Genomic DNA, 144,179 nt, shown 5'->3' on the forward strand with positions numbered 1-144,179 from the left:
AACGGTGCGACAGCGTGTATCATACATGTGGTTTCTGTATGCTACATTATTGTTCAATTTATTTCATTCTCTCCTCTCTCCCAAAACAAACACAGACTCTCTTTCATTTTCCCATTCCACACATTCGCTCTTTATTTTACCTCTTTACCTCTACTCACACATACACTTTTCAATACTCACATTTCACACTGCCGAAAACCCGTTGCGGGACACACACGTACCCGTCTTGCCTGCCTTCTCTCCTCGTTCTTCCTTTCATCCAGCGTTGGCTTCGTCGAATGGTGTGCACGCGTTAAAAATTCTTCCTGCTTGCCTCCCCCTCGCTGTTCCCAGATGCTGCGCTAGCGTGCTGGATAATCGTCCCTACCTTCCTGCCGCCTCTCCTCTACCAGCCGCTAGCACGTTGAAGGATCGTTCCTGCCTTCCTGCCGCTTCTCCTTCGTCCGGCGCTAACGCGTTGAATGGTCGTTCCTACCTCTCCTGTCCTTTTGTTTTTGGCACTGCTGGTGAAAGAGGGAAATATTATCTATTTTGAAAACCGCTGTTCCATTTAACGCGAAGCATAATACTTACCAACCAATTGATTATTTCTATCGTGGTCCGTGCTCACTTCCGTTTGTGCGTGTGTTACGATTTGCTATAGAAAACGAAATTGATTTGATATCACCAATTATTAATACCATTCAATTTGATACAGATTGATATAATCCTTTATTAAATGCTGTACTTACCAAATAGTTTTTTTCCGTACTGGTTTCACGAGAGAAAAAACGAGCACGCATCGACGCGTCCTTCTTCTTACAAACTTGATTTTACACTACCACTTTTTCATATGAACGCGAAGCAGCGCCTTCCTCTGGTGGCTATACAGGTATTCCCCGATATACGCCATACACGATATACGCGATTTCGCTATAAGCTTTTTTTCTAAATTTTAAAGTTTTTTGAGCAAATTGTACTAATTTGACACATCGAATATCAAATTCAAAATAAATTCCCTTTTGGTCGAATATTAAAAACCATTTCAAAATGTGTACAATTGTAATATTCAGTTGAAATCATATCAAATAACTAATTTAGCGGCTAAAACCTACCTTTTCATGCAAAATTATATGAAAATTAGCTATAATTTGACTGAAAACTCGACATTTGCTAATATTCGAGATACGCTAATGCCTCCGGTCCGCATTAATAGCGTATATCGGGGAGTACCTGTACAATGATACAAAGAGCGGACGAGAGAAGATCGCTTGCGTGAACGCTTGGTGTAGCAAGCGAAATTGGACAAGTCCCAGAAAAGCGAGACACAAGAGTTTCTCTCGAACGATGGAAAGAGAAGAGCCATATGAAACATGAGGTTGGTTGATGTGACACAGCCAAGTTGCGAGCAAAAAATGACCAACACCCAGAAGAGCAAGACAGAATGAAAATTTTTCTGAATGTTAGAAAGAGAAAAATGATAGATACACATAAAAATCGCGCGATAATGCCGGTTGGGATTAGCGCGAAGAAAACGCAACACTACGGATAGTATGGAAAATGTTGCGCGTTCAATCCGATTGCCATGCGATTGTCCTGGGTGGGGCCCTTTTGACAGAAATCGCGCGACATGTAGGCTTAAACTCGTAGCTTAAACAAAGCTTATTGGCATTCAAAAGTTTAAGCCACGCTGAGTGCCCGCTCACGAGAGGCTTGATCGTTTAAGCTACCGCTATCCATTTAAGCTACGCACTCACAGTCGGTGAGTGCGTTCGCTCACTATGCTCCCCTCTCACCCTTTCTTTCCTCCTTTCTGCTCCGCAATTGCCCGTTGCTTCGAGCCGTTACGAACATCAACAATTCCTGGAAGTGTGGGAAGTATTGATGCTTTGTATTGAATTTTTATTCGGTGTGTGGCAACTACACGAAGCGTCAGTAAAACTTTCTGCTCGAGCTATTGCGTTATTGTGGAAATAAATAATAAAACCTGGGAAAAAATAAAAGGTAATACAGTTTAATAATATTGCTTAGCTCTTTTACAAAATGTGTTTCTGTTTCAGTCATGGAAAATAACGCATGTTCATGTCTTGCTTCATTGGAAGAAAAAATTGATAGAATTTCGTCCTTCCAAACGACTATGATGGCGCGGCTTGATGAAAATAGTTTAGAGCTATTCAAACTCAAGAAGCTAACAAGTTCATTGAAAGCCCAGGTAGAAATCTTGACTGACAATCTGTTGGCCCCACCGTCTGCCACTCCTCAAGCTTCTGGTTCAGTTTGTTTGGATGAAAACCAAAATGAAGAACCCCCAATAGAGAACAAGTCGATAACCCAAATAGACACACAAGAAAAGCTGGTGGAATTTAATGAAATGCTGTCTTCGGCTGATTATTTTCAAGATGTTGTAAAGCGATTGAATCGTGGTATGAAGGCCACACACTACAAGCAGCGCATGCACGATACGCTGTACACTATTTTTTGCCCTATTTTACTTACTAAGTGCAGCTGGAGCGGAGAAGGTAGGCCTGGACCAAAAATACCGTGGCATGATAAGATTAATATGCTACGCCTATTTAAATGCATGGCAAGCAATGGCTTAAATGAAGTATCGGAAAAAACGGTAAATGATTTTATTAGGATGAAATTAAAAAATGCTGTAAGCCATGCTAAGGAAAAACGAAAATCCCAGACTGTAGTGCATAAAAGCTTTTCTAAAATGAAAAAGAATCTTGAAGACCAATCAACCAATGTAAATATTGTAGATAGTTATATAACCTTTCAGTAGATAGTTTATTTTTGAAGTAATACTTGTGATTGCAATGCTGTGAAATGTCCCATGAAGTTCCTTTATATTAGTCATTAAAGGCATGAATTGATTATGAGAATTGGTAAATAAAAATATGATTGAACTAAAAATATTCGTTTGAAAACATGTTTTTAAATATATGTAAACAATAATAGAGATAATTCCTAAAATATTAAAGGTAATATGATATTAGGGAGGGGACCAGTGTAACGTTACTGTTAACAACATGTAAAATAAACCAAATGACGAAAATGTTCCACAATTTTCAGTTGCATGGATTTGAGTAGTATACGAATTACATAAAGTTATCGTTATGAGCCAGTGATTAAAAACATTTTAGACGACCGTAATACTACTAATATGAGTTTAAATGCTTCCTTAAACATTATGATTTTGTGATTATCAAAAAATAATATATTACATCCAAAAAAAGGAATGCATTCATCTGAAAAAAAAAAAATATTAATTAATATAGTAATGCTTTTTTATTCAACTTTATCTATCCATCGATTTATAACGATAAGATATATACAAAGGTATTTCCATGATCAGGTATTTTTATGTACTAAGCTCAGGGATCTCAGGGAACGTATGGAGGAGAGGAAAAAAAAACAAGTGTATCCGAAAGAATCGGGGATCCTGCGTGGTGCCTGGCAAGAGATTTGGAAGGTAGATTCACGGCTACTAATTTACATTTTATGCTATGGTGTGAAAGCTGAACCTTACTGCGAGGAGTGTTTTTTTTTAATTTTGTATATGAAAATATCGCTAGACGATAACTGTATTGGGAAATTATCAACCGTTTTACGCAGATTGAACAACTCCTCGTTTGATTCGAACTGTGATCCTTCTATCGTGAAATAAGAATTAGAAACTTCTTTAGCTGATAAAAATTCTACAACATGGTTATCTGTAGTGAGAAACCATGCGTTTCTGAATCCCATCATCAGATAAAAATCGCATCTCAATCGTAAACCAGACCCAGTTCCTATAAGCGTAGGAAATTTTGGTGGAACAATATTTGTTGCTTTCTTTAAAGTTTCGATTTCTCTTGATCTTGTAATTACCTGTTCGGTACATCTATTACCCGAACGCATTAAACGCTTCAGTAATTGTAAATGATTTTCAAAATCATACGTTGAAATCTCCTCCATGGAGCCAAACCTATCACAATCGTCATAAATATGAATGAGATTATGAACGTTGCTTGTTATGTGTTCACGACCGTAAATATTTGCGAAACCTTTGAGGAATTCTTTAAACACCATTTTAGCTTGAGGCCAAAAGTGTTTATGAGTTTTCGTGGCAAAAATTGTATGTGCACAAAAATATAGCAAATAATGCTGAAACGCTTCTTCCCACATAAAATCCTTGTATATAATAACACTAGCGTAAAACAAAAATGATCTATATTCAGTTCCTTTCCAAAAGCCACTGAATTTTGTATGTCTGAAACGTCTTTGAATTTCCCCTGGAAGCTGGATTTTCATTAAAAATGAAGAAACAGTTTCCTTTTGCGTATCCGTCCATTTACCGAATCGAGCAAAAGTATGATTAAAAATCCCTGTAGCAATTTTCTTTGACACTCCTAAATCTCTCACATGTAAACCATCGGCAATGATTATATCCTTTATCATATCAAGCTCATCTATATCCTCTAGAGGCGATTTCCAAGCTTTATGATGTTTCTGGTCCTCTCTTCCACGAAAACCTAAATCAGTACGCAACTGAGCATCTGCATCTTCAAAAACAATCTTTCTTCCTACTTGTGTCCCTTCACAAGTACATTTCAAGCAGCTGTTTCTGCCAACGTAACTTATCGTAGCTAAAATGAAAAATGAATGTACACATTAAAAACAATCATTAACCTAATACTTCACGAAATTGAAATTCATACCTTTGGCAAAACAACGAGCAGGGGAATCGGCAACAAACATGTGTAATTTAAATCGCACATTCTTTTCACCGAACTGCAATCCTCTTTTTTGTAGGTTGTTAGCTTCTGTTACCAGGGGCCGCAAAAAACCTTCCACATTATCCGGCTTTGTGTGACCGCAAAATACACCTAGTAACATAACCGGTGCTTCCGGTAATTCCACCACCTTCATTAGGATTGGCCAAAGCTGCCTAGCTGAACTATTAAATAATGGGAGCCCATCAATAAATATCTGCGCTCTAAACCGGTCGACGCGTGGAGTAGTATTACTGTAAGGATAAAGAGTATTAATTTAATAGGAAGACTTAGTTGAAAAAAGAAAAAAATAACAAATTTTACTTACTTAAAATGTGTCATCAGCACATATTCTATTCCCTGGTACCAGAAATGCCCGCCCAAGATAGGTTGAATTTCTAAGCCTACTTGGGTTGGCGTTTTCAATAAAGTCCGCGCATCTGCTGGAAGTCTAAGCTTAAGCTTCCTGCGAAGCAGTGCCAACAGCATGTTTATCGTGGACCGAGGTAGATTTTTCGTTATAGCAATATAACGCAGACCTTCCTTGAGGGTGATATTGTCGAAAAAACTGTATGTGCTGTCTCTCTCTACATACACATCTTCCACGTCGTCATCCGCGATTTCGACGTTATCATCCAGCAAACAATTCTCAGCATTTGCATCAAATACTGCATCACTATGGCCAACATCTTCACCAGCACGGAATGCATCTTGAGATTGATGATCTTTTTCGGCAAAGCTGTTAGAATCTATTTGAGCTGGGCTGTTGCTTGATGGTTCGTCTGTGAAATATTATGAATTTCATAATATGTTTGCAAAACAGTATAATATTATTGACGGGTAGATTCAATAACAACCGCATGGGTTATTAGGAGCCGTCGTAGTTGTTCAGAACCGGCCGCAACAGCCGACAAACGGCTCCGAACGGTTCCAAATGGCTCCAAACGGCTTCAGACAGCTCCCACGGTTCCGACGGCGACAACTACAGTCTACCGGCATAGCTGCCCACTAGCGGCTTCAGCCGGCTCAGACCGGAACTGTCAGTTTGATACAGCGGGAATCAGGGCCGGAATGGAAACGTTCGGAAGCGCTTCGCAGTCCTCGGTACGATTTGGGGAACTATTCACTAATTTATGTATAAATAAGTAACTTTCCTTCAACGTTTACATTCAGCATAGCAGATATTCCACTTGGACCAGCAATTTGAGCTTGCCGCCACTCCTCTTCAGATTCGCGGTCCAATTCTTCCATAATTTTCCTGCTTCTTTTCGAGAGAGTGCCATCTCGACGCATTTTTTTTGAGGCCATATCTGGCTCCTATAACAATATACGGTTTATAAACTGAAAAAGAAAAAAACACCAGCAATCATCACACTTTACACAACTTACCTGCTAGTTTAAACCAATTTAACGTCTACGCTTGCGCACACACTGACACTATAAGTCTTAACAAGACCTATTAAGGTTAACTGCACTTATATACGCGGTAAGCACAAGCCAATTAAACTGTTGGTTTTGTACAACTTTATTCACGCACACCGTACAATACCGCACCGTACAATTGCATTCTCCCGCACTCGCACCGTACAATTCGAAGGATAATTCAGAAGAGAGCGATCGTCCGATCGAACACCTACTTTTATGCGCACCTGCTTTGCTCTCACGCACCTTGCTTTTCTCGGCCCTACGCTTCGTGTACTACGCTTCGTGTACTACGCTTCGTGTGCCATACTTCGTGTGCTACGCTTCGTGCCCTTATCTGTTCTAACGGTTTGTAACGCTTCCGTTATCCTATCGCTACCTTTCTTGCTGACTAACCTTTGAGGTCGGAGTCACGACAGCGATAGATGTGCTGCTGGGGACACGGACTTCCAAGCATATTTATGCCATATTGCCACCAGCGATTACACCACAGAACCCCCCACCAGTGACGGAGTCGCGATCAACAATACTAATTGTGTGTCGCTGGTTGTAATTCGGTTGTAGTTTTAATTGTCCACCAAGAACCGAACACCCTTTTTTTTGTATTTTCCTTTTTGGGAGAGACCTTCCATTTCAAACGCAGGTTTTAGACGGTCTATCGAAACGGATTCATTTTTACCTTTGATTTTCACCGTGAAAAATTTTCTGCATCTCCGAACCACCTCATATGGTCCTTCATACGGTGCCTGTAGGCTCTTCTTTACTTTATCTACCCGCACAAAAACATGCTTACATGTATCCAAACCTTTTGGTATATATGTGGTTGTGCTATCATTTAGTTGGGTAGGATTTGGATCAATTCGTCTAAATGCTTCTTTTAAGTTTTGGATAAAATCCGGCAGGTCTTCTATTGTTTTTGGATCAGAAGGTATGAATGCTTCGGATGGCAGCCGCAGGCTTTCTCCGTATACCATTTCTGCTGGTGATCCATTCAAAGCGTCTTTGTATGCTACGCGAATGCCCAGTAGAATCAAGGGCAGACGCGAGATCCAATGAGTAGTGTCTTCACACGCTTTTAATGCAGATTTTAAATGGCGGTGAAATCGCTCAACCATTCCGTTGGCTTGAGGGTGGTATGCGGTCGTTTTGATGTGGTTTGTTCCCAGTAATTTTGTCAGTTCTTCAAATAACTTTGATTGAAACTGTCTACCTCTATCGGTAGTAATTGTTAATGGGCACCCAAACCGTGGAATATAATTCCTAACGAACGTTTTTGCCACCGTTAATGCTGATATATCAGCCATAGGGTAACACTCCGGCCAACGAGTGAACCGATCCACGATGGTTAACAAATAGGTCATTTCTTCTGAAGGTGGTAATGGCCCTACTATGTCCATGTGCACATGCTCAAACCTTCCTTTTGGAATGGTTATTGCTTCTAACGGGGAACGAGTGTGTCGACCAACTTTTGCCTTTTGACATCCTTGACATGCCCGAGTCCAGTTGCCCACGTCCGTGTTCATTGAAGGCCAGAAAAACCTTTCTGATAAGAGTTTCCGTGAGGCACGAATGCCTGGATGAGACAAATTGTGCAAGCTGTAAAATGTTGATTTCCTTAGAGAAAGAGGGACATATAACCTATTACGCCCTGTGGATGACTCAAACATTAGGTTGTTCTTATCGAGAATCAGCCCATTCAATTTATATTTGGAGTCTTCCCTTTTATCTTTTAACATTTTTTGTAGCTGATCATCTATTTGTTGATATTTGGCAAAATTTTCATAAGAAATTTCTGTGATCGATTCGGATTCTCCGATTCGGGATAGGGCATCAGCAACGACATTACTCTCGCCAGTAATATATCTAATGTCCGTTGTGAATTGCGAAATAAAATCTAGTTGCCTACTTTGTCTCGGCGATTTCTCTGCTTTGGACATGAGGGCATGGACTAGTGGTTTATGGTCAGTATAGACCGTAAATATTCTGCCTTCTAGGAAATGTCGAAAGTGCTTAATTCCTAGAGTTATTGCAAGCAATTCTCTGTCGAATGTGGAGTACCTCTGTTCCGTGGGCGTCATCATTTTGGAGAAAAACGCAAGAGGTTCCGGTATTCCCTGGTTGACTTGCTGCAAAACTGCCCCAACGGCAAAATTGGATGCATCAGTCGTCAGTGTGTAAATGGCGTCACACTTAGGATGCACAAGCATGGTGGCGTTCGATAGCTCACTTTTGATGTGTTTTAGGGCCTCCTCGCATTCGTCTGACCATACGAATTCTTTTTTGCTTTTTTTGCTGTGTTCCTTCACCAGTTTGTGTAGCGTTCTTAACTTGTGTGAAACATTGGGAATAAATCGATGGTAATAGTTTACCATTCCCAAGATTCTTTGAAGTTGTTTTACAGTAGTTGGCGCGGGAAAGTTGCAAATTATTTCAATTTTATCCGAGGTTGGACTTATTCCCTTTTCACAAATGGTGTGACTTAGGAAATCGATTTTATTAACACCAAACACACATTTTGATGGCTTGAGTTTTATGTCGTGGTCCGTTAAACGTTTTAGAACCATATGTACGTGCTCTAAATGGGACTCACGCGACGGGCTGGCGATCAAAATGTCGTCAATGTAGACGAATACAAAATCTAGGTCGTGGAAAATGTTGTTCATTAGCCGTTGGAAGCTTTGACTCGCATTTCTGAGACCAAAGGGCATCCTCAAGAATTCGAACAACCCAAACGGTGTAGTTATCGCCGTTTTGTGAACATCTTCCTCGGCTGCCGGTATGATGTGATATGCCCGCACGATATCTAACTTTGTAAAAAAATTACAACCATCTAGATTCATTGTAAAATCTTGTATGTGCGGGATCGGATATCGATCTGGAATTGTGATAGCGTTCAACCGTCGATAGTCGCCGCATGGTCGCCAATCTGCATCGGATTTGGGTACCATATGTAATGGCGAAGAAGCTGACGAAGATGATACTCTACAGATTCCCAAGTCCAACATGTGTTGGAATTCCGCTTGAGCAATCTTCAACTTCTTTGGATCGAGACGGCGGGGTTTGGCAAACGGCAGTGAACCTTTTGTTTCTATATGGTGGACTACCGAATGTTTGACTGGTTTCTTATAATCCGGCGGATCCATCAGTGATGGATACTCTTTTAAAAGATTCTCAAAACCATTTGTGTCGATTATAAAATTTTTTGGAGTTGGCGTGTCCACAAAAGCAATGGTTGCGATCGTTTCTTGTCCCGTAAGATGATCAATCAACCTTTTCCTTCTGAGGTCGACCCATAAGTCGTTTTTCGCCAAAAAATCAGCTCCTATTATCGGTCGATTTACTTCGGCTAGTATGAAACAATGAGAAAATACTCTCCTCAGGCCAAGGCTTAGTTGCAACAACTTTGTTCCATAGGTAGCAATAGGGCTTCCATTAGCTGCTACAAGTGAGTGTTCTGCCTGTCTGATTACTTTCCCTAGCAAATTGTAAGGAATGACGGACACATCGGCTCCTGTATCCACTAGGAAAGTGAATTTTGTCATTTCATCATCTATAAAAAGGCGATAGGAGTCGAATATTGCTCTTGGGTTGTCCGCCACTACCGTTGAGCATATTAGTTTTTTTGTTGAGAAAAATTACAAGGTTTTTGGCATCTTCGTGCTTGATCACCAAATCTAAAGTGAAAATAGCACATTGGATGTTTTCGAACCTGTGACGGCGTTCTTGAGCGACTGCCACTCGATGATCGATTTCGTTGGCGTCCTCTATTGTTACGATCTGGTTGTACTGAGATCGTTTTTAGCATGTCTCTCAATTCGGCAATTTCCTGCCGCAGGGTATTCATTTCGTTAGCGGGATTCCCACCCGATGTTTCTTTGAAGGAAGGCCCTGCGATTGACGAAATCGCACCGGCTTGGGTTGCTTCCCACAGCCTGTCTGCCACCTTTAAAAGTTCACCGATGTCCCGGCTGCCTATTGCAATTAGCGAGATTTCGATTGTTTTGGGCAGCCTTGATAGCCAAAGCTTACGGATAAGCTCCGTGGTGAGGTTTGTTGAGTCACCGGCTAGTTGGACCATATGTCTTACCAAATAGTTTTTTTTCCGTACTGGTTTCACGAGAGAAAAAACGAGCACGCATCGACGCGTCCTTCTTCTTACAAACTTGATTTTACACTACCACTTTTTCATATGAACGCGAAGCAGCGCCTTCCTCTGGTGGCTATACAGGTATTCCCCGATATACGCCATACACGATATACGCGATTTCGCTATAAGCTTTTTTTCTAAATTTTAAAGTTTTTTGAGCAAATTGTACTAATTTGACACATCGAATATCAAATTCAAAATAAATTCCCTTTTGGTCGAATATTAAAAACCATTTCAAAATGTGTACAATTGTAATATTCAGTTGAAATCATATCAAATAACTAATTTAGCGGCTAAAACCTACCTTTTCATGCAAAATTATATGAAAATTAGCTATAATTTGACTGAAAACTCGACATTTGCTAATATTCGAGATACGCGAATGCCTCCGGTCCGCATTAATAGCGTATATCGGGGAGTACCTGTACAATGATACAAAGAGCGGACGAGAGAAGATCGCTTGCGTGAACGCTTGGTGTAGCAAGCGAAATTGGACAAGTCCCAGAAAAGCGAGACACAAGAGTTTCTCTCGAACGATGGAAAGAGAAGAGCCATATGAAACATGAGGTTGGTTGATGTGACACAGCCAAGTTGCGAGCAAAAAATGACCAACACCCAGAAGAGCAAGACAGAATGAAAATTTTTCTGAATGTTAGAAAGAGAAAAATGATAGATACACATAAAAATCGCGCGATAATGCCGGTTGGGATTAGCGCGAAGAAAACGCAACACTACGGATAGTATGGAAAATGTTGCGCGTTCAATCCGATTGCCATGCGATTGTCCTGGGTGGGGCCCTTTTGACAGAAATCGCGCGACATGTAGGCTTAAACTCGTAGCTTAAACAAAGCTTATTGGCATTCAAAAGTTTAAGCCACGCTGAGTGCCCGCTCACGAGAGGCTTGATCGTTTAAGCTACCGCTATCCATTTAAGCTACGCACTCACAGCCGGTGAGTGCGTTCGCTCACTATGCTCCCCTCTCACCCTTTCTTTCCTCCTTTCTGCTCCGCAATTGCCCGTTGCTTCGAGCCGTTACGAACATCAACAATTCCTGGAAGTGTGGGAAGTATTGATGCTTTGTATTGAATTTTTATTCGGTGTGTGGCAACTACACGAAGCGTCAGTAAAACTTTCTGCTCGAGCTATTGCGTTATTGTGGAAATAAATAATAAAACCTGGGAAAAAATAAAAGGTAATACAGTTTAATAATATTGCTTAGCTCTTTTACAAAATGTGTTTCTGTTTCAGTCATGGAAAATAACGCATGTTCATGTCTTGCTTCATTGGAAGAAAAAATTGATAGAATTTCGTCCTTCCAAACGACTATGATGGCGCGGCTTGATGAAAATAGTTTAGAGCTATTCAAACTCAAGAAGCTAACAAGTTCATTGAAAGCCCAGGTAGAAATCTTGACTGACAATCTGTTGGCCCCACCGTCTGCCACTCCTCAAGCTTCTGGTTCAGTTTGTTTGGATGAAAACCAAAATGAAGAACCCCCAATAGAGAACAAGTCGATAACCCAAATAGACACACAAGAAAAGCTGGTGGAATTTAATGAAATGCTGTCTTCGGCTGATTATTTTCAAGATGTTGTAAAGCGATTGAATCGTGGTATGAAGGCCACACACTACAAGCAGCGCATGCACGATACGCTGTACACTATTTTTTGCCCTATTTTACTTACTAAGTGCAGCTGGAGCGGAGAAGGTAGGCCTGGACCAAAAATACCGTGGCATGATAAGATTAATATGCTACGCCTATTTAAATGCATGGCAAGCAATGGCTTAAATGAAGTATCGGAAAAAACGGTAAATGATTTTATTAGGATGAAATTAAAAAATGCTGTAAGCCATGCTAAGGAAAAACGAAAATCCCAGACTGTAGTGCATAAAAGCTTTTCTAAAATGAAAAAGAATCTTGAAGACCAATCAACCAATGTAAATATTGTAGATAGTTATATAACCTTTCAGTAGATAGTTTATTTTTGAAGTAATACTTGTGATTGCAATGCTGTGAAATGTCCCATGAAGTTCCTTTATATTAGTCATTAAAGGCATGAATTGATTATGAGAATTGGTAAATAAAAATATGATTGAACTAAAAATATTCGTTTGAAAACATGTTTTTAAATATATGTAAACAATAATAGAGATAATTCCTAAAATATTAAAGGTAATATGATATTAGGGAGGGGACCAGTGTAACGTTACTGTTAACAACATGTAAAATAAACCAAATGACGAAAATGTTCCACAATTTTCAGTTGCATGGATTTGAGTAGTATACGAATTACATAAAGTTATCGTTATGAGCCAGTGATTAAAAACATTTTAGACGACCGTAATACTACTAATATGAGTTTAAATGCTTCCTTAAACATTATGATTTTGTGATTATCAAAAAATAATATATTACATCCAAAAAAAGGAATGCATTCATCTGAAAAAAAAAAAATATTAATTAATATAGTAATGCTTTTTTATTCAACTTTATCTATCCATCGATTTATAACGATAAGATATATACAAAGGTATTTCCATGATCAGGTATTTTTATGTACTAAGCTCAGGGATCTCAGGGAACGTATGGAGGAGAGGAAAAAAAAACAAGTGTATCCGAAAGAATCGGGGATCCTGCGTGGTGCCTGGCAAGAGATTTGGAAGGTAGATTCACGGCTACTAATTTACATTTTATGCTATGGTGTGAAAGCTGAACCTTACTGCGAGGAGTGTTTTTTTTTAATTTTGTATATGAAAATATCGCTAGACGATAACTGTATTGGGAAATTATCAACCGTTTTACGCAGATTGAACAACTCCTCGTTTGATTCGAACTGTGATCCTTCTATCGTGAAATAAGAATTAGAAACTTCTTTAGCTGATAAAAATTCTACAACATGGTTATCTGTAGTGAGAAACCATGCGTTTCTGAATCCCATCATCAGATAAAAATCGCATCTCAATCGTAAACCAGACCCAGTTCCTATAAGCGTAGGAAATTTTGGTGGAACAATATTTGTTGCTTTCTTTAAAGTTTCGATTTCTCTTGATCTTGTAATTACCTGTTCGGTACATCTATTACCCGAACGCATTAAACGCTTCAGTAATTGTAAATGATTTTCAAAATCATACGTTGAAATCTCCTCCATGGAGCCAAACCTATCACAATCGTCATAAATATGAATGAGATTATGAACGTTGCTTGTTATGTGTTCACGACCGTAAATATTTGCGAAACCTTTGAGGAATTCTTTAAACACCATTTTAGCTTGAGGCCAAAAGTGTTTATGAGTTTTCGTGGCAAAAATTGTATGTGCACAAAAATATAGCAAATAATGCTGAAACGCTTCTTCCCACATAAAATCCTTGTATATAATAACACTAGCGTAAAACAAAAATGATCTATATTCAGTTCCTTTCCAAAAGCCACTGAATTTTGTATGTCTGAAACGTCTTTGAATTTCCCCTGGAAGCTGGATTTTCATTAAAAATGAAGAAACAGTTTCCTTTTGCGTATCCGTCCATTTACCGAATCGAGCAAAAGTATGATTAAAAATCCCTGTAGCAATTTTCTTTGACACTCCTAAATCTCTCACATGTAAACCATCGGCAATGATTATATCCTTTATCATATCAAGCTCATCTATATCCTCTAGAGGCGATTTCCAAGCTTTATGATGTTTCTGGTCCTCTCTTCCACGAAAACCTAAATCAGTACGCAACTGAGCATCTGCATCTTCAAAAACAATCTTTCTTCCTACTTGTGTCCCTTCACAAGTACATTTCAAGCAGCTGTTTCTGCCAACGTAACTTATCGTAGCTAAAATGAAAAATGAATGTACACATTAAAAACAATCATTAACCTAATACTTCACGAAATTGAAATTCATACCTTTGGCAAAACAACGAGCAGGGGAATCGGCAACAAACATGTGTAATTTAAATCGCACATTCTTTTCACCGAACTGCAATCCTCTTTTTTGTAGGTTGTTAGCTTCTGTTACCAGGGGCCGCAAAAAACCTTCCACATTATCCGGCTTTGTGTGACCGCAAAATACACCTAGTAACATAACCGGTGCTTCCGGTAATTCCACCACCTTCATTAGGATTGGCCAAAGCTGCCTAGCTGAACTATTAAATAATGGGAGCCCATCAATAAATATCTGCGCTCTAAACCGGTCGACGCGTGGAGTAGTATTACTGTAAGGATAAAGAGTATTAATTTAATAGGAAGACTTAGTTGAAAAAAGAAAAAAATAACAAATTTTACTTACTTAAAATGTGTCATCAGCACATATTCTATTCCCTGGTACCAGAAATGCCCGCCCAAGATAGGTTGAATTTCTAAGCCTACTTGGGTTGGCGTTTTCAATAAAGTCCGCGCATCTGCTGGAAGTCTAAGCTTAAGCTTCCTGCGAAGCAGTGCCAACAGCATGTTTATCGTGGACCGAGGTAGATTTTTCGTTATAGCAATATAACGCAGACCTTCCTTGAGGGTGATATTGTCGAAAAAACTGTATGTGCTGTCTCTCTCTACATACACATCTTCCACGTCGTCATCCGCGATTTCGACGTTATCATCCAGCAAACAATTCTCAGCATTTGCATCAAATACTGCATCACTATGGCCAACATCTTCACCAGCACGGAATGCATCTTGAGATTGATGATCTTTTTCGGCAAAGCTGTTAGAATCTATTTGAGCTGGGCTGTTGCTTGATGGTTCGTCTGTGAAATATTATGAATTTCATAATATGTTTGCAAAACAGTATAATATTATTGACGGGTAGATTCAATAACAACCGCATGGGTTATTAGGAGCCGTCGTAGTTGTTCAGAACCGGCCGCAACAGCCGACAAACGGCTCCGAACGGTTCCAAATGGCTCCAAACGGCTTCAGACAGCTCCCACGGTTCCGACGGCGACAACTACAGTCTACCGGCATAGCTGCCCACTAGCGGCTTCAGCCGGCTCAGACCGGAACTGTCAGTTTGATACAGCGGGAATCAGGGCCGGAATGGAAACGTTCGGAAGCGCTTCGCAGTCCTCGGTACGATTTGGGGAACTATTCACTAATTTATGTATAAATAAGTAACTTTCCTTCAACGTTTACATTCAGCATAGCAGATATTCCACTTGGACCAGCAATTTGAGCTTGCCGCCACTCCTCTTCAGATTCGCGGTCCAATTCTTCCATAATTTTCCTGCTTCTTTTCGAGAGAGTGCCATCTCGACGCATTTTTTTTGAGGCCATATCTGGCTCCTATAACAATATACGGTTTATAAACTGAAAAAGAAAAAAACACCAGCAATCATCACACTTTACACAACTTACCTGCTAGTTTAAACCAATTTAACGTCTACGCTTGCGCACACACTGACACTATAAGTCTTAACAAGACCTATTAAGGTTAACTGCACTTATATACGCGGTAAGCACAAGCCAATTAAACTGTTGGTTTTGTACAACTTTATTCACGCACACCGTACAATACCGCACCGTACAATTGCATTCTCCCGCACTCGCACCGTACAATTCGAAGGATAATTCAGAAGAGAGCGATCGTCCGATCGAACACCTACTTTTATGCGCACCTGCTTTGCTCTCACGCACCTTGCTTTTCTCGGCCCTACGCTTCGTGTACTACGTTTCGTGTGCCATACTTCGTGTGCTACGCTTCGTGTGCTAGGCTTCGTGCCCTTATCTGTTCTAACTCTGTTCTAGATGTTCTAACTCTAACATCTGTGCTAACGGTTTGTAACGCTTCCGTTATCCTATCGCTACCTTTCTTGCTGACTAACCTTTGAGGTCGGAGTCACGACAGCGATAGATGTGCTGCTGGGGACACGGACTTCCAAGCATATTTATGCCATATTGCCACCAGCGATTACACCACAGAACCCCCCACCAGTGACGGCGTCGCGATCAACAATACTAATTGAGTGTCGCTGGTTGTAATTCGGTTGTAGTTTTAATTGCCCACCAAGAACCGAACACCCTTTTTTGTATTTTCCTTTTTGGGAGAGACCATCCATTTCAAACGCAGGTTTTAGACGATCTATCGAAACGGATTCATTTTTACCTTTGATTTTCTCCTTGGAAATTTTTCTACATCTCCGAACCACCTCATATGGTCCTTCATACGGTGCCTGTAGGCTCTTCTTTACTTTATCTACCCGTACAAAAACATTCTTACATGTATTCAAACCTTTCGGTATATATGTGGTCGTGCTATCATTTAGTTGGGTAGGATTTGGATCAATTCGTCTAAATGCTTCTTTTAATTTTTGGATAAAATCCGGCAAGTAAATTGTTTTTGGAGCAGAAGGTATGAATGCTTCGGATGGCAGCCGCAGGCTTTCTCCGTATACCATTTCTGCTGGTGATCATATTCAAATCGTCTTTGTATGCTACGCGAATGCCCAGTAGAATCAAGGGCAGACGCGAGATCCAATGAGTAGTGTCTTCACACGCTTTTAATGCAGATTTTAAATGGCGATGAAATCGCTCAACCATTCCGTTGGCTTGAGGGTGGTATGCGGTCGTTTTGATGTGGTTTGTTCCCAGTAATTTTTTCAGTTCTTCAAATAACTTTGATTGAAACTGTCTACCTCTATCGGTAGTAATTGTTAATGGGCACCCAAACCGTGGAATATAATCCCTAACGAACGTTTTTGCCACCGTTAATGCTGAGATATCAGCCATAGGGTAACACTCCGGCCAACGAGTGAACCGATCCACGATGGTTAACAAATAGGTCATTTCTTCTGAAGGTGGTAATGGCCCTACTATGTCCATGTGCACATGCTCAAACCTTCCTTTTGGAATGGTTATTGCTTCTAACGGGGAACGAGTGTGTCGACAAACTTTTGCCTTTTGACATCCTTGACATGCCCGAGTCCAGTTGCCCACATCCGTGTTCATTGAGGGCGTAAATAACCTTACTAATAAGAGTTTCCGTGAGGCACGAATCCCTGGATGAGACAAATTGTGCAAGCTGTAAAATGTTGATTTCCTTAGAGAAAGAGGGACATATAACCTAATACGCCCTGTGGATGACTCAAACATTAGGCTGTTCTTATCGAGAATCAGCCAATTCAATTTATATTTGGAGTCTTCCCTTTTACCTTTTAACATTTTTTGTAGTTGATCATCTATTTGTTGATATTTGGCTAAATTTTCGTAAGAAATTTCTGTGATCGATTCGGATTCTCCGATTCGGGATAGGGCATCAGCAACGACATTACTCTCGCCAGTAATATATCTAATGTCCGTTGTGAATTGCGAAATAAAATCTAGTTGCCTACTTTGTCTCGGCGATTTCTCTGCTTTGGACATGAGGGCATGGACTAGTGGTTTATGGTCAGTATAGACCGTAAATATTCTGCCTTCTAGGAAATGTCGAAAGTGCTTAATTCCTAGAGTTATTGCAAGCAATTCTCTGTAGAATGTGGAGTACCTCTGTTCCGTGGTCGTCATCATTTTGGAGAAAAACGCAAGAGGTTCCGGTATTCCCTGGTTGACTTGCTGCAAAACTGCTCCAACGGCAAAATTTGATGCATCAGTCGTCAGTGTGTAAATGGCGTCACACTTAGGATGCACAAGCATGGTGGCTTTCGATAGCTTCCTTTTGATGTGTTTTAGGGCCTCCTCGCATTCGTCTGACCATACAAATCCTTTTTTACTCTTTTTGCTGTGTTCCTTCACCAGTTGGTGTAGCATTCATAACTTGTGTGAAACATTGGGAATAAAGCGATGGTAATAGTTTACCATTCCCAAGATTCTTTGAAGTTGTTTTACAGTAGTTGGTGAGGGAAAATTGCGAATTATTTCAATTTTATCCGAGGTTGGACTTATTCCCTTTTCACAAATGGTGTGACTTAGGAAATCGATTTTTTTAACACCAAACACTCACTTTGATGGCTTGAGTTTTATGTCGTGGTCCGTTAAACGTTTTATAACCATATGTACGTGTTCTAAATGGGACTCATGCGACGGGCTGGCGATCAAAATGTCGTCAATGTAGACGAATACAAAATCTAGGTCGTGGAAAATGTTGTTCATTAGCCGTTGGAAGCTTTGACTCGCATTTCTGAGACCAAAGGGCATCCTCAAGAATTCGAACAACCCAAACGGTGTAGTTATCGCCGTTTTGTGAACGTCTTCCTCGGCTACCGGTATGATGTGATATGCCGGTACGATATCTAACTTTGTAAAAAAATTACAACCATCTAGATTCATTGTAAAATCTTGTATGTGCGGGATCGGATATCGATCTGGAATTGTGATAGCGTTCAACCGTCGATAGTCGCCACATGGTCGCCAATCTGCATCGGATTTGGGTACCATATGTAATAGCAAAGAAGCTAACGAAGATGATACTCTACAGATTCCCAAGTCCAACATGTGTTGGAATTCCGCTTGAGCAATCTTCAACTTCTTTGGATCGAGACGGCGGGGTTTGGCAAACGGCAATGAACCTTTTGTTTCTATATGGTGGACTACCGAATGTTTGACTGGTTTTTTATAATCCGGCGGATCCATCAGTGATGGATACTCTTTTAAAAGATTCTCAAAACCATTAGTGTCGATTATAAAACTTTTTGGAGTTGGCGTGTCCACAAAAGCAATAGTTGCGATCGTTTCTTGTCCCGTAAGATGATCGATCAACCGTTCTCTTCTGAGGTCGACCCATAAGTCGTTTTTCGCCAAAAAATCAGCTCCTATTATCGGTCGATTTACTTCGGCTAGTATAAAACAATGAGAAAATACTCTCCTCAGGCCAAGGCTTAGTTGCAACAACTTTGTTCCATAGGTAGCAATAGGGCTTCCATTAGCTGCTACAAGTGAGTGTTCTGCCTGTCTGATTACTTTCCCTAGTAAATTGTAAGGAATGACGGACACATCGGCTCCTGTATCCACTATGAAAGTGAATTTTGTCATTTCATCATCTATAAAAAAGGCGATAGGAGTCGAATATTGCTCTTGGGTTGTCCGCCACTACCGTTGAGCATATTAGCTTTTTTGTTGAGAAAAATTACAAGGTTTTTGGCATCTTCGTGCTTGATCATCAAATCTAAAGTGAAAATAGCACATTGGATGTTATCGAACCTGTGACGGCGTTCTTGAGTGACTGCCACTCGATGATCGATTTCGTTGGCGTCCTCTATTGTTACGATCTGGTTGTACTGAGATCGTTTTTAGCATGTCTTTCAATTCGGCAATTTCCTGCCGCAGGGTATTCATTTCGTTAGAGGGATTCCCACCCGATGTTTCTTCGAAGGAAGGCCCTGCGATTGACGAAATCGCACCGGCTTGGGTTGCTTCCCACAGCCTGTCTGCCACCTTTAAAAGTTCACCGATGTCCCGGCTGCCTATTGCAATTAGCGAGATTTCGATTGTTTTGGGTAGCCTTGATAGCCAAAGCTTACGGATAAGCTCCGTGGTGAGGTTTGTTGAGTCACCGGCTAGTTGGACCATATGTCGATAAAAATCCGACGGACTTCGGTCACCCATTTGTACATGATACAAGAGTTGGGTAATACGGTGCTCCTCACTCACATTGAGCCTATCTAATAACTGGCTTTTGAGGTGTGTGTAAGGGTTGCTAGGTAATGGAGCCGAAACAATATCCATTATCTTTGCCAAAATGTTTTTTGGAAGCACACTCAGTACATAAGAGTACCTTGTACGTTCCCTAGTCACATTCGAAACTTCGAATTCCGCTTCTGCTGCCACAAACCATGCGGACGGAGCGTCTTCCCAAAAATTAGGTAGTCTGGTCGAAATCCTTTCGATTTCTAAAGGTGTTATCCTTGGTTGGTTGGTCTCCGTCACTGGAGGTCGACCCGGTGCCATAACTGGGGATTGCTGTGGAATTTCCCTGTGCCCAGCACTGTCCCCATCGCTATCGTTCGTCTTCATCTTTGGCCTTACAATGTTTTTACTCCCTGTCTAAACTCGTAAGTAAACTATATATGTATGCTCACTTGACACGAATGATACAAAATTATTGATATATAAATGTGATAATCGCGAAAGAATATATGTAAGAAATTATATTAAAAAAAATTAAAATATTTTTAAAATTTGATTAAAAAAAAATGTGCGAGTGTCATAGATGAATTGAACAACGCAGGTAAATAATATGTATGGTGTTATATAGAAAAAAAAAAGTTCACTATATGAATTTTACAATTCGCCTAACTGTACGCAATTGCGGAAGTATGTCGCGTGAAAAAAAAAAAAAATAAAATAGTAACAAAGCAAAAAAAAAAAAAAGGAACGAGCTCACCGATCTTTCCCATGTATGGTGTAGCGCACGGTTGGCACCAGCAATCGAACGTCTCCCTAGATGGTCGCTGAGGCCGGTCGCTGGTCCGCTTCACGTTCACCCGGTTGATAAAGGGATGTCTTCTGCGATGTTAGAACCGGACAGGTTATCCGCGATGATCACACCGCGCTTACGATGATTTCTTATGATGTCGCCGGTTTCGCCACGATGTCCGTGATGACGGTGGTCACACCGCGATATCGATGGTCACACCGTGATGTCAATGGTTGCACCGTGCCAAGAACGATGGTAGCTGGCCGTCGCCCGGTCCAGGCGTAAATATGATCCTTGAAGTCTCTGCGGAACGGCTGCTCTTTGTACTCCGAACAGGATCGCCGCTCCTTATGGTCCGAGCGTGATAAATGCGATGGCCGCGCCTCGTGGTCCGAGCGCGGTAAATGCGATGGCCGCGCCTCGTGGTCCGAGTGCGGTAAATGCGATGGCCGCGCCTCGTGGTCCGAGCGCGGTAAATGCGATGGCCGCGCCTCGTGGTCCGAGCGCGGTAAATGCGATGGCCGCGCCTCGTGGTCCGAGCGCGGTAGGAGTGGATTTTCTGCCCGCCCGGTAAAGTTACGTGTATTCGGAGGATCTTCGTCTCATCTGCGGGTGTCCTCTGCACTGATAACCACGGTTCTGGATGCGCGGCTTTACTCGGTACGTTCTGTTACCTTTACTGTACGGGTGTACGGGGATGCTTTGGGTACAGTTGTGCGTGGTCAGCTGCGCAAATGATCCGGGGGGATGGACACTTAGCACGTGCCTCCGGTGTCGGTTTTTGTCGGTGGTCCTCAGAGCGGTCAGCACCACAAGGCGGAGCGGTCGGAACAGAACGTTTATAGCGGTTGGGTAACCGGCAAAACGGTTGGGGTGCGGCGGTACGCTAATCGTTGCCGATAGATTTTTCGTAGCCACACCAGCGCGGTGAAGCACAATCTTAGCACCCTTTTTGCACCACTTCCTGGGAACCTTTTCACACCACTTTTTATCACCACTCGCGACACGTTATCGGATCACCTGATCACGTCGGGGTCACCACTTGTTGGTTTTGTACAACTTTATTCACGCACACCGTACAATACCGCACCGTACAATTGCATTCTCCCGCACTCGCACCGTACAATTCGAAGGATAATTCAGAAGAGAGCGATCGTCCGATCGAACACCTACTTTTATGCGCACCTGCTTTGCTCTCACGCACCTTGCTTTTCTCGGCCCTACGCTTCGTGTACTACGCTTCGTGTACTACGCTTCGTGTGCCATACTTCGTGTGCTACGCTTCGTGCCCTTATCTGTTCTAACGGTTTGTAACGCTTCCGTTATCCTATCGCTACCTTTCTTGCTGACTAACCTTTGAGGTCGGAGTCACGACAGCGATAGATGTGCTGCTGGGGACACGGACTTCCAAGCATATTTATGCCATATTGCCACCAGCGATTACACCACAAAACTATACTTTATAGAAATAATATAAGTTTAACAGGATAAATCACTTCAGCATTTCACCAAACCAAACCAAGCCAATTTTTGTCAACACTGATAATTGTCAAACGAGGGAGGCGAACCGCAGATGAAGAAAACAACTTTTATCACTATGGGACAGCTTCAATACTTGTCCAAATTTTTAGAATAGTTTTGTGTACAACTTTAAATTGCCAGGAAAAGAAAAGATTTAAAACACAACACACATTTATTGAATCATTATCACTCTTAAATTAATTGTGAATTATTGTGTGTTGTATTGAATATCATTAAATTATGCTTATCTGTTTTATTTCTGTTTTGCCAAATAGAACTATGATTCGCCCATAGTTTCTTTCGCTCTCTCATCAGATTGAAAATTTTACCAACACCGCAAATGTGGAAGCATTGCGGCATGAAGTAGGTTGGTAAGGCATGGCGGAGTGAGAGCGAGGATCTCACACACAGATGTAACAATAACCCATCATCGCAATGACGGGAGCAATCGGTCATGGGGGGTTGGTGGAGTGCGAGTGTGTCTCTCAAGCTCAGAGCGGATTTTTGCTTAACACCTCAACGATGGGAGCGTTCAGGGGTGGAGACGTATGGAAGTGTGCGAGTGTGTCGCATGAATGCTCGCAAGTGTAGAGCGGGGGTAGCGAGAGGCAGAGTGTACAGGCGATTTCTGCCAAGAGGGGGGGTCTGTGTCTATTTGAACGGTAACTTACGACGACATATGAAGAGAAAGCATCATTCTACTTCTATAAATAGAGCCGAACCAAATTCAAATAACGAGCAAAAAGGTGATTCGGCTTGATTTCTGCAAAAATCGTCTCGCACCCGCCTCGTATTCTGCAAATTCATCACGCTCAATAGACAATTATTTTGTTTCTAAGACCATTCTGTCATCAAACGCAGTTAAAAGTTTAGGTAAACTGCTCATAATAATAATATGTAAAGAATATTATCCATTTTCTATCATTGATAATCACTATTTTAGAGCATTCATAAAATAATTGAATCCAAATTTTGATCTACCAACCAGCAAAACATTAGCTAATTCCGCGTGACCAAAAATTTATAACGAAACATTGGAATATGTGAACGCCAATTGAGTATCAGATAGTTATATTGCTCTAACTGCATGGTCTAGTCTAAATGGATCCAGCTTCCTTGCCATAACAGTTCATTTTATAAATGATAACTTCGAATTATCTACATTCTTAATAGATTGCTTGGAATTCTTAAAAGAACACATCGGGAGCAAAATAGCAAAATGTATTGAAAATGTTACCAAAAAAATTGAAATTCATGGACGAATAGAAACTATAGTGTGATAAATATCACTTAAAAGCTGGCTGTGATATACGGATTGCCGAAAACCGAAGAGAATGGATAAAACCGCTGTGTGCTTTGCGCCAATCAATTTGCTACTGTTTATTCACTTGTCATTTCATTACATAGTTCATTTGCTAGTTCATTTCATCCTAATCCTAAGAGTTCATTCTCCAATTCCAATCCGTAACTGATCTAGTTCAATTGAAATATTTCACCATTTGAAACAATTCACGAACACATGAAACACGAAATTTCAATTAATCATATTTTCTAAACTAACTACAATGCGATTCAATTCAATTTCCAACATATAGTAACAGACAATACATCTTGTTTAGGAATGTGTGTTACGGTTACCCATAGTCCGTGTAATTGAAATAATTCAACTGCGTTTTTACGTAATTGCGTTTTTATCGGACTGTGCGTATATTTGACAGTTTCTGTTTGTATGTATTGGTGCGATTAGGATAGCGGGAAAAGATCGATTGAATACAAGAACCGACACACCAAGAGCAACGGCTTTGCGTAAGCACACAACTTTCGCGTTATAATTCAATAAAGCAGTTTTAAGTAAAACATATAGAAATTAACACAACGTAGGGGAATGCGCGATCAATCTACTATGATAGCATCGGCAAGAGCACTTGGCATTGAACACCTTCCATGCGGTGCACATACCATATATTTAGCAGTTCAAAAATCTATTAGCAATACTATAGAAAAAACGATAGAAATAGTTAAATGCATTTTCGTAGAAGCAACAAAGCAATGCAAAAACTTCCAGAAGTGCAGCAATTATTTGCATTCAAAAGCGCAGCTAATTATAAACTACCGCAACAAAAACTAAAACAGGATTGCCCCACACGATGGAACTCTACGTATGAAATGCTAGATCGCTTCTATAAAAATAAAATCATATATAAAATCTAAAATCACTGGGAAATCAAAAAAATATAACATATAAAAAAATATAAAATCACTGGGAAATCATAAAAGAAACTGCTAAAGTGCTTCGATATTTGGATTCAACCACTAAAGAAATAATGGCGGAAAAACAGTTGCATTATCAAAATTGGGTGTGCTGATAAAATCTTTGATTATACCATTAAAAGCGCTATCATGTCATTTACATACAAACGCCAAATAGCTTGCAACAGAAATTATGTCAGAAATTGAAGATAGGTTCAACACTTATAACTATAAGGACGTTTCATCATTAGCAATACTATTTGATCCTAGGTTTAAAAAAGAAGGGTTCTTAGGAAATTCCACAGAATACGAGGAGGCGTATGCTTGTTCACATGAAAAATTGATTCCATTTAAACTCAATGCGCAAATGACACACCTACTGTAGAAGAATGTACAGAAATTATTAAGGACGAAGATCTTCTTCTTTTTCTTTTGCTCAACAACCGATGTCGGTCAAGGCCTGCCTGTACCCACTTGTGGGCTTTGGCTTTCAGTGACTAGTTGATTCCCCTTCATAGCAGGAAAGTCAGTCCTACGTATGGCGGCGCGGTCTATTTGGGTTTGAACCCATGACGGGCATGTTGTTAAGTCGTACGAGTTGACGACTGTACTACGAGACCGGCTCGACGATGATACATGGGGCGTATTTCAACAGCAAGTTCAACCACTATCCAGCGGTGTTTCCTATAATCATATTGTAACAGCTACTGTTGCCACTGGTGTAGCTTTCTGTTTATTTCAGTTGCTGCTACAGATTTTTTGTAACTGTCGCTCGCGTATGTAGGGTTTCGCCGATCAGCTGAAAAATTGGTCTGTCTTTTCTCGTATCTAATTTGCAACTAAGCGCCGTCTTCAATGGCGCTATGTTTCTGACCAGCTGATCTACTTGACCCCATTTGACCGCGGCTTCCAGCAACTTTTGTTCGCTGCGAAAGAGATTTTTCGAAAACAGGACTGATGTTGAGTCAAAAAAGAAGTCAACTTGGAAGCAGGAAAGTAAAGGAAATAAAGGAAAGTAAAGGAGAAATAGGCTTAAATGTGATTTAACTTGTAATAAAACCAAACGACGAATTAAAAAGAAATAATGTATTAAATTATAATTCAACTTGACTTTTTGAACTCTGTAATGGGTTAGGCGATAGCTACGGTCGCCATATGATGAGCGTACAGCTGTACCTCAAGTATCGTCGCGGTAGGTCAGTTTTTACTGACATGAGCCGAGGTGGAATAACACTTTTGTTCAAAGCGGACTTTTCAACACTTGATCGTCCAGGCGATCATAGAAACTTTTAGGAGGTTTCCCTTACTGGAAACGTTGGAGTTTAGAAGCCTTACCTTGGGTAGGGGACATAACTAAACTCTTGAAATAAGTTGGAAGGCAAAGTATTAGGAAGCGAACGTCCTTCTTGGCAGTCCGAACGAATCTGGCTTGCCACGGTCGGAATTGGTTTTATTTATACTCAGTGGGTTTCGTACATTTGGTTTTGGAATGTGTTTTAGTCCTAATTAAAGGTTATTGATATGAAGTACAATTCATACATTGTATTGGAGTGAGGTGTCTGTCAATTTGTACCTATGCTGCGCTTTTAGTGTTTTTACAAAGGTTCTGGAAAGTTTCAACTGTTCTAGCCAAAGAACGAGTGCGTTCGTCGATCTTTGCCTACACTGCGCTTTTAGCAATAAGTTGCTATGCGTCTCTGTTTGTCCACTTTGCCGCAGTAACGCTTGAATTGCTCATAAGCGCATTTCGGTTGTTTTCGATAAATGTGTCTCAATTGTTTTTTCTATGAACGGTATGGTCTGGGTGTGTTGCTATGGTGTGGATTGATTTGCTGATGTGTTATAATGAATGTGTTGCAATGGTGTGATTTGGCTTTCCGAAGTGTGTTACAATGTGTCTATAGCTGATAGTGTGTATTATAATAAGTTCTGTATAGCAGATATGCTACAACTCCAATTGTTTGTATTGAAATTCTAGAAATGTAAACCAACAATAAACAATCAAAATTGAAATAACCTTACTTCTTTTGACTTAATACGATGGGAATCATACGGGAAGTAGAAGGAAAAGAGATTTTCAATGAGACGGTAAATATTTAAAAGGTAAATATTATTGCAAGAAAGAAATATTTAAAACAGAAAGAATGTTTTATACTGAATCGTAAATTCTCGATGCATTATTTGAACACAACACAACACAACGGAACACATTCATCAAGAATTGTCTTAACGATAGTGACTAGTCATGTTGGGCATTAGTAATTGCATCGCCAACTTAAACTACTCGCTCGGTCTTGACCATATTAACCCCAACCTTCTGGACTAATCCAGACTCATACGGACTAATCCGGACTAATTCGGACTGATCCGGAGTGATCCGGAGTGATCCGGAGTGATCCAGATTCATCCGGAGTGATTCGGAGTGATCCGGACTGATCCGGACTGATCCGAACTGATCCGGATTGATCCGGAGTGATCCGGAGTGATCTGTAAAGATCCGGACTGATCCGGACTCGTAGTCGATGAGTCCGGAGTTTTTCTCGTCAGATGTCGTATGTTGACACCAAAATCGATTGAAAGGAGACGTGGTCGCGCTTATGCTATTTTTGTCGCAGGACTCCTTCTCTTCTCGGTGACATTGATGTGCCTTCCCTCTTATCCCGCATTCCCTTGTGTGTGTCCCCTTCCCGTTCCTTCCATTCCCGCCCATTCCTAGCTGGTCTTCAACCTTCTATTCCCTGTCCTTACATTTTATTCAATCTTCTTTCTTTCTAGTACAGGCACTGTGTTAAGTTTTGTTGCGTCAGGCTAGGGTTAGCGGACAATAATAAAAAAGAATCAAACAAAATAACAAACAAACAAATAAACAAATTCTACTTTTTTTTCCTTTTTGGGCGCATCAAATTTTGTTATCTTACCAGAATGTCGAGACAAATCATTCTTTCAAGACAAATTCAATCATGGCAAGCGTAGATTTAAAAATTATAGAAATATTCAAACTTCTTTGCCTCACGTTCGAGGAGAAAAAAATCACTCAAAGTAATGATAAATAAGTAAAATGTGCGGGACATAAATAAATAGAAGTGATGCGCGTTGCGTTCCGGCCAGGTGCGATCCGTTCCAGCATGCAAGCATCTGGACCGCGATCCTTGTTTTTAACCCAAGCAGATTCAAACTGAACCTGTTGCTCCCACCGTTCTTTGCGATCCGACCCGAACCGGCTGTTGAGTCGTTGGAGTTGACGACTGTACCACGGAACCGCTCCAACTTCCAGCATAAATTGGCATCGTATAATAATTCACATCTACCAACAATACACACCTCAGTTTAATAGTTTTAATTTGCGTTGAGTAACATGTTCTTCAGTCAAAGCACAAAAAGGAAAAATAACATAACAACAGATGCAGACGGAGAACATGTGTGGCATTCGTATAACAGTGGAAAGCTCCCAAAAGAAATTGCCGAAATTTGAAACATTGAACGAACTACAGTTCTTTTTATCGTGAAAAAAATATCGTGAAAAAGGAAATGTCGACAAAGAGAAAAAGGGTAATCTATCCGTGTCTAAAGTGAGTGAAGAGGCTCAGGAATATAAAGGAAATTGTTATATGAAGATTGCTGCTTATCCGTAAGGGTCATCAAAATAAAGCTTCAAAATGAATGCAATCTTTTATCGCATCTCCACAATACAGCGATCCATAAAAGGTTTTAATTTAAAGGTTTTAAAGGTTTTAACGCACCTCAAGAATACCTGAAAGACGAAACTGTAGTTCTACGATTAGCATAAGGAAGACGTATACTATGGAGTTTAGCGATAGCGTTCCGATGCGATCTGGTATTTGCGATCAAGGAATATTTTAATTTGTTATGCCATCAACAAGCATGATATTGTGTTACCTACTCAGCCCAACCATTCCTATTTAATATCAATTCATTTGTAAGGCCGCAAACACGACGCGCATTTTCCACGCCCGCGTTCAAACGCGTATAACTCAGTTGTCAATTATGTCAACCTATATATGTGTCAATAAAATGTCAATCCATGTCAATGTGTTTATTTACACTAAGTTAATTGTGAAAAATTACAGCGAATCATGAATCGTGAACAAAAAATGGCCAGCTTGCGACTTACGTGGCCCACTTTCATTAGGTTGCATATGGTATCTCTTCGACAACCTCCAAAAATTAGATAATGAGCGCGCTCCATGCTTCTGGAAAGAAACAATCAGGCTAGTCGGTTGGTTAACACCATGTAGGGAACTGCTCGATAGCAGGAAACAGAAAGTTAGGAAACTGCTCGATAGTAGCACGAACAGCCCAACTCGTGGGCATAAACAGAGCGCATAAGGAACCGTCCTCATGTAGCTTGTTAGGACAACCGAAATAAAGATGCTCTCTCTTATAATCTGAACTCCAACCGAACAAGTCGTTTCCATCAATCCGAATTCCACACGTGCTATCAGTGACCCCGACAGTTTAAAGTGATACGCAAAAACCTCGTTTTTAACCTGTCCGCGAACGTTTGTACAATAAAAGTGCTCGCGACCGCTGTACGAGATGAATCCCGAAGGAAGTGCCCCCATCGCGCCGAAGACGACTCCCCACGCGCCACCGGCACACATCAAAGCGGAGCACGAAGAAAGGCATGCGGTTTCAAAAATCAGTTTTCCAGATTTCGATGTGGATGATGTGGACACCTGGTTCCTTTGCCTGGAAGCGGCTTTCAACGTTCAATCGGACAAGCAGAAATTCAATACGGTCATCGTGTCGCTCGGCAACCGAGCCAAATACGTTTACACTGCCATTGCAAAGTGTAACAAAAGTGAGAATAACGATCGTTACATCACGATGGAAAACGCCGTACTGGAGTATTTTCAACCCTCGGAAAACCAGCGGCTAACCAACCTCCTTTCCGGTGTTTCGCTGGGCGACCACAAGCCCAGCATGCTGCTCTCCGAGATGCGAAGACTGGGCAGAGAAGGATGCTCCGACAGCGTCCTTCTTAACATCTGGCTTCGTGCACTACCCAACACAGTGCGGTCCATCGTTTTCGCCTTGCCCACCGCTACACTCGACGAGCAGGCGATCGTGGCTGACAAAATCATGGAGGCGCCACGCACGGAGATTGCACCTGTACGAAGAGAGACCTCCCACACGCATCACACACCGAGAACATCATCGGATATCGCAGCACTCGAAGAACGGATCGAGCAACTCTCCCGGAGACTGGACGAAGTTCTCTCGGTCGATCGACGCGCAGCTCATCACACACCCAGCCAACAAATTCCGAAGGCGCCCCGTGGAAAAAATTTTACTTTAAGCTTTCCTTAAATTTTTACACTAGCAGCAGCTAAAGTAAAAACTTTCAGCACGGCACAAACCGACGCACACATTGGATTGCTGGTGCTGCTCACGTATACATTTGTATTTATCCCTCCTCTGATATTTTCGGATTTGTTGTAGTAGTTCCCGTACCCTTCCTCTCGTTCCTCCTTCTGCCCTTCTCGCTAGGACATCCTCGACTGGTGCTGCGCGTGTTCAGCCGGCGCCTGTCTGGAAATGACGTCACGGACTGGTGCTGCGCATGTTTAGCCGTATCCTAGGCGTCCTTGAAGTGCACTCTTCTACGAAAGAGCTGTGATGAAATCTGTTGATGAAAATTAACCAATAAGTAATCCATGTTTTTTTATAACAAACTAACCAATGTTTTGCACATAGGATTATAGAAACGCTTACCTTGATATTTTAAAACGGGACACCGTTTTCCTTCCGTCGATCGTTTTGCGGGATGTTGGCAACCGTCGATTAACATGCGCGTGCACCTGTAACTTTTTAGACGACATGCGTTAGTTTAATGTACACATTCAAGCACACACAAGAAACTTACCTTAGAAATTGGCAAGCATAAATCATTCCATAATTGAAGAAGAAGGAACACGGCACAAAACGTAAACGAGCAAAGTACGGGGCACAAGAAATCACACATCACTCCAACACATCCTTCCACAGTGAAAGTTCTGGACAGACTGAGGATGCCTAACACCCGGATGAGCGCGATAGCAGAAAAATCAAGGGAGATCGAGAGAGATGTGTAGTCTCGGTTCAGCGGAATACGCATGCAGATGCATGCGTGTGTGTCACTCGAAGGATATCGGTTTCCCCTTCTCCCGTTTTTCGTTCATAGGCCACACGATCGGCGTTGTGCCGTCAAAAATCTAGAGAAAGAAGACATGCTCTCTCGCTTTGGCATACAGGAAAGTTTTCCAATAGCTTCGGTTTTGCTGGTTGGGCATCCCGTTCCCGCTACACATCAAGGTCAAGGGACAGGAGAGGACAACGACCTACGCACTCATCACGTGATCATTGGAAGCCGTCCTCGTCACGCAGATGGATTTGCTGGTATCACTACCGGCTCGGAGCGAAAGCGGAGAAATGCGAGAAGGAGAAGGAAGGCGACAGCACCATCCAGTGCATTTTTTTCGAAGAAGGCATACCGGTTCAAGCCAGGAACAAACCGTAAGTAGTGCCACCCGCAAACGCGTAACATTTTCTTTCGAGACACTATGTAAACCGAAGAAACCGCTCAACACAAATAATTGTAACACATTTATTATTAAGAAGAAAGGTCACACTAACCACTCCCCCGGTAACACTCCAAAGCACACTCACGGTAACCCTTCAAATCATACACTCTCCGAAGCGCCCGTACATATTCAAAGAATTCACTTAGTGGACAATAGTTCGTACAATCGATACTTGATCGATACAGGCGCCAAAATATCGGTTATTCCCCCTACTATGCGTGAACGGTTACACGCAAGCAAACGCACACTATTCGCCGCGAATAACACTACGATAGCAACTTTCGGCACAAAACGTTTAACTGTTGACCTTGGGTTAGCACGAAAGTTCACGTAGGAGTTTGTAATCGCCGATGTGGGCAGCCCAATCATCGGTGCAGATTTTCTCGGGCATTTTGATTTGCTCGTTGACGTGAAAAGAAAGAGATTAGTAGACAATAGAACGAAAAGCGAGATTCTCAACATAAATGCAGCTGATACACCTACCATCAAAGCTTTCTCGACCCAAAATCCATTCGTCCCAATATTGCATGAGTACAGCTATATCACCAAGCTAAACCAGTTGAAAAAACCTTGCCACAAGGTCGAGCATCAGATTTTAACAACGGGCCCACCAGTATTCAGTCGCCCGCGCAGGTTGCCTTTTGACAAATTGAAGGAGGCTAAGGCTGAGTTTCATTTCCTCGTGAAGCAGGGTATCTGTCGACCGTCAAAAAGCAACTGGGCAAGCCCGTTGCACATGGTTAAAAAATCAAATGGCACTTGGAGACCGTGTGGAGACTACCGAAGTCTTAACGCCGTTACAATTCCCGATCAATATCCCGTCCCGAACATACAGGACGTGAGTAACATACTCAGCGGTGCTCACATTTTTACGTGTATCGATCTCCAGAGAGCGTGCCACCAAATACCTGTAGCGAGAGATGACATACCGAAGACGGCCATAACGGCCCCGTTCGGCCTGTATGAGTTTATGTTCATGACCTTTGGTTTAAGGAACGCAGGGCAAACGCTTCGACGCCACCTTCATGCGATTTTTGGAGACTTAGACTTTGTTTTCCCATACATTGACGACATATGTATCGCATCGAAAAATGCCGAAATACACAAAGCTCACCTAAGAACTGTTTTCCAACGCTTACGCGACAATGGCTTGGCGATCAACGCAGAAAATTGCCAAATTGGACAATCTTGTGTGAATTTCCTAGGGCATAACTAGGGTATAACTGCCGAAGGCATAAGTCCAAAAAAAGAAAAAGTTCAAACCATAATCGATTTCCCTAAGCCGACGATAGCTAAACAGCTTAAACGATTTCTCGGCGCAATTAACTTTTATCGCCGATTCATGGCACACGCCGCACACAAACAAAACGTTTTGCAAAAATTGATAAAGGGAAACAAGAAGAACGATACAACAAAGCTAGTCTGGAATGATGAAGCAGACGCAGCATTTACGAAATGCAAAGAAGATCTGGCAAACGCCGCAATCCTTGCGCATCCTTCACCGCATGCTAAGCTCGCTCTAAATGTAGACGCATCGAATCATGCTATCGGCGGCGTACTACAACAGATCGGCAAACAGGGTCCAGAGCCTCTAGCATTTTTCTCCAAATGTCTTTCTCCTTGTCTACAGAAAGCCAGTACGTACGACAGAGAATTGTATGCCATATACGAATCCATACGCTACTTTAAAGATTTGCTAGAGGCACGAGAATTTTGTGTGTACACAGACCACAAACCACTAGAAACCGCGTTTCAACAACGCCCGGAAAGAGTAAATCCTACACAACAGCGCCGACTCTATTTCATCAGCGAGTTTACCACAGACATTCGTCACGTTTCTGGTGAACAGAACAAAATCGCAGACATGCTTAGTCGGGTTGACGCGATTAACACTGATACGATCGATTACGAACACATGGCGAAGCTTCATCGCACTGACACTGAAACGATACAATACATGAAACAAGCACCTGCAAACTCAACATAAGCACTCAAAGAGCTAATAATGCCTGGAACAAAAACAACACTTTTTTGCAACACTTCCACTGCAAACATAAGGCCATTCGTACCCTTGCACTTCAGGAACCAAATTATAGAGAAACTGCATAACACATCACACCCGGGAATACGAGCCACCACTCATTTGGTTTCCGAAAGATTCGTTAGGCCTTCTATTCGGAAAGATTGCAAGCACTTCGTACCACACTGCCTAGCATGCCAAAAAAAACAAAAATAATTCGCCACAATCACACGCCGATAAATCACATAAACGTACCAGACCACCGATTTTATCACGTGCACATCGATTTAATTGGGCCACTTCCACCATCAGAAGGGAATCTTTACTGTCTAACAATGATAGACAAATTCACTCGGTGGTCAGAGGCGATTCCACTAGCGAATATGACCGCAGAAACCGTGGCAAAAGCTTTCGTTACGCACTGGGTAGCGAGATTTGGCGTGCCTTCTAAAGTCACAACCGATCAAGGCAGGCAATTCGATTCGGATTTATTCAAACGAATTTTTGAAACGTTAGGAATAGATTTCCTAATTTCAGTTTCCTAACTTTCTGTTTCCTGCTATCGAGCAGTTCCCTACAACCATTATGGAGGAAGAATTGGATACCACCATTATACATTTTATGAGGTTGTCCAGAAATGATTTCAACTATCTGCTTGAGCAAATTACGCCAAACATTTTAAAAATGGAAACGAATATGCGCCCGAGTTTGTCACCAAGGGACATGCTAATTGTGGCATTGCGATATTTGGCAACGGGAGACCAATATCAGTCGCCTAATACGCTTTTCGGGTAAGAATATTTTTTTTAAGTTTCCAAACGTTTCAAAATAACTCATAAACCTATTTTTGTTCTTAAATTTCTGCCCAAGCGATATCTAAATTCGTACCTCAAGATTGCCTTGTTGAAGTCTTAAGAAATTATGTAAAGGTAAGAAACAAAGGAGCATCATCTTATTTGCTGGATTAGTTGCTCTCCATTGCCAGTTATGATGGTCTAGGACAGGCATGTCAAGCTGGCGGTCCGACTCGATTTTGAATGCGGCCCGCGATAATATTTTGAGAATTGCTAAAGCACTGCAAATAGCAATACCGCCTTTTTGGACCATTACTCCTGAATAAAAACAATAAAGCACTGCAAACCAAAAAATATTTTATTACTTTTTGTCGAAGTTTATTACATTTTCCAGAAAAGAATAATAATTGTGTTGCTATATTTTTCGAAACTAACTTTAATGTACCTCTGAAAATTAGCATAATTTTGTGCAGACTCAATTATAGGGTAAATGTACCTATAGTGGTGGTAGTACTAATAGTGGTGCTATTGCTCTTTAATTTAATAACTTAAATACTTTTAATTTGCCCTATGAACCGCATTTCATAGGGCAAATTAAAAGTATTTAAGTTATTTAACCTTTAACAAAGGGTTTAAAAGTTAAATGGGGCCATTCCGTTACTTAGTGACCGAAAAATCCATTATTTTGTGAAATGTGTCAACATTTTTCCAAAATCCTTAGGATTTCATAACGAAACTCATATTTCTGTTAACGTTCTAAATGATCACATACCCACGCAATTACTAGTTTTTCAACATGACTGTTATGGAATGTTATTGTTTTACTAAAATTATTTGCCTTTTGACCTTATTTATGCATTTTTAAGTGTTTTTTACCATAGTGCCATTATAGGTACACAAAACAGGCATGTTCCTATAGTGGTTATAGTTATAAAATCAATAAATACAGGTCATTTTAGATTTTTTCGAGGAAATTTTTGACATGTCGTACTGTTTTCACTAAAATAAGCAACAGAAATGAGTTTTATTTAGGTAATTTACCAAAAACAGGCCAAAATTTGCTTATCTGGCTGAATGAAAAATTGACTTCAAATCAAGCACAATCTTCCAGGTGTTGGTTGATGACAGGTGTGATGCCCCAATTGACATTTTCGAGCACGAATAATCGGGAATTCGAGCAAATTCCCTTAAACTGGAGCCTTAAACTTACCTTAAACTGAACCAGTTTAAGGGAAATTTTAGTACAATTTCATGAAAACCGACCACTGTGCTTTGCTCTCTCCTGTCATTTCCAATTGTCATCATCGAAACGTCAAATGAAAAAACAAAACAAACCCAAATTGTTCGGTGATGCTTCATAAGCTGAAATCTAAAATTTGTTTTATTATTTCTGTCGGATTTTCTGCAAAACATAAAAAGGTACCTATTAATTAGGATAAATTGAAATCAAATGGATCACTAAATAAACAAAATGTTCATTTAGGATACGTTTAGCGAAATGGCTTCAAACAACGTGTATAAAACGATAACGGCACCGATGGCATCATTTCCAGATCTCAGCGTAAAAGCGCAGGCATCGGTAGTACCAGCGACCCTCGTACCATTAAAGACATCCATATCTACATCACCATTATTCCTTCCTGAAAATGTACAACAAACCAATAACCCGGTGATTATCAAAACCGAACAAATGTGCCGGCCAGTACTTACCGTGAATGCCCCTGTGAAGCTCGTGCAATGGTCAAAAAAATCATCCTGCGTCCTTTCGGCATCTCCATTATCGGCTCCTGGCACTGTGAATCAAAACAACAAGCCAGTGGTTATAAAATCGGGACAAATGGGCCGACCACTCCTCACCGTGAATGCCCCTGTGAACCTGGTTCAATCGTCAGCCATCGCATCCTCGCCCCGCGTCCTTTCGGCATCACCGTCATCAGCTCCTTGCACTGCGAAACAGGCAAAGAGACCAGTGATTATTAAATCTGAACGAATTTGCCGACCAGTCCTTAACGTGAATGCCCCAGCGAAGCTCGTGCTATCATCAGCATCCTCGCCCCGCGTTCTTTCGGCATCACCGTCATCAGCTCCTGTGATTATTAAATCTGAACGAATTTGCCGACCAGTCCTTCACGTGAATGCCCCAGCGAAGCTCGTGCAATCATCAGCATCCTCGCCCCGCGTCCTTTCGGCATCACCGTCATCAGCTCCTGAAAGTGCAAAACAGGCAAAGAGACCAGTGATTATTAAATCTGAACGAATTTGCCGACCAGTCCTCAACGTAAATGCCCCAGCAAAACTGGTACAGTTGTCAACATCAGCATCATCATCTCGCATCCTCTCGGCATCATCATCAATACTTCCTAAAAATATCAAACCAACCAATAAGCCAATGATTATTAAAACCGAACAAATGTGTCGGCCAGTCCTCACCGTGAACACTCCAGTGAAGCTCGTCCGACCACCAACATCCTCATCCAGCATCATTTCGGCATCATCCTTATTGCTTCCTGGAACATCAAAGAAAACCAAATCATCAGGACCGCAAAACTCAACTTCGTCCAGTATCCATGTCGCAAGCCTTGCTGCAGATCCTGAAAATGAAAATGCCAAAAAACAACCAGTGATTATCTCAGCAGTACAACAACACCTGGCCCAGTCTTCAACCGGGAAACCAAGATATACGTATAGCCCTCCAATACCATCTGTTGCTTCTGAAGCTCTGCAACAAACACCATTCGGCGAAATTGAAATTTCGGCACGGCATGGATCTTCAGCAATGGAGATAAGTGATGCAGAGTTTAAGAGAACAACCCTTAAAAAATTGTCCAACATTAACACGTCTATAGCAGGTGTTTGGGCCGAAATGGAGTATCGCACAGACCATCGAAGAAAATTCACCGAAGCAATGGATCAGGAAAATATACCAATTCAAATACCTCGCCTTACAACCGCTGCAGAACTGAAATCTTTTAATGATCAGTTGGCTGAAGACACATATTTTCAAAATATTTGTTACCAGTTAACACAAAGAATTCAAACCAAAACAAATGATGCCAAAGGTCGAATGCACAATAGTTTTATATTATTATTTGCTAAAGAATTAGTTGTGCAGTGCAGCTGGCGTGGCGGGGGCAAAAATGGACCAAAGATTCCAATGAATCAAAATGTTAATGTAATTAAATTATTTAAGAGAATAGGAGAGGACGATATTTTTGCTGTTAATATTGACGACGTAGAACGTTTTCTTAAAAAAAAGTTAGATAACGCTCAAAGCAGCTTGCAAAACTGCAAAGGAAAAATCAAGAGCTCTAGTAAAATTTATCATACACGCAATAATAGAATTAATAAATAAGTTATTATTATTATTTATTTAAATCTAAACCCTTCCTTATCTTTTACACTCACTAGCAATATGTAGACTCTACTTTGACGAAATATTTAAGATAATTTTTTTTAACAAACTGATCAAATCAGATATAACATAATCAAATTTATCTATAAACAAGCTTATGTAATAAATTAAATGTGAAAATTAGGACTATTTTTATTTCTAGTTGGTTTGATTCACTCGAAAATAAAACGTTTTAATCATATCAAGCAACGGAACTACAAAATGGTTTTGAAATCATAAATAAGTCTAAGATAACATTCCACCCAATACAGACGTATAAACTATGTGAAGTTTATTGAAGAGAAAAATCGCAAAAATAAAATTTCAAAACATGAGACATGCAGTAAATTAATTAAATTAATGAAACAAGCATTACCATGTAGTTTTTTTACAAGTAAGAATTTTAATTGCTACAAACAACATCTACCATGCATCAGGAATAATATGATATTAAATAATTACGATGATAAGACCCACCGCTTTCCCATGCAAAAGCGTTTGAAAATAGTTCATGAAGAATTTCCTAGGCAATACTTAAACAGCATTGCACTAAAAATAACACGTTTTATGAACACAAATGGTTTCAAACGCTTTTGCATACACATTCTATTTTTTATCATCATAACTAAAAATACCAACAAAACTACAAACAAACTACAACTACGAGCAAATAAGTGGTTAGCTACAGAATGATTCTTAAAGTATAATGTTAGTGAATACGTGTTAATGAATTTTAATCCAACTGGAGGGTATGCAAAAGAGGGGAAAAAACAACTGTGCCAGGTTTTGATGGAGGATAGACAGCTACAAGTTTACATCTAATATCTAACAGAGAAATGTTTACGTCACACGTCTGAACATTTGCATCAACTTTATGAATAAGAATGTCTAAAGATGAAAATACCGATTCTGGATCATCCGCACGCAAAGCAAATGAAAATAAGCTGGAGCTGCATTCAAATTGTTTTCCAGATACTATAAAACATCCATTACTCTTTTCAACTCCTAAAAATTGAATAATACCATTACCCTTTGTTAGAAGCCATTGGTCTCTTGGCAAAGGGCTTAAAAGAAAGTTTGACTCTAAAAAGATACCTTTACCATTTCTAGTTAAATGGGGAAATTTGCGTTTTTTGCTTGCAGCAGCTACTTCGGTTGCGGAACGTTCTTCATAACGTGCTGCAACTTGGACGCTACATCTAAAGCCTGAACGGGACGAGCGTTTTAAAATTTGCAAATAATTCTCGTAGTCATAAGTAGAATGCTTATGCAACGGTCCGTAATTAAAACAGTCTCGTGCTATATGCTGAATATTATGGACATTGCTTGTCAGCTCGCCACGGCCATAAATCTTTCCGTAATCCTTGACAAAACTGTTAAGGAATTCAGCGGCACGTTCCCAATGACGTCGATGGAATGAGGAGGAAAATATTGTTACTCCGCAGAAATACAGCAGAAAATGGCAATAGGCTTTTTCAGGCAAAACATCTTCCATTAACACGGGACTTACATATAGCAAGTAAGATCTGAATTCCGTACCCTTCCAATATCGAATTACATTCAGCCCTCTGAGTTTGCGATGAATCTCAGAGGGAAGTTGTACGCTGATAAGAAATTCAGATATCGCTTGCTTTTGACCCTTGGACCAGGTAGGAATATTTTCATACTTACCACCTATAAGACCGCACAAGTGTCGGCGAGTCGCACCCTCATCGCATAAGTGCAACCCACAACTAGTCGGTAATTTATCCACCATATCAAAATTATCAAGGTCTTCCAGGGGTGAACGCCATTCCTGGTGATGACCCGGACAATCCCTAGATTTAAATCCATGGTGCGTTCGTAGAGGAGCGCCAACGGAGTCGAAAATAATTTTTTTTCCAGGTTTATAGTATTCCCCAACACAGGTACACCTCATACAACCGTGATATCCATTGAAGTAGGTTGTTGCTGCAAAACACAAACATAATTAGCGTTACACAAGCTCCAGATAATTGTGTACATATAAGCAATAGTTGTATGTTTACCTACCTTTAAGGAAAGCCCGCGCAGGAGAATCTGCAATAATAGCTTGGATCGAGAATTTTATCATTTTATCTCCGATCCGCAATCCCCTTCGATGAATGTCATTTGCCTCCTCTACAAACTGTCTTAAAAATACTTCCAGACTGGTTGGTTTTGCTGGTCCACAAAACACTGCGATCATCATAATTGGGGCTGAGGGCAGTTCTACAATCTTCATAAGGATGGGCCAGAGCTGTGTAGGTCCACCTCTATGAAGAGGGAGTCCGTCGGTGGATACCTGTATCGACAATTCGTCGATTGATGGAACAGTTGACCTAAATGAATGAGAATGAAAAAATCCAAATACAATTAAAATACACACATTTACCAGACACTGTTTAGGCTAAATTATTTTCAAAACTTACTTAAAATAATTGACGAGATTATTTTCTATCCCTTTGTACCAAAATTCGCCGCCCGCTATCGATTGTATCTCTTCCCCGATGGTTTTTGGCGTTTTCAATAGCGTGCGAGAATCCTTCGGAAGAAGTAAATCTGTCCATATTCCCAAAATAGCTAAAATTTCATTTACCGACGAGCGTGGCTGATTACGTACAACTGCCCAAGTTCGCAAACATTCACCAATATCGCTATGGTTGTTGCAGTTGTGAGCAGTTGTGGACCCTTCAGCCACGGCGTCGGTTTCGCTTTCAGAAGAACGATCACTGATGTAATCGGTATCGCTGTTGTGAGACGATGTTCCCATAAGCACTTCTGCATCGTATTCTGGATCATCGTACTGGGATGTTAAACCTGCAAGATAAAATAAAGTATAAATGGCAAATTATTTTCATTGTGTTCATCGTTATTGCTGCTGGTGAAATGTTTCGTTTTTTTTCGAATAGAACAATCCGAATGAGTTCGATTGACCAAATGTTATCATAGTATTTTCATAGTCCTGGACCATACTACAGCAAAGAAAATATAAACACTTTATCGTTGTTATTTAAGAACACATCACACAAATTGATACGATAAAATCCAAGGCATCGTGTCAATCGTGTAATCAACAATCTACGACACTTTTTGTTTACAAAATAATAATGAAATTGTCGCACACACGAATGGTAAATACACATTTATTCTTTAAAATAACACAGATGGAACATTATCTGTAGAATATTTCTGCAACAAAATACATTGGTACATTCGGTACCGGCCGGTACACTTCGGTCGTCATTTTGCTACCATTATAATAACATTAGGAATCGGAAATATTATTTGTCATTTTAGATAACTAGAACAAAGAAGCACTTGGAAATTTCACTCACTCACTCACTCACTGCTCCTAACAAACAACATACCCAAACGAATACGTAATATATTAATAATTAATGTAGATAAACTCAACGATATTACGGTGCACCACTCCGCTTGTTCCCGCATCATCATCACCCAACATATTCTGCCGATCATACTCCGTCGACATAGCTGCAAGCTTTTTGTTCCGTCGAGAAATAACTTTTCTGCTCCTCTTCATTGGTTGTGTAGCCATTTTACTGAAAAAATCCAACAAATTTTCACAAAACAATAGAGCACAAAATTTATTTTGTTCTTTCGTCAAACACCAAAGCCAAATAAATGACAGCTGGAAATGATGCCATCGTCGTTCGCTACAAGAAGATCACACGCACACAATCATACTTGCCACTTCCTACACGCGTGATCACACACACATCCATACTTTTGGACGGTTCGAGCACCAATCGAGCAAATTTAGAACAAAATTTTAGTACCAATGTCAATTGGGGCAGTACTTTAGTGAATAGTTTCATCAATCAAATTTATACATTTTTTTACGATCAAATTACGCAAGAAACTAATATTATGGCTATTCGTTGCTATTCACATGAAAACATCTTCAAAACTAAGTTTCATTGATATTATACACTGTTTCGAGGCATCCTTGTTTACCACCACTATAGGAACACAATACGACGACTATAGGAACCATACCACCATTATAGGTACAACGAAGCAATCACAAAAATATGTATTTTTTCGTAAATTTGATGTGTTTCATGGTAAAAATGGATGCGATTGCGAAGACAAAACATATTCCAACTGCTATGTGTTAAAATATTCAGAAATTGTCCTTCCTGACACTTTAAATCCATTAAAACACATCGGTACCTCTACAAATTGCACCACTATTGGTACATTTACCCTATATTCTATATAAAAAAACAGATTTGCGTCAACTAAAAAAGGAAAAGAAATAGAAATGAAAATAACTAGATACACTTAATTGGAAACTTTGCAACAACTAATGATGGATTGTCGAAATCTCATCCAAGGCTCAAAACCATTTCCGATCTTAGCTACTCCGACTCCGATCCCGGCCGAATCAAAGCAACAGTTCCCCTCGGTGTCTTCCAAAGTCTACAAAGCCGTCTAGTCATTCGGAACCGTTGGAGTCATCGGTTGTCGCACGTAGCGGCTAGTCTGCAGTCAGAAATGGCTCTGATCGGTTCCACCGATTTTCCGGCTGCCGAGAAAAGATTTCAGTCCTGATTGCGTTTTTTTGAATGCCTTTTTTGTGTTTGGTTACAATATGACGGTGAGGGTGTAATTAAATCCAGAAAAAGTATTTCTATTAGCTGTCCCTGGTTTTTTAACCAGATTGTTGCGGAAATTGTGTCAAGCTGTTATTTTCAGCTGGTGCTACTTTTTACACATTTTTAATGATTGACATGGAAGCTTTTCAATCATTCAAAAAGTGTAAAATGTATCTTGATTGATTTCATTGATGGCTGGTCGAATCACAATGCTGGCTTTACCTTTCATACATATGGATGAATCCCGTTGACTGCAGTAGCTCATATCAATATACACCTGTTTCCATCTACGTTCGAATCTCGTGCCGTTTGCATCGAATCGCAAACCGCCTGCTTCGAATCGCATGCCACTACGATCGAATGCGTGCACCCATGGTTGAATCGCGTGCCAGTACGGTTGAATCGCGTTCCACTATGGTCGAATCATATGCCACTACGATCGAATCGTGTGCCGCTACCATTGGATTTTTGAAAGCAAGAGCATAGTAAACTGTTTGTTTACGTTTGAAAGCTGTTTCCTTCTTCGCCGACGGCATTTCATTTGTAAAATACTAATAAAAGGTAATTATTCCCTGAATATAGGTAAACCCGACGAATATTGGTTGAAAACAAGGATTTTACCATCAACAACGAACACCGAATGTTAGTTGAAAACAAGGGTTTTACAATCAAGAAGGGACCACGATATTCGTCGATAACAAGGATTTTACGTGTAATCAGTGAAAAACTGCCTTTTATTTGTACTATTTTACAATCGAAATGCCGTCGGCGAAGAAAGATATAGCTTGCAAACGTAAACAAACAGTAAACTATGCTCTTGCTTTCAGAAATCCAATGGTAGCGGCACACGATTCGATCGTAGTGGCATATGATTCGACCATAGTGGAACGCGATTCGACCGTACTGGCACGCGATTCAACCATGGGTGCACGCATTCGATCGTAGTGGCATGCGATTCGAAGCAGGCGGTTTGCGATTCGATGCAAACGGCACGAGATTCGAACGTAGATGGAAACAGGTGTATCATATCAGTTTTCAGAACTATTCAATCAAGTAACTGATAATGCACCCATTTTTGTATAAGACATGCATAGACTTTCAACATTATTGAGTAAATTAAGAAGAAGATTATCGGTTAGGATGCATAACTAAAGTGTAGTTTAATTTTCGCTGTAATTTTTTATACATGTTTATACTACATGCTTATGCTTTGTGTTAACATGTCGCTATCAGTGTTGTTAGCGGTGACGTTCTTCGACATGAAATTGCCTACTTTGACACGATTTGAAGCTTCGCATTCAGTTTTCACTATTTCATTTCACAGTCATGTCAGAAACTGTCGTTTGATTCGACGATATTTTTTGGCGACATTTCTTTTGACATTTTTGAGTGCACTACATCGCCTTCTCCTTTGATTTTTTTTCTTTTAAATTCATGTACTCCAGCAAAAACACACTGATTTTTGCACTGGAAAAGTGAAAATATTTAATTTTTCAATCACTTACGATCGGTAAAGGCAAGGCTGTTCTGAATTCACAAGATGAATCTCAATTGACATTCACACTACATTTTTTTTACATTCATCGCAAAGACACTGACGGTAACTACAGAAATGAAGGTGGCCCGCACGACAAAATCGAGCAGTTTTGTAGCTCGTTTTTTCGATCGCTTTCCGCCAAAAGCGATCGAAAAAGCGAGCAGAAATGTCAGGAAAAACGCTTGGATTCCGATCGAAGAAATATTTCATTCCAAAATTTTCAGCGCCGAAACTTTCGAAATATTTCACTTATAAATTTTGCAACAGTTTTGAATGCGAAATATTTCATAGGCATGGGCTGTGAAATATTTTAGAAGATTGAGTTTGAGAAGTTTTCGATCGCTTTGCGCAGCGGGAATATTTCATTTATAAATTTGCAGCAATTTTGAATGCGAAATATTTCACAGCCATTGGCAGTGAAATATGTTTGCAGTTTGAGATTGAGAAGTTTTCGATCGCTTTGCGCAGCGGGAGTTCTTCAACAGTCGTGTCATGGCAACAGTGACCCGCACGACAAAATCGAGCAGTTTTGTAGCTCGGATTTTCGATCGCTTTCCGCCAAAAGCGATCGAAAAAGCGAGCAGAAATGTCAGGGAAAACGCTTGGATTCCGATCGAAGAAATATATCAATCCAAAAATTTCAGCGCTGAAAATTTCGCAATATTTCATTTATAAATTTGCAACAATTTTGAATGCGAAATATTTCACAACATGGGCTGTGAAATATGTTTGCAGTTTGAGTTTGAGAAGTTTTCGATCGCTTTGCGCAGCGGGTATTTGTTGGTTTTCGTGTTAGAAATGATAATACCAGCTTACACAATAGATTATGATAGTATATTAAGCGTATTAGTGTAAGCCTAGTTGTTGGGACTGTTTGATGGGAGAGTGCCCAACGACCTGTCATAAACAGGAGGCATCCGAAGATAGCCAGAAAACCCGAACCAATACGAACCAAACTGATCAGGGCAGGGATAAAAAGGAGCGGTAGGGCAACATTCGGGGCTCTTGAACCAATTAGCGGGATAAAACGACTAATTTTTTGGCGCGTTTCACGTAATAAATGCTTGGCAAAGAATTCCTCCCGTTTTTGGTTATTTTCGTTTTCTAACACTAGTCATAAGTAGGGTAAATGTACCAGTATTGGTCAGGTTAGTGCAGCAGTTTCACCAAAACTGCTCGAACACTTCCAATATTTATTATTTTTCTTGAATGTGGCATTATTATCGACGTGTTATTTTTTATTTGCCGTTTCAAATGTATTTTTTAGAGATAGGGAAAAGCGGGGCAAAATCCTCTATTTAAGCATTATTTCGCTACAAAGATACTTTCCAATGCTCAAAATGTATTCATTAGGGTGTTCTATGAACACCATTTAAGTTTCATAACCCTTACATAACAAATAACCAAGAAAAATGCAAAATAAGGTTTAATAGCATATTGATGTAATTTTTGCCACTTCGAAAATAAGCTTAAACCAGTGTCACAGTGATCCATTGGAGTTTTACATGATACGGTTTTAAAGATATGATATTTCTATACAATTGTTCTGAAGAAAGCAAGTCGATTGAACGCGTATTTTTACTAATATAACCAAAAACTACAAAAATGGTTCACGTGGGGCAAAATGGGCAGTTACGTTTGGGGCAAAATGGGCAGATACTTTTGACATACGGCGCTTGGTGAGGCTATGGTGTTGTATTTGTCGCCTCAATAATGAAAACAGGCACAGCTTCAAAACATTCGATTTTGTTGATTTAAACGTGTAAAAACTGTTTTAATTTTGATAACATATTTTTGGAAGAATTTTAAGGACCTTTCTGACCAGCAAAAAAAAAGATAGAACGAAAACACATTTCACGAAACGTGCGCAAAGGCATAGACCATTACCTAAGGCGCAGTTGTAGTTGCCCATATTGCCCCATTGTTTTGACGTTTCACAGTTTGTTTACATATGCCCATTTTGCCCCAGGGCTATGCCCATTTTACTCCGCGTGTCAAAATAGCTTGTCGTAAAACATCAAATTTTATTTTACATTTTTTTCATGTTTTTAAGTTTTTTTTATTCTATGTGGCAATTTGAATCAATAGATAAAGGGTGGAGGCATACAATAATGAAAGAAAAATTGTGTTTTGTCGCATATTCAAAGGAATATTCAGTAAACTGCTTAACATGCCCATTTTGCCCCGCTTTCCCCTATTCGTGAAAAAGCAAACACTGTTTTTGTTCCTATTTTCGGCAGTTTGGTCCAATTTTCGGCAGGCTGTGCTTCTATTTTCGACACCACGAATATGGGTCGGTAAATGTTTTAATAAATGCCAAAAGGTAGACAAAAATGTTTTGTGGTAGACAAAAAAGGTAGACAAAAAGTTTTGAGATCGCTGAGGAACTCAATAAAAAACACTTTGTTGATAGCTGAGTTGCGATGTTGGTAGTGTACGATGCCCTTCCTCGTCATAGCGCATACAATAGAAATATTGCGTGAACGAAGGGCAGGAACAACCTTCATTGCTCGTTCACCAACAGGCGATCGTCCATAAGCAACACGCATGTTCACCTGGAACCCAACTTCATCGATGAAAATTATGGCATCATCGGCGTATTCGTTCGGTAACTGCAGGAACCTCTCGGCATACATCTTTCGATCTTCTTTCAATCCTGGCAGTACCGCTCGCTCAGCGCTCAGGTTCCTTTATGAACTCTTTTGAAAGAGTAGTGGAATCCTTTAATGGCTCGAGCTACAGTCGTAGTAGATACTACGACTTGGTGATGTTCCCTTAACTTTGCCACCAGCTCCTTCAATGATTGTGAGCAATCCTAGTCAATCCATTCTCGGATACTAGCAATCTCACGTTGTGAAAGCTTTTTCGTATTCAGTGTATTGCAGTGTATAGGATTTGATAATTTTCTTTATTTAATGTACTACAAATTGAATTGTGAATGGTGTACCGGTTGGAATATTTTTTTATCAAAATACACACTGTTTGCGATACATTTGATCTTTCGGATCATATGTTCCAGGTAACATCAAGTCCCGTGGTATCTTGACATACGCCTTATCGAATCCCGGGAATGTCGTATTCTACGAACTCTTTCCGCTCTTCAGCATCTTGAACAGTCTGGGCTGTCGGCACACGTACCAGCACCACCTTATCACCGAACGTTCGGCGATTTCCCATTGCGTCCTGCAGGGCGTGATCGAGGGCGCGAGCCTCTAGAGCCAGGGGTCTCCAAACTACGGCCCGCGAGAGCCTATTATTAGTTTGGAGACCCCTGTTCTAGACCATAGCAGCTGCTCATGGATGTCTCGTTCCATAAGATCAGTGATGCCATTTACATCAATTCAGCCTGTGCTGACTATACATGGATGTTATAGGAACTGTTAGCGTCCAGGTATAGCGATAGCTTGAATGAAGAGTGAAGCGTACGTCCCCTGGTCAGTAGCAGAGCAGCAATTCCAGTTGGAGCCACTGCGATTGCAATTTTTGATTGGCATCCCGTGTACGCAATAATAGTTTCGAACAGAAACGGCTTCCCGGTGCTACCAGGTCCATCAAAGAAAAGTTCTGTCCATGTGTCTTCTCTCGGCTGAGATGTTCTGTTAAACCGTAACTACCCACTGCTGCGGTAATTACATCGTAATTTATTATTCGTTGTTCAAACGGTTCACGTATACTAATATGTTGTCCAGCACATCGATAGGATAAGAGTGCTCCGCGTCCACCAGGGAAAATATTTCGGCAACGGATAAGGCGGATTGTAGCAGGTCTGGTCTATTTTACAAATGAAATGCCGTTGGCGAAGAAGGAAACAGCTTTCAAACGTAAACAAACAGTTTACTATGCTCTTGCTTTCAAAAATCTAATGGTAGCGGCACACGATTCGATCGTAGTGGCATACGATTCTACCATAGTGGAACGCGATTCAACCGTACTGGCACGCGATTCAACCATGGGTGCACGCATTCGATCGTAGTGGCATGCGATTCGAAGCAGGCGGTTTGCGATTCGATGCAAACGGCACGAGATTCGAACGTAGATGGAAACAGGTGTATTATTCGTATGTTTGTTTGAGGTAAACATGGTTGTCGTTTTACGTCACACGCCTACATCGATGAATCGCTACGTCGGTGCAAAGTGTGCGAGAAAACCAACACGGTACAAAAATCATCCAAGCTATCCGCACTTAACATCAACTCATTAACCAACATCGTCTCACTATGGAGTGAAAAAGTAACGCTCTATAGTGAGAGATTGAAAATGAGAACCTTTTTGTAAAATTTGTTATAAGATAATACCTTATACAAGAATTGATTAAAAGAAAATACTGTAACTGTTAAGGTTCATAAGTAGGTTTATTATTAATGTATTTTAATACGCTTTTTTGATTGTTTTTCTTTGTCCTTTTCTGCTTTTTTCAGCAACCGAGCTTTTTTCTTCGCCTTTTTCTCCACTTCCCGCAATTCTTTAGCATTCTGACGCTATACAGCTTTTAATTTTCTTTCTTCTAGCTACCTTTTTCTTCTTCTTCCTTAATGTTATACTGTTGTAACCGTTCTCCTGCTGTAAGAACTGGATGGTATCGTAACTTATAATTACCATGTTTTTGGCTACGGCCAGATGCAGAAGGCAAATCAAAATCTTGCGAAAATGGCAAGTTTTCATTATGAGGAATAGAATATTGAAATGGGCTTGGTCCTTCAAACAGTTTTTTCCTCTAGGGCTTCAACTTCGATGTTTTGTTCTGCTCTTGCTGGTTCAACTAGTTCCATAGTAAGTGCTTCTTGCTTAATGCATTGTTCTCTGAGATGATCTACTATGGTGGAATAATTAAAACTATTTTAAATTCGACGTGTTTTACTGGGCGTTGTGTATGTGTTGAGCTGGATGTGGCTGATTATCCGTTGCAGATGATGGTTCCATTTCAATGTTGTAATAGTCTGGGGTTTGTATGTGAAATGCTTCATTGTGTTCAACCGAAGATGTTCAAGTCTTCAGTATCTGGTTCTATTGTTATGTATTAGCGCGTGGCCACGGAGCTGAAAAAATGTTGAAAAATTTTTCAACTTTGTCAAAATTGCTTGTCAACTGCAAAAAAGAGCTTTTCTCGTGGCCGCACCAAAAACTTACACAAGAGCGACAAAAAGCTCCAACATCTGAATATCATCGATATTTTGTTTAAGAAGCACTAAATAGGTACATAAATCAATTAGAATCATGCATTTTAGCATTATTATCATAACAATGGGTCACAACTGCGCCAAATAGCTGTTTGTTTACGCTTTTTCACGATCGCCAGATTTTGTCAACTTTTGTCAACTTTTTTTCCTGGCTGCTCCAGGTTACAAAATTTTGACAAAAGCTCAAAAAAGTGACAAAAGCTCACATTTTGAAAAATTTGTCAGCATTTTGTCACTCCCGTGGCCTTTCGCTTTATGGATTGATGCATTCTATGTAGAAGTATTTAAAACATCTTTCGAGGCTAGATAATTTAGTGATTTCTGTCTCTGTAATCTTTTTAACTATATCTTTGCCTATCATGTCTAATGCATGACATAATTTTGGAAACGGAAACGAATCAAATTTTTCAGAAGTTTTGGAGGGGAGAAGTCTGACGGGAGTGGAATTTTCTGCATGTACTGGAATATTTAGAGTTACTTGTTTAATTATCGGTATAGGTAGATGATGGCGGTATTTTGTTTAAATATTTGGTAAAGTCTACGTGATCAGGATCAAAAGGATACAATTCGCATGCACGGAATCCGTTTTTTATACTGTTTGTTTTGATACCTGTTTCCATTGCTTTCTTTCGCATTTGGCCGAAGTTATTGAAGGTGAAATTTTGCGATAGATTTTGAAAACGCCATTGTTTTAATAAAGACCTCCAAGCATCTTTAAGGGGTTTGAACAGAGCTACATCAGCGGGCTGGGTTATATGAGTCGTGTTTGGATAATAAGCTAATAAAATTATACCAAGCGATTGGCAAACGTCAGTAACTTCATTCGATTTGTGTGAGACATGATCATCAACAAATAAAAGAACTGTAAAATTTACACCTTGTTTCACTAAACATGGATGAAAGACCTTTTCTTTTGTGTTCGGATGACCGATGAAGCGTTGATAATAATGACGCGAACACAAACTACAATTTACAACTTATATTATAAGTAAAATGATAACATCCGTGCCGCGCTGACACACAACCGTTCGCCACCAAAGCCAGATCGGAAGAGAGAGAGCAATTCCTAGATTCTAATTCTCCTACTTATAATTCTCCTGATTTCGCCTTGCCAATCTAGTTTTCGCCTCTCTCGTTGCGTCGGCCGCCTGACTGGTATCGGCGGCTGTCTCCAGCCGCGATCCAGGGGTGAGCAACAATACGATTACAACATCTCCTTCCTTTAAATTCGCTGGTACGATTCAAACCTACGTGGCGGTCTTCTAATACGAGAAGATCGACGAGGAGGTCGTTCCAGCGTGCGACTAATTCGAGGACGTTGACTGGGAAGGATATCTATGTCGGTGTTAGTTAGCGGTAGAGGCAATGCTGCGTGCTCTATCGTATGATGTGTGCCTTTTAAATTCCACTCACTTAGCAAAACGTCTAGCGGCAATCCATCGGGATGGTGCTCATGTTCTGAGTATACATTACGCTTGCGAAGCTGATTGATATGACGCCTATGGATTTTGCTATCTGCTGTTTTAATTTCATACATAACATTCCCTAGCCGTTTTTCAACTTTGCCTGATATCCATTTGTATGCATTGTGCGTGAAATATTTCATAAATACTGGTTCACCAATTTGGAATGTGCGTGATACGGAAGCTAATTGCAATTGAGTAGTTTTTGTAGGTCTAAGCAGATTTAACTCGGTACGTATGGGACGACCAAACATGATTTCAGCAGGTGTTTTATGCCGTTCTAATAATGGGTGCGGTGTAGCCGATAAACTTGCAAAAATGTCTCCAAAGCCTCATCTAATGATAAATCACTGTTTCGAATTTTTCGTAACGCTCACTTCAATGTGTCCACAAATCTTTCGGCTTGCCCGTTAGATTGTGGATGAAATGGGGCTGTAGTCATATGATTTATTCCATGCCGATCACAAAACTCTTTAAACACACTGCTTGTGAATTGTGGTCCATTATCGCTGACCAACGTAACAGGTGATCCAAAACGTGATACCAATCCATGTAGCATTCTCACAGTTGCAGCCGCTGTAGTGCTGTAAGTTTTAATTATTTCTGGCCATTTGGAAAACGAGTCGACTACTACCAAGAAATAAAACCCGTCGACTGGCCCTGCGTAATCTATATGAATTCTCTCCCAGGGTGCTAGTGTTTCTGGCCAAGTTGCTATTTTCTCCTTCGGTGGTGCTTTTGCTGCAGACTGACATGCCTGGCAACTGTTGACCAAATCAACTATATCTACATCCATTGACGGCCAATACACATAGCTACGAGCGATTGCTTTCATCCGGACTATCCCTGGGTGACCTTTATGAAGCTGATCAAGACATCGATTTTGTAATATTGCTGGGATCACTACCCTCTCTCCAAAAATTATGCTTCCTTGTATTATCGTTAGTGCATCTTTCCGACTATAAAAACATGATAGATCTTTTCCATACTGCATGTCGCGAGGCCAACCATGTTTCACAAATCCATATACCTTTATTAAGAGCGTATCATTAAACGTAGCATTGGCAACCTCTTCATGAGTGAGCGGAAATGCTGACAGCGAGTTAATTGCTACATACGCTAAATCTTCTTCTACATCCACGCTGGCTATCATGCATTCAGATTCAGGCTTCTCATGTCTGCTGATCAATCTTGATAAAATATCTGCGTTTCCAAAATCTTCCGTGCGTACATATTGAATCTCAAAATCATAGGCGAGCAGGGTTAATGCAAAACGCTGCAAACGATTGGCTGTATATGTAGGAATGCCTTTCTTTGAGCCGAATATTCTCAATAACGGGCGATGATCGGTTTGGAGGTAAAAATGTCTGCCGTAAATCATTTTATGAAATTTAACAACAGCAAAAATTATTGCTAAACCCTCTCTATCAATCTGACTATATGCCTGCTCTGTTTTGGTTAAAGCTCGCGATGCGTGTTGTACGACTCTTATTGACCCATCTGGGTATTTCTGACAAATAGTAGCTCCGAGCCCGATTGAGGAAACATCTGCTGATACAATTATTTGTTGCCTCGGAGGATAGTGTGTGAGTAAAAGATTTGATGACAATACTTTCTTAAAAGAATCAAATGCTGCCTTACATTATGTAGTCCACTCAAACTTATGGTTATTTTTCAAGAGATTATCAAGCGGATAGCACAAATTTCGCATGTTAGGAACAAACTTGCCATAATAATTTATGGCACCCAGGAAAGATCGTACGCTCGATACATCTGTTGGCTATGGCATTTTCATGATCGCTTCGATTTTGTCCGGGTTAGGGCGTAGACCTCTCTTGTCGATAATATGGCCCAGGTACTTTATCTCTTTGACGTTGAAAGCACATTTATCCGCTCTTATGGTAAAACCAAACTCTTCGATTCGCTTAAGTACATTAACCAATATTTCATCATGCTCCTGCTGAGTTTTACCTCCAATAATTATGTCGTCTAAATAGCCTGAAACACCGTTTAATCCAGTTAACATTGCGTCTATGATTTATTGAAATGCAGCAGGGGCTATCTTAACGCCAGGTGGAAGGCGATTGTAATTGTATAGACCTTTGTGTGTGTTAATTGTAAGCAAATTACGATAGCGCGGATCTATCTCAACTTGTAAGAATGCGTCGGAAAGATCTTTTTTACTAAAGACAATACTGTTTGCAAGACGCGCAAAAATATCCTCCGGGAGAGGTAGCGGGTAGTCATAGGATTGAAGAGCATTATTCAACCCCGTTGAATAATCCCCGCAGATTCGAATTGCACCATTCGATTTCCGAACTACGACTACTGGAGCAGCCCATTCGGAAAAATTCACCGGAGTAATGATTCCAAGTTGCTCTAACCGGTCTAATTCACTTTTTACTGCCTCCTGCATTGCATACGCTACTGGTCTTGGTGGACGAAATACAGGTCGACAATTATCTTTTAATATTAACTGTATATTGGCCTTCGAACAAATTCCTTTTCCGTTAAAAACTGTGTTAAACCGCTGCTGAAGTTGACGCACGTCATCACCTGAGTGCAAAATTGATCCATTGGTGTTGCACCTAGTTTTAAAGCATCCACCAAATCTGCTCCCAGAAGCATTAAATTCACTCCAGTTACTCTTATTAAATTCTGCGATGTTTGTTCTCCTACACACACTTTGGCATAAAATTATCCATCAATGGCAAGCTCTTCTCCTGAGGCATTCTTTGCAATCACTGATGCTGGATCTAACCGAGGTCTCCCTATTCGCTCCCATGTCTGTCTATTCACAATACTGATGTCAGATGCCGTATCCAATTGCAAACGGACAGGCATAGCGTTAAGCGTTATATCAACAAACCGACGATGATTATTAACACTGAACACATTGACTTTCACGACTTTGGTATTAGCTACATTCCGATTTTTAAATCCTGGCTTCCACTTTGGCTTATAACTTTGGCTATGATTTTGGCTTGACTGGCAATAACCTTCCTTATGACCGAAACGGTTGCAATCGTTGCATTTGTTGTTGTAAAACGGGCATTCACTAACCCAGTGTAAATCACCGCACTTAAAGAAATTATACCTTGGATTTCGTAATTGTGTTCGTGGCGAACGTTGGAACCACTGTTCCCGCGACTGTACGGCAAATACATTTTCCTGCGCATTCGACTCTATCATGGCGCTGTCCCGCTTTAAATTAACTATTCTATGGCACTCAGCTGATAATTGTTGTAACGTAACATCAGGCTTATCCTCTATACGCGTGAGCATCCTAGTCCTCATGTCCTTATCTGACTCGTCCTTGAGTCCGCACACGAAAAGTAAACACTTTAACTGCTCTTCTCCCATTTTACTTAGCTCAAAATCAACACACGCTTTGTTGAGCCGGCACGCAAATGTGAGATGATCCTCGCTACTTTTTTTGTGTAATTGAAGACACTTAAAACGTTTACTAAGTAGTGATTCGCGTGTATCAAATAACGTTTCGAGCTGTGCTATCGTTTCATCGAAATGGAAATCACTAGCGCGCACAGGTAGAATTAACGATAAATACCTGTCATGCTCAATGGGGCCGAGCTTGCGTAGCAGTAGACGAACCTTCGCTGCATCGTCGATACGAGCCGCATCCTTTTTGAACAACTCGTCGTAGCGCGAGAACCACGCTCTGAAAGTGATGCCGCTCTCACCATCGAAACGAAATTCACTAATGTTGCGGGAGAGCGCTTCGATCACTTGCTACGGCTGGAAGCTGGGGACGGCAGGATTCAGCGTATACATTCGGTGGCATTTGATTTGATTCAGCAACTGCTGTTGCTGTGCCATCTGTTGTTGGAGTAGCTGCAACGTTTCCGCCATCGTGTTGGCGCCTGTGCTGGAGCCTGAGATCATCGACCCCGTTGGCAATGGTTGCGATGACCCATGTTGAGCAGCAAAGTGCGATGGCGGAGGGACACCCGAATGCGATGGCGCAGGCCGGTCATCACGGCCGAAATTTACAGCTTGCTCAGGATAAGTACCGGCATGGTGCTGCGTAACACCGCCAATAACAGGTCCGCCGGGTTGTTGCACCGGGTCCAATGCACTGGGCCGTCGAAATGACGAACGCCGTTGATCTTCATCGGGATGCACGCCTGCACCGTTTGCCTCAATGGTGCTCATCCTCCGTCGTTTGCGTTGTGGACGCGGAATTTTCGTCGCGTGGGTAAAATAAAACAATAACAACAGAAAAACGTTAGACTCGTCGCCACTTTTGTGTTCGGATGACCGATGAAGCGTTGATAATAATGACGCGAACACAAACTACAATTTACAACTTATATTATAAGTAAAATGATAACATCCGTGCCGCGCTGACACACAACCGTTCGCCACCAAAGCCAGATCGGAAGAGAGAGAGCAATTCCTAGATTCTAATTCTCCTACTTATAATTCTCCTGATTTCGCCTTGCCAATCTAGTTTTCGCCTCTCTCGTTGCGTCGACCGCCTGACTGGTATCGGCGGCTGTCTCCAGCCGCGATCCAGGGGTGAGCAACAATACGATCACAACATTTTCAATGTAGGATCTAAAATTGTGAATATCCTTCCACGCCCGTTCACTTTGTATTATACCCCATGCAGATGGAAACCCTTGCAAAATGTCTTTTCTCAATAGCTATCCCGGAAATATCACATGTGGATGCACAAGTAATTCACCGGCGTTGAACAAACCCATCTCTATGATATTTTGTTTTCCTGGTGCCTTTTCGATTTCGTATACATTCCGGGATCCTTTTTGAGCGAGAACTTCTTTGGATTCCGGATGCATATAAAAAGAGGTTTCGTCTCCATTGAAAATTCTTGAAGGATCTTGCAAAACATCACCCAAATCATTTTCTATCAACCACGTGCTAACTCAATTAAACCAGCCTCTTATATCTTTTTACTGATTTTATTGTTTGCTGACCATACAGATTCAGGTTTACGAAACGTTATTCCAGGTATCCTTTACCGGGCAGTTATCCCAATAATAGGTTTGCAGTGACGGAATCGCAACCCCGTATGCAAGAGGAGTAAGTAAACACTACACTGTTCTTAGGAAGAACGGAATTAACTTTGTTCATTTGCTTCGGCGTAGCCGTTCTACGCCACTATCTTACTTAAACGGTGCCTAATCCTAGTTTCCTTATGCCCTATGTCCTTATGATTGATACCCCACCACCCACCCTTATTTTAATGTGACTTAAATCTATGCCCACGCACTTTACGCACGCATTCTATCTACTAACACTACTTAATCTGCTTATTGCACTAGGTGTCGCCTTAAAGGATTACGCCTTACAAATGCATCAAATTATTTTCGTCCTGTACATTAAAAATGCACACATCGTAAATGAATTTAAAAAAGTATAAAATAAAATAAATATAATGAAAATAAAGTATAAAATACGATTCTATTTTTACAATTAACATGGGATGGACAGGGCTTACACCCCAAACGTACCCGAAAGGTATGCATGCTTCACCCATCAGGATCTAAAGGCAAGGATAAGGCAAAAGAGACACAGAAAAATTTCCTTACGACTACACATGTCCTTTTGATGCGTTGTCTATGCGTCTCGCTCGGTATCACAGCGGCATACGGCAGGTAAGCAGTACAAATACTGCTACCTGTTACGCACACATGTTTATCGAACAACTATTCGGTTCAGCTCGATAAACATCACGAGGACGCCGGAACAAAAAGGCGCAGACTTTTTCATGATTTTGTATGCCTTCGGCTGTTTTGGACCACGCGTGTAGGCGCTGACATTGGTACCGCGGCCTACTAGATTAAAAATTGCATGCTGGCAAAGCCCACAACATTGATCTGTCAAAAATCAACATTTAACTTTTGTACCTTTTTTCGGAAGCATTTAAAGTAAAAAATACTTGTTTATCGTCATTTTAAAATTACTAGCGGGCTATAATAAATTCTGCAATCATAGAATCTTTCATAAAACCACACTTTCATTGTTTTCGAAAAATTGTAAACTCTGTACATTTTGTTTGATATTTTGAAAAATATACATGTAACTGATGTGAAACTTTGTATATGAATAACAAATGAGTAAATCTTTTTTTTAAAAAATATGTGGAGGTTTGCTCTGTAAGGGGATGGGATCCGAAGCCCCAGTGAGGGATAATACAGGCTCTCCCATCCAACTCCTATTCCGACACGTCCTCGTCGTGCAGAGTGTTAACATGTGTCACCACATATCCAAGCTTGGGTACACGGGCTTGACCCAACCCCTTGGGCGGATGGTGGCATATGGCGAACCAGGAGGACCCACCCCCCCAGAATCCCGGGAAACCGGCTGCCTGAACGTCGGGGGGGGGGGGGGGGGGCAACCCGACGCTAAATAAAACTGTCACGTTAGCGTAGGGCCAGTCTCACGGAACAATCGACTACGGAAAGCAACAGGAAGTTACGAAACGGACCTAACGATACCGACCCAACGCAATGCCCCCGGATAACGATCAAAATGGGCTCATGGAACGTACGCACTCTTAGCAAAGCCGGAGCCTTGAAACAACTTGATGATGCCCTAGCCACACAGAGCATGGACCTCGTAGCTCTACAAGAGATTCGGTGGCTAGGGAACGGTATGCACAACAGGCGTGGTAAGCAATGCTACGACATTTACTACAGCTGCCACGACCGCCACCGCGTACTCGGAACGGGTTTCGCCGTAGGTCCCCGGTTGAAACCCGCAATCATGGATTTCAAGGCTATAAACGATAGGCTATGCACCCAGCGCATGCGAGACAAATTCTTTAATATAAGCCTCATAAACGTTCACGCCCCTACCGAAGAGAAAGAGGAAGAGGAGAAGGACCTTTTTTACGGCCACCTCGCTAGAATCGTAGATGCGTGCCCCAGGCATGACCTCATAATCATCCTGGGGGACTTCAACGCAAAAGCCGGTAGGGAGCCAATGTACCGCCAATACACTGGTTGTCACAGTCTGCATGAGCACAGTAACGATAATGGTAGTAGATTGGTCCAGTTCGCCGCAGCGAACAAACTGGTTGTAGGAAGTACCAAATTTGCGCGCAAGAAAATCCACAAGATTACATGGGCACACCCTGGTGGAGAATCCTTCAACCAGATCGACCACGTGTTAATAAGCTGCCGACGACAGTCGAGCCTGTTAAATATCAGAACTTATCGAGGAGCCAATATCGATTCCGATCACTACTTGGTTGGCTTAGTGATACGTTGTAGAATCGCTCGTCCCCGCGCCAATAGGGACGGAGAAAACACCCAGCCTCGGCTCAACACGGGCTCTCTAAGGGACATTACTGTCCAACAGGAATTCAAAGCCGCTTTAGAAGAGTCTCTACTACCAGAAAACAGATATGAAACTACGAGCGAGAGGTGGAACGCTCTAAAAACAAAAATAATAAACTGTGCAAGAAATATACTCCCACCACGTCGTGGCAACACCAAATCTGGCTGGTTCGACGATGAATGCAGACAAGTGACCGAACGTAAGAATACTGCATACCGAGCAATGCAGCAACAGCATAGAACGCGGGCATGTGCAGAGGAATATTCACGGCTCAGACGCGAAGAGAAACGAGTTCACCGCTCCAAGAAGCATGCTTTGGAAGAGCAAAACATGCGGGAACTCGAGCAAACCAGAGAGGCGTACGGACCGACACGAAAGTTTTACCAAGCGATAGCAGGTCACCGAAACAACGTTGTACCTAAGGTAACCTGCTGTCGCAACAAGGATGGAGATCTGGTTAGTAACCAGCCAGAGATCCTCTCGCGGTGGGCTCAGTACTTTGATGCATTACTCAACGACCAGTTAAACGAACAGCTAGAAGCGCCACTAGCAGATAGTGTCATGCTACTGCCACCTAGCATAGAAGAAACACGAAAAGCTATCCGTCGGCTGAAAAATAACAAGGCACCCGGAACCGACGGAATTGCAGCTGAACTGGTCAAGAATGGAGGTGCACGACTAGAAAACCAGATTCATCAAATAGTTACTGAGGTGTGGGATAGCGAATCGCCGCCTTGTGATTGGAATCTCGGCATCATCTACCCCGTATACAAGAAGGGAGACAGGTTGGACTGCAACAACTACAGGGGTATTACGGTGTTGAATACCGCCTATAATATATTTTCCCTGATCCTTCAGGAACGCCTTGTCCCGCACGTCTAAGAGATAGTCGGAAACTATCAAAGAGGATTCCGAAACGGAAAATCAACCACTGATCAGATCTTCACCATGCGGCAGATCTTGGAGAAGATGGCTGAATACAGACACGACACATACCATCTCTTGATAGACTTCAAAGCCGCATATGATAGCATAGCCAGGGTAAAACTGTACGACGCTATGAGCTTTTTTGGAATCCCGGCCAAACTGATAAGGCTAGTTAGAATGACTACGACCAACGTCACATGCCAGGTGAGGGTGGATGGAAAACTCTCAGGACCTTTTGCTACCACCAAGGGTCTGCGCCAGGGGGACGGGCTTGCCTGTCTCCTATTCAACTTGGCGCTAGAGAGGGCCATCCGCGACTCGAGGGTGGAGACAACGGGAACCATCTTCTATAAGTCAACCCAGATCCTGGCATACGCTGATGATATAGACATCATTGGTCTGCGGCTCTCCTATGTAGCAGAAGCCTACCAAGGGATCGAGCAGGCGGCAGAGAGCCTCGGATTGCAGATAAACGAGGCAAAGACCAAACTGATGGTGGTAACATCAGCGGACCTACCAATAAATAATCCGAATCTACGTAGGCGTGATGTACAGATAGGTAAACGCACTTTTGAAGTCGTCCCAGAATTCACCTATCTTGGGTCAAAGGTCAGCAACAACAACAGTATGGAAGTTGAGTTGCGCGCAAGGATGCTGGCTGCCAACCGGTCATTCTACAGCCTGAAAAAGCAGTTCACCTCAAAGAACCTGTCGCGACGGACGAAGCTGGGACTATATAGTACCTATATAGTACCAGTACTCACATACGCCTCTGAGACATGGACACTGTCCAAATCTGACGAAGCCCTCTTAGCCGCGTTCGAGAGGAAGATGCTCAGAACGATACTTGGCCCCGTATGTGTGGAAGGACAATGGAGGAGCCGATATAATGACGAGCTTTACGAGATGTACGGCGACCTCACTGTCGTACAGCGTATTAAGCTCGCCAGGCCCCGGTGGGCTGGACATGTTGTACGCATGGAAACGGACGACCCAGCCCGTAAAGTCTTTTTAGGCCGTCCACAAGGACAGAGGAGGCGTGGTAGGCCCAAATTGAGGTGGCAAGATGGCGTGGAGGCGTCCGCCATTAAGGCCGGGATAATACACTGGCAGACGAAGGCGCGAGACCGTGAGCGGTTTCGGACACTCCTGAGGCAGGCCAAGACCGCAAAGCGGTTGTAGCGCCGGATAAGTAAATATATTTGTATTGATTTATTCTATACCAACTATGTAGTTCGATTGTCGTGGTAATTGTTTATTATTATATTCATCCCTGACAACTCAAAAACCTAGATAATCATATGATATGTGGTTTTTGTTTAACTTGTTTAATATATGTAACTTATAATTAGAGTCATTAGTAATGTTCTTGCGTACAGGAGTTATAAAGTTTATTTTATGTTATTTATTTATTTATTTATTTATTGATGATAATTGCGTGGCGCGCGCAGGGGCCTTTGCAATATTAAAATAAAGTAATACTTAAAATAACCTTACTTGCTATATATTTGAAAACAGACATGAACATTTAAACGTGGCAACTGTAATGTTGAAGTCAAAAAAGCAGTAGAACTTATTGAAAGCTTTACACATTGAAATAATTGGATCATGAGCTCCTCTGGAAGTACGGGCCCGGTCTATTTTGATCAGAAAATTTCGAGGACGTAGCGCGTGGTCAGGGGCGTACAAATTTATTTTAAGAAGAAGCTCGGGAGCATCAATTTCGCCTTTTATTAATTTTGCTACAAAAACTGCTTGTGCTACCTCCCTACGTCTCTCTAAGGACTGCAATCCTAGAAGAAGCCGTCTAGTTTGATAGGTTAGAGGCTGGTCCATGTTCCACCGTAAGGTTCTTATAGCTATTTTTGTGAATTTTTTCTGAATTCGCTCAATTCGTGTGGACCAGTTGTTAGTGTGCGGAGACCATGTTACAACATTAAATTCAAGTACGGACCGGACTAACGCGACAAACAGTTGTTTTAAACAGAAAGGGTCATTAAAATCAGATGTCAGACGATGAATAAAACCAAGCTGCCGATATGCTTTGTCGATGACGTACGAATATTGTTGACGGAAGGAGAGTGCTGAGTCAAGAATAGTGCCGAGGTCCTTAGTTTCTATGTTACGTGGGATTATACACGAGTCAAGATTATAGTCTCGCTTGATAGGGTCTTTTTTACGAGTAAAACTAATCGCGCAACACTTATTGACACACAAGGATAGCGAGTTCGCAGAGCACCAATTGCTAAATACGTCTAGGCTGTGCTGGAGAGTCGAGCTGTCCGAATCATTTCTAATGGTCGCATAAATCTTGATATCGTCCGCATACATAAGCAAACATTGATTTGGGAGCGCAAATACAACATCATTAATAAATAGGATAAACAATACTGGGCCAATGTTACTTCCCTGTGGGACACCGGACGAACTAACGAACACGTTGGACAAGCACTTATTGATTTTAACACAGTATGATCTTTGGTTTAAATATGATTTTAACCATATGACTAGATTATTATGAAAGCCAAGCCGGCTCAGTTTCGCAAGGAGTATGTCATGGTTAATCCGATCAAATGCTGACATGAAATCAGTATAAATTGCATCAATCTGTGACTTGCCGTCCATTGCCGTAAGGCATTCAGACACGAATTGAACGAGATTGGTCGACACCGATCGTTTGGGAACAAATCCGTGCTGGCTTGGACTGATATAATTCAAGCCACCCCTGACTAACGCTTCCTGGACAAGAATTTCGAGTATTTTTGCTGATGCACATAGGGAAGTTACGCCACGATAATTAGATATAACATGTCTCGGACCTTTTTTATGAACGGGTGTCATCCACGAAGACTTCCACATAGTAGGATATGTAGAACTGTGCAGAGAAAGCTTAAACAGATGAACCAGTGGCTCTGAAAGATAAGTTGAGCACTTCTGTAAGACTATTGCTGGGATCCCGTCCGGACCCGGGATAAATGAGGGTTTAATTTGTTTGATTGCATTTTCTACCGATTCATTTGTGATGACAATATCATTTATAGACATATCTAGAACATCCGCGGGTGTGTGCTGCAGGGCAGTTGCAATATTAATTGGTGACGAAGATTGTAGGTCGAAAACTGAACTAAATTTTTTGGCAAAGAGCTGACTGATTTCAAGTTCACTTGTGGCTTTCTCGGTGTCTAGTGACATTACTGACGGGATTTTTGCATTTTTCCTCTTACGGTTAACGAAAGAAAATATTTTAGTCGGATCGTTGGATATACTTCGTTGAAGTTTGTTGATATAGATTCTATACAGATGCCTGTTGAATCTTCTATAGTTGCCACTAACAGTGTTAAACAATAGTCTGTCGGAGTGAAGATTAGACTTTATGAGACAATGTAAAGCTCTATTTTTCGCAGATTTAAGTCTTTTTAACTCTCTATTGCCCCACGGGGGACCGGAAGCTGCACGCTCTTGTAAAGTAGGGCAGCATTTTTGAAGGACTAGACCAACCTTAATTTGAAAGGAGTCGATTGCCGAATCGATTGATAAGGTGGGATTGCTATCATAATTAAGGAATGACCAGTCAGTATTGGCAAAAGCGTCAATCATTTTTGGGAAATCAGCTTTTCTAAAATCGAGATGTCTCAAGCTGTTCGATCCAGTGGCTTCCGTAGCAGTCTGGGTTGTTGATGGAAGTGTAATATTGACCAGCAAGCTCGGATGATATCGGTCTTCCTCAGTTAAACAATCTATGGAACGGAAAATTCTCATACCATTCTCAATTATACGCGGGCTTACGAATATAAGATCAAGTAAAGACCCATGATTGTTTACATTATTATTGACCTGAGATAGTCCCACAAAGCTGAGAGTATCAAGCAGTTGGGAGCAGGCTGGGGATACACGGGATCTCTGAATGTTGACATGTAGAGAACCGTGAGTGTCACATAGCCAAGAAAGGCCTGGTTGATTGAAGTCTCCCAACACGAGGATCGTGTCTTGTGGATATTTCTCAGAAATTTCCATAAGTGATGAACAGTAAGCGGCAACATATTCGGTATTATTACTAAGAATCGGTGGAAAGTAAACGGTACCGATTATTACGAATGAAGTGCCAACACGGATGCGGATCCAGATACTTTCGGTTGATGAGGTCGCAACAGTGATTACTGAGGGACGATGCATGGTTTTAGCCGCAATCAGTACCCCTCCCCCTCGGGTTTTCTGGCTATTTGAGGAGTTACGGTCCATTCGGAAAACATCATATCGGTCATCGAAGAGTGCAGACGAGGCAATGTCATCCTTGAGCCAGGTTTCTGTGATCGCGATGATATCAAAAGAACAGCTTGAAGATGCACTGAAGAAACTCGAGAGTTTTGTCCGTAGACCTCGGGTGTTTTGGTAATACACGGAAAGCTCAGATATGCAAGAATAATTTTGTCGAAAAATAGTGGAGGCAAACCCTGCTGGGTTGACATTAGCGCCACGTATTTGTGTGAGTGTTGGATCGGCATCATTTTGATCGTTCTGCTCATAATTTGTTACGGATTCGTGATCATTTGGGTGAATTTGGGTAAGAACATGAGCGCATTCATTCGTTGATGGAGGAGTAATATTCAGGTGAGAGCAATCACTATTAATGAAAGGTGAGCCGGATTCCGTGTTCTTGTGTTCAAGTGCCGTCCTCGTTTGATAAATATGCGTGTGTGTGTGCGTGACGTTAGAGATTAGTGCAGGATTCGGTGGAGCAGAATGTGCACGCACACAAGCACTACTTAGTTCGTTTGCGGTGTGGGTGAGGCTCGTGGAGTGTGTGCCGACAGGATTGTTCGGTTCGGCGATTGCGGAGATCGCGTATTTTGTGTCGCAGAAAAGGTTGTAGGGGATGAAAGTCCCGTAGGTGGGTGTAGGCGAAAATTTGCAGTTGGTTGTTGCAATCGGTAATCAACAAATTCACGCACCGATAGACCAATTGGCCAGGTGTCCGGGGAGAGTGCACATTCTCTTATAGAAGCAGGCACTAACACTTTGAATGACAGGAATGAGAGTGTTGCTGTGTTTGTGCCCCGGCGTACAAGGCAATATGCTGTGACGTCTTCGATGGATAAAGCTTGCTTGACCATTTGAACAATTTGGTCAGTGGTGGTATCCGGAGAAAGTCTGGAAATGTACAAAGCACATTTCTGCACCGAAGATTGAGCAGGAACTATTTTGATCGCGAATGATGCGGTGTCTTTTTTTGTGCCAGTGATTGTGGGTGGTGGGCGAATCTTACGGTTGGGTTCATTGATAGGCTGTGTAGTTTTGAATTGGCAATTATTGTTTAGGTTGTTGATGGAAGTAGCACGAAATGTAAACATTGAACGGTTGTCGTTGATGACATCAGAAAACAATCGTTTCGATGGATTTGTGCGGCGTATTTTTGCGGGTGGGTGACTACTTCGTGGCGTATTATGATCGAGCTGAGTCATACGTGCGAATCCAGTTCTAATCTCGTTTGTTAATGGTTCGATTACGGATTTAATGCTCTCAGCAACTGTTGTTAAAGCCGTCTGGAAACCAGATTGAATGGCTGCGTTCTTAACAAATTTGGTGCGCGGATTCAACAAAACGTTATTACAGCCACTGCAGCACCAGTGAATTTGTTTGTATTCAGAGATGCGCTGGAGTAAGTCTGCGGGTATAGAAGAGCAGCGCCGATGGAATGGAGAGTTGCATAAGCAACAGCTAATGAATGCTTCCGTGATTTCCGTGGTGCAAGAGTTGCAGATGTTTGCCATTATTAGGGAACGATGTATCTTGGCTATGATGACAGCAATGTTGATTGTAGCGATGGCGGCAGGGATGCGCGAAGGCGCGACCAGGTTGGAAAGCGAAATTAGCACGAGATTATCGAGAGTTGGAACGGTTGAACTTTATTCCAATATCGCGATGATGTTTATGGATGCAATGGTATTCACAAAAACTAAAACTTATATGATGAATAGCGTGAATTTTTGACAAAAACACGGAGCGCTATATGAATGCGACTATTACGTCAAACGTCAAAAAACGGAATCCTAATATAGCCTAAACTAGAGCATGTGCTCTTTCCACCCCCCACTGTATTTAAAACGAATAAATGATAAACTATGAATTAAAATTAGTAAATTATTAGTATATTAGACTTCAGTTAGTTCAGACCTACCTCTATTGGACTCGATTATTAAACATTTATTGATTTATCCATACCAGGATATTCACTTTGCATATAGAAGGCTCTGGCCGTGCGAAACCAGATCCTTTATACGTTCATCCTTTCAATTAAGCGCTCTATCAGCAATTCGGAAAAGCTTTTACTGCTATAATCATTTGCTCAACTGTTTCACATTAGTTTCACTTTAGTTTCACATTCTAAGGTGCTAAATTAATTCTAAGTTTCTTCTTCATCTTCTACTTGGCGTAAACGTCCTACGCGGAAATGCCACGGGATCGCCTCAATATTCTTATAGTTTATAATCTTACAAAAATCTAATTTTAAAGTATTAAAAGCATTTAGATAAAGTTAATATTAAACATTTAACATTAAGCAGTAAACATTAAGACTAAATTAAGCATAAACATACTTAAACCAAACATATATTATACATACGGTATCCTGATGGTTCGCATCCTCCATCGTGTCGTCGACGAACGCCATGGTTTTATAGGCAAACCATCTTGGCACGTACACCTCCGATGCGCCTAAAAGAAAAACAAAATATAAATAATATAAATAATATATCTTTTTATCCTTAAATTAACATCAATTTACCTGCCCCACTATGCTTTAATTTTTTCACTTTACTCCTGTAGGTTATATAGGAGTTGAGGAGGTTTTTCCACACTGCTTTAGTTTCAGCAGTTGGAAGCCCTACCTCACTAGCTATAACCGTCCACCCATCATGTTGCACGTTACGACTTTTATAACTGTCCAACTTTTTATTCCATAAGGATGGACGGTTCCTTAATGCCTCTATCACGGCACGGCATTGCTCGATATCCTTAAAACATATATAAATGTATACATATCACTTATACAAAAATAATAAATGTGTGGGTGTTGGTCCGAATATGTAAATACAGTATAGTAAGATATCTAGCTATTTTTATAAATAAGTACCTGTTTTGTGTTCCGGATTGTTTTTTTTTTTTGTGTTTTCCATTGCTAAAACTATAGTGAAATCATTTAAAAATTTAATTTTCTGATTCTTTTTAACACACACAAAAATTGTATACATACCGCTCGCTTTTTGTTTTTCGTTTGTTTACCGTGTGCTAATTTATCTGTCAAAAGTTTACGCTCAAAGTTTACGCCAAGATTTCACCCTCTCGAACCTTAAATCTTTTTGACATGAAGTTTACGCCTGGCAACCCAGTTTACGCGTAAACTTTTTGAGTTTACGCCTTGTGTGACGTCCGTATAAAGGAGATGACCATCAGGAGGAGGGGCATTACAAACATCATTGATGAACAAAGAAAACAGAAGTGGACTTAGCACACAACCCTGAGAGACACCTGACGTACCATATAACTCTTCAGATAAATACGACCCGGTTTTAACCCTACTCGATTACTTAATTATGAGGACAGCCAGCTAATAATGCCATCACCAAAACCAAGTTTAGACAAATCAGCTAATTATAAATAGTGAGGTAAACTATCAAATGCAGTATGAAAGTCAGTGTTCATTGCATCAAGTTGGGTAAAAAATGTTGGTCTCAAAAGATCTAAAAATATTGGAAACAAAAGACATGATAATTAGTAGCATTAGACCTACCAGGCATAAACCCATGCTGTTTAGGGATAGTAGCGCAACTACAGCTATGAAATATTCTTGGAAAGATACATAGCTCAAAAGTTTTAGCTGTGGCGCAAGTTTGGGTTACCCCACGATAGTTAGAAACAATGCCACGACATCCCTTTCTGTGTACTGGAAAAAGCCAACAGGATTTCCAAAGAGCAGAAAAGACCCAGAGAGAATGTGAAAGGTTGAAAATTTTAGCAAGGTGTGGAGCAAGCACGTCCTTACAGTTTACTAAAACTGAAGCAGGAATACCATCTGGACCAGAAGTAAAATAACGTTTCAACCTAAATAACACCTGTACGACTGTTTTGGAGCTAACCGAAATATCAGAGAGACTAATTTTGTTCTCGCCGGTCTCGTAGTACAGTCGTCATTTCGTACGACGTAACGACATGCCCGTCATGGGTTCAATCTCAAAATAGACGCCATACGTAGGATTGACTATCCTGCTATGGGGGGAAATCAATTAGTCACTGAAAGTCAATCCCACAAGTGGTACAGGCAGGCCTTGACCGAAAAACGGTTGTTGAGCTTAAATAAGAAGAAGAAGAATTATGTTCTCTTGCGTGTTGAGTAGCGCACTTTCGGAAGGTAGGGTGACTAATAGGTGGCTCAAACATTAGGGATATGATTCATGTCGCTACCTGTCCTGGGCTCGTGTACGAGCTTTTCGGAATCTATTCCAACCCATGGTTGCAGCGGGTACGTCAGGTCAGAGTTGAATTCAAATCCGAACCATGGAAGCAGCTAGCCTAACTCGCCATTCGGTGGAGGGACGCACACACGGCTGGGTTAAACCGCTCATTTCACTTCCTTCGCGCCAGGGTCAGATACACGCACACACACACACACAACGCAAACGCACCAACGTGTCACGTCGGGTGGCTGGGAGCGTTACAATGCGTGAGGGGAGGGGGGAATACAGTATCGGACAGAATGATAGCACCCTAGTGTTTTCAACGCAGCATGCACCCGTTGGGACAGGTTTATGTGTGGTTTGTGTGTTTGTGTTTGTATAAGTTTGCATGTGTGTGTCTGTGTATGTATGTTTGAATTTGTATTGGTGTGTGTGTTTGTTTCACAAGTATGTCGTTTCCGATAGATTTGTTAGTAGTTTTTTTGTGTTTTGGGTTGGGTTTTTGATGTAATAAGCAGGACCTCCGCCCTCGCGATCAGTGTGTTTTTGATATATTATTAATTTTACGGTCTTCTTTTGCCGTGGTCTTCTAAGGACGTCCGGTTGACTTGCGCTTTTCGGTTGTCCAAGCGCGTTTCGGTTGTCCGAAGCGCTGCTGTCGATGCAAACTTTAGCTTTTATCCAAGTGCAAACGCACGCTGTTTCACATGATAACACACATTATCAGAATACTTTCAACGCAATATGACATAATGGCAAGCTATGTTTTTCAGACACAAACCCGCGCACTTGCAAATACACATTAAAAAACACACTCGCTTTCTACTACACACACACTCACACACACACACACACACACACACACACACACACACACACACACACACACACACACACACACACACACACACACACACACACACACACACACACACACACACACACACACACACACACGCACACACACACACACGCACACACACACACACACACACACACACACACACACACACACACACACACACACACACACACACACACACACACACACACACACACACACACACACACACACACAAACACGTACACACACACACATACACACACACAAACACAAGTAACGTGGTAAAACAAGTGCACGGTGCGTTAAAAAAACCAGGGTCCTATCTTAATGTCCGATACTGTACCACAACCGCAACGACACCCTCCCACAACCCTCCTCGCAACTCACCCCCTCCACGTATACGACCATACGGGTCTTTAACTTTGCCTGTCCCTGCCCCACACTCTCCCCCCACAACCATAGATTCGCCCACCACAACCTGCCTATTTCTCCGAATTTCCTCGACGGCGTGCTTAACTTACGGCAGGAAGGAATTATTTTGAAAAACTTTGCACACAGCTAGTGATGAGTCAAGTACCACTTTTCACTGTGTGGTGCTGTGGTACCATGCACAGTCTACTGTGCTGTGTGTGCGTGGTACCACACTTAATGTGTGGTCGCACAGTAGCTGTGTTCCCGCACAGATTTTACACAGTTACTGTGTTATCGCACAGTTAGTGTGCTTTGCACACTTTTTGTGCTCCGCACAGCTACCACACAGTTTGCACAGTTTGTGTGCTCCGCACAGTTTGTGTGCTCCGCACAGTTATTGTGCGCGCACAGTTATTGTGCGCGCACAGTTACACCGCGCTCTCGCATCAATCGAAACAGACATCATACGGACGTCACACGAGGCGTAAACTTTGACGTAAACTGGATTTAGCCATACAACTCTATAATCTTTTGACGGGAAGTTTATGCTCTCCCATACAAATCAAGCGTGAACTTTTTGAGTTAACGCTTCGTGTGCCGCTGGTATAACCAGCAAATCAGAGTCGAACAAACGTGAGGATTTCCCGTCAGAAATCTAGAACAAACAAGACAAAAATCCTCTCGAACTGATCAAATTCACAACAAATGTGGTGTCTTCTTCGATTGGTGTTAGAGCGCGGTGTAATTGTGCGCGCACAATAACTGTGCGGAGCTCAGAAACTGTGCGGAGCACACAATAACTGTGCGGAGCACACAATAACTGTGCGGAGCACAAAAACTGTGCGGAGCACAGAAACTGTGCGGAGCACAGAAACTGTGAGGAACACACAATAACTGTGCGGAGGACAGAAACTGTGTGGAGTACAGAAACTGTGTGGAGTACAGAAACTGTGCGGAGCACAGAAACTGTGTGGAGTACAGAAACTGTCCGGAGCACAAAAATCGTGCGGAACACAAAAAATGTGCGAAGTGTGGCACCACAATTTTATAAAATGTGCAATTGTGCTCGCACATTTTAATGTGTTGTGTGTGCGTGGTGGCACAGTGCTACTTGACTCATCACTAATTGTGTGCGTGTGATCTTCTTGTAGCGAATGACGATTGCATCATTTTTAGCTGTTATTTACCCAAGTAGCAGAGCCGAAGTTGTTAAGAGATTTTTCTGTGTGCCAAAGCGAGAGGCCCTGTCTTCTCTCTCTAGATTTTGGACGGCAAACCGCCGCCCGTGTAGAGGTGTGTGCGTGTGACGAAAAATGATGGCGGAAAAAGGGGGGAAGCGGGGTCTGAAGTCTTTCGTTCGTCACACACACACATACATCTACCAGCGGATTGCGCTGGACCGAGTCTACCCATCTCTCTCGATCTACCATCATTTTTCTGCTATCGCACTCGTCTGAGACTTGCAAAATTCTCTCGCTGTACAAATCGATTACGCCAGCGCAGTGCGTTCTCTCAATACATTTTTCTCCTCAAATCTGAGCAAGTGCTGTCAAAATAGTGAAGCCATTTCTAAAGGACAAACACAAGTGAAAAGTAAAAGTGGTTTTATCAAGTGAAGCTAGGTAAATTTGTTTTGTGTCAGCAATGTAACATTACAAATAGACTTACATTCATTTGTTTAATACAGAAAAAAATGAACAACATGGATAACATTGAAAACATGGACTACATGGATGCGTCTCTGGAAGCATCTAAGCAATCCGGGCAATATTATCGCCAGATGCAAGTATAATTTTGTGAAACACTTGTTTGTGGTGATGTGGGGTTGTGAAAGTGATAGTAAATGTGAATATATATAATTAATTTTGTCTTAGCAAGACATGGTCAAGACATGCCCGTCATGGGTTCAATGCTAGAATGGGCAGTCCTACCGTGGCAAAGACAAATAATAAAAATATTTTGTTTTGGCTAAAATGCATTTTGCATAGATAGTGAGATACTGAGATAGTGTTGGCAAAGGGTAAGGATAAAGGGTTCAAGCATCGTATGGACCGTCACCTTTGGCTCAATAGTTGGCTTCATTTCATAGTTCATTTAAAAAGCATGCGTTTGTATGTGTTGGAATTTGAATAATTATTTTCGAACTTTAATTTGAATTGCATGAAACAAAGCGATAGGAAACTAAGATTAGGTTATAAACTACTCGACGTTAGAAACTACTCGATCTGCATGAATTATGAACTGCATGAATTATTATATACAAAAAAGGACAAACGAATATACAGTTGCAAACCGATCAGCGATAAAGGTGTACACTTTCCTATTCAAATTTCCTCCAAATATCACAGCCAGCCCCTTTTCGTGAATATATTTTACAGTATGAAAAACCAGATTTTTGAAAATTTCGCAAAAATCGCATGGCTTGACAATAATCATTTCAGAACATTTTTGTATGGAAAAACGTGCCAACTAAAAAGCAAATATTCAATAGTTGGCGGGGAATCAAAGTTCAACCAGTGAGTGCAAACTGTTGAAGTGGGTACAGGCAGGCCTTGACCGACAGCGGTTGTTGTGCCAAACAAGAAAAAAAAATAAGATAAGGTTGTTTGTAACAATACAAAGATCGCCACGTAGTTTAAGTGAAGAAGCACATTTTTCAAGGAAAAACAATGCTTAACATTTTATCCTCTATTTTTATATTTATGTTTATGTGATTTTAATCTGTGCATTGATGCAAGTGTTTTGTAAAAAAAATTGTGCTTATAAATCTGTAGGTGTGCCGATACCTTTTCGCAGAACTGACCAATCTGTGAATACAAAATAACTCATAGATTTCAAATCTACGAAAAGGTACATCAGGCGTAACCAACGGCTGGAAACGTGATTAGTAAAATAAAAGGTTTATAAACATTTTAACAACTGAACCATAACCGCAAGCAGCTGTGGAGGATCCATTCGAAGTGTCGAACATTTTCGAAGCTGTTGTAGACAGTGGCACAATCGATATTTCTGGTGACGAGGATGATGACGAGGATGGTCACGAGGATGGTGAAGGTGCTAATAAAGCATCTAAAACCCCCGGGTTTGATTTGCTCGCGCATTCACTGGAAGAATGTTTTAGATATTGGGCTTTGAAGACCAATGCGGCTCATTCTTCCGTTAATTTATTGCTTCATATTATGCGTGAGCGAACAAATTTGTTACTCCCTAAGGACGCACGGACGTTGTTGAGAACAAGCACGGCGCCCAAAACAATTAAACAAATTAAACGTCGCGGGGGGACAGTATTGGTATAATGGCCTTGGATCGTGTCTTGAAAAAGCATTCAGGTGAGAATATGTTAAAATAATATAGCTTTTTTATATAGTACATATAAATAGTAGTTTTATAGATTTACTAAGGCTTAAGGAGTCACAGCCGGTTTAGTGGTATATGCTCATCATGAGTTCAAGCCCCCTATGGATTGTGCATAACCCGCCCCCCTCCCCTTCACCCCCATCAATGATACGTGAGCCTGCTTATCCTGCTATGAGTTACAGATACCCAAACCCATTAGTGGCACAGACAGGCGCCTACAGGGCCACTACGCTTTTACCGCCAAAGAAGGCAGGCACAATATTTCACACTTCCTTTTAATTTTTTCAATACGAAGAAAGTTTTAAAGATGCTCCTCTATCTTTAAAGTTCAACTAATATTTGATATGTGTAAATTTTTTTTATTTCAGAAAACAGAGGATAATACCCGGCACAAAACTACCACTGCACAAAAGTAGTCGAACAACATTTTGGCCAATTTTGGCCAAAGTACACAAAATGCCTCATATTAAACCTATGACGGTGGCAATATTTTGTGGGACAAAAAGCCAGATTCACTGGAGGAATACCTTCGTCTGTTGGTAAACGATTTTAATCAAATCATTGACAACAGAAGACTTGCAGGTTCTCCTCTCACTTTGATGAAGATTGAAGTATATGCAATTGTGGCTGATTCCCCGGAACGTGCATTTTTAAAGGTAATTAAAAAATGCAAATTGTGTTAATACTTAGTTCCTAGGTGTGGGGTCGCACGTAGGGCATCACGGCTGCTTGAAATGCACGACAGTTGGATATTATCATCTAACTTGAAGAACAACGTGCTTTCCATCAACCAGAGCTGTTCCGAGGACGGACGTAGAATTCCCTGCGGGTGTTTATAAGGAGCACATAAAAGAAATAAGGTTACAAAAATGCCGTCGGCATTTGAAAGCGAAGGTGTACGGATTGTGGGGGTCAAAAAAGTGGACAACAGAAATTGTTGAACAAATTTCGTTGCATTTGGTCAGTATAGTTTTGCCATCGAAAATCCATCGCAAACAACGTAAGTTTGACGATTTGAAATGATTTTTTTTATGACATCGAAATTCACGGAACTAACGTAACAGTTCTCATGAACAATTAAAGAAAGTATTAAAGAAAGGAAATAGAGATGGTTGGTTTCTTTCCACAGGACAAGAAGTTATCCAATATTGTTCGGCAGCGAAGGTATCTTCTACTATGTGTATTACTGGAAAAAAGCTGATTGGCAGAAAGAAAGAAGCCTTCATCTTCCCGCTTTCTTCAACATACCTGTACACATTTGAATTTTGACATTTGAACATTTGACATTTTTTTAGAAAAGAAAGCGAGAGGTTCGATACCCTTGTCAGTCAACTGATTTAATGCAGCTCCTATAGCATGACTTGAAGCTTCAACATCTAAGGCGAGCTTTGCATTTGGTGAAGGGTGAGATAAGAAAGCTGCGTTTGCCAGATCGTGTTTGCATTGTTCAAATGCTTGCGTGCTGTTTTCATCCCAGGTAAGTATAGTGGAGTCATTTTTTATGTTGCCATTCATCATACCGTGCAAAATTTGTTGGCGCTCTGCTGCATGCGGTATAAAACGCCGGTAAAAATTAATCGTGCCAAGGAAGCGTTTCATTTGTCTGGCTATGGTTGGTTTTGGAAAGTCAAAAACAGCTTGAACCTTGCTGGGTTTTGGTTTAATACCATCTGCGGTTACAAGATGACCGAGAAATTCTACTTTTGTTTGCGCGATTTGACTCTTTGTTGGATTAATTGTTAGTCCGTTCTGCCTCAAACGTTCGAACAATATGCGCAAATGTTGGTGGTGCTGTTCTTCGTTCTGGGAGGCGACGCATAAATCGACCACCTTCGAACAACACCTTACCACCCCCAATCAAACGGCCAGATCGAAAGGATGCATCGACAGCTAAAAACCGCTATCCTTTGCCACAAAAACGCTCGTTGGACGGAAGCACTCCCAATAGTGTTGCTTGGTATGCGCTCCACCATAAAAGAAGACATCGGTGCAACCAGTGCAGAACTCATCTATGGTACAACACTTCGATTACCTGGTGAATTTTTTGACGAACCATCGAATTCACCTAACATCACGCCTGACTACATAGCAAATCTAAAAAATATATTGTCATCGTTGAAGCCGTCCCCCACATCGAACCACAACACGAAAGAAAAAGTATATGTACAAAAACAACTAAATTGCTGTTCCCATGTTTTTGTCCGCATCGACGCCGTGAAACCCGCTTTAACCCCTCCTTATGATGGTCCATTTAAAATAGTAAAACGTAACAAGAAATCTTTCGTTTTAGATATCAGAGGCAGGAAAAGTGAAATTTCCATCGATCGTTTGAAGGCCGCATTCATGATGAATGATGAATCTTCGATTAAAAGTACCACTCCCGTTGTTGAGGAAAATGACCAGCCCGTAAACATGACCGACCCACTTGCGACTCGACCAGCTGTCTATCAGACGAGAAACGGTAGGAATAATGATCTTCCAGATAAATTTTAAATTAAAGGGGAAGTGTTGACCGCGAATTTTGACCGCTAAGCGAACCAGACGTGAGTAGAAATCATTCCGTACATCCGTACATCCGAAGTAGATAGTAGTTGACATGCATAACCCTATACATTGTTTATAAATCGATTGCAGATTCACAACACATTTTGAGGAAACACACTGAAGCTTCGTGTTTAATACAGGCACTAGTGCATATTTATACATCTGTCAACCAAAAGAATGCCTTATTCATGTTTTTCTTTTAACTTGTAGCAATAATGGAAGCACTCGATGCCATCAAAAAACACCATATCCGAACAAAACCATATTGGAAGAAAACAGAAAGCGAGTGATGATGGCCTACGAAAATGGTTTTGCCGGCAAGGCTATTGCTTTAATGCTAAATTTACACCGAGCAACAGTGTATATCATTATAAAGAAGTTACAAAAGACTTGGAACGTGTAAGTTGCGAAACGTGGAGGTCACTTAGCACAGTTACCTCCACGTTTCGCAACTTACACTTTACCAGGAACAGCGTGCTTGTAGGTTCGTCTACTATCGCACGGAAAATTATTAAAAAGATTTTAATTATACCTATGAAATAATACACAATTTGCCAGAACGAAGGAATACTAGCAACACAATTCAAGAAATGAAAACGTATGCGACGATGTTCTATCAATTGTTCGTAGAAAATTCCAACACATGAAGTGTATTCTAGGTGAATTTGTTTTTAACCATAGCATTCGTACATCGCAAGGTCGATTACAAAATGGAACAACTCCAACTCTCATCGTACCACAATTACGATCCCGAAACATTTCTATAATATGCGCTATGGATAAAAACGGTACCGTACATTATCAATCACACAGACACGACCCTTAACCGTGAGTTGTTCAAACAATTCATTCTAGAACTCAAAGAAAAATTGAGGACACGCGGGATTTATCAATCCTATTTGATAATGGATAACGTGGCATTCCACAAATGCATCGAGGTTAAGGAAGCGATCGGTAACGAAGAGGACAAACCCTTATATTCGCCTCCGTACTCGCCTTTCTTTAGCCCGATAGAAAAAATATTCAGTAAGTGGAAGAACTTGGTAAAAAGTGCTAATGCACAGAAACGAAGAAAAGCTCATGGCAGCGATAGCAGATGGTTCAAAGTTTATCACTTTGAAGGATTGTGAAGGATACTCCCGTAACATGACAGCGTATTTGGCTCGATATTTAGATTATAGGATGGTTTAAAATACGCTTCATTTTAAAAAATATTTGAATTCTACGTTCCTTCTTGTTTTGTTTTGAATTTTATAAACTAGGAAAAATGTTAATTAAATAATTTAAGTTTTTCAATAGAATTATTGTAGTATGTGTAAAATCCAATAAATTTAACACACTTGGATTTTTTGCTTCTTTCGAGTTGCTCTTCTTTATTTCGTCTCACCGCGAGGCCACATGAGGTGAAATATACAGCGAAATGAACTATTTGACAGGCGAAATAGCTGACGGATAAAGCATCACAGCAATCAGCTGATGTGCAATGTAAACAAATAACGTGCACAAAATCGTAATTAAATCCATTATATAACTTTAATATCGAGTACTTCGTCAATTTTCAGTCAACAGTTCATAATTTCTTCCAATTAAGGAATGTTCTGATTAAGAAGATATTATTTTGTATAGAATTTCGACGGCGGATGTTGTGTCTCCCCCAACCCTTTAGCTGTACTTGTCAGATATTTCTCCTGTCAAATAGTTCATTTCGCTGTATATTTCACCTCATGTAGCCGCACGGTCATCTGCCGGTGACAGCTGTCATCGACGAGGTCTATATACACGCGACATGAGGTGTGGTTAGGTAGCATTTACACGTATCACGCTCAAGATTTACATTTTCTCATTTGCAAGGTTTACAACTCGGCCTATTCTGACATCTAAAATTGCCCTCAATTTATATTACATTTAAATCAATTTGTGTCGCATCATACGATTCGGGAAAAATGTCAGCATCTCTTGCAATCCAATGCCTAAGTTTATCAGATTGCAAAATACCATCATAAGGAATTTGTGTGTGTTGGAAACCATCGATGTCCTGTATCATTAACGGTCATTCGGAAGTCGTTTGTAAATTGTATCAGGGCCTTTAAACATGGGAATACAGGCGGTCCCCGAGATACACGGTACCTCTTATACGCGGATTCGGAGATACGCGGTTTTCAAAATTTGACAGTTCTTGGAGCAAATTGTACTGATTTGACACATCCATTGTGAAATACCAAATAATTTCCGTGTTGATCGAATGTAAAATGCCATTTAAAAAGGTTTAAAACTGTTCAATTCATTAGAAACATATCAAATAATTAATTTGGTGGCTAAAACCACCCCCTACTTGCAAAATTGCACGAAAATTAGTGATATTTTGGCTGGAAATCACGAGATTCGACTTACGCGGAAATTCGAGATACGCGGTATTTTGCGGCCGTTTTCGGTCCCCAATAACCGTGTATCTCGGGGACCGCCTGTACATTTTTTGTTAGCATTTGGTGTGTTATCCACGTTTCGAATAACAACAAGATCTCCCTCTGAAAATTCTACCGCAGGTTTGTGTCTTTTGCTGAACTGAACCATGTTTGTTTCTTGAGAATCTGCATGATCTAAGGGATCTGTTATTTTACTTAGCATAGGTTTGATTACCCTGTTAACCCTCTCAACCTGGCCATTGGCTTGAGGAGAACAAACTGCGTTTTGAATATGAATTATATTAGTACCCTCTAGAAACGTTTTAAACTCATGAGAAGAAAAACAAGTAGCACGATCACGAACTATCCGTCGGGGACGACTATAATAATTGAAGTATTGCTGTTCAGGCACAGCCCTGTCACTTCTTATCGTGCTTAACGAAACACGAACATTCTTCGTTCAATTTAGAGTGTTCGGCTCGATCGAGTAGTTTATAAATAACCGTGAATGTCGCGAATAAAATCTCTCTTCCATTTTTGCTGCACAACGAATAACTACTGGTAAATATTAAAGGTTTGAAAGTTACACCGAAGCGCGGAAAATAAATTATCCGAAATAGTGAGATTAAACAGTTTGTTTACAATTTGAACTGTTTGTTTACAATCGGTTTGCAATCGATCAGTCGAAAAGCTATCGTTATTTCCAGAGTGTATTTCAACAACCTTTATCGTTTTCAATATATTATAATAAATTATTTATCATGTCTTCAAACTATAAGTGCTCTGTAGCCTCTTGTAAAATAATAGGTACAGTGTGAAGAAGATGGGAGCCAAAACATACTTCCATAAGTTCCCAGAGTGTTTAGCAACGAAGCAAAAATGGATTGCATCTTGGGGAAAGGATAATCCTTGGATGCCTTTTCCAAATAATGTTGTATGCTCGGAACATGTTGTACCATCTGAATATCAATTAAAAAACGTTTAGGACATTAAGCGGGGATCTAATTGGTTAAAACCTCAAGGTAAGATGTTATGCGATTTCAGTCAGTTTTATCGCCTTTAGAAATTGACAGTGATATTGCATTATTGCACTTAGACAACAATACCAATAAAGAAAACACAAACGAAGGGAGAACCGATTGCCTCCTGCCGGAAGGTAAGTTGTTACCAAATTATGTGTTAGTACTACTTACTTTTATTTATACTAATATGCAAATCAATCTGATGTCAGCTGGTCCTTCGTTTAGTGATGAACATAACATTTAACAAAGTGCAGGCAACTTTATTATTGAAATAAATGAAAACGATGTGATCGTGTGTTTCAAGTGTAAAGAATATGATAGGAATGTAGCATATCTGCTAAACAGAACTTATTATAAACCACACTATCAGCTATAGACACATTGTAACACACTCCGGAAAGGCAAATCACACCATTGCAACACATTCATTATAACACATCAGCAAATCAATCCACTCCATAGCAACTATGCCCCCTCACGTCGTCTTCGTGACCGACCCCCGCTTCTTATTCCTTCCCGCCAAACTCGTCATGGCCAGTGTTGCGAAAGTCACTTAAGAAAAGGAAAAAAATGTGGATATTTCTGCTGGGGAAAAATCACAAAATTAGTTTTTATTCCTTCCTTTGACTTTTGTGGTTATAAGAGGCCGAAGGCGCATCCTTCGGCTCTATTTATATTCTCTCTCTCTCCCCACCGCCATCGTAAACCGCGGTTACAAATGGAGGGCAGCTTAGCCCTATGCCCTATCCTGGTAAGCCGTCAGAAAAACCCTACAACAGTCACGAGCCTAAAAGATTTGTGAGGCTTTCTGTTTGTAAACAAACGCTGTTCACAACATTCTCCCCACCAGTGTAACGCTCCCGAGCGTTACACTTCCCTGACGTTGGTTTCCTGTCTTGCCCGTAACGTTTGTCATTGTCAACCCACGCGGTTCTACTTCTTTTGTTTGTGCCCTATACGGTCGTCTTATGCCGCGAAGTTACGTTGCTGCCCAGATTTGCGAATATTATACGGTTCCTCACACATTTCTCTAGTAGGGTTAACGTTCCATGGTAAGTTTTCGCGCAACTTTTCCCTTGTTGTTTGGCTCCCGGTGATACCATGCAACCTTGCGTCTAAGTGTTGAAGATTATCTCTTCCTCTCCATCTCTTCCAGGCCGGGTCCGTATTCACAAATAAATCATCGTACGATGGTCGTATCGACCGTGATGAATTATCATCAGTTGCTGCCTTGTTTAAGTCGGAACTGCGTAGATGCATATGGGAAAATGTATGGTCCTGCAAAACATTCTTAAAAAATCGAGAAAATATTTCGAACAGCGCAACAAGGCTGCGGATTAACAAGGTCACATAAGATACCTTCCTTTTACGGCTGGAAAACAGGTCCACTACCCGCTGCGATCTCTCATCCGTCTTTTCTCCTTGTAGAGGTACTACATCCAGCACGCGATTTGGAGGAAACGGCACCGCATCACATACCTCCAGCTGGCGACGATCCTCCCGCGGTTCAGTGGCACAAATCGCCCAATTTATACGCTCACCCCGTTCAGGAACCGGCTGGTCAGAAGCGTTGATATTGCTGGCGTCAGATGGAGAGTATTCCATTACCTCGATGTTTCGCATCTCATTCTCCTCTTTGTTGTAGGTGCAGAGATGAAAATTGCTGTACACCTCGGGTTTAACGGGCGCGGATGCAGAGCAGGTACCGTACACCGACCATCCGAGCCTTGACTTTACGGCAATTGGTTCGTCGAATTTACCCTCGACGCACCGCGATGGTTTTCCTAAATATATATTGTCCACGCCGATGAGGATACGTGGCACAACATCAGTGTAGGAAGCAATTGGGAGTCCTTGCAGGTACGGAAACTCTCTGGTAAGCTCGTCAAACGATAGCGTCTGTGGTGGCAGCGCAAGCTTTTTTAGGCTGTACGCGGTGGGTAGCTCGTACGTAGTAGCACCTTTGTGTACGCCTGATACACGAAGCGACAACATCAGCGAGTCGCTTTCCTTACGAGTTGTGCCATCAGTCCATTTTAGGCTAAGTGGATGGGCAGTACCTTCCATGCCCAACTCTTCGATCAACTCTCGATCAACAAACGTTGCCGATGAACCCTCATCCAAGAAAGCGAAGGTGTTTACGGTTTTCTCTCGGTTGTGGATTATTACCGGGACATATCGGAAAAGGTGGCGAGTGCTAGTGCTAAAATGAGTGTTAACCGAGTGCTGTGTATGGTGTTTTGAAGTGATGGGCCGCGGTGTTTCCTCTTCAGCGTGCAGTAAACTGTGGTGAATCTCCCGACATCCCTCAGTACCGCAAGGTGTTCGTACGAAGCATGTGCCTCTATGTGCCCCAAGACATGTGCAACACAAACGATGTCTATTTACGTGTGCGCGGCGTTCCTGCACAGTAAGCTCGCGGAAACGGGCGCAGTCGACCAGTGTGCGGCATGAGTCGTGACACAGGTTGCAAGTCCTAGTGCTGTGAACATTCACGTGATGGTTGTTTGCTAGTGTCCTTCGGGCTGGTAGTGATCGCGACAAATCATTGTGGTGCGAGTGTTTTTCGAAGGGATTCACTTCAGTGCTTGCCGCTACCGCGATCTCCGTGAACCATTTACCGAATTCTCCTACAGTTCTCTTCGATAGTTTCGCCTTGTGGCGGGCCCACTCTAATCGTCGTTCGGCCGGCAGTTTTGCTACCAACTCCTTTAACAGCGTCACGTTGCAGTCGTACTCTTTCAGTCCGGAAGCTATTATGGTGGCGCACATCTTACGCCCCGCCTTCCCGAAGATTGCTAACGTTTCAAGGCGATCGGTTCAAATTTGAGGCAAACTTCTCACCTTTTCCACCAGGCTATCCACTATTAGATCAGGCCGACCATACTCCGTTCGTAAAATGTCTAGCACTTCCGCTAGTCCATCCGGTAGCAAGAGCAGATGATCCACGGACTCTAGAGCTGGTCCGCGTAGTGCCTGCTGGAGTCGGATGAGATTTTCGTCATCAGTGAAACCACAAGCCTTGGTGGATCGTTCGTAAACGGCTATGAACAGCGGCCACTGCTCCACAGACCCTGAGAACACAGGGAGCTCCTTGGGTGTGCTATCCCGCGCGGCCTTTTGACTTGGTGTCAAAAGGTTCCCCATTACGGCATTTTGATTCGCGGGTGTCGGCTTCAACGTCGAGTTGACGCCGTGTGGCGCCGCCATCGCCATCGCGCCAGCCTGGTTTGGCTGGCCAAAGTGCTTGGTACGATGCGTTTTGATGGAGTCTCCATTGTGCATATTCCCGTTCCATGGCAGCGGCTTGGTCTTCTGCCAAGGTCCGGTCGTAATCCGGGGGGAAGCTGGACATCGCTGGGGACGACGGTTGATGACACCGGCTTGCGCCCGCCATCGCGCATTCCTCTCGTGATGAGGTTGGTGTCGCTTCATCGGCTAACTGCATAGCACTCGCTGTTGCTAAGTTATGTCTCACCGTGGTCGAAGGTGAATGACCGATGCGTTCGCCGCCATCGCGATGAACCATCGAGTTTGTGCCAATATCCTTCGTCTTTTGCATCCAGACTTCTGTTTTCCGCACAAAATCGCTTACATGGCTGCCTCGATCTGAAATCTCTTCCTCGAGTTCCAGTTCGCATAGTTCAAGTTCGAGCTCCTTCTGAACCTTCTCGAGCTCGAACTGTTTCCTACGGATCTCAAGCCGCTTCCTCCTCACCTCCAGGTCGCGGGGTAGTCCCGCGGGCTGCGAGGCTGACTCGTCTTTGTTTGCAGCATCTTCCACGACGCTCACGCGCCTCTCCGGGGAGATGCTGGACGTTTCACCTAGCTTCTGCTGTGTCTCCACCACCACACAGCTTGCGTCCTGTACTGCTCTTTCGTCCATCATCGCAACCAAACGACATTCCTTCACGGTTTTTGTCGCTCGCGGATTCGCACTACTCCCGGTGGCGAGATTTATATACGATCGTATCGCGCGCGTAACTTCGGAATACTATACACGATTACTCGTCACTGCACGTTCGCGGCGTCTTCACTATACTTTCAACGGAAAGATTTACGAGTTATTTCGCGCGTTTGTTCGTACTACTTCGGTTGAAGATTTATATACGTTTCAGTGTGGTGAACGAGTCCAAAGTTTGTGTATTTATCACTGTGAAGAACTAATTTTGTGAAATGTTGCGAAAGTCACTTAAGAAAAGGAAAAAAATGTGGATATTTCTGCTGGGGAAAAATCACAAAATTAGTTTTTATTCCTTCCTTTGACTTTTGTGGTTATAAGAGGCCGAAGGCGCATCCTTCGGCTCTATTTATATTCTCTCTCTCTCCCCACCGCCATCGTAAACCGCGGTTACAAATGGAGGGCAGCTTAGCCCTATGCCCTATCCTGGTAAGCCGTCAGAAAAACCCTACAACAGTCACGAGCCTAAAAGATTTGTGAGGCTTTCTGTTTGTAAACAAACGCTGTTCACAACAGCCAGAATGACCCTTTCTTGCGTGCTCTTTCTGCGTTCAACGATTCGTATCACCTATTCGACTTCAACGTCCCAGTTTCCCAATTCCGCTCCCGTCTTCGTGACTCCTCATCCCATATGTTTCCCTAGATTATAAGAAAACATTTGTAAAACGCTAGAGGCCAACAAATTATTAAATAAATAATAATAATAATAATAACATACCTAGACCATACCGTTCATAGTAAAAACCATTGAGACACATTTATCGAAAACAACCGAAACTCGCAACATAAGCAATTCAAGCGTTACTGCAGCAAAGTGGACAAACAGTGAACGCATAGCAACTTATTGCTAAAAGCGCAGTGTAGGCAAAGATCGACGAACGCACCCGTTCTTCAGCTAGAACAGTTTATACCTTCCAGAACCTTTGTAAAAACACTAAAAACGCAGCAAAGGCACAAATTGACACACACCTCACTCCAATACAATGTATGAATTGTACCTCATATCAATAACCTTTAATTAGGACAAAAACACATTCCAAAACCAAATGTACGAAAACCCCTTGAGTATAAATAAAATCAATTCCGACCGTGGCAAGTTAGATTCGTTCGGACTGCCAAGATAGGACGTTTCGCTTCCTAATACTTCGCCGTCCAACTTATTTCAAGAGTTTAGTTATGTTTCCCTACCCAAGGTAAGGCTTCTAAACTCCAACGTTTCCAGTAAGGGAAACCTCCTAAAGGTTTCTATGATCGCCTGGATGATCAAGTTTTGAAAAGTCCGCTTCGAACAAAGTATTATTCCACCTCGGCTCATGTCAGTAAAAACTGACCGACCGCGACGGTACTAGAGATACAGATGTACGATCCTCATATGGCGACCGTAGCTATCGCCAAACCTACTACACAGTTTATACTTTCCAGAACATTCGTAAAAACACTAAAAGCGCAGCATAGGCACATAATGACAGACACATCACTCCGATACAATATATAAATTGCACCTCATATCAATAACCTTTAATTAAGACAAAAACATATTCCAAAACCAAATGTACGAAACTTATTGAGTAGAAATAAAACCAATTCCGACCGTGGCAAGTCAGATTCGTTCGGACTGTCAAGATAGGAAGTTACGCTGCTTAAAAACTTCGCCTTCCAAACTATTTCAAGAGTTTAGTTATGTCCCCCTACCCAAGGTAAGGCTTCTAAACTCTAACGTTTCTTGTAAGGGAAACCCCTTCTGGGTTTCTAAGATCGCCTGGACGATCAAGTGTCGAAAAGTCCGCTCGAACGAATCATTATTCCACCTCGGCTCATATCAGTAAAAACTGACCTACCACGACGGTACTCGATGTACAGTTGTACGCTCATCGCATTAAACTACCTCATCACCCTGTCTTGAAAGAGTCGAGCATTAGCGATCCGGTTTTTGATGGATCGGCAAAGACGTCAAGCGGCTACTCTTTAAATGATGTTCTGTTGAAGGGACCAGTTATTCAAGAAACATTATTGAATCTTTTGCTACAATTCCACCTAATTGCCATGACGTCTGATATAAAAAAATATATTTACAATAATAGTCCACCCAGATGATACTCCGATGCAACGAAATTTGTGAAGGAGTGAGCCCACAGAACGGATAAAAACATTAGAACTTCAGCGAGTCACTTTCGGGCTATCACCTTCATCGTTTTTAGCCACTCGCGAGTTACATCAGCTTGCTCGTGAAGAAGGAAACACCTTTCCAATGGACAAGGAAGCAAGCATGTCAAGATCTAGTTCCAAAATTTTGCTACTAGAAGATCTATCCACACCGGCTTTCCTAACAGCTTTTCGTAGAAACGTCTCTCGCAGAGGTCTCCTGCTTTATCCAAACGTACTCTGCAAAAACTCTTACGCCTACAACGTTTATCGTTTGCTGGAATGACGACCGTGTTGGTGCAGATCGAGGGACAAATGAATAGTCGCCCATTGACTCCATTATCAGAGGACCCTTTAGAGTTGGATGTTTTATCACCGGGTCACTTCCTCATTAGGACAGCATTGTTGGCCCTTCCTCACGACGATCTCTTGGATGTTCCTGAAAATCGAGTCCGCAAGTCCGTCTTCCACCGCTTCCAATGACGTTGGACAAGTTGTTAAAGCAGTTGGAACGCATTTTTCTTTTCATGAATATAAAACATTAATATGCAACATTCGGTGAACAACTTCACCTTGTCATGTTCATACACATTGAACTTGACGCAAACCCAATAAGAATGCCATTCCCAAACAGAGTCTCAATCTCAATCATAATCCAAGTATCCGAATCAGAATATGAATGGCTGAAACGGTTAGAACTATTTATTATAAATAAAATGCTTAATTTTATGCTCCCCAACACCAGAACTTTTATTTCAATTACTACACTTCCGATCAAGCCAAGCACCGACACCAGAATCTCCTTCATCTTTTTACCGCCATCGCCCGTTGGCTCCTTCGATCGTCAACCTTGTCCTCTCTCCATTCTCACGATGATCTTTCTCTCACCTCCTCTCCTATTTCACGGTTCGTGTTCTTTAGCCGCCTGTACGGATACGGCCGCCGTTATCAGCTGTCATCGACGGTCTATATCGTAGCAGCCAAGGTCGCTACATGTCATTACACTTTTTTTTTTTAACGAAGCTTTAGCAAGAAAATTCCGACGTGGATTGTTTTTTCATGCATATCGATATTGCCGAACTTTGCCCTTTTTTTTATCGCATCCGGCAAATCTTCCTCGTGCTTTCAATAGACGTGTGCTGGTGCTGGTGTACCTCGCTAAATAAGTATATCTATTTAATTTGATAATGCTTCGGTTTTGTGTAATTGCTTTCTCTCTTATTTGATAGGGTATATTGTTCTGACCGCTCGTTATAAATTGAATGCTGCTAACCGTGAGTCGAACACATGCTGGGGGAGCTATTTGCATATTAGTTCGATGCCTCATCATTCAATTGCGCCGCTCAATCTACAGCTCAACCTCACCAGCTCAACCTCTATCATAAAATTCGTCTTCATCGGTGCCGTCATGTGTGAAGACGAAAGCAACTCGTAACATTGTTGGTGTTACATTTGGCGTTGTGCCGACCTCCCTGAACCCGTGTTTCTATTGTTCCACTCGCTGCTGTTCCATGTGTGTATAGTGTACCGTATACAATTTTGCTGATGTGTGCGTGTGTGTAGGCTAAAAGTGTCGCGTAAAAGTTATGAGGTGCTAGTTCTTCTATTTTTTTTTTTTGTAATAATCCTTATTCCTAATTTACAACTTTTTCAATTTATATAGATTTATATAAAAACCGTATAATTGCTAAAGTTCTGCGCGATTTCATAATTCGATTCTTCTTTTAATGCATTATTATACTTGTGTTTATATATATCTATTCACAATTAAATCTTTCATATCCTATTTACCTATCCTAATCCTAATCCTACTACTAATCCTATTTACCTAACTATCTATATCCTATGTATGATAACTCCTATCTATCTGGCTATCTATATCCCATACTTCCGTTATTCCCTATCTCTAAATCTATGCCTAATCTATTGACGTATTGGTATCAACCTTATTCATTTTTTTATTATTTATTTTTTTTTAATCATAAAACTTTTTAAGTCTATTGTTGTGAATTTTTTCCAACTTTTTTCCATTTCTTATCACGCAAGTTTGATTGCTGGGTATCTCCACTACTTCATATGGCCCTCTCCAAATTCCTTGTAGTTTTTGCCCTACACCTGTTTGGTTATTCCTCACCAAAACCATTTCTCCCCACATGGGCTGCCATTCATTTGCACTTTGGTCATACTTTGCTTTCCTCTTTGTTTTTGAATTAATTAAATTTTCTCTAGCAATAGCGTGTATTTCCCTTAGTTTTGTTCTTAACTCCTCACAAAAATCCGCATATGACTTTTTACGATCTGTTTTATGGAATATTGATGTTGGCAATCTAGCTTTCTTACCGAATACCAATTCGTAAGGCGTAAACCCAGTAGAGGAGTTTACACTAGTATTGTACTCCATCGCAAAATATGGCAATACTCTGTCCCACGTCTGATAATTTTTTCCCACAAATTGTCTCAGATAAATTTTTAGCTCTCTGTTTGCTCTCTCTACTACGTTCGCTTGTGGATGGTATGCCGAAGTATTAATTTTTTTAATTTTCAATAACCTACAAGTGTCTTTCATGACTTGGCTCATGAAGTTTGTGCCCTGATCTGTTACTAGTTCGGATGGGGTACCTACAAGACAGATTACCCCTTCAACAAACGCTTTTGCAACCGTTGTTGCCTCTTGGTTTTCTAAGGGAATAACTATAAGATATCTTGTAAGATCATCTTGAATGACTAGCCCATACTTGTTACCCCCCTCTGATTCTGGTAGGACAACGATATCCATATATAATTTTTCATGCGTTGCCGCTTGGGTATATGTAAGTTTATCTCCCGGCAAGTAAAATATATCCTTATACTCAATGAGAATTTTTTTCATATCCGTTGCCATTGAACTGTCCAAATGATCGATATTGATTTGTTTCATTAATTCCCCAAATCGTTCTAAGCCCACCAATGGAGTGCTTTTGCTTGTTTCAATTAAATCACAATCTGTAAGTTGCTTCTCAATATTTGGGAGAAGTTCAAAATTATCTTGTGGTATAGTATTATTATCTTCGATAACAGTATTTGTATTCTGTTCCCATTTTTTTTCTGTTTCCTCTATATTTTCACCTGATGGTTTCTTTAAATTTATTGTTCGAAAGTTTTCCCCAACATTAACAGTATATTTTATTAAAAATTCTGCCCCAATTATTCCAGGAACACCAAGTGTTCTTATAACATAAAATTTTGTTCGATACAACGATTTCCCAACGTATAAATTTATAAAAATTGAACCCACAGTGTCGGATAATGTTCCGTTAAAACTTGAAAACGTTACTTTATCCTGATAATCTATTGTAGAACACCCAAGCTCTTTTGCTAATTCCCAACTCAATGCATTCGAACATGCTCCCGAATCAATTAATCTTTTTTTTCTTTTCACTCTCTGATAAAATTTGAACCATCAGTTTACCTTCCTTAGTGAATGCTATATCTAGTGATTCATAATTGTGTATGTATTCACTATTTGTTATCGGATCCCTTTCGATTGTTTGTGCTTCTTCTGCCCTAAGGCAGAACAAATCAGTTTTAACGATGGGAACACTAGAATTTTTATTTAGACCGACTAGTGTTCCGTGTTGTAGTTTTTTTGATTTGTACTGTTATGATGTCTGTTATGATACTGTTACTGTTGATTGGGGTTGATTATATGTATTTCTAAAATGGTTGTATTGAGAAGGCCCTTGTGGATGATTGTTTTGTGTTGGAGTATATTGTGAATAATTGTTTTGTGTTGGAATATGTTGTGCACCATAGCTTCTATAAGGCGTTGGAAATCTTTTTGGCCGTGAAAAATTGTTGGTGTTGTTAGTAATGTTAGGATTGTATGTAGTGCTGTTATGTTGTGGTAGCCCAAAATGATTCGGGTCTGACAATTGAGTGCTGTTAATATAATTATCGCAGCGTGTTCTACTATTATTCCGAAAATCTACATACTGCTGGTTTCTAGTAATACCGCGATTTTGGACATGTGGGCTGGATGAGCTTCCGTTATCAACACTGTTGTGGATTGAATTGGTGATAAGAGCATTGTTTATGGTGTCGTTTGTTTCGGAAATCATTGTACGATTTAATCGTTCTTCTATTTTTCGGATGTGTTCTATTTGAACTAACTCTTCCTGGAGATATTCTAACAGTTCATTAAAATGTAAATGTTTGTTTGTTCTCGCGAGTGTTTGCAATTCTGGCTTCCTTAAACCGGCCAAAAAGTGAATTTTTAAATTTTTCATCGCGTATGAATCTTCCGTGTTATTTATGTCATTATTGATGATTTGCTCTTTTAGTGTTAACACCCTTTCTTTGTATTCCGAGAAAGGTTCATTGACCCCTTGATGAAGCGTCTCAACTTGTTGAAAAATGGCTTCGATGTCAAATTTTTCTCCAAATTGTCTAATCAATTTCATCTTCACCTTTTCCCACGTATCGTCCAAAATACGATTAAAAAAACCAGCTGCTTTTCCTTTTAACTTAAACATAACTGTGCGAATCAAATCCTCTTCAGCCTCTCCCTCCGGAATCTGATTTGCAAAATATTCAATCTGATACAAAAAACCATCCAGATCTCTTGCATCTCCGTTAAATTCAGGAATGCAAAGCATTGCCTGTTCAATGGGAAACTCGTAAGCCATGCTATTATGCGATCCGTTTATTGCTCTATCAAGTTCCGCGCTTTGATTAAGAAGCTCTGCTTTAAGTATTTGAAGGCGTTCTTTGAAGCTATAATTTTTAGTTAAACACGCTTCACTAATTGTTGTTGAATTTAAATGATTTGCAGTCTGGGTGATACGAATATTTGATATATTTTCGGTGTTAGTTTGAACAGTTCTGTTCCTAAGAGCCAGAACTTTGTTGTTCATTACCTTATATGTTATATGTACGAAAAAATATGTGACTATGATTAATAAAAAAAAATCACTAAATAAAGGTTTTTTTGTTTTTTTTTGGACACTATAACTTTTTCAAAATATTTTAATAACTATGCACTTTACTATTAGGCCACTAACTATATGTATATTAAAATTAATTCACTAGCTATAATTACCACTATGACGCTGCGTTTTCCCTACACCACTTATCACTAAAATATTTACCGTTACCAAATTACCCGGGTAAAGAACACCAGCCAGAAATGACTTTATATGCGCTAAATTTTGCGCTTTACCGCTGTCACCAGATGAAACGGTTAGAACTATTTATTATAAATAAAATGCTTAATTTTATGCTCCCCAACACCAGAACTTTTATTTCAATTACTATACTTCCGATCAAGCCAAGCACCGACACCAGAATCTCCTTCATCTTTTTACCGCCATCGCCCGTTGGCTCCTTCGATTGTCAACCTTGTCCTCTCTCCATTCTCACGATGATCTTTCTCTCACCTCCTCTCCTATTACACGGTTCGTGTTCTTTAGCCGCCTGTACGGATACGGCCGCCGTTATCAGCTGTCATCGACGGTCTATATCGTAGCAGCCAAGGTCGCTACATGGCTATTCCTATCCGAATCACAATCCCAATCCCAATCGAACAGCAATCCCAGTCCAAATCCCAATCGAATTGCAAACAAATCCCAATCGCAAACAAATCGCAATCGAATCCCAATCCCAATCGTTTCCCGATGTTCAGATACGAAACAACATTTATTTGTGCCCGTCTGTTCGGTTTGGCGGTCGGAGAATCTCTTATCAATCCTACTCTTATCTAATCTAATCTAATCTTATCTCATCTAATCTAATATAACCTAATAGTATCGTTCTTATCTAGAGCATTTCTTTTGGCTAGCTATTGCGCCATCGATTGAACACGCGTCTAACGTCATGAGGTGTGAATACTGAGGCACAGTGCAGGCCACAAAAACGTAGCGTATTTTTGTCACTGCGGCCGTAGGTGTGATCACCTCAAGGGATTCAAATCTTAAAAACGGAATCTGATCCGATCAAATCATTCTAGGGATTGAATCTTCAAACATTCCGAATCCTGAATCTCCTAAGGAGGTTGACATCACCTTATAACCATGTACTGAAGTTGTATGTTTTGTGATTCCATAAATGTATAGGTCATATCCCGCACGACAAAATCGAGCAGTTTTGTAGCTCGGATTTTCGATCGTTTTCCGCTAAAAGCGATCGAAAAAGCGAGCAGAAATGTCAGGGAAAACGCTTGGATTCCGATCGAAGAAATATTTCAATCCAAAAATTTCAGCGCTGGAAATTTCGAAATATTTCATTTATAAATTTGCAACAATTTTGAATGCGAAATATTTCACAGCCATGGACTGTGAAATATCTTTGCAGTTTGAGTCTGAGAAGTTTTCGATCGCTTTGCGAAGCGGGTTTTCAAGCGGGAAGTTTGCAACAAGTAACATACCAGGTTATTCTTAAATGGTGTAGTTCTTGAATTCGATGTTAGTTAATCTGCAATTTTTCTTACTAAATTGGTACGTGAAACAGGAAACCCGCGTCGTTGCATTTGGATTATCCACGATGAAATTTGTTTTTCTTCATCACACGACAAAATAGATTTCGGGTCTATGGTTGTTCCTAACTGCCAAACTACCACTGGGAACTAAGTCGACACTGAATGGTTGTTTGCGGGATTTTAAATCGTTTACAGGCTGCATAGAAGCTCACATTGGTGTTCTTTAATAAGTAAATACAATCACGGATTGCATTTTCGTCGTATGGTTTCATTTTATTCTTCATTTAATAAAAATATTGATGAATATTGTCTTAAAACAGCTACTTTTTCCGTCTCTGAATTTACTACCGTGTTTGAATTGTCTGCATACAAACGGCGCCCACGGGCTTGCCCACGCCCGAATGCAGAGCCGATTGCATACGATTCTATTTTTACCATTAACATGAGAGGGACAGGGCTTATACCCCGAACGTACCCGAAAGGTATGCATGCTTCACCCATCAGGATCTAAAGGCAAGGATAAGGCAAAAGAGACACAGAAAAATTTTCTTACGACTACACATGTCCTTTTGATGCGTTGTCTATGCGTCTCGCTCGGTATCACAGCGGCATACGGCAGGTAAGCAGTACAAATACTGCTACCTGTTACGCACACATGTTTATCGAACAACTATTCGGTTCAGCTCGGTAAACATCACGAGGACGCCGGAACAAAAAGGCGCAGACTTTTTCATGATTTTGTATGACTTCGGCTGTTTTGGACCACGCGTGTAGGCGCTGGCATTGGTACCGCGGCCTACTAGATTAAAAATTGCATGCTGGCAAAGCCCACAACATTGATCTGTCAAAAATCAACATTTACCCTGTACCTTTTTTCGGCAGCATTTAAAGTAAAAAATACTTGGTTATCGTCATTTTAAAATTACTAGCGAGCTATAATAAATTCTGCAATCATAGAATCTTTCATAAAAACACACTTTCATTGTTTTAATGCTCTGGTTCTCTTAATAATGAAACCTGCCGAATTATTGGCTGACAGCAAATCGGTCGAAAAATTGTAAACTCTGTACATTTTGTTTGATATTTTGAAAAATACACATGTAAATGATGTGAAACTTTGTATATGAATAACAAATGAGTAAATCTTTATTTAAAAAAATATGTGGAGGTTTGCTCTGTAATGGAATGGGATCCAAAGCCCCAGTGAGGGATAATACAGGCTCTCCCATCCAACTCCTATTCCGACACGTCCTCGTCGTGCAGCGTGTTAACATGTGCCTCCATATATCCTAGCTTGGGTACACGGGCTTGACCCAACCCCTTGGGCGGATGGTGGCATATGGCGAACCAGGAGGGGGGTGGGTATCCCGGGAAACCGGGTGCCTGAACGTCGGGGGGGCAACCCGACGCTAAATAAAACGGTCACGTTAGCGCAGGGCCAGTCTCACGGAACAATCGACTACGGAAAGCAACAGGAAGTTACGAAACGGACCTAACAATACCGACCCAACGCAATGCCCCCGGACTACTCTAAAAATGGGCTCATGGAACGTACGCACTCTTAGCAAAGCCGGAGCGTTGAAACAACTTGATGACGCCCTAGCCACACTGAGCATGGACCTCGTAGCTCTACAAGAGATTCGGTGGCTAGGGAACGGTGTGCACAACAGGCGTGGTAAGCAATGCTACGACATTTACTACAGCTGCCACGACCGCCACCGCGTACTCGGAACGGGTTTCGCCGTAGGTCCCCGGTTGAAACCCGCAATCATGGATTTCAAGGCTATAAACGATAGGCTATGCACCCAGCGCATGCGAGGCAAATTCTTTAATATAAGCCTCATAAACGTTCACGCCCCTACCGAAGAGAAAAAGGAATAGAAGAAGGGCCTGTTTTACGGTCGCCTCACTAGAATCGTAGATGCGTGCCCCAGGCATGACCTCATAATCATCCTGGGGGACTTTAACGCAAAAGTCGGTAGGGAGCCAATGTACCGCCAATATACTGGCTGTCACAGTCTGCATGAGCACAGTAACGATAATGGTAGTAGATTGGTCCAGTTCGCCGCAGCGAACAATCTGGTTGTAGGAAGTACCAAATTTGCGCGCAAGAAAATCCACAAGATTACATGGGCGCACCCGCGTGTAGAATCCTTCAACCAGATCGACCACGTGTTAATAAGCCGCCGACGACAGTCGAGTCTGTTAAATGTCAGAACATATCGAGGAGCCAATATCGATTCAGATCCCTACTTGGTTGGCTTAGTGATACGTTGTAGAATCGCTCGTCCCCGCGCCAATAGGGGCGGAGAAAACACGCAGCCTCGGCTCAACACGGACTCTCTAAGGGACATTATTGTCCAACAGGAATTCAAAGCCGCTTTAGACGAGTATCTACTACCAGAAAAAAGAATGAAACTACGAGGGAGAGGTGGAAAGCTCTAAAAACAAAAATAATAAACTGTGCAAGACATATACTCCCACCACGTCGTGGCAACACCAAATCTGACCGGCAACCACCAGCTTTCTGGTGACTGGTGACAAGTGTAGTTGTGTTACTGTTTAGCTCCTTGTGTTTTCCTGTAAAACGAGTGATATAAAGAGCTGAGCGCTCAAAACAAAATTCACAAGTGCTGTTAAATGTTTGTAAACTCTTTCGGTGTCACTGTTGATATTGTGTACGTTGTTTACTGTGCAAAATTACGAGTGGATTGTGCGGTCAACAGCGTTGTACGTTGAGACAACGATCGATCCTTTCCGGTGTAGATATTTGTTTGTGTTTGTGTCCGACCAAATTAGTACCGTAGTTTGTGTTGTGTGTGTGACACCGAAGAGTGTGTGTTCATTTTTGCTTGAAGACGCCTGCTTAGATATCAATGTAAGTATAAATAGTTGATAATAGTTTCGCCCGTGATTTGTTTTTCGGCATGGAGTGTTTGAAATGCTCCGCCGTGATCGTAAACGGCGATGACCCGATCGTTTGTGTCGGGAGTTGTGGGTTTAGTTTTCACCGTCGGTGTATTACACCCACACTCAATAAGCCTGCGGTAAAACTTTTAAGTGAGAACCGCAATGTCGTATATATGTGTGACATTTGTTTAGATCAAAGCGCGGGCTTGGTTCATATGGATACTGATGCAACTAAATCAAATGATTTGCTTGCACAAACACTGAAGGATTTGGAAGCCAATGTGAGCGTGTGGATTTCTAGCGCTTTAGAGAGAGGAATCGAGACTCTCAAAACTGAGCTTTGCGCGCAAGTGGAGCGTAAGTTGGAGACAACATTGCGTGAAACGTTAAGTGCTATAGAAGCCTCAAAAATGTCTAAGGTGGCCTTGCGTGCAACTTCTGACACTATGAAAACCAGCGAAACAGTGCAAGAAATAAATTTAGAATCATGGGCGACGGTCACTAAAAAAAGGAAGAGGACAAATAGATGGGACAGTAATGTTCAAACTATTATTAATAAATTTAACGAGGGAAACAATAAAGTTACTCCCAAAATTAGGAAAAATGACGATATGAAGGAGTCCATGGGAAAAAATAAAAACAAAAATAAGAATAAAACACTGGTTATTGTTCCTATGGTGGTTCAGTCTTGCGATACGACAAGAGCTGATCTACGCGCGAAATTGGATCCGAGGCGACAGCAAATATCGGAATTCCGTAATGGCAGGGACGGTCAAGTTTATGTTCAATGTTCTGCTCAGGCGAATTTAGATAATGTTAGAAATGAAGTAGAAGGCATTTTAGGAGACGGGTATTTGACTTCCTTGCTAATGGCACGAGTAAAAATTATTGGAATGAGTGAAAAATATTCTGAGTCCGACTTAGTATATCTTTTGAAATCTCAAAATTAGTTAATTCCCTGGAAACAGGTGAAAGTAATTGGAATGTTTGAGAGTAAGATCTACAAGTACCAGAAACACAACGCGGTATTGGAAATCGACAATGAGACTGATAAATGTTTGGAAAAAATCGATAAAATCAATATTGGTTTTGATCGTTGTAAAATTTCTAGGAGCATACATGTTATGCGTTGTTTTAAATGTGGTCAGTTTAACCATAAGAGCACTGAATGCCAAAATAAGGAAGCTTGCTCAAAGTGCAGTGGTGAGCACCGAACGTCGGATTGCACCTCGTCCATCCTAAAGTGTGTGAATTGTGTTTTGGCTAACACATCTAGGAACCAGAAACTACAGGTACAACATGCGGCCAATAGCTATGAATGCCCGCTGTTTAAAAAACAGGTAGAGAGACGAATGCAACATTCTCAATAGCAGGGAGGGGTGGAATTAGGGCGGTTCAGAGAGATTTTATATTTCAATGTTGCCGGTTTTTCATCTAACTATGCTATGTTTCGTGAGACAGTAGAAAAAGTTCAACCTTTGTTGGTCTTGATCTTGGAAACTCACGTGACCGAGGAGGAAGCATTTGAGCAATATTATATAAAAGGTTATAGGGTAGTGTCGTGTTTATCACATTCACGTCACACAGGAGGTGTTGCAGCTTATGCCAGAAGTGACGTTGTCCTTAAAGTGATTTTAAACGAGTCATTGGAAGGCAATTTGTTTCTCGGTGTAGCGGTTTCTCGGGGTATGACGGCAGGAAATTATAGCATATTGTATCACTCACCTAGTGCAAGTGATTCAAGGTTCGAAGACATTTTGGAAGAGTGGTTAGAAAGGTTTCTGGATTTTAGTAAAATGAACATTGTCGTCGGTGATTTCAATATTGACTGGGTGAATGTTGAAAAATCTGCGAAGCTGAAAAGCTTAATGGATTCAGTAAATATGATCCAAAAAGTCAACGAATTCACACGAATTGCTAGGCAGAGCAGAACATTGATTGTTGTAACCGTTGTAGGGTTCCGCCGAACTGTCAGCCAAGCGCATCGCGGATAGGACAAAAATAGTTTAAATAGGGAACGAACGGCAGTTTCGGCCCTTTTCAGTAAAACGAACTCGCCGAGACAACAAGCCACAAAACGCATAAAATAAAAACTAATTTTTTGGCACCACGCCTAAGCCTAAAAAATTCGGTTTCTTTGTTAGTTTCTAACATTGCAAAAAATTAGTGCTAAGCTAATTTTCATCGCGTGTGGTGTAAAAGTATATCGGTGAAGTGATACTGCGCTGCGATACCCAATTCTCGCGATCGCGATAGTTCCCGTGTGGTGGTATAGGAGAGCTGTAGTGCGGTGAAAGGTGAAATGGAGCAGGCGAAAGATTCGTGCAAAGTCGGGCAGGATTGCAACTCTACCCCCGTAATGAGCCCGACAATGGGACGTGATGGCGCTCGGTCCATCGCAGCGTCAACGAGCCCCATCCTAGAGCAGGAATCGGCGGTATCCCCGGTGGTAGCGGGCACGAGCCAGTCTGTATCAGAAGGGCAGGTGCGAGGCAAGACAACGTCGGATACTAGCTCCAGAGCGCCAGGATTAACCGCTGGTAGCTTTGATGGTGAATCCTACCGAAGCCACGTAGGCGGAACAAGGGACGACAAACGAGTGGAGGGTGAAATCGTTCGTATGCCAGCGCACGAACGACGACAGCGAGTAGCGGAGATTGAACGTGAGCTCATCGCACTTCGCGAAATGTGTCAACTCGAAAAGATGGAAGAATGGTGCCGGGAAACGGATCGTTTAGGAGCACCGTCGTTAAATCCGCTTGAGTACGAGGATCGAGCCGCGTTCGAAGAATGGATCCGCGGGATGGAAAGTTCTATGAGGCAGACCGAACGTAGAGTAAATGGCGTCACCAGAGGTCAAGATCCTCGGGAACATCAAAGTAATCATGGCGCGCGAGTTACTTATACGGATGGCGAAGGGACGAGGCGTCTTGCGCGAGCGCCTTGTGACAAATCTGCGCCACTCAATAAAGGGTACGATGAACGCGTAGCCCTAAATGAACATGCGTTGCAAAATGAACGAGTGAACTACAATGAGCGCCTGGCGTATGGTGAGAGCGCAGCGTACGGTGAGCGCGCGGCTTACAGTGAACGCACGACACACGGTGAACACGCGGCACACGGTGAACAAGCGACGTACGAAGAACGCGGCACTTACGGCGAACGCGCGAATTATGATGAACGTGCAACGTACCGTGAACGTGTGCCCTACGGAGAACGCACTACCTGCCCTGGGTATAATGTATTCGACGCGAGAGGATCGGGTATACCACGTACATCAGGACACTTTATGCGCACAAATTACACTGACCCGCACATGACCGCTCACACTAACACATTCGCACAACAAACGCCAGCACTGAACACACTTTTAAACCACAGCCAAATAGCAGCCCGCCAAGGGTTTCCACGAGACTTACCGACGTTTTCGGGGTCTGTCGAAGAGTGGCCGCGTTTTATCGCGACGTATACACGCACAACTATTGCATCCAGCTATACCGACGACGACAATTTAGAGAGACTCCAGCACTGCCTCAAAGGTGCTGCATTAGATACCGTCGGACATTTGCTATTGTTTCCAGATGGGTTGAAGGAAGTGATGAGCACTTTGCGAGCTCGCTACGGCCGACCGGACTTGATAGTAGATCGAGCGGTTGAGAGCGTCAAGAAGCTGCCTGCGCCTAGGATGGAGAGGCTCGACACGATAGTCGAATTTGGGTTCGCTGTTAAAAGGTTGATTGCGACCGTACAAGTGTCGGGACTGCTCGACTATATGTATGACGTGGTGCTCCTCAAGGAACTGACGAAGAAGTTGCCACCCATGCTGTGTATTGAATGGGCACGGCTGAAGAAACGGTCACGGGATGTTAATGTGCTCCAATTTGGGCGGTGGATTGGCGAGTTGGCTGATGATCTGTGCGCGGTCATCGATATGCCCGACAGAATTGAACGAACGGAGAGGAGTGTCCCTCCCTCCAGGAACAGCAATCAGCGATATTTGCCACATCGAACGACGGTCGGGATAAATCAGCATGCAACAGGTCGCCAAGGTAACGCATACTGTAACACAACCGTCGTGCAAGAGGACTGCCTGCCTCATTCCCCGACTAGTGACTCTCTGCTTTTATCGTGCATATTATGTGGGGGTACGTGTGAATCTCTTTGTAAATGTGTGAAATTCTTAAGAACGTCGGTAGCAGCGAGAAGGGCATTTATAAACGAGAGGAAACTCTGCCGCAAGTGCCTGCGATATCACTATGGCAGGTGTCCCGTCACGAACGCGTGCGGCGTCGACGGATGCAACCTCCTTCATCACGCGCTTCTGCACCAGGACGATGGCCTCCCCGGAAGTTCCGAGACGTCAGCACATGAAACAAAAGGTATTCGTATTAATACTCATTCGGGAACTAACGAAAGTGTCTTATTGAAATACGTTCCAGTTGTACTCCACGGACCGAAAGCAATAATCGAAACTTACGCTTTTCTCGATGACGGTTCCACGTCGACCTTCATGGACCACGAGCTGGTAGACGAACTTGGGTTGAAGGGAACACCACATCCGCTATGCGTCCAATGGACCGGTGACGTCACACGTGAAGAGAAAAATTCTGTTCGACTAGCGGTACGCATTTCGGGGAAGCAAACTTCGACAGCGATATACGAACTTTCAGCCGTCCGCACAGTTCGCAAACTAGCTCTTCCCAAGCAGTCCATGAATGTGTCCCAGCTTGTTAAAAGATACGCATATCTGCAGGGTCTGCCCTTGGAGTCTTATGCTAACGCGGAGCCGCGCTTGTTGATTGGCGTAGATAATTGTAGCATGGGACAATCTCTGAGGAGTGTAGAGGGGAGACGTGACGAGCCAATCGCCTCGAAAACCCGCTTGGGTTGGGTGTTGGGGGGACCATGTTCAGTGGCCACCAATACGCCGGGATCTACTCTGCCTTCCTTTCACATATGTGTGTGCAATGAGCCTGACGATGGTCTTACTGCTGCGGTAAAAGAAAATTTCGCCCTGGAATCGATCGGCATCGATAAGACAGTGCGCTTAAGAGAATCCAAAGACAACGAACGGGCTCTCACGTTGCTGGAACGGAAGACGAAATTTGACGGCCATCGCTACGAAACCGGCCTCCTTTGGCGATATGACGACATCAAGCTGCCTTGCAACAGATCTGTCGCGTTGAAGCGGTATGTATGCCTACAACGAAAATTAAAAAATGATCCCATTTTAGCAAAGGCAGTACGAGAAAAAATGGCAGATTACAAGGAAAAAGGATACATCAGACGCCTAACCGACGATGAACTGAACGAGAGAAGTAATAAAGATTGGTATCTGCCCATCTTCCCGGTTGTCAATCCAAATAAACCAGGAAAGATTCGAATGGTGTTCGACGCGGCGGCAAAGGTACGTGGGGTTTCTTTAAATTCATTTCTTCTTCCCGGTCCCGACATGTTAGCCGGGCTACTCCCGGTACTCTTCAAGTTCAGAGAATTTCGAGTAGGAATCGTGGGCGACATCCGAGAAATGTTTCATAGAGTGAACATTAGCAAAGAAGACCAACGGAGCCAGATGATATTTTGGGAAGGCGACGGTCCATACTCAGATCCGGATGTTTACGTCGTCACCGTGATGACATTTGGAGCGTCATGTTCACCGAGCGCCGCACAATACGTCAAAAATCTTAACGCAGACAGATTTAAAGCCGAATACCCTCGAGCCGTGGAAAGCATAAAAGATGAACATTACGTCGATGACATGTTGGCAAGCGTGGAATCAGAAGAAGAAGCTAGTGAATTAGCAAAAACGGTCCGCTACATCCACGCTTGCGGAGGGTTTGAAATACGTAACTGGGTCTCGAACTCACCGATGGTCGTAGCATCACTACAAGAGACGCCAGGAAATGAAAAGAATGTCAACATGGGAAGCGGTACGACTACTGAGAAGGTGCTAGGAATGTGGTGGGATACTTCGTCGGACGCATTCACCTTCAGATTATCCCCTAAGTATGATCTTGATCTGCTAATGGGAAAAAAGCCAGCAACGAAGCGTGAGATTCTTCGCACTCAAATGAGTCTATACGACCCGATGGGCCTGCTAGGACACTTTATAATGTTCCTAAAGGTCCTCCTTCAAGAAGTATGGCGCGGCGGATACAGTTGGGATCAGGTACTAGACGGGCAGGTAGAGGAGAAATGGACAACGTGGCTGCGAGTGCTACCTGAGGTCGAAAAAGTATGTATCCCTAGGTGCTACCGATACACTTGTTCAACACGATCCGATGTACAATTGCACGTACTATGCGACGCGAGCGAAAACGGAACAGCCGCAGTAGCCTATCTGCGTTTCGAAGAAGATGGAAAGATCGAATGTGCTCTCGTCGGGTCTAAAACACGCGTGGCACCACTAAGATTCTTATCTATTCCCAGACTCGAGCTACAAGCAGCGGTCATCGGAGCCAGATTAGCTAATACCATTTGTCAAAGCCACAGGATATCTGTAAATCGGACGATCTTCTGGACAGATTCCCGTAATGTGTTAAGCTGGCTACAGTCCGATTCTCGCCGATACCATCAGTTTGTAGCGTTCCGTATTGGCGAACTCCTTGAAATGACAAACGTCGAGCAATGGAGGTGGATCCCGACGAAGCTTAACGTTGCGGACGACGGCACTAAGTGGACTCAAGTCCCGGACCTATCACAGAGCAGTCGATGGTTTCGTGGACCCCCCTTTCTTTGGAAATCGGAGCCAGAATGGCCAGCAAATGACACACCTGCGAAAGACACGACGGAAGAAATAAGGAAGCAAGTAAGTGTTCACCGCGTTATTGAACAATTCATCCTGTTCGATCGTTTCTCCAGATGGAAGCGCGTCCTACGTTCGATTGGTTTTGTCATCCGCTTCGTCATGAACACACGACGTTGCTTAGCTAAGGACGCCGCAAGAAAGGGACCACTCGTTCAGGAGGAGCTGGCAGAAGCGGAAGCCGCCCTTTATCGAGCCATTCAGCGTGAAGCTTATGCGCGTGAGATCGAGTGTCTTCGCAGACCGATCCGGAAAACTCACCCATGGAAGAAAGCGATTGATAAAAATAGCCCTATCTATAAACTCTCTCCCATAGTCGACAGTCGCGGAGTTCTTAGACTCGGGGGACGGCTTTCCGAGTGCGCAGACATTGACGAACAAACTCGCACTCCGATCATTCTTCCTGGCAACCACCGCGGTACGTATTTGCTGATGCAGGAGTACCACGAAAAATACAAGCACGGCAACCACAGTACTGTGATAAACGAATTGCGGTCGAAATACTACATACCAAGATTACTAGGGGAATACCGTCGAGTAAGAAGATTGTGCCAATGGTGCAAGGTGAAAAACGCACGTCCAGATCCTCCACGGATGAGAAATATACCTCGACAACGATTGGCAATTGGTCGGCCATCCTTCTCATTCACAGGTGTGGACTATTTCGGGCCGTTCCTCGTAGCAGTCGGGAGGCGAGTAGAGAAACGATGGGGCGTGATATTCACCTGCCTAACGACCAGAGCTGTACACCTAGAGATAGCACATTCCCTCAACACAGCGTCGTGTATTATGGCTATCCGTAGATTTATAGCCAGGCGCGGATCACCGCTAGAGATCATCAGTGACCGAGTGACCAACTTCGTCGGAGCGTCGCGTGAACTGGATGAGGCGCTAAAACTGGTCGACCATGAGAAGCTGATGGTTGAGTTTTGCGGACCGAACCTAAAGTGGACCTTCAACCCGCCGGGAGCCCCACATTTCGGAGGGTGCTGGGAGCGGCTCGTTCGTTCAGTAAAAACGGTGCTGGGCAAACTCGACCTGCCACGGCGACCGACAGACGAGGTACTTGGTTCAACATTCACAGAGATAGAGCTTATTCTTAATTCCAGACCGTTGACGTATGTGCCACTGGATAACGAGATGTCCGGACCGATCACCCCAAACCACCTGCTATTGGGGAGTTCGAACGGAAGCAAACCACCTATTCCGCCGTGTGAGGGACCAGCCGCCGTGCAATCGGGTTGGAAAGCTGCTCAACTAAATGCCGATATATTCTGGAGAAAGTGGGTGGCCGAGTACTTACCAACGCTAACTCGTCGGACGAAGTGGTTCCAGCCGGTGCAACCTATCCAGGAAGGGGACGTCGTGATCGTAGTCGATAACACCCTCCCTCGCAACTCTTGGCCCAAAGGACGTGTGACCTCTGTCGTACATGCAAAGGACGGGCAAGTTAGGCAGGCCACCGTAGATACGGGTTGCGGAACGTACGTAAGACCTGCGCACAAAATAGCCGTTTTAGATTTAGAAAAGGAAATAGTACTTACCACAAAACCGCAGACTGTGTTACGGGAATAGTCGATCGCGACCACGTTTTCCATAGCGGAAAGTAAACAAGGCTGACAGTGCGTGGCTGACAGTTGAAACAGCAGCGAGACGACAATACAAGCGATCTAGATCAAAAGCGTCTCGCTCGGGGGACAATGTTGTAACCGTTGTAGGGTTCCGCCGAACTGTCAGCCAAGCGCATCGCGGATAGGACAAAAATAGTTTAAATAGGGAACGAACGGCAGTTTCGGCCCTTTTCAGTAAAACGAACTCGCCGAGACAACAAGCCACAAAACGCATAAAATAAAAACTAATTTTTTGGCACCACGCCTAAGCCTAAAAAATTCGGTTTCTTTGTTAGTTTCTAACATTGATTGATCAGGTTTACAGTAGTATTGACTCAATCAAGGTCACTACTGATCCGCTATTGAAAATATCGGATCATGAAACACTTGTTTTGACCATAAATGATGAGCGTTGTAAACGGTTCAACGTAAAGTTAAATGCCTGAATAGGTACTCGAAACTTGCTCTTTGCAATAATGTGTCACAAGGCTTACATTATGTCGCGTCCAAATTGGATGAAGTAGCTGACTTGTTATGGAACACGTTGAAAAATCCAATGAACACCTTGGTGGAAGAAAAGACAATTGTTTCAAGAGAAACTAGTAGGTGGTATACTTTGGATCTTGCACGTATTAAACGGAAAAGAGACAAAGCGTACAAACAATTTATTAGAACTAACACAGATTATGATTGGACTGAGTATACTACACTCAGAAATTTATACAGTAGAAATCTTAAAAACTCACGCAAAAATTACTATAGCAGTGAGATAAATAAGCACAAGGGAGATAGCAGAGAATTGTGGAAAGTGCTAAAAAGCATGTTAAGGCCAGATGAAGCACATGTTTCTATTGTTAAATTTGACGGTTTGACTCCATCATCTGTAACAGGTTTAACTCGTTTTTTGTCAACAATGTTTTGGATATAAATCAAAACATTGATGATGTTAATGAGCCTTATTATTTGTCACATAGAGAATCTCCACGAAACCATTTCAGATTCCAAAAAATAACTCTTAGTCAACTAAAGATTATTTGTTTCAACCTGAGAAAAACCACAGGTATAGGGAACGTGAGTTCAACAACCATACAGGATTGCTTTCATGTGATAGGAGATGACCTTTTGATAGTAATAAATGAATCTCTAGAGAGTGGAATTTTCCCAAAAACATGGAAGGAATCATTGATAATACCTATTCCTAAGGTGAGCGGAGCTGCCAATGCGGAGGATTTTCGTCCTATCAACATGTTGCATGTGCTCGAAAAGGTGCTGGAGACAGTAGTTAAGGAGCAATTGGTTCAGTTTCTGAATGGAAGCGAGCTGTTGATCCGAGAGCAATCAGGATATCGGCAAGGACACTCTTGTGAGACTGCTCTGAATCTTGTACTGGCGAGGTGGAGGGTGTTGATGGATCGGAGAGAATCGATAGTTGCTGTTTTCTTGGATCTAAAACGGGCATTTGAAACAATATCTAGGCCATTATTGCTTTGTACCTTAAGGCGTTTTGGTATTGTGGGGAGGGAGCTCAGTTGGTTCGAAAGTTATTTAAAAGACAGAACTCAGAGAACTTTATTTGGTAACTCTGTATCAGAGCCTATAGAAAACACCCTTGGTGTTCCACAAGGTAGTGTTCTTGGACCAATTTTGTTTATCATGTATATCAATGACATGAAACAGGTTTTGGAGGCTTGTGAGATCAATCTTTTTGCTGACGATACTGTTCTGTTTATCTCGCACAAAGATATCAAGCAAGCAGAGTCTCTGATTAATATCGATTTAAATGCTTTGGATGGATGGCTGAAGCACAAAAAGCTGGCATTAAACATTAACAAGACTTGTTACATGGTGATGTCTGCGGGTGTATTGGACGAACCTCCATCTATTGTGATAAATTCGGAACGAATCGAAAGAGTTAGACAGGCTAAATACTTAGGGGTAATCCTAGATGACAGGTTAAAGTTCCTCGCTCACATTGACTGGGTCATCGCTAAAGTGGCTAAGAAGTGTGGAGTAATAAGTAGATTGGCGAAGGATCTTGACTTCTTTGGGAAAGTTCACCTCTACAAATCATTGGTATCGCCGCACTTTGACTTTTGCTCGTCCATTCTATTTCTTGGCAATAAGGGGCAAATTAAAAGGCTTCAAAGGTTGCAAAATCGCATCATGAGGTTAGTACTAGGGTGCGGTCGACGTACGCCGACCACTGTTATGCTAGATATTCTTCAATGGATGTCGGTAGAGCAGAGGATTGTATACCAGACCATGATCTTTATTTTTAAAATGTTAAAAGGCCTGTTGCCTGGGTATCTGGGGGAGAGCATAATTCGGGGGTACGACGTCCACCGGCACTGCACACGCAGGGCTAATGAGCCGAGGGTACCCAACTTGCAGTCACAAAGTGCCAGAAACTCTTTGTTCTTCAAAGGAATTCAACGGTACAACAGATTACCCGGAGAAATTAAGAATGCGAGAAACTTATTTGATTTCAAACGTAAGTGCGTCATTTATGTTAAGCAAATTGTGTAACGTGAAATATGTGTAGATGTCCTATGTCACTATGTAATGTGTAACTACAGTTGTCATCACGATCTTGATGATGATGATAAGATTTTTTTCTTTATATATGAAAATTTAAATTATAAAAAATATATATAAGAAAGAGACAACATAGGTTTGAGACACGCGCGCGTTGAAGTGGACATTCGGGATCTATTTGGGGGAATTTACGGTTTGCACACGGTCTGGGAGGTCACAACAGGATTCACTCATTGATGATTGTAAGTGGCCAATTCCAGATACATTAGGTTCACCTGCTTCGGAAGGTAGTGCCCTAGAGCCAACCATTGGCACTAGTGGAACTGGCCATATGCATGTTGCAGTTGTGTTCCGATAAGTAGTGCGCCGGATCCACTAGTTGGTTCTTGGCGAGCTACGTAAGGGATACATTAAATTCTCCTGCTTCGGAAGGTAGTGCCCTGGAGCCAGCCGTTGGTGCCAGAGACCCTGGAGTCAGCGGTTGGCACTAGTGGAACTGGCCATATGCATGTCGCAGTTGTGTCCTGATAAGTGGTGCGCCGGATCCATGTATTGGTTCTTGGCGGACTACGTAAAGGATGCTAGGGAACACTATTGTATTCGATGGAGTATGACCCGTTTTTTCTTGATGAAACTATGTTGGTCATCTTGGGTGTGTGTATGACTCGGACGGTTCCTCTGAGAGATCTCGGATTTCATAACAACTATTAGAGTAGAATTATCTTATAGATACTTTCGTCCTTCTCAAACCTGTGTTGGGGTAAGAGGTGGGACTTATCATCATCATCATCATCATCATCATCATCATCATCATCATCATCATCATCATCATCATATAGAACAGTGAGTACAGTAGTCTCAACAAGAGCTTCTGTGCTAGATAGGGGTCCCATGGATGAAGGGACTCATAAACTATAGGGGCCCAGTACAGGGATCCTGAGTACCAACCCCCCCCCCCCCTCCCCGCCAGCAACCAAAGTGTATTTGATACAAAACCTAATGCAACAATATGCTTGTTTTGCAGCATATTGCTTCGTTTTATAGCTGAAATGTTTTTTAGTTGGACGTTCAATTGTTGGCTGACAGTTCAATTAAAAAGCATGTGTTCTTTTAAAAAAAAACTTGTTTTGACTTCGTATTGTAAATAATATAAGCGATTCTTTTGCATGCAAATCGTGCAAATCAATAAACACCAACTCAAAAGATGGTAGGCAATTGATGTTCAATTAGTGAACTCAAACTGTATCAACAGCTCTATCCGGGATCAATCTGATCAACTATTGTTGCTGTGGTTATCAAAGTTCATCAGATGTTGATGATCGGTCAATCTCTTCATTCGTCAGTGGCTTAGCAGGCAAATCGGTTGTGATAAAATATTTTTTTCATCCAAAACATACGACGCTGATACGGAGCAAGTTAAAACTAAACGAATCAAAAATCATTCACGTTTGATCATTTATAAACAGTTGTCAGGTAAATAATAGTGTTGCAACAACACCTTATCAAGTGTTAGCTGTTGGTAATTTTATTAAATAATATGTAAACTGTTACTATGAATAGAATGGCGAACATCACCAACCGTGAAGTAGTTGCAAACTTCAACTACAATCAACCATGCCACAAAAACGAAATGCAAGCGCTACAGTTTATTCGAAGCACAATAGCATTCGAATTTGATTTAGACATGGTGAAACGTAGAATCAATTTGTTAGGAAGACGAGCCAGACATCTTTGGAAAAAAATCAAATTCGAGGTAAAAGAAAATTTGAAAAAACCAATATGATTTGGTTAATTACGGCTTTTCAAATTGATGGTTCTTATATCAACAAACAATCACAATCGCCTTCGAAAAGTTGTGCTGAACGCAAAAAAAGCATTTAACTTTCTGGTACAAGGCAAACACGTTTTGGATCAAGGCAAAAACGACGAAGGGTTAAGGAAATGACAGAAAACGTTCAATGTAACACCTTAACCGAAGCCTTGATGTTTGCTATGAAAGTAGCACTTGCTAAGAAAAACGACGTAATTGCGCAATCGATTTCGGACTTGTTGAGATTACACCAACAAGATGTGAATGGAACTATGAAAAGCATCTAGGAAGCTCTTGCATTTTTTATTGATGGAAATTTCAGCAAACAGCAATATTGTATGATTCGTAACGAGTGTCCTTCAACATTTCCCAGCTATAATGAAATGCTCAAAGCTAAACATATATGAGTTCCATTTTCTGAGGCTTTACAGTTCAGCCAATCATGAGCAAAAATTCAACTTCAAGCACTAGTCAACACAACAACTGAATGAATTATCGTTTTAGGAGAGCAAAACATTTGCGCACATAACTAAAATAATTTGTGCAACCTGTATGGTGTTAAAGAATACCAAATTAGACCTGGCTCTGCGGGTACTTCCACAATTGGAAGTATTTGTCGGCAAATTTTTGATGATCCCAATCAGACTAATGTGGCATTTGGAATAGATAAGGATTTAATCATTCGCTTTCGTAATATTTCAATAGCAATTAATAATCAATGTTCCCGTTATGTAAATAGAATAAGTTTGCATTGTAAGGCAGCCTTTATTGTACCTATTGCATAAAATACCTGCAACAGTTCATAAAGTATTAGCACATATTGGTGATATTATACTGCATACACCTGTACCGGTAGGAAGTGTAGGAGAAGAATGTGTGGAAGCAAGACATAAGCTATTCAGGAAAGATAGGGAACATCATGCACGAAAAAGCTCCAGACAGCATAATATAACTGATATTTTTATGCGTGCAATTAACTCAAAAGATCCACGCATAACTTCGATATTGCTTAGCAAAATAAAACTCTGAAAAACAAGCCGGTCCTCTACTGAGGAAGTGCAATTTTTTTTATTTTAAGAAGTAGATGCAGAGGATGATGATGAGTTCACTAATTTTTTATGGAATTTTTGGTAGTGTAGACCAGATAAATGAAACGCAAATGAGAGGAACTGAAAAACATATTATTTGTATAAAAAACACAAAAAATGTTGCTTAAGTCACATAGATTGTTTGGCTGAATCGAGCAAATACAAAAAGTTTTCCAATTGTTCCCAAGTGCGGCGGTACCACGGGGCCGTCCCTACCCAAAAGGAAGTTTTCATTGCGCCACACTGTCTCCATCTCAATTGCACCTACGAGCGTTTCTACATACACCGAGACTGCAGCTGAGAAAAAAGCTGACAGCATGCTTTGACAGCGACTGACAGCATTTTCGGTGAGAGAAATCTCCTCAGCATGCAAAAAACGATAGAGCTGAGAAAAAATTAAATTGGCAGTTTATAGCGATCGATCAATTATAGTTTGCATTTTTGCCGTCTAATAATCGTAGAAATATTACTAAAAAGTAAAAGAAATTCTTACTTCATTTTAGCGATTCAAATGGATTTTTACAACATAATTTTAAAAGTCTCATCTCGGCGCTTTCCTGAGCTTCTACACACACCGGCGTGAGAAACCGGTTGTCAATTCTCTCACAGCCATCTCTCAGCTGCAGTCTCAGTGCATGTAGAAACGCTCTACGAAATAAAAGGAAAACACATAGCGGAATTTGGGGCAAGTGTGCCACCTTAAGCAGTTCAAGTTCAAGATAACTCACTAAAACGTGTTTTTCAAAAGCCGATTTAAATCTCATAACCATTTTACATCTATTTCCTCACTTATAAAAGAGTTTCGCTTGAAAAAAGTGCAAACAAAATAGTTTTTGAAGCGTTTTAAAAAGGGTCCAAAAAGGCGTTGTTTTTTGGGCTATGGGGCAAGAGTGCCACTCGTATGGGGCGAGACAGCCACTTGGTTAAAATAACCGTATTTCTTAGATAATTGGAAATTATTACGCTTGTACCACTAGTGTATGTATTCCTACATGTCTTGAGTCACCAATGAACCCCTTTTCATCACAAACTGTATCGCAATGTGGGTTGTTGCTGGTCTGTTTTTCTGATGGCTCTTTTGCCCCAAAAGTTGCAACTTTTTTGAAATTGAATTTTTCAGTGACAAAAAGAAAGTTTTTTTCAAATTCTTCTTCTTCTTTGGCTCAACAACCGATGTCGGTCAAGGCCTGCCTGTACCCACTTGTGGGCTTGGCTTTCAGTGACTAATTGATTCCCCCCATAGCAGGATAGTCAGTCCTACGTATGGCGGCGCGGTCTATTTGGGGATTGAACCCATGACGGGCATGTTGTTAAGTCGTACGAGTTGACGACTGTACTACGAGACCGGCTTTCAAATAACCCCACAAAAAATCGGCTCAGTATACCTAGTCTTTGGAAAGCAACCAACTGTATACACAATTGATCATTAAACTAAAGTTTTTAAGGAAAAATGCTTGGTGGCACTCTTGCCCCGTATGGCACACTTACCCCAAATTCCGCTACACACCGCATTCCATACCGATTTTCCTTCGTCGAGGGATCACAACATACCGGATTCATACACACATTCCGCGACAGTTTTGCACACACACACGCACATTCACACACATTCGTAGACGGTTCAGCATAACAGTGAAAGGCCGCGGGGCAACGGGGCTTTCTCAAGCTGAGAAAACATTGTCAAGAACTCATTTAAGTTTCTCAAGCACTCAAAACTTGTTCTCAGACTCAAGCCCGTGGCCGTCGTCAGTTTTTCTCACTCTGAGAAACTGATATAGACACTCAAGCTTTATTTGGAGCTTTAAATAGAAAATATATTTTTGATCGCATTTTTTTTTATTTTTTTTTTATTATAAACATTGAATACATTTTCCAAAGTGATTACCGAAAAACAAATAGCACAATTGCTCATATTTCAGTTAGCCAATAGCTGCATCGTCAACTTTCTCAAAGATTCTCAAAGTTTCTCAAAACCGATTTTGTTCCGATTCAACAAACGCTGAGAACGAGGATTTCTCAAAAGCACTCATGAGTGCTTGAGAAAATGAGTGTTGAGAATCCCCATGGCCCGCGGCCTGACATCCCCCGAAATGCTATTTCGCGAGGGAGCCCAGTGGTACTCAATTTGTAGCCATCTTGGGTACTCAATTTCCATCATAGCTGCTAGTTAAAAAAAAAAAGGCAGTTGGTATAAAAATGCACCTGTGCCCCTCATGTTTTGGACACTTTGGTTTCTGTATGTTTGAGATGTGCTTTATCTCTTTCACACAAGTAGACACACATAGGCCCCACCGTGACGTCATATTCACTCCATCAAGCATGACGTGTCTATGTGTACCGACTGTTAACCGCATTTCGATGTTGTGAATAGAAGAAAGCTTATTTACGAAAATCTTTTATCAAGAGACATGCTTACGAAAACTTCACTCCATATCGGCTTTGTGGCTGTCCGGAATCTTATACACGCAGGTAAGTTGATGAGGTGCTGTGAATCATGTTTAAATCTAATATCAATCAAAGGGTATCGAAACAATTATCTTTTTAGGAAAATGCAAAACATTGATCATGATCACGGATATGCATCATTTCCATCACAACCGACTACCGAAATGATGGAACTACGTCCTATCTAATGGTTTTTTCTGCTCTGACGTCAGTTCGATCGGTCGTACCCGTACTCCTGTTATTCTCGCTTTGACATTGTTAATTATCTCAGCGACATCACCACCTATGTCCGTTTCGTCAGCCTTGCCGGATCAGCACCCTCTTGGTCCAGAAGAGATTACGATGCAAATGTTGCATATCAATGATCAATCACCACCAACCATCCCTGATGTTTCCGGTACGTTTTCGATGGATCTTTGTCCGGTTCGTCAACTATGCCGGGACAGCGACCCTCTTCCGGATCGTCATCCTCAACCAGTCTGCCGTCTTTACCTGATACTTTTTCATCATCCTGTGTACATGAGTGTGTTATAACTCGAAAACAAGTGGAAAATCTTATTAAGCTATCGAAGCAGACTACGGCACAAAATTATGTTTTACGCAATAGATACTATAGCAGGGACAACATCACGCAATGCAGCCATTACTGCCATTTTATACAGAATAGGCATTAGAAGCATTTAATGCTAACTTAGAAGCTAGCATGTATGTGGCTGAGATGCTCAGCTCACTTTTGAATACAATAGATTATATAAAATATGTTAAAGGAAGACCAAATAATAGATCTATTGTTTACTAAAGATGCTTTTCTAAATGTTGGCCAGGAATTGGTAATAAAAATCCAAAAATCGTAATTTTTTGGATATTGGAAACTTTACGTAAAGTTGCATAACTTAAGAAGCTAAGATAATTATTAGTCAAAAGTAAGTTTGAAACAAATATTAATGAAATTAAAAAAATATTAAAAAAAACTAACTAGGAAATCAAGATCAACATTTATTTATTTACGAAATCTATTAACATAAAAAGTTACTCCATTCCTATTAGTTAATACAGGGTTTTCCATTCCAATTAACAACTGTCCACAGTCTACTAGCAATCTTCGATTTGAAAAACACGATTGTCTACCACTTACAAACAAGTCAAGCCGTTTTTGGTACACTGTCCATTTCAATTTCACAATTGTCGTCTTCGAAAACACACGTCAGATGCGGCCGGGTTTGGCTGGAACGTGTATCACTTGTCTGTAAGAATTGAACCATGTTGTAAACAGGTCTTGATTGAATATCAGAATATGGGAAAGCTGAGCAATTTGGACATGTTAAGCAGTTTTATCATTTGGTTTTAGTTATTCTTGGATCGTTACAGTTTTTAGGCTATTTTGAGACGTTGTAATTTTTTTTCACTGGCTACAAGTAAAAGCACCGATAAATGTCAAAATTTCTGCATTGTGTTGAAAGAATAAAGTATACATAAAATGCCTAACATGTCCATGTTGCCCAGCTGTCCCAACTACAATTGATACACGTTCCAGCCAAACCCAAAACAAACCGTGCCGCATCTGACGTGTGTTTTCGAAGACGACAATTGTGAAATTGAAATGGACAGTGTACTAAAAACGGCTTGTTTGTAAGTGGTAGACAATCGTGTTTTTCAAATCAAAGATTGCCAGTAGACTGTGGACAGTTGTTAATTGGAATGGAAAACCCTGTAATTGTGAAGCAATCAATCTGCATGCTTCAGTTAAAATTCTGCTTGCACGACGAGGAGGTTGGAAGACGAGTGAAAGATACGCATGAATCTTAGCATTTGCTAGTCAACTGATAACAAAAAGTAATATAAACAAAAATTTAAATATTGAAATAAAGCTACCCAAATAACCAAATCGTCCTTAACCCACTGTAAAACCACTTCAAACCCACGTGGGTTTGTGGTGGTCGATTCAGTCGTTAACCCACCAAATTTTAGAACAATCGGAGCTGCCAGTTCCGATCCGATGTATTTATCTTGCCCACCCTTAACCCACCTTTTCCAAAAATGCTTTGAGGAAAAGTTTGGTCGAGGGTTGGCTAAGGTCAAAATGCTGAACAGGATTTTAACTCTTCGATTGATTACATTCATTCACTTACATCACTGCACTTCAACTTCAGCAATATTATTAGTCTATAAACTATGCACTGACCAGCGAAATGAAAGAGTCCACTCGCAAGTAAACAAACACACAGATACACATATTACACATGGGTGTTCCACAACAAACCAACTTAAACACACACGTTTAGTTGCTTCCTATGCTTAATTAAATCACATTTTAACACAGGTGAAACACGTTGAGCGAATAAATTATCCGTTCATAAAAAACTAACTTCAACAACATTGAAGTGGCTGCTTCTGTGGCCGTGTGGCTTAACCCACCAAACTGATAGTTTTTTGGCTTTGTTTGATGGAACTGGATTTTTAGTACGAGAAATTGGTGGCGTTTTCGGTATCTTGGTTATATGGGTACTCTTTACCTTTTTTCTATTGCACTCTAACTAGCTAGCTACTCTTAAAATGTGTGCGTTAAAGGACCTAAATGAAAATAGACTCCTCCATCTAATGATATTGCTTAAAACTTACATTACATAACATGTCCTGATTGTTTTGTGTCTAAAGAATGCCTAATTCTGTCTATTTGCTAAGCTATTTAGATGTCAAAATGCAAGTGTAAGATCTTTCTGGTTCTGATGGAAGCTCGGTCACGTTGGTACCACGCATGCACTGGTGTCTCGTTCCCTACGCCGTGTTGTCTGCGGGCTGCAGTCCGGTGTCATCCGATGCTCCGCAATGCAAGCTGGATTCGTCTGGTCGGTATGTGCAGGTGCATAGATAACTGATGTTAGATGTATTCGGTTGACCTGTGTAAGGTAAAATGTAAAGGTAAATAAATTAAATGTAATAAAAGTTTATGTACAAGACGGCCTAAAAACCGTTCACAAGCACAGAGGAGGCGTGGCAGGCCAAAATTGAGGTGGCAAGATGGCGTGGAGGCGTCCGCCATTAAGGCAGGGATAACGGACTGGCAGACGAAGGCGCGTGAGCGGTTCCGGACACTCCTGAGGCTAGCCAAGACCGCAAAGCGGTTGTAGCGCCGGATAATGGATGGATACAAGACAGCACGGTTATTTTATGTTACAATATTCTGAACATTGAACCTTAGCGTAATAAATGATGAGAAATGAGAATTTCATGTACCAGGGGTCCTTAACGGTAATAAGATTGTAGGACCTTTGATGTTGACCGGGGGAGCGATCTGAGCTTTGTTAAGCCATGTAACAACTAAGTATGAGGAGAGTTGGGAGAACGCGCATTCTGACCACTTGTTTAAGACACTTTTTTGTCAACGGTGGGAAAGGGTCTGTAAGGCTAAATTTATTCAAAAGGATTTCATCGGGCATGGGGTGCTACGTTGATGACAGTAGCAGCTTGTACTAAAACAAATGAACATACTTTTTCCGTGGCCTCCATGTTCATTTTGGCGTAACGTCCTACATGGACATGCCGGCCCATACAGGCCGAGACTTATTCACTACCTCGCAATTGGATAATCAGTCCTTGCTACGGGGTTCGGTCGAAATGAAGCTTAAACCCACCACGGGTATGTTGTTAAGTCGTTCAAGTTGACCCTGTGGGCCCTGACTTCTGTCCCCCGCGCCCATCCCATTGGAAAGCAGCAATTAGTTTAAACGGTAAAATATAATATTGTTGCGTCTGGTCCTAAAACAGTGGTTTCCTCTATTGGTTAGAGGATTTGGACCGTTAAACGTGTTCACACATTGAAGCACATTTCATTGCCCTCATTGCACTGTATTAAAATTTATACCACCAAATGTACTCACCATGAACTTGCTAGTTTGAATCGTTCCCTACTTTTCATTCTTAATTTTCCAAACGTGTCCATATCGCTTTTCCTGATTTGTATTTCTGTCTCGCCTGTGATCGTTAGACCTTAGTTACGACGTAAATATCCTAAAAATAAACAAATATATCAAAATATTTGCTGTAAAATCACAAAACGTGCTTGCAACGTAAAGAAAATTAATATTATCATTTAAATAGACCAGGGGTTTCAATGTGTTGTGATTAGTGATGAGTCAAGTACCACTTTTCGCTGTGTGGTGCTGTGGTACCACGCACAGTCTACTGTGCTGTGTGTGCGTGGTACCACTTTTAATGTGTGGTCGCACAGTAGCTGTGTTCCCGCACAGATTTTGCACAGTTACTGTGTTATAACACAGTTAGTGTGCTTTGCAAACTTTTTGTGCTCCGCTCAGCTACCACACAGTTTGCACAGTTTGTGTGCTCCGCACAGTTGGTGTGCTCCGCACAGTTATTGTGTGCTCCGCACAGTTTCTGTGCTCCGCACAGTTTGTGTGCTCCGCACAGTTATTGTGTGCTCCGCACAGTATGTGTGCTCCGCACAGGTATTGTGTGCTCCACACAGTTTCTGTGCTCCGCACAGTTTCTGTGCTCCGCACAGTTATTGTGCGCGCAAAGTTACACCGCGCTCTCGCATCAATCGAAACAGACATCATACGGACGTCACACGAGTCGTAAACTTTGACGTAAACTGGATTTAAGCCATACAACTCTATAATCTTTTCACGGGAAGTTTATGCTCTCCCATACAAATCAAGCGTGAACTTTTTGAGTTAACGCTTCGTGTGCCGCTGGTATAACCAGCAAATCAGAGTCGAACAAACGTGAGGATTTCCCGTCAGAAATCTCGAACAAACAAGACAAACATCGTCTCGAACCGATCAAATTCACAACACATGTGGTGTCTTCTTCGATTGGTCTCAGAGCGCGGTGTAATTGTGCGCGCACAATAACTGTGCGGAGCACACAATAACTGTGCGGAGCACACAAACTGTGCGGAGCACACAATAACTGTGCGTAGCACAGAAACTGTGCGTAGCACACAATAACTGTGCGGAGCACACAAACTGTGCGGAGCACAGAAACTGTGCGGAGCACACAAAATAACTGTGCGGAGCACACAAACTGTGCGGAGCACACAAAATGTGCGGAGCACACAAACTGTGCGGAGCACAGAAACTGTGTGGAGTACAGAAACTGTGCAGAGCACAAAAATCGTGCGGAACACAAAAAATATGCGAAGTGTGGCACCACAATTTTATAATATGTGCAATTGTGCTCGCACATTTTACTGTGCTGTGTTTGCGTGGTGGCTCAGTGCTACTTGACTCATCACAACTTGTGATAAGAAAAACCGGTTTATTTTAGCGCTTTTCTATTTTGTTTACTTTTTCTCACGTCACATACGAATTTTGGCAACCATTCTTCCACCCCGCATCCAGGCGCTTCATACGTCTTGGCCCGTTGTCTGTCAAAATGATATTCGAAGCAGGCTCTGGTGCTATCTCTTTCCCTCATTTTCTTCAGAAGTCGCTCAGGTCTGCGGCTCGGGTTTTAACAACTCTCTCGCCGGACGCTAGAGATTGCATTTACCTTACATCACACGCGGAGTTCAAATTCGTGTGGGAATTTTGATTATAGATAGAACGCTTTCTCAGGTGTGCGAATGCGTCAATGTCGAATTTCTTTTCTGTTCGAGTTGACCGTTTTGTCGGTCACCAATATAATTTTGTTGATCACTGTCTTATTATTATTTTTTGCTATTTTTTAGTATGTAGTAATTTATTGTAGAAATTTAGCTAGTCTTGTGGTACAGTCGTCAACTCGTACTACTTAAAAACATACCCGTCATAGTTTCAAGCCCCAAATAGACCGTGCCGTGATATGTAGGGGAGACTATCCTGCGATGGTAATGAATAAGTCACTGATAGCCAACCCCACAAGTGGTACAGGCAGGCCTTGACCGACAACGGTTGTGTAGCCAAAAGAAACAGCAGTAATTTAATATAATTTTTAATTGATTTTTAATAACCTTTTCCGCCAACATTTCTGCAACGTTTTTTCAAATAAAATGTTCAAAATGTTTTATTAAAAATTGTGTAACAAAGAGATTCTTGCCTAATGCATCCTCATTCTTCAACGTTATTATATTATGAATACCTAGTACTAAAATTATCACTATTTACTTCTTCTTCTTTTTTCTTCCATTTTGCGTAACGTACTTTGCGGCATGTTAGCTTTCATAGGCTTTCGAGATTTCTCCAGTGTCACGCAGTCGGATAGTAAGTCTTTGCTACGAGAGGACGACGGTACATTCTAGGTTTGAATCCATGATGTGTATGTTTTTGAGTCATCAACTCGCACGACTTAACGCCGTGATTTCAAACCTAGTTTGGATTGCCTCCCGTAACAAAGGACTGATTATCCAAAGGCGTGGTACCTAATAAGTCTCTAAAGCCTGTATAGGCTGGCATGAACACTCAAGTTTGTCGGAAAGTGTACCAATTATGGCTATATTATGTCATCAAGATACCGATTTTGCACCTGTAAAAATAAGGATTGGGTTAAATTTTTATATGTGTTTATGTTTTGTTAAAGCCTGTAATGTGTAGAGCAAGAGAGTATTGTGAGTCAGTGTTTATCAAAATAATAGAAAATTTTGATTAAAAATTGCATCACAAGTTACCAATTATGGCTATAGTGTTCCTAGCAATTCGCCATAGCTGTACCAATTGTGGCTGTTATCAAAAGTTATTAGCCAAAGTTAAAGTATATTCACAGCAAAAGTCAATTTGTGACATTGTTTTAACTCGTATCAAGTACTAATAAGTTAACTGCAAATAAATAAGTAAGTAAACACCATTAAACAAGAAAAAATAACAATTTCAATTCTCCTTTTGTATCACTAGCTGTATTGATATCCACGCTTAATTAATAGAACAATTAATGGACCAAATTCATCTAAAATGTAAGACTCTTATTCTACTGATAATACGCGTGTTGGAACTTCTCTTCACAATCCTTAATATTCCTTCTCTTCGAAGCTATACCGAAGCCAACTACCGCATAGCGGAGGACACGAGCGGCGTTCAGATTGCCCTTTTTTGTAAGAAAGTCATTAAAGACTGCGTTAGTTTGATGAAACTTGGCGGTCGTAGAAATACGGTGAGACAATTTTCAAAATTTCAGAAAGCAATGTTTTCAGTTAACCAACAAGAAGATGCAGCTTAGATAATAATTTCATTTAAATTCGACGAGCGGATCAAAATAAATTTGCTTTTGAATCCAAGGAACTGCAATCTCCCATTATAAAAATATGGTCTTACCCGAGTAGGCGGTCAGAGAACCACGTGTATTTTTTTGGCCATAGACACTATGGGTAACACTTTGGCCGCCAGGTCTGAAATCGATTTGCCTTCTCAAAGCGTAGCAATCATGACAAGAGAGGAATGAGAGTCACAAATAATTATGCCCAAAACAATATACGAATGGTACAAAGAAACATGCTCGGGAAAATTCTTGAACACTGACTGATGAACAAGAAATAAAAAAAAATCTCAGAGAAATACTCATTTGGATGAACTTATTTGAATTTCCTGTCGACTTCCTGTTTCCTGTCTGTAAGTCCAATGTTCAATTTTTCCTTTACACAAAAAATCATTTTCCGCCAACTTTTTTCAACTAATCATGTCAAACTTTCACCTTTCTGATAACGAAAGAATCGAATCTACAAAAAGACTAGATAAACTCCTGGCTTATACTCCTGGTGAAGATATTGTTATATATGAATCTATGGTACCTTTGAAAAAACGCTTTATTTTTAAACAGTATATTCCAACGAAAGCTCGTAAATATGGAATAAAATTATTTAAACTGTGTTGTAATAAGGGCTACACATGGTCCATGAAGATGAACGCAGCGAAAAATGATAAGGAGAAGACTAACCTAAGCTCCCGACCAGGCTGGTTTTCGCTGGTCTTTTCGGGGATAGTTCGTTAACGAATGATCCCCGAAAACATCAACCAAATACAGACCATTTTTGGGGATAATGAACACACGTGAAAGATGAACTAATGCAAAAAAGAGCTAATAATAGAAATGAACATTCAGATTCACTCCCTCCCCTCATGTTCCAATTCATGCTTCACCCTTGATGCTACCAACCACATCGCTAGTTCTACTTCGAATCACTTTGCCAGTTGCGCCACCATATTATTATTCAAAATCGTGCTATTTGCTGGTTTTGTTGTATGAAGGGGTGCTGATACTAAATGAATTAAAAAAAAATAAATAAAATAATTAAAAGAAAAGATTGACTATAAAACACGCATTTCTACCAATGAGTAAAAAAGTCTGAAGTTTCTGGAACTGGATGTTTTAAAAATAAAAGAAAACTTTAAATCGTCAATGACAAAACAATAAAAATTAGATTCAACTCATGTCGACCATGGTACAAACAATACACCATTACCATTTGACCATAAGTGTTTTATGTACATAAATCGTTATCTTTCAGTTTTAAACCCTTCACATATAGCAGAATGAACAAAGAGATGTCTAAAAAATCATCGATGCGTGTGGTGAGAGAGAAGGGCTGATGAATAGAAAGAGATGGCATGAGTTTGTGTTCATTATCCCCGAAAGATTTTGCTTGAGAAACTAAGCGTCGGTACAAAAGTTTGCATTGAGTTACCGAAAAGCTAACGAATGAGGGGCCCACTATGTACATAGACAATTTTTATGAGTTACGAACTAGCGCTAAAATTTCTGCAAAACAAAACTATTGTAGTTGGTACATTAAGGTTCAACAAAAAAAGATATACCTAAAGAAGTTATGGCATCGAAACTGAAGAAAGATGAAATGATCTCAAAAGAAGATCCAAATGGAATTGTCGTCTTGAAGTGTAAGGATATCTGAGACGTACGTATGATTTCCATGAAGCATGCCCTTGAGCTAGTTCCAAAAACAAGTGCAAGTAAACCGCAACGTGCAGAAAAACTTAAGCCAGTGGCAGGGATAAATTACAACCAAGGAAAATGTGGTATTGATAAAGGTGATCAGATGATCTCATACGCCACACACTCAAGAAGAAGTCTAAAGTGGTACCACCAGAGGCGGATTTATCCATCTCAGTGCCCCAAGCGGTTGGATGTAATTTATATATTTTATTTATTATTTCATACATAACCAACGGACCATCGTGTCTAATCGGCAACCTTAGAATAAAATAAAAGAGGATATATATAGACCTCTAGTTATAAGCAGACATTCAATGTGACGTAGACGCAATTTCTCCTTAAACGTCGATGTAGACATACTAACATCAAACAGATCTAATAATTCATTAAACTCGAGGGACATACGTATGATAGGGTGTCCCTGGCTATGATTGTTGCGGGTACGCGGTACACGGAGATGGAAATTGGATCTAAGAATCCAACAGGGAGCGAACAAATTGATGCTGGCTAGTAATGCCGGGGAATCGATCTCTCCGTTAAGGAGCCGAAATATGAAAAGGCATTGGGCGTTTTTACGTCGAGAGCAAAGTGGTTCAAGTCCGAGAAGCAGACACCGCTGATGGTAGGTGGGCCGAGCGTGGTGGGATTGCCATGGAAGGAGTCGAACCGCGTACCTGGTGAGTCTCCGTTGAATGGCTTCGAGGCGATTGATGTCACCAACGCCGAGCGGGCACCAGATCGGACAGCAGTACTCCAGGCACGACCTTACGATGGCACAGAAGATCGACTTGACGCATATGGGATCGGTCAACTCGCTACAGGTCCGCGTAATTAAACAAAGTAGCTGATTTCCCTTCGCAACATCGCTGTCAATGTGCGGGCAAAATGACATCTTCTGATCGAGTAGCACCCCCAGGTCACAGATGCATGTCGAGCGTGCACAGTCACTGTCGTTTCTAACTGAAGCGAATATTTTTACGTCGTCGGCGTACATTAGGTGTTGGCCTGGCGGTAAAACAAAAGATAGATCATTTATATAGAGGAGGAAGAGTAGCGGTTCAAAGTTACTCCCTTGAGGCACTCCGGAGGAACTGGTGAAGGAGTGAGAACGCTGAGATCCTATGCTTATATAGTACGATCGACCAGTTAAGTATGAACGCAGCCAGGTGATGTGCCAGTCGAGGAAACCGAGTTTTTTTAGCTTCGAGAGTAGAATATCATGCGAGATACTGTCGAACGCAGCCCTGAAGTCGATATATCGACTGCATCAACTTGAGTACCGCGGTCCATGTTGTCGAAGCAGAAACCAACAAATTCAATAACATTTGTGGGGGAGGATCTCCTTGGGAGAAATCCATGCTGACTAGGGCTCATGTAGTTTTGTAGCTGCTGTGAGTAGCGGATTGTATAGGAATGGGACCCCCATCAGCCACTGTAATGTCAGAATGATATGTTTATTCAAGCGATGCGATAAAATACTTCCAACAATACTTTCTAAAATATTTCTTTATCTATATATGTTGTAATCCGTAAAAAATATATTATAATAATCCCAGATTGTACTTACTATTTTCTTAGTCCTAAGTTAAATATATCTTCGCTTAACCTTTTACGTGGAAAATTCGGCTACTGTGTCATTCTTATCTATTGAAGCGACCCTTTTTGTTTCTTGTCGCTTCCAATGACAGAATACCACCGACCACACGTGCTTCGCGTGCTGTCCAAAGGCGAACCTGGAACTCGCAGCCAACTATACACGGTCACGCGATGCCTTCCCCGCCCCCCGAATGATCCGCCCGTGCTTCGAACCTCCACCAACCAAATTTGTTGACGACGATGTACACCTCATGGCGCAACCAGAACCAAAACCTGCCAACGATCGGTCACTCGATGCCTTCCCCGCCGAATGATCCGCCCGAGCTTCGAACCTCCAACAACCCAATTTGCTGACGACGATGTACACCTCATGGCGTAACTTGAACCAGAACCCGCCACACCCCCTCGTCCGTGTCACAAATAATTAGCACATAATAAAAGCGCGATCGAGAGCTCGATCGTGGCAATACATCGCTTAACTTTCCGTGTTCACTTTTCTTCGACTTAAACGTTATTGTGCTCGATGTGCGATGCCTAATCCTAGTTTCCTTATGCCCTATGTCGTTATGATTAATACCCCCACCCTTATTTTATTGTACCTTAAATCTATGCCCTCGCACTTAAAACCTAACTACTCGCCCTACTTAATCTGCTAATCGCACTAGGTGTCCTAATCTACAAAGTGGGTGTGGCCTTCCTATCTCATCCTATGCTAATGTTCATCCTAGTTCTAGTCCTAATCCTAACTAGTTCATTAGTTAGTTGATTGCTATTCTATGTTTTTACGCACACCATGATAAAAATAACCCGGTCTTTGTCCGTAGGGTAGTTCCGTGCGGTCTGGTTTGGTATGGCCCGCACCGCAAAATCCAAGAGATTTTAGCGTCGCATTTGGATTGCATTTGGGTTCCGTTAATCCCAGATACGAGTCATAATGTCAGTCGTATCAACGCAAACAATGAGACCCCAAATTTTGAGTGATTCAGGCCGAGGGGTATGAGGAAGCTTGAGGAAGCAAGGAGAAACGCGCTGGGATGAGAGTTCACATTCTGTTTTACACGCGCGCTTCACTAACACCAATACAAATACCGTGCTTTGATCAGCCGTCTGTGAATGTGTGTGTCTTCTTTCAGCGAGCTCAACTTGGAGCTGCTCGTCACATCGTGTTGTCTCGCTTACACTACAGCATCGAACCATCGTTCTGTATGTCCCCCCTCCTACGCGTACAAAACCACCAGTACATCGCGACGCTTTGCCGGAGATGGTTGTGCGTGTTTTGTTCTAAGTCCCGCGCGCAGTGGTTGTGCGTTGATGCGCATTTCGTTCAAAGTCTCGTGCGCCGGTGTGTTTTGGTAAAGCGTGCAGTGAATAAACAGTGTGCACAGACGCACATGCAGTGCGTGGATCGACAGGTAAGAATTTGCTGAACAGAGTCAACGCAGATTGTCGACAAGTTTCCCGCAGCCTGGCTCGACCCGGTATGACGTCATTCGTGAGTATGAAGGATTCTAAATGTGTACTTTAGTGTGTACTTTATGTTTCAATAAAGTGTTTAATGTAACCAAAAATGACCGTGTTTGTGTTTGTTGTTAGAATAAGTGCGTATTTGAGATCGTGACAATGAATGAAAGAAAACGAGAAACGAAAGAAACAAATATCTTTGGATGTGTTGGTAGCATGATTGGAAAGAACACAACACATTGAGAGCTGCAGAGCGCACCGTGCGTTACGGGTGGGGTGAGGGGGAGGGTGAAATGTTGTGACAACTGCGTTTGTTTACGTTGGCGAAACCCCACAACTTCTATTGATCGTGCGAATTTATAGGGTTCTGCGACAAGGGTCGACGGAGGGATACAGTGCACTCCATTTTGCAACGACGGTTGTGATGGCGGTGGGGAGAAAAGGGATAAATAGCCCCGAAATACGCGCCCTCGCTCTCCTGGTACGCCACAACACCAGAAGAAAGGAATAAAGACTAAATTTGTGATTTTTCTTCCCAGTAAATATCTACATTTTCTCCTTATTCTTTTGGTATTTCGCAACATTTCACAAATTTACTTTCACTGTACGGGATTTCACTCGGTTATTCGTTAACTACACTAGCGTATGTGAATCTTCACCAAAGTGTTACGCAGAAATCGCACTGAATACACTTATAAATCTCTTCGTTGAGAGTCTAGTGATACACCGTGCGGTTGAAAAAAGTGTCGTGTAACGATCCCGTAGTCGTCGAAATCGTAAAAAATATACGCGCGTGGAACAACCGTGTATAAGTCTCACCGTTGGGAGCACCACAAAATCGCGAGTGACCCTTTTCGACAGGCAGTGAAAACCCGTGGTTGCGGAAAATGGATGCACGAGCAGAACAGGACGCAAGCTGTGAAGTGGTAGAGCCACAGCAGCAGCTAGGCGAAATGTCCGACATTTCCCCGGGAAGGCGCGTGAGCGTCGTGGAAGATGCGGCAAAAGATGAGGTAGCCTCCCAATCCGCGAGTTTATCCCACGGCATGGAGGTTAAGAAGAAGCGCCTCGAAATCCTAAGGAGGAAATTTGAGGTGGAAAAGGCTCAGAAGGAGCTGGAGCTCCAGCTCTGCGAACTGGAGCTAGAAGAAGAGATTTCTGACCACCACAGTCGGATAAGCGAATACGCAGAAAAGACGGAGATCTGGATGCGAGAAACAGATCACGTAGGAGCCACTGCTACTGCTTATCGCGATGGCGGCGACCGCTTGAGTTGTTCAACACCAACTCCGGTTGGAATCGGACCGACAACGGTAGGTGCAACGCGGGTAGCTACAGCAGCAGCAGTCGCATCACAACGGAGTGATGGCGCGATGGCGTTAGAAGGCTGCCACCAGTTAGATCGGAGCGGCTAGAGTCACTGGCAATCTTCGGGAAGGCGGTGCGCAAAATGTGTGCAACAATAAAAGCTTCCGGACTAAAAAAGTACGATTGTAATGTGACACTGCTGAAAGAACTTGTTGCAAAACTACCAGCAGAAAGACGCCTAGAGTGGGCACGTCACAAGGTGAAATTACCAAGAAAGTCCGTCGTAGAGTTTGGAAAGTGGTTCACAGAGATAGCGGTTGCCGCGAGCACGGAAGTAAACCCTTTCGAAAGGAATCTCCACGTTGAACAATCACGATCACAGCCAGCTCGAAAACCACCAAAACAACCATCACTTGAATGTTCACGTCACCAGGACATGTAAACTTTGTCACGACTCGTGCCGCACACTGACTGATTGTGCCAGGTTTTGTGAACTCACGGTCCGAGAACGCCGTGCGTATGTAAACAAACATGGCATGTGTAGCACCTGCCTCGGAACACACAGGGGTGCATGTTTCGTGAGGACACGTTGCCGAAGAGAGAGCTGCCAGGAAAACCATCATACACTACTTCACTGTGAAGATGAAACACCAAGATCGGGCAATAGCACGCAACACTCGGTAAACACTCACTTCATCACTAACACTAACACGCTTTTCCGATATGTTCCCATAATAGTGCACGGCGAGAAAGGCACGGTAAAGACCTTCGCGTTCCTTGATGAAGGTTCATCGGCGACATTCGTTGATCGTGAGCTGATAGACGAGCTGGGTATGGACGGTAAATTGCACCCAGTCAGTTTGAAGTGGACTGATAACACGACCCGCGACGAAGTCAGCTCTTTAAAGTTATCTCTGCGAGTATCGGGTTTAAGCAAAGGTGCTTCGATATACAACCTGCCAACGGTGCATACCCTGAAAAAACTCGAACTTCCAGCGCAGACACTGTCGGTTCAAAAGTTGAGCGAGGAGTATCCGCACCTCAAAGGGCTTAAAATCTCGTCCTACAGCGGAATAGTGCCGCGCATCATTATCGGCATGGATAATGTTTACCTAGGGAAGCCGTCGCGATGCATCGAGGGTGACATACATGAACCGATCGCGGTTAAGACCAGGCTAGGATGGACGGTGTTTGGTCCTTGTTTCTCAAACGCCCTTGTTGCAAGCAAGGACCGTCATAGCGGCATCTGTAAACGTAAAGGAAATAAGGTCACGGATAATTCTATACAGAAATACTTCCCGTGCGATACCAAAGGAATCGAAACAAAACGGGAACAAGGTGTCCGTCCGCACTTCGCAACACTGCAGCAAATTTGCCCAAGCCCAACATTGTTCCGGAGGGACAATGAACTACAGCTTTCTTGCAACCGCGAGACAAGCGCGGTGATACTTAAACGAGATGGAAAAGCAAATGGTGGTAAGAAACTGGTAAGGGGTTGGATTTCTGGCGGTTGGAATTGTGCAAGCTATGCACTTTCTTACACAGTAATATTAATCCGCGGGTTGCTAGAGCTGTTTGGAGCGCTTTCCCGTTTCTTTAAAGATCCATTGCAGGTCCGTTTACTATTTCCGTCACTTCACGACAACGTCGACAACAGCAAACTGGCGGAAAACCGAAATGATTCGTCGCTGGTTATGTGGTTTTCCCCGGACGATCTAAAAGTGAAGGTGGGAACGATATGGACCAGATGGATAAAAAGCACCACGCTCCTGTACAGCCGTATACGTATACAATACCTGCCAGAACAGTGGAGCGAGACAGAAGTAGCGAGAGAGGGAACTGTATCGGCGCGGCCGACGGGACTAAAACCCGAGTTGACTGTATTAAGCAGTCTAGTCGCAATCTGGCGATCAGATTACGCCCCAACATTTGGTATTTCGCGCGAGGGTGTAACTCATTCCTCCAAGAGTAACTGCTAACGGGGGACGGTACTCAAATCACTCAAAAAATACACTCATTTTGCCGGACGGGACTGCTAACGGAGGACGGTACTCAAATCACTCAAAAAATACACTCATTTTGCCGGACGGGATATGGCAGTATTTTGAGAGAGAATTGAGTGTTTCGTGAGATCTGAGTGCTTTACGAGAGCGTTTTGTGAGTTCTGCACGCTCTTTGAATTAATTCATTCACGTGTCCTTGTCACACCTATGCAATTTAAACCGATCGACACGTGTAAAAAAATTATCGAAATGCGAGAGCCATTAGGCAAGAAAAGGAAACAAAAAACTCGATCGAAATGCGATCGAAGTGCGACCGAAAAAAGTTCGAGCTTACACTTCTCAACTGTTTCATTCTACACTTGCGCACCTCCTCTCCCCCTCTTCGCTACCCTGCTTCTTTGCCCTGCTGCTCTACACATACCATTGCGCTTATCAATTCTATTGCTCAAAGCTACAGCCACCGTATATTCTATTGCCCACAGCCAATCTCATTCTGCACATCAACGACCGGGCACGCGTGTACGATATATTGAACCAACCGAGCGATATTGCTAGTGCTAGTAAAGTTTATTAGTGGTTATTTGATAAAGAGTGGTAAGTTTTTATTTACATTTATTTTTTGTTATATATATATATACACATATGTTCGCTGTGTGTCGAACGATTGATCGTTGCGGAATTGAACTGCTCTCCGTTTGGTATCTTTGATGCCGCCGATCCGATTCGACCATTTGACCGCGACAGCGTGGCTCGGTTAGAATTCTATTATAAATCTAATATCAAAGTCTAATATACTTTACAGACTAATGTCGTTCGCAACTAATATGGAGCCTCAAGGAAAAAAATCAATGGGCTCTGTCGGATGTGTTGCTCCTGCCAGGTCTGGGACATCTTACAATTCCAAAAATTATTGCCACCACAACCTTCACCGCCACTACCACCACCATCACCACCTGCAACACCGCCACCACCGCACAAACCACCACCACCACCGCCACAGCCACCAGTACCAACACGGAGAACGCTGCACCACCAGGCAAAAATCCTTTTGTTCCTGCTTCTGTAGTTGGTACAGGTGTAGCGCTGGACGAGCCTCACTCCGCCCCGTATGATCCCATGGCTGCTCGCACTTCATCGGTGATCGGTCGGTTGTTGGGGAAGCGGAGCCGTAACTCGTATGAAGAGCTCGAGGAAACACTCGACACACCCGTTGCTTCTCCCGCACCGATCACAACTCCCACACCCATCGTTACACCAATACCGGTCGTCACTACTGATCCCGTCTTCCCTCCCGCTCCAGCTGCTGGTACTTTGATGAGCTGTCGTAGGCGCGGTAACAGCCTGAAGCGCAAAGCTTTGGGACCGCTCGATGCCGTTCCTGCAACTACCGCTGCTAACCAGGCTGTCGTTCCCGTTGTGGACCCGGTTGTCGTTTCAGCTGACGAATCCGTCCCATTCTCCGTAGTGGAGACATTGTTGACGGAATTCGCGATCGTCCGGTCTAAGCTGGATCGATTGGACGAATCTGTCGAGGGGATGCGGGGGGAGCAAAAGAAGCATCATGCTGAAATATCAAGCAAAATTTCGGCCATAGCCAATTCGGAGCACCTAGCCGAAGTGCAGGTGGGGCAGATCAAAAAATCGATCTGCGTTGGCCAAGATGGATATGCTCCCCCCCTCCCCGAGGACTTTAAACTTACGCTCGTCACAACGGAGGATGAGCTAAATGCTTTAGAGCAGAAGCTGGGCGATGCTGAGTGTATGCGGGATAGCTTAGCTTGGCTGCAGGCTGAGGTGTTTGACTCCGAGACACAAAAAACCCTAGACGAAGCAAGGGATTGTAAAGTTGCGGAATTTTTCGGAACGGAAAAGACGAAGAATCGGAAGGTGTGCGCTGTTCTGATTCTCGAGCACGAATGCCGTTTTATTCTGACGTTTACGCCTACGATGCTTAAATGTTAACGTATACCGCGACCAAGGTGTTTATGTTTTTTGAGGTGTATTCACATACAATTTTCGGTTTCTACAGCTCGGCCATCCTGATAGCAAATTGGCCTCAATTTTGCCTTAACAACTTTTCACTAGAGTTCTCTTTTTTTTTTTTGTAAGTGTGGCTTTGCACATAGTTCGTCAGTCTCCCGAAAGAGGCACGATCCATCTCCTCAATTTGTCCGACTCCAAAACACCGTCGTATGGTATTTGTGTCATTTGGATTCCATCTATATCGCGTATTACGTATCTATCATTAGGTAATCTTTTATGTACTATATAAGGACCTTTAAATCTGGCGATGAGCTTTTTGTTTGTATTAGCGGTGTTATCTATATTTTTGATTACTACAAATTCTCCTTCATTGAACTCCGTAGCGGGACAATGGTGTTTGGCATGCTGTTTTTCATTGGTTTGTTGTGATTTCAAAATGTTAGACGAGGCTTCTGCGCGTATTGTCTCTAGATCTGGCAAGGTTTTATTTTTATCGTCTAAATATTCGGTTAAGCCATCTACTGTCGGACCGCGTTGGTTAACACCAAATAATAACATAGAGGGTGAGAAACGAGTAGATGAATGGATAGTGTTGTTAAGTGCGTATTCGGTAGATAATAATGTTTGAACCCAATCTGAATGATCGGTGTGGTTTGACAATTTACTTAATATAGGGCGAATTATACGATTAATCCTTTCCACTTGGCCATTGGCCTGTGGAGAACCAGTTGCATTTAACACATGAATGATTCCCCGTGACGATAGGAAATTGGAAAAGGCAACTGAGGTGAAACATGTACCACGATCACTTATTATTCTTTTGGGGCGACTATAATACGAAAAATACTGTTTTAAGCAGTTACACACCTCTCGGGTACTAGTAGAAGAAGATGGATATAGTTTAACGAACTTCGTAAATGCGTCAACAACCACTAGTAAATATTTTTTCTTCAATTTTGACGTAGGAAGTGGTCCGAAATGGTCAATGTGTATTGTATCGAAGGGGTAAGGTTCTTAGGGGATACTATGCAGATTTCGATTATTGTTTTTAACCGGAGCGGAGTAAAGTAAGCATTTTAAACAGTTATTAATGAAATTTGTGATCCTTGTTTTCCTATTGGGAAACCAATAGTTTTGGTCTATTTGATTCAGACATTTTTCTACACCGAGATGTCCTACCTGTTCATGAATTGATCGAATCAAATTGTTTATCATTTCCGCCGGTACGTATAGTTTTAACCTATTTGAAGGTGAGAGTTTGTATACTACTCCGTCTTGCAACTGAAATCCTTGAATGCTCGTTTTCTCTAGCTTTCCTTTCAATAGTTGGATCTGCGGGTCCCTAGCTTGAGCGACACGTATCTGGAAGTCTATGTCGACATCGTGAATTGCGGCCAGGTATTCGAGCCGACTTAAAGCGTCTACATGGCTCATTGATGTTCCGGGACGATGTTGAATCGTGTAGTTGTAGTTCTCTAGGAAAAGCGACCATCGTGCTATTTTAGCCGAAGCATTTTTATTCTTCAAAGTCTCTACTAAAGAATTGCAATCTGTTACGATCTTGATGGGAACGCCATGTACATATGCATGAAATCGCTTGAGCGCATAAATTACGGCTAAGGTTTCGAGCTCATAGCTATGTAACTTAGCTTCATCGGCCGAAGTGGTCTTTGAGAAATATGAAATAGGATGATATTTACCATCATCCTGTTTTTGTAAAAGTACGGAACCGAATGCTAAAGAGCTTGCATCACAGTGAAGCTCCGTTTCACGCTTTGGGTCATATATGGAAAGTACTGGAGCTTCAATCAATTTGTCTCTTAGTGTTTCAAAAGCCTTTTTGCAATTGTTGTCAAATACGAATGGGGCTTTGGTTTTTAAAAGGTTGGTCAAAGGTTTAGCAATAGTTGAAAAATTGGAAACCAATCTACGGAAGAATGAAAATAAACCTATGCATTGTTGAACTTGTTTTACATTTTGCGGAATAGGATAATTCTTAATTGTTTTAACATGGTGATCACTAGGACATATGCCTGAGGGGCTGGTTTTATATCCTAAATAATCCAAATCGTTGTATGCAAATTTGCATTTGTCCAAGCGTAGTTCTAGCCCATTTTCACGTAGTGTACGTAAAACATCTCCCACTAATTGAAAATGTTCATCAAAGTCTTTCGAAGCAGTAAGAATATCATCAATATAGACGACTAATTTTTCATTGTCAATGAATTTTCTTAAAATCGTATTTATAAACCGCTGAAATTCAGCTGGGGCATTTTTTAGGCCAAATGGCATACGAGTATATTCGTATTGGCCGTCAGGGGTGACGAAAGCCGTGTACTGAATTGATTCTTCGTGCATTTGCACTTGATGAAAGCCACTCTTAAGGTCGAGTAGCGTAAAATATTTTTTGTTTCCTAAATGCTCGAGGCATGTTTCTATTAAAGGGAGTGGATAGTTATCGCGAATGGTAATTTTATTTAGCGGTCGATAGTCGACACACTTACGAATCTCTCCGTTTTTCTTTCTTACCAGTACCAGTGCCGAGGCGTAAGGTGAATTGCTAGGTCGTATTATATTTTTTTTCAAAAGGTCCTTTACTATTTCTTTTACTTTATCCCTCTCGGCAAATGAGAGTCGTCTTGGTTTTGTAAAAACGGGAACATCATGTGTCAAACTAATCCGCATTTTATGAGTCACTGGTAGGATTTGTTCTTCTGGAAAGTTTAGGTAATTGTTAACCACGATTGAATTAATGACAATGCTTTGTTGTTTAGATAAATGTTTACCTATTTTTATCGCGCTCATCGTTTCATCGCTCATATCTATCGAACACATTTCAAGAAAAACGTTGGTAATTGATTTCTCATGCTCAGATTGGTCGAACGCTAATATGGAATTTTCAGAAATTTTGGAATCGGACAAAACGGAATCTGGACCCGCCTCCAACGAGGAGCCCTGTATTGAACTATGCAACAGACCCAAAGTTTGAAGCCTCTGGACAACATCCGGTTTTGTATTCTTTATATATTTATTTAAGTTCATAATATAGGGTTTGTTATAAATTTTACGTAACTGCGCAAGAATGATTTTGAATTCAGATAATAGATCTCTCCCAACTATCATAGACAACGACATGTAATTTTTAGGCAAAATAATGAAAGTATGAGTACGGATTTCATTACGAAAGCGTATTTGTAATTCAATGTTTCCAAGTGTTTGAAGGTTACTATTCCCTATTCCACGAAATCCGCTCGGTATGGGAGTATGTAGTTTTGTTTTTGGAAATATATCTTCATTGACGAAGCTTTTAGCACTACCGGAATCAAAAAGACATGTTATGTTAAACCATGAGCTCCAAACTTTAGTTTTCTTTAAAGCGACACTTACCTCCTGATAGGCATCGAGCTGCAGAACGTTTCCATTATTCGCGTCATCTACATTCGGTGTCTCATTTTCGTTGCTCTGAACTGCGGCTGCTGTTGGTTGTCGTCTAACTACGTCGGGACAGTTACGGATGACGTGAGATGTACTGCCGCATCGGAAGCAGGAACCCAAGGCTCGACGAGGTTTAGTACATTGTGATGAATGGTGTCCAAAATCTGAGCAGTTGTAACAACGAGGTGTTTCTGTTGGCGCCTGTCTCGGGGCCACTAATCTCGGAACATTTGAGTAGTGGGCAGAAGGAATGCGGCGTTCTATATTTTTGCGCATCAATAAATGTGTTTCACAGCGCTTAATGTTGTCGATCAGATCATATATGTTGCTGTAGTCCTTTGTGACGAGACTATCGTAGAGAGGATCACGGGATAGTCCTCTAATGGCGTAAGTGATAATAGCATCGTCACTCACATTGCCTGACTTCCCCAACGCGTTAACCCGATACACGTAACTTGTATATGATTCGGCGGACTTTTTGTAAGCTGCGGCTAGTTGGCTGTGAATCACAGCGTCATTGCAGCGATCGGGAAACGCCTTTTTAATTTCAACAGCAAATTCGTCGAAAGTTTTAATCGTATGACGAAATCCATTATACCACTCATTGGCCGCGCCGGTTAAGCGGCTACCTGCATACAAAAGCGTCGTTCGATCTTGCCACTCGTACAGTTCGCTATTATAGCGGATTGTGTCAATCCATCGGTTGATACCGAGACCATCCGAAAATTCTGGTATCAGATGTTTAAGCTCGTCAGGGTGTACCAATCTGCCGCTTTCCACTTTCACTTGTCGCTGTTCCATTTCCTTGATTTTCTCGCGTAGTGCAAATAGTTCCCATCGATGAGAATCGTTTTCAGCCAAGCTGCCATCTTTGGGAGGAACGATTTTCTCTTTCACCGAAATGGCGGCTGGTTCCTCGTGTTTTCTATTGTTCGTCACTACGGCGTCATCAATACGTGGGTTCTGGGAACTGGAGCTGTTTGACGATCGTTCCTCAATTTTCATCCCCGGTTCACATTGTTGGTACAAGTTGCGAAGATGTTGAATAGTTGCCGAGGGGGGCACTTCGATACCAGCAGCTTCCAAGGCACATAATAACTCATCTTTTGTAGGCATTTTGTTGCGTAAAATGACTTCGTATCCCACTTCTGAGTTGTAAAGTTGCGGAATTTTTCGGAACGGAAAAGACGAAGAATCGGAAGGTGTGCGCTGTTCTGATTCTCGAGCACGAATGCCGTTTTATTCTGACGTTTACGCCTACGATGCTTAAATGTTAACGTATACCGCGACCAAGGTGTTTATGTTTTTTGAGGTGTATTCACATACAATTTTCGGTTTCTACAGGATCTTGTTTTCGCCAAGGAGTTTTTGCCTCGCTGCAGCTGGAGCGGGAGGAATGCAAAACTTGCTAAAAAATATATAGCAACATTTTGCAGCTTTTTAAGAAGATTGGGAGCACCAATAAAGTTATAATAGCTCTCGGATTTGCTCGAGATTATTTCGGGAAAAAATTGCGGTACGCGTATCAACGCGTGCCAAAAAAACCGGACCCTGTAGTGGATGGTGACGGGGATGGTGGGTACAATTTAAATATAATTTAGCATATATTAAGCTAGTCTAGTTAAGTATTGATTAGATAGCTATAGGTGACCAATTTAGCGTAGTAAGTTAAGGTTAGCATAGCATAGGTAAGCATCGTTTAGCATAATTTGTTATTAAAGCAGAATTGAACAATTAAATCACGTGAAAAAAACCTTTTTTTATTTCATAATGAATTAATATTTACATGGATTTTTTATTCGTTTATTTTTTTATATTTATATTAATATGATGATCTCAATATGATTTGCCCTTTCATCCGGTCTCGTAGTACAGTCGTCAACTCGTACGACTTAACAACATGCCCGTCATGGGTTCAATCCCCAAATAGACCGCGCTGCCATACTTAGGACCGACTATCCTGCTATGGGGGGGGGGGGAATCAATTAGTCACTGAAAGCCAAGCCCACAAGTGGGTACAGGCAGGCCTTGACCGACATCGGTTGTTGTTGAGCCAAAGAAGAAGAAGAAGATACTTAAAGTAAATACTCTAACACGCGCAATCAAATGAAATGCGAGTGGCACGTTATGATAGGCTATGCTTTTCTTATTTGCTAGTCAACAAAACAAAATAAATAAATAAAATAAAGATGTACTATTAATTGTCAAAGCATTTTGGTTAATTTTGCGATGTAGTTCCTTTGTTGCAAATAATTATCTCTGTTGATGAAATTGGATGCGCAGTGTCCGCTTTCCTTCTAATTAAAAATGAAACTTAACGAAAAGCTAGTCGATAAAAGTAGCCCGTTTCTTTCCTCAAATCAGTCGACCAAACGACTTTCGGCGTAGTTATTTTTGGTTTGTTTATTTGCCGTTAGAGCCGGTCTCGTAGTACAGTCGTCAACTCGTACGACTTAACAACATGCCCGTCATGGGTTCAATCCCCAAATAGACCGCGCCGCCATACGCAGGACTGACTATCCTGCTATGGGGGGGAATCAATTAGTCACTGAAAGCCAAAGTCCACAAGTGGGTACAGGCAGGCCTTGACCGACATCGGTTGTTGAGCCAAAGAAGAAGAAGAAGAAGATTTGCCGTTAGAAAGGTATGTGTTAATGGCACAAATATAAACTCGCCCTCTTTGGCGGTTTCTACAGCAGCAAGTTTGCACAGTATTGAGCTGCTCAGCGTGCGTTGAGTTTGACCGGAATTAACGTCTTTAACACTTCCCCTAAATATCAAAACATGCTCTGAAGGGCAGGGCTGGCTAAAAGCAGAATATTTCTGTTTCAGGGCATGCCCTTCAACGATTAGCTGCGCGCCCTGTTGTGTTGCGGTGTGGTACTTAACGATGGTGCCATCATTTGTCATGTACCACTGATCGCGAAAATTGGTTCGCAACATCAAACCTTTCCTCACAGTGGCAATTATCTCTTTGCCTTTTACCATTCGGGTGGTGCATTCTACTGCAGTTGCTGGATTGCATTCTTTAGCAACCTCGATGTGCTCTAGCTCAATCACTCGATGAACTGCTTGTGCTAGGCTGTTCCTCCCAGAATGGACCAATTTTCCCACATCGTGCAGCTTCGCCTCGTAATCGTATGCCAATGTAGTGTTAATATCCCCAAATCGAAATACGTCATCGTAAACGTGCAGCAGATTATGCACATTGCTGTTCACAATCGTGGGGCTGTAAACATGAGCATAATCTGCCACAAACTGCTCCAGCAACGATGCTGCATACTCTCATTTTTCCTCATGGTGCGACGTGGAGAGGAAAGTGATCGCAACAAACAACAGCATGAAATGCTGGTACGCTGCATCGCAAAGTCTGTCCTTCAGTACTACGAAACCTGCATAATGCAAAAACATCCTGTATTCGGATGCCTTCCACAGCTTTACATAAGGCAAGTTTCGCAACCTTCGTAGGAAGGTTCGCAAAGCAGGCTTAGTCGATGAAGATGTGCCGACATTTCACGCTGTTGCTGTCGGGACAGCTTCAACTACACCTCTGGATGGCCGTTAATCCATATGTCCATTTTTCTTGCCAGCACTCCTTTATCAATCAGGTGCATGCAATCCAACACAAAATCCATAATCATATGACAGTTTATCATGTCGGATAGTGGAGTAGGGTGGATGGAACAATTCGTCAGTCCTTTCTTGGGTATCTGTACTGTATGGGAAATACATCCGGTGCCCACACATTTGCCCTTCCACTGTGCATTTGTGACAAGCGCTGTATGAAGTATGGCCTTTCACACCTATAAAATGAATTACAAAAATAAAACTCACATAAGTTGCGATACTAAATTTCTCCAAATAACCTCAAACCTACCTTTTATAAACGATTTTGCTGGTGCATCGACAATGATGGCTCGCAAACAGACCCAATATAATTGCTGCCCAATTGCCAAATGATTTGTCTGAAGATCGTTCATCTCCTCCACAAACCGCCTTAAATACTCCTCCAGGGAGTGTGGTTTGGATTCGCCACAGAATATGGCCACCACCATAACGGGAGAATCGGGCACGTTATAAATCTTCATCAAAATCGGCCAAAACTGAGACCGACTGCTTTTGTAGAGCGGCATACCATCTACAAAAAAATCGATCTCAAAACCCTTGACAGGAGGTTTTACATTGCTAAAATAAAATCAAACATACACACTAGTGATAACACGGAACAATCCATTAATTGTAATGGAAAACTTATCCACTTTTCAACACTTACCGATAATATTGCTGCAAACATGTAGCCACACCTCTGTACCACAGACTTCCTCCGCCGATGAACGTTACCGCCGCTTTCGTCGATTTCGACACCGGTGTGTGCATCAGCGTCCGGGGATCGCGTGGCAATTTTCAGTGCGGTTGGTGCTGCCTAATGTGGGCAAGTAAAAGGGTCAAAGCTCTATGAGTTGGGCCGGTCTGTAGTGCCCACAGTCTCAAGCCATCCTCAAACGACGCTTCGCCGAACGGACGATCTTGCAGCGGCACCTCGTGCGGCAAACCACCGTCCGTATCGGTATCAGCACCGCTGCTGTAGCCCATCGCACCTTCCTCCTCACTATCGCTCATCGATGATAGGAGATTTTCTGTACAGTAAAAAAAATAGACACAACGAACGTCAAGTTATTGATAAAGAATGAAATAAAATCATCTCCACTTACCGGACACTTCCATATGTTTGAAGCCTTCGTCGCTTACCAATGGCAAAGCATCAACAGACACGTGACTATCTAAAATAGCCAAAAGAAATTCATTAACAACACTTGGCACGACTTGGAACACTTTCGATCAATCCTTTTTTTTTGCTCTTTTTGCATTACACTTACCCATTGTTGTGGATTGCGGAAGGCTAGCACGTGCACATTCCTCCTCCCATTCCTGCAAGCGCCGCTTCAGCAAACGATCACGTGCATGGTACACCATACCACTTCGCTTATCACGACGTGTTGCCATTATCACAGCACTTGCTTAATTTTCGCACAAATTGATTGAAAATTTCACGGGATCAGTAAGAACGGATTGTGCACTCTATGATGATCAAATTGCGTTAGAAGCTTCGATTACAATTTCTAGGCGCCAAACGCGATCGAATCAGACAACATCCACATGATAGAAAAGGACAACACGACATGCACATGAAAGGGAACACAGTTTGACAGGCGCTCATAGGACTGAATATACACGCAAGTGTGTTCGGTACCGGCCCTAACCGAGAGAGTACACTCCACTCAAATCACGATTGGCAGCGAGCTACACGCGCGTAAAAGGGAACGATATAAAAGCGAAAGCGAGAAAGGATTAGTTCATGAGCGCCCGTGAGTTGCATGTATGGCGAAAGCCAGAGAATTGAGTGATTTTTCGATCGCATTGCGCTGCAGGAAGATGCGAGAGCGCGAGATGCGAACGCACAAAATGCGAGCACAAGAGATGCGTGCCGTACGCACCTGTATTGTCGCTTAAAACTCTCAAACGAGTGACACACGGACAATCACATACACTACACACACTTAACACAGTACACTACGCACTGTACACTTACTACTAGGCATGGGCTAATTGTGCGAGACCTATGCCGCACACTCAGTTCACTCAAGTGTGCGGCTGACCACCGCACGCGAAAAAGTGTACGGGTAGGTCTTCCGCACGCATAAGGAATGACTTCGGTTGTGACTGATTGAACGAAAAAAAAACATTAATTTTAGTCGACTGTGTTCAACAGTCAAATAAAAAATCGATCACACTCTGAGCGAGAAAGAATACGCAAATTGTTAGCGTATTTAGTTGGGTCAGTCGCACTAAAAGAACTCCTGTCCAAGACTGACATGGAACGAGAAATACACTCATACCCGTTGGGTCAGTCGCACACTGCCGCACGCGTGTTCAGTTTGGTCAGTTGCACACACAGCTGCACAAAAAGAACTTCTGTCGCACACTGCCGCACGTTTGCTCAGTTCGTTCATTCGCACACAGCCGCACAAAAAGAACTTCTGGCGCACACTGCCGCACGCGTGTTCAGTTGGGTCAGTCGCACACAGCCGCACAAAAAGAACTTCTGTCGCACACTGCCGCACGTTTGCTCAGTTCGTTCATTCGCACACAGCCGCACAAAAAGAACTTCTGGCGCACACTGCCGCACGCGTGTTCAGTTGGGTCAGTCGCACACAGCCGCACAAAAAGAACTTCTGCCGCACACTGCCGCACGTTTGCTCAATTCGTTCATTCGCACACAGCCGCACAAAAAGAACTTCTGCCGCACGCTGCCGCACGTGAGGTCAGTTGGGTCAGTCGCACACAGCCGCACAAAAATAACTCACACTGACTACGCTAGTAATATGCTCGTTCTCTCTGCGCTGTCGGATCAGTCGCACACAGTCATACAAAGAACTGCTACCGCACACTGTCCTGATGAAACACAGGGTTTGATGTCTTTTTGGTTGTTTCTTCATTTTTTGGATTTATCTCACATTTTATTGCATGCTTCCCAAATTATTTTGGACTCATTCCACAATTTATTATTTGTTTCTTATATAATTTTGTATTCGTTTTGTGATTTATTCTTACCATCCCAGTTGTTTTGAAACAAATAATTGAACAAATTTTATGAAACGTTAAATAATCGTGATCCATAAACCCTGTAATAGGAGACAAAATTGGTATCAATAGCATCTTCTTCCTTCTCATTTTCTGCTGATTGTTTTTTACGTAGCACCAGACATTCTTAGCGTGGGGAACTGTGTGGTATTGATATGTATCGAATGTAAGAGCAAGGAGGGAAAAACATACACTAGGTATTCGCTAGTTGAATGATTTGAAATGTGGATCATTTTTTTAAGTTGCATGGTCGATGTGAGATTTATAAATCGATGATTTTTAATCTTGAAATATTCACCACATGCAAAATCAAAAAATCTCCAAATCTTTATATTCTTTTGCTTTTTATCATTTAAAAAAATATGCCAATTCAAAATGCAATACATGTCACACATTACAATTTCAATTAGCGAGCTCAAACTGTACCATCCCACGATTTTTTATTCGAACACCATTACTAGTGAGGCATGCTTTTCGCACACTAAGTTGATGAGTGCAATATGTATATAAAAGAACGTCAAGTATTCGGAAAGTGGCTTACCCATTATGAATGAGTCCCTCGTTTGTTGGTGTTGTATGAATAATATTGCAGTAGGTAACAAAGTGAAATAGTATTGAAGTGCGTTTCCGGTATCAGAGTTTTAGCTTCGCATTGTCGTTGCGATTCCTATTTTGGTTGTGTATCGAATCAGTCGCATTAAAGGAAAGTACCCAGTTTGAAAATTCATAACGCGTGAATACTTTTTCTGTGGAAGAATCGGCAGGGATAACCTGATAACTAATTAAAGGTAAGTTGCTTTATTATTTTTAACTTTGGTAAAAGATTTTTTAAGGCCCCCCCTATGGCAATCGAAGCAGCTCTGACAAGAAAAACGAGATAGTGTGCGGTTGATCGGTCATGCAATCTGTCAAATATTCAAAAAATAAAGTTTGTTTACATTTTGAACCGAACGATAGCTCTCACGATGTACAACGGCGAATGATTAAAAAAAGCATACATCGGTGATGAAAGTGTTGTGTGTAATGTGTAAAATAAACATCCGAAAAATTATAAATGGCGGTAGAATCGACTTCGCACGCCTGAAAGCAGTTTAGGGTAAGTAAAGCATAGCCAATAATTGTAATATTAAATCAATTAAAGCGGTGTTTTCTATGCAGCTGTTGTGCAACCGTGTTGAGCCGGCGAACGTTCGAAAGCGGGAAGAAAGAATGCCGGCAATCCAACTAAACGATGTTCGATCATGGAAAACAAGGTAAGTTGTAATGAACGTAAGTAAGTAATGAACGTAATTCTTCCACCAGGCTTTCCAAAGTCACCTTACTTGCAGCTTCTCCTTGTTCAACAACTGCAGTTTCATCAGCTTCCAGTTTCGAAATCAATCTAGCTCGGATGTCCGCATCCCGTGGCGATTGGAGTCCACAGACAAATCGGAGAGCTTTGAATTGATCCGACGTGAGCTTGGAAAGTTGAAATGCTTCGTAGTGTTTGTTGACCATGGCGGCATACGAAGTAAAATCATCCGCGTCACTCTTGGCGTACTGCAGGCACTGGTAACGGGAGTGAAAACCCGACTTCTGGCGACCAAACAACTTCTTCAGTTTTGTAATGGTCTCATCCAGAGAGAAATCGCGAGGATGCTTTGGCAGAATAGCAAATTGGCATTGGCTTTGGCATCAAAGAATACTCCTGCGTCCGGATCGTACAGGAAATCTTGGATTCCATTTGCCAACGACTCGATTGTCTTCTCGCTTCCGCTAGCCGCCGTCGAAAAAGTTCGATTTGCTAAAATTTCGATCTGCTGCTGCTGCTTCGCGACGAGATTCGCCAACTTGCTCGTTTGGTGGTTAACTTAGAACTTATTTATTGCTAAAGAAGGCATAGGCTACTACGCCTAGGAAGCGAAATTATGCTGAGGCAAAATCCCACTGATTGGTAGTCATAGCCTACTACACAAAGCCCGCACGCCGTTGGACGCTTGGACAATTCCTTTTACAGGCATTCGGTGACCAGTTTGCGAAACGTCTTGCCGCACGCCTGGTACAGGCCCTTCTAGTTGTGGTACGGCGCAGTTCCGGTCGCTATCTCGATCGCGGTAAAGCCGAACGACTAGAAGCCGTATCCGTGGTCCAGCTCCATCTCCTCCGGCGCCATCCAGCACGACGCCAGCCGATAAACGTGTGGTACACCTTCTGCCGCGACATGTCTCCATCGGTGGCGAGCCACGCGCTCATCCGCTATATTTAAGGAGCCGTCGTCGCCGGGCAGTATGATGGCCACCTTGATGTAATGGATGTAATGTAATGTACCTCGAACGTAATGGGCAATGCGAAATGTGCACTCAATTGGCAAGCGCACAGCAAGATCCAGCAAACGTTACCGACAGTCTTTGTCGCCGTGAAAATGCTTCTAATGCACGGGTGAGTTGGATTATAACTACAAGCATACGTTTTTTTTTTTCTTTCTTTAGTTTCAGCTAATGCCAGACGAACGATCGAATGACTGTTGCCTCGGAAGGGAGGTCTCATTGCGGATACTGACTTGGATGTGATGCCACCGAGTCGATTGGTCGCAGTTGGCCCTGGTGCTTTGAATGAGGCGACATCGGAGAAGCTGAACGCTTCGTGGACGTGTTGTGTTTAGATTAGGAGCGGGCGTGTTGTGTGCAGATCTCGATCGGCGAAGTGCTGTAGTGATTTTGTGTAGTGATTGTGTCTATATGTATGTTTTAAGTGTGATTGCTTTAGTTTTATGCAACTAAATCATGAGCATCGGTTTCTGTATTGAATACTTCGAAAGCATGTATACAAGTGTACAAAATACAGTGTAAATGGGATGAACTAGTTTCGTTAAAAGGTGTCGAACTTTGTACGTTATAGTAGGTCCTTTGTTTTTGTGTGGTGTGTAAACATTAAGTAAGATTGATATCAGTGCTGGAGTGAATTCTTTACTGAATAAAATAGTGTCCAAATATTGTTTTAAAAAACTGTGTGTTTTGTGTATTTTTCGGTAGCAAAAAAATATCACTAAAGTGCAAAAAGGTAAGAAATCAGTGATTGCGTTGAAAGGAAATTTCTCAGCTACGATGTTCTCCTTTTTTTTTGTTTTTGGCCCGATGTATTCGCTTCCGCATTCTTCATAGTGTGCATATAAATGATTGTTCCTAGGTTCCGCTAACAATGTGTTTTAGACGATGCAGTTGCATAATGTGAACAAAACGATAATGTGTAAATATGATGATGTAATTTCCCTGCCTGGTTGTCTGGCTGGCTGATTGGATGGCAGAATGGTTCACTGGCTGGTTAGTGCTGACTAAAATCGGATGCGCTTGGCCCCGCCGGAGTGCCGCGTGCATCATACATTGGTGTTCCGTTGCTAGTGCTCGGCTGAGCAGATATTTTGTAATATTTTATCATCGAAAACCCTCACCGCTCATTTCTTTCCTTTTTATGCATTTTATATTTTTCATCAGTAGGAGTATCTCGTTTAATTTATTTATTTATTTATTTATTTATTTATTTATTTTTTTAGAAATTGAAGTACATAAATCGGTCTATCCGTTTATATCGGTTTCATAAGCCTCTTCAATCGTTCAATGGTCAATCAATCATGGTCAACACTCTTACACTTCTGACGAACGTAAGTATGAACTGAATGAAAAAATATGCTCAGTATTGAATTGTGATATGTTCAAACCCAATTCATAGACAGATCAATTGCATTTGAGTGCAAAAAAAAAAAAATACTGCTTATACATTGTTTCATTTTGGTTTTCTCTCTCTCCATCTCTCTCTTGATAGGAATGCCTGGTCGCTAGCTGCAGCTTCCCATCGATGTAGGCACTCGATCTTCGAGGTTTTACTTCACCTGATCTAGCCATCGAACTCGCTGAGCTTCCTTGCTTCTAGTACCGAACTGAGTGCCGCTTTCGAACACCTTGCTGTTGGGGCACGAGTCTGGCATCTTTACAACATGTCCCAGCCAGCGCAAACAGCCATGTCCGACGCGCCATACGGCTTCAGTAAGCTCGTGGTTGATCATTCGCATCCACACCCCATGCTCGAATTCACCGCCAAAGATGATCCGGAGGATGCGTCGGCCATCGTGTTTCGCCGCTGTCCTTTGCATGCTGTAAAGAAACATACCTATTCATCGTCGGCCAATGGTGCAGCACGAGCGCAACGTGATACATCGTGACATCATCCGGAAAACTTGCAGCTTCCGGGCACGGTGGTGATCTGAAGATTGCCGATTTCGGTTGGTCCGTGTACGAGCCGACCTTGTTCCAGTACGATGCTGTGCGTTTCGCTCGACTATTTATCGCCCGAGATGGTGCATGGTCAGCCGCACATAAAAACTGTCGATCTATCGAATTTGGGCGTGCTGGCGTACAAGCTGCTGTGCGGTAAGGTCCCGGTTTTGGCGACCACGTATGATGAAGCTGCAGTTTAAGATGCCGCCAGATATGACGAAGCCGGCGGCCCATCTGATCTCGCGACTGTTCGTTAAGGATCTGGCCAGCCGTATGCCGCTGAAACATGTTGCGTCCATCCCTGGATTCTGCTGCACGTGCACAAAAAGTAAATAGGAATTGCTGCTACCATGTACCATATATCGTTATGTTCTCACTAAGTATGTTTATAAGATACCTGTACCTTTTAGTTTTTTAAACCCTATCTCTTATAAGAAGTAGTGGTATTTGAATTTAATATGAACAAGGCAAGTGTAATGATAAGTAATGATAATTGTTATTTGTGTGTTCACTCAATTGTTATTATACTTTCTTCATGTTCAACATATGTTATTATTTCAATTATTAACAATAAAATATGGCAAAATATTTTTTAAGCTATAGATCGTCTTTGTATTGAATGAGTGCAATTGATGGGTTTTGCATTATGATGATCAAGACCGTGACCAGCCTCTCGGGGTGCCTTTGGTGCCTCAGTTCTGTATGAAGGAGAGCGTAGAAGGGTATGGCTATATTCTTTTCGGCGCTGCCATGCACCTTTCGGTGCAACGATAAGATAGAGTTAATGTTTTGTTTTTGAAGATATGTTATATGTTAGGATAATTTGTTCGGCTATTTGTTTAGATGACCTAATCAAATAGCTACATGACGGTGTAATTTGGAATAGGAAAAAAAATATTAATCATTCCGTATGCCCTAATGGCAGAATGCTGGTTTCTATATAGGATAAACGTAGTTCTATTCCCTCGCGCAGCACACACCAACCAGTGATTGACTATCCGGTTAGGTGATACGAATAAGTCTTGTAAGCATTTATACATAACGTCAGCATGGCCACGTTTGTCGGCTGTAGCGGAAATAAAGCATAACAATTATTTATTTGTTACGATATAAATAGGAAGAAAGTGCAACGCTGTGCGGTCCCGTGATACAGTCATCAATTCGTACGACCTAATAACATGCCTATCATGGGTTCAAACCTCATACGGTCCGTCCCCCCGTAGCAAGGATCAACTATCCGGCTGCGTGGTACCAAATCAGTTTCGAAAGCCTGTACAGGTCGACATGTTCGCGTCGTTAAGCCAAAAAGAAAGAAAGTGCTACGTTGTCGTGATGGATACGGTAAAAGTGCTTCCGTCTTAACAGAAGGTGTTCTATCATCTACCAAACCGTTGTGTGAGAAATGCAACTAGCTTGCGAAAAGGTTTGGTCAGTCTGCTTCATGAAAAAACAATCAATGTAGTCAGGTGTTTTTACTTCTCTTATTCGTCTTTGGATATAACTGTTGTCATTAATGGCATGCCTGTACCACTAATGGATGTATCAGTGTAATTAAGCTATTGATTACCCAGATCAGGATAGTCAGTCCTACGTATGAGGGGCTTGAGCCCATGACGAGCATGTTGTTTGGAAAACTAGTTTAGTGCATAACAATCAACTTATTTTCCTTCATTGAAGAACAGAGAAGCTGTTGTGGTCCGATCGAACTTAGCCATTCTGTTCATCTGGGTGTGCCACTCAGCGATAGCAGTCGACGGCTTCCGTATGATGTGTGCGTGGAAGGATGTGCGTGAGTTACAGGTCGCTGACGAGACGATTGAGAGAGAGATAGTGCAAAAAAGAGGGAGATTTAACCTACAGCGCACATGTAGTGAGTATTCTCATTCGTGCGGCTGAGCTAAGGCAAATAGGACTAACGGGCCCGTGCTATTCATTTATAATTAGGGAATAAAGGATTTTATATGTTTGTGTCAATGCAAAGTAATCGTCTTCATCATTGTAATTAACGTCCATGCATCCGACATCAAAGAAGCCAAAGCAATCAGAAACCGATTGAAGATTTTAAAGCTCGCAGGCCACAGCGGGCATTAAGCACTGTTGTGGAAGGTCAGTGTTTTACGAACAAGAGCCCAACTGAATAGGAAAGGACTGTTCGAAGGGGAGTGGTTAGTTCCAACATGTGATCGTCCTGATGATAGTTTTAAGAGTATGTTCCTTTAGTCAAATAATTATTGTTTAAAATACGGTCGAGTAAAATACGTATGTTTGTCAATGATAATAAAAGGTCAAGGCTAAGTATGTAGAGAGAAAAAATAAATAAATAAATAAATAAAAATAAAACATAGTCCCCCGATCCTGTTAGTATACGATCGTCAGCAATTGACGTCGCATTCCAGCTAGCACCACGAGGAGGTAGGATTCGGAGTTCCAAGATAGCGGTTGCATAATAATACATCCGCTTCCTGGCATTAGCTAGCCAGCTGGAAAGAGCTCGATGAATTTAAAGTGTTTAAAAATACGAAGAACAATATGTTAATACTTACTCAAACTCCTGAACTGATTGGATGGCACGCAAGATGGTAATGAAATTGTTGGGCTGGGCTCGCTTAAGCTGGTACTCGCGTATATATTCTATTAATGCTCCCCGGTTTGTGCCTTTAGATCTTAAAAAGGGCTTGACCCAGCGCCATAAATTCTCGATGGTCTGTGTGTGTACTAATGGATCGCTTGGGTCGACAAAATTTTCGGAATGGTTTATCATCTCGTGCTCATACCCTTTTCCGTCTAATCCGATGTAGGCACGCCAACCATCCGTCACAATTGTCGTTCCGGGGGCCACATTGTTCATTATAATGCCCTGCAAGTTGCCAGCGTCGCGTTTCTGAACCAGCTCCAGAAAAATCTCTTTTGTCTCCCGACAAATACCACCGACGAGCCAAACCTGGTTGTTGTCCGCGATCCGTCCTCTGTGGTACTTCCGTTTGGTAATGACGGACTCGTCGATCTCCACAGTGAGCCCTTCGCCTCCGATCTGTTGTCGGTGGGTTTCCACATATTCAGCGCTAATTTCACGGAGTATTTTGAACCATTTTAGAATGGCTGTCTTACCTACAATGAGATAAAAATAAAACAAAACAAAAAATTAATCAAAACCGACTGATTGAAAAAAATACTAAAAATAAATTACCGGCTGCACATTCAGCTTCCGCAACCATCCGCGTCGTATTTCGAGACCACTCGAAGGTTATCTCCATCAACTGGGATAGAGACAGCCTCGAATTTTTGAAAATACTATCCGTGCGGACAGTACATTCCCAGCCGGTGCAGCTCGATGTAGGCTTGCAAATCCATTTGCAAGCATTGGAGCGCTTGGTTACCTTCAGCTTCATTTGTCTCTTGCACTTGCTGCATTGTTGCGTTGGCGGCAAGAGTTCCGCTTCCTGCAAAAGACGAACCAACCCTTCCTCATCCGCGGTTAGCTTCTTCAGGTCACTGGAATTTTTGACTGCTGCAAATATATCCATGGTTAATGGTTTGTCCTGAAAATAAAACTTTCAAAAAGAGAGAATCTTTAATCTGTACACCACTTTGT

At 41.9% G+C, this 144,179-nt stretch overlaps 5 protein-coding genes and 1 long non-coding RNA gene across 6 annotated transcripts; 1 reads left to right on the forward strand and 5 right to left on the reverse strand.

The window, feature by feature from the left end:
* Positions 1 to 25: 25 nt before the first annotated feature.
* On the reverse strand, positions 26 to 1,528 carry LOC133395030 (uncharacterized). Its single transcript, XR_009767140.1, has 3 exons — positions 732 to 1,528; positions 574 to 637; positions 26 to 503 (listed from the first exon to the last, which is right to left on the reverse strand). It is a non-coding gene; the product is annotated as an uncharacterized LOC133395030 (long non-coding RNA).
* A 1,770-nt stretch (positions 1,529 to 3,298) lies between these two features.
* Positions 3,299 to 6,193, reverse strand: LOC133395031 (uncharacterized). The gene is made up of 3 exons (XM_061663265.1): positions 5,065 to 6,193; positions 4,683 to 4,990; positions 3,299 to 4,610 (listed from the first exon to the last, which is right to left on the reverse strand). The coding sequence occupies exons 1-3, from the start codon at positions 5,223 to 5,225 to the stop codon at positions 3,508 to 3,510; spliced, it is 1,572 nt and encodes a 523-aa protein (XP_061519249.1). The 5' UTR covers positions 5,226 to 6,193; the 3' UTR covers positions 3,299 to 3,507.
* Positions 6,194 to 12,854: 6,661 nt separating this feature from the next.
* Positions 12,855 to 15,474, reverse strand: LOC133395029 (uncharacterized). Its single transcript, XM_061663263.1, has 3 exons — positions 14,580 to 15,474; positions 14,198 to 14,505; positions 12,855 to 14,125 (listed from the first exon to the last, which is right to left on the reverse strand). Exons 1-3 carry the CDS (start codon positions 14,738 to 14,740, stop codon positions 13,023 to 13,025), a joined length of 1,572 nt encoding a protein of 523 aa, XP_061519247.1. The 5' UTR covers positions 14,741 to 15,474; the 3' UTR covers positions 12,855 to 13,022.
* Positions 15,475 to 28,961: 13,487 nt separating this feature from the next.
* Positions 28,962 to 29,763, forward strand: LOC133395033 (uncharacterized). The gene is made up of 2 exons (XM_061663267.1): positions 28,962 to 29,537; positions 29,749 to 29,763. Exons 1-2 carry the CDS (start codon positions 28,962 to 28,964, stop codon positions 29,761 to 29,763), a joined length of 591 nt encoding a protein of 196 aa, XP_061519251.1.
* Positions 29,764 to 35,262: 5,499 nt separating this feature from the next.
* On the reverse strand, positions 35,263 to 45,264 carry LOC133395034 (uncharacterized). Its single transcript, XM_061663268.1, has 8 exons — positions 45,240 to 45,264; positions 39,623 to 40,010; positions 39,225 to 39,532; positions 38,865 to 39,143; positions 36,233 to 36,309; positions 35,660 to 36,162; positions 35,513 to 35,595; positions 35,263 to 35,442 (listed from the first exon to the last, which is right to left on the reverse strand). The coding sequence occupies exons 1-6, from the start codon at positions 45,262 to 45,264 to the stop codon at positions 36,076 to 36,078; spliced, it is 1,164 nt and encodes a 387-aa protein (XP_061519252.1). The 3' UTR covers positions 35,263 to 35,442; positions 35,513 to 35,595; positions 35,660 to 36,075.
* A 97,820-nt stretch (positions 45,265 to 143,084) lies between these two features.
* LOC133395032 (uncharacterized) lies at positions 143,085 to 144,136 on the reverse strand. The gene is made up of 2 exons (XM_061663266.1): positions 143,775 to 144,136; positions 143,085 to 143,695 (listed from the first exon to the last, which is right to left on the reverse strand). Exons 1-2 carry the CDS (start codon positions 144,109 to 144,111, stop codon positions 143,127 to 143,129), a joined length of 906 nt encoding a protein of 301 aa, XP_061519250.1. The 5' UTR covers positions 144,112 to 144,136; the 3' UTR covers positions 143,085 to 143,126.
* Between the last annotated feature and the right edge of the window lie 43 nt (positions 144,137 to 144,179).

This window comes from Anopheles gambiae, unplaced genomic scaffold, assembly GCF_943734735.2.
Source record: "Anopheles gambiae unplaced genomic scaffold, idAnoGambNW_F1_1 scaffold_40, whole genome shotgun sequence".
Lineage (NCBI taxonomy): Eukaryota > Metazoa > Arthropoda > Insecta > Diptera > Culicidae > Anopheles > Anopheles gambiae.

Bases quoted from the DNA above. Each gene is read 5' to 3' on its own strand.
- LOC133395031 (XM_061663265.1), bottom strand. From the start codon at position 5,225: ATGCTGTTGGCACTGCTTCGCAGGAAGCTTAAGCTTAGACTTCCAGCA. The intron at 4,991-5,064 runs GTAAGTAAAATT...TTATCCTTACAG, and splicing joins GTGCTGATGACACATTTTAA to TAATACTACTCCACGCGTCG. The intron at 4,611-4,682 runs GTATGAATTTCA...TTTTCATTTTAG, and splicing joins TGCTCGTTGTTTTGCCAAAG to CTACGATAAGTTACGTTGGC.
- LOC133395034 (XM_061663268.1), bottom strand. From the start codon at position 45,264: ATGGGCAACTACAACTGCGCCTTAG. The intron at 40,011-45,239 runs GTAATGGTCTAT...TTTATCTTGCAG, and splicing joins CAACTACAACTGCGCCTTAG to GTTTAACATCCCAGTACGAT. The intron at 36,163-36,232 runs GTGAGGACTGGC...TGATATTTTTAG, and splicing joins GCTTCACTGGAGTGTTCACG to GAAGTATTGATGATGATGCC.
- LOC133395032 (XM_061663266.1), bottom strand. From the start codon at position 144,111: ATGGATATATTTGCAGCAGTCAAAAATTCCAGTGACCTGAAGAAGCTA. The intron at 143,696-143,774 runs GTAATTTATTTT...ATCTCATTGTAG, and splicing joins GGAAGCTGAATGTGCAGCCG to GTAAGACAGCCATTCTAAAA.
- LOC133395033 (XM_061663267.1), top strand. From the start codon at position 28,962: ATGAATCCCGAAGGAAGTGCCCCCATCGCGCCGAAGACGACTCCCCAC.
- LOC133395029 (XM_061663263.1), bottom strand. From the start codon at position 14,740: ATGCTGTTGGCACTGCTTCGCAGGAAGCTTAAGCTTAGACTTCCAGCA. The intron at 14,506-14,579 runs GTAAGTAAAATT...TTATCCTTACAG, and splicing joins GTGCTGATGACACATTTTAA to TAATACTACTCCACGCGTCG. The intron at 14,126-14,197 runs GTATGAATTTCA...TTTTCATTTTAG, and splicing joins TGCTCGTTGTTTTGCCAAAG to CTACGATAAGTTACGTTGGC.